Below are 144,179 nucleotides of genomic sequence, written 5' to 3' on the forward strand. Positions count from 1 at the left end.
TTAACATGTAACAATGTATATGGTCCAAACACATTACAGGACAGTGTATACAGTGCAAAGTATTGTGGAATCACATTCCAGGCATTCTGTACAAAAGTTGTATAAATGATCTGTAACAGTACATGAACTGCCATTTAAAATAAGCAGTCAGAGTAAGTCTGTGTATTGAATAGGGGCACACATATGAATTGTAGGAATAAACACAGGGGAAGAGGACAGGTGAAACACTGTAATGTATAGCAGATGAGGGCATGTAAATAGAAGACAGTTTTAGCAGGAACACAAATCACGTATTGACATGGTACAGTATGAACTGCACAGTGAAAATGTATATTATGGGACTGTCAGGACAGATGACATAACAATGGATATGTCTTTGTGATATAAGCATCCTAACATGAACAATGGAGAAGACATCTATCGGGGATGTTATATACAACTGGGGTTGGGTGCATATTGTGAAGCTGTGCAAACTGATTTGCCTGAATATGACTGTAATGTTAGCAGAGGTCTCCAACAACTGGGACACAGTTACAGGCTCATGGACAGCAGTAAACAGAAGCATGCACAATCATAGATGATATCAGAATAATACTTCCAGTAATACCATGTCTCTGACATAACATATGTGATTCTGAGTGACCATAGATGGTTCTGCATGAAACACTTGTACAACTATTATGACATGTTAGCAATCTATGAGGGTAATCATGCACACCATCTTTACACTGTAACATCTGCTCAAGGTGATAGGATGGGCACTGCTATACATGTATGTGACATTATGATCAACTCAGGCTAGTTGACTGGTGTCCATGGAATATATATATATATATATATATATATATATATATATATATATATATATATATATATATATATATGTGTGTGTGTGTGTGTGTGTGTGTATATATATATATATATATATATATATATATATATATATATATATATATATATATATATATATATAATATATATATATATATATATATATATATATATATATATGTATATAGGGTCGATATTACAAGATCGAGCTTTACTTAATCGAATAAGTAAAGCTCAATCTTGTAATATCAAAACTGTAAAATGTCGAATGGCTGATTTAACCAGGGAAACAGTTCCCTTGGCCTTTATGTGGAGTATGCCCATTTCTCCAATTTAGAGCGATTTCAGAGTTGGTATATTTAGGTAAGGACGGCGTGGGGGGCACAGCCCTTACTTGATTTTGAATGTAAAGTTTTTTTTTTTGATTCGGCCAAAGGAAGTGTTTCCCTTGGTTGAATCGGCCATTTGACATTTTTAGATGTCAATATTACAAGATCGAGCTTTAGTTATTCGATTAACTAAAGCTTTGATGTTGTAATATAGACGGTGTGTGTATATATATATATATATATATATATATATATATATATATATATATATATGTATATGGGTCCACTTTCTATATATATATATATATATATATATATATATATATATATATATATATATATATATATATATATATATATATATATATATATATATGTGTGTGTGTGTGTATATATATATATATATATATATATATATATATATATATATATATATATATATATATATATATATATATATATATGGGTCCACTTTCTAATCATGAAATACTGAAATCTTGAATTTCAGTATTTCAAGACTAGAAATTCGAAACCTCACAAACATGAAAGTGCAAAATAATGAATGATAAAAATATTGGAAATAACAAACACAAATAAAAATCCAACCCTCCCCCAAAAACAATACATGAACACTAAATAACTCAAAACAATATCAATGACCATATGTTTCTGCAGGGGGCAAGCCCCCCTGAACCATCGCTACTTATATATACCAACTCCAAGGTGCCTTACACTCCCATTTACACTCACTAATAACAACACACATACAAAAATCACCACATTCAATGCTCACACACACATACACTCTTACCTACCTACCTCAACCTACTCCTACAAATTCCCACAAAAATTAAATATTAACAAATGTCTACCAAAACCCTTAAAAATTAAACACCTACCTGCATCTTCGTACATAAACATCGGCCGCCAGACCACACTACCCTTAAAGAGACAGAATACACTAAATTGAACACCACAGCAAGCCTAACACGAATTCGGGAAACTGAGATTCGACAAAGTGCAGTTTTAAATAACTGCACTTTCGACATTCTGGTCTCGAAATACTGAAATTTGAGATTTCAGTATTTTGAAATTAGAAAGTGGACCTCTATATATATATATATATATATATATATATATATATATATATATAGATATATATATATATATATATATACATATATATATATATATATATATATATATATGTCACAAATGTTCCACAGCATCAGACAGTAATGCTTATGCAACAAAAAGAATACCTAGGTATGGCCAATAAGATGGTGACAGCTCTCTGGCAAAGGTGGTACACTTCAGTTATACATCACTGGAAAATATGTAGGGAGGTAAATGAAGAAGGGTGAATCATAGTTATTGGTGTGATGAAGGCTGCAAACTATGGAGGTATTATGACCTCTGATGTGGATGTCCTGCACATACTCAGTAGTTGTGTCACATACAAGGGAGTTGTAACCATTGTGGCCACATGCTGGTGGACATTCCATATACCATCTACCCCAGGACACAGGTCACATACCACTTGGTCTGCTTATAGGATATGATGACTCCATTATCATTGGGTTGTGCATTTGTTTTCATAACGCAACAAATCCCCCCATATTTTTGTTTCATCCCATGTGTTGCTATGGTTGTGGCAGCAATCTTTGGTGTGTTTTGATATTGTCTCTATTATGCTAATATCACAGATGGATTCAATGATCGCCCACAATCTGTAGTCCTCCAGACAGCTGTTTGGACACAGGCTGTATATGTCATTCTTGAAGTCTGTGAATTAAATAATGGACATGGAAGAGCCTAGCAGACAGTCCTGATGTACAGACCTGATCACTGGACTCAAGGTATAGGTCACTTCACACATTTCAAAATATTTAGATGACGAGTAGGTGATCCAGTGGTCTACCCACTTGGTGATATAGGTGATTATGGACACATCTGACAGTGTTGAATGAATACTTCAGTGTGGATTTGTGTCAAATGCCTTGGTCTGGTCAAGTTCTACAGGATGATGGTGTTGTCATCATGCATGCCCTCAATGACCTCTTTGAAGACATCTAACAGCTGTAACAGACATGAGTGTAGCAGTAACAACTCACACATGTCTTTTGTACACAGCCGGGATATTACCAGCATCCATTTAGAAAAGGTCTGTAGCACGTGTGGCAACTGTGTAACACTGTAGTAGACATACCTATATAGGCAGGAGTTCTAATCCCTATACTGGCAGGTGTGGGTGTGAATCATGTACTGTCTGGCTCATACCATTTGTGACCTATGTACTACATTTTACACCTCCCTTCACACCAAATTAGTAGACCTGTTGGTGTCATCCACCTCAGAAGTACCATTGGTTGAGTTGGAAGTTTGTAAGCTCTGTGGCACATCCCATAACTGTGTATCACTATAGTCGGAATATGTAGATAGGCAGGAGTTCTAATCCCAATACTGGCAAGTGTGTGTGAATCATGTACTATCTGGCTTGTACCATTTTAGAAACTCCAGCTGTACTCGGTTGCATACCACCTACTCAGAGGTGATCTCTGCCTGACATACAAGGCCATGTCCAATCCAGAATTGATGGACATGCTCCACCTAAAGAAAACCATATTCCCTCGAGCCACATGCTCCAGGGATCTAAACCTCACCACAACAATAAATGGATGTGCTGGAGGGATAGATTCCTGTCCCAAAGACTTCCCATGCTGTAGAACAAGATTCCAATCTACATTAAACAGAGCTCCTCGCTAACCCTCTTCAAGAGAAACCTTGATGAGTGGATGGGAAACAGAAAGTTTACCCCAGGGATCACTTCAATTGCTCTGCTGGACAGAGGCACAGAGAACTAATCTAAGGGGGTGGCGAAAGCCAACACATTCTGGCTAGGCTTATAAATGCCTTCGGGCAGATAGCCTAGTACCTACCTATGAACCTATGAACATGTTGGTCTACCTCACAGATGTGGAGAGTCAGGATGTGTCTATACATACATGCATCAAGTGCTTTCCCACACCCACTAAGATGGATGCATGTTGATGTATGCCCTTCTGTGGGAACATATTCCATCTGGAGGGTGTGTTGAAGTGTATATTCAACCGTGTCACGTAGGTTTATTTTCTGAGTCATGCTATAGGCAATTTGTGATGTTGTCACAGCCCATTGATTCTGTGGGATAGGCATGAATAAAGGCAAGACAGTGCATATTGCCTATTTTGATCTAGCCTAGGGTTTGGACACAATTTCCCACTCAGGTATCATTGAGAAACTCTCCCAACTGGGGATTAACCCTTACATCACTAGCTGGTTAAACAACTGGCTCACTAACAGAGCATATACTATGAAAGTTGGTGAATTAACCTCTACCAGCAGAGCTGTCATCATTGGTGCACTCCAAGAATATGCTGGGTCTCTACTGTTTGGGATCTATTTCTCCACAGTCTAGGCTAAAGTATACAGCCTTTGGCTTACCAAGTTTGCTGAATATTGCATTTTGGGTGCAATCATTGAGTCCACCAATTATTTTAACATATTACAGGAGGGGCTAACAAAGACAAATGATTGCTACCAAAGCCACACAGTCTACAAATAAAAGCAAAAATGTGTCATTATGTTTGCCTTCTGCAAAGTGGAATTTCCTGCTAATTCCAGCATTGACAACACCCCCCCCCCCTGTGCTCAAACCCAGTGGTGCAAGACTTGGGAACACATGTAGATAGCAATCTGAACTTGAAAGGCTATGTCATGCACCTTATAACTCAGGCCATCATATCCAGATATGAGGATGTTAGAACAGCACTGTACTTGACCCTCACCAGAACACTAATACTCCCCTTTGCATGTACCTCACCATCCACCTACATCAGCTAGGGAGACAACAGGGATTTCTCACCTAGAAAATACAGGGTTACAAACCATGCCATGATGTATGTGGTTAGCCTGAAAGCTCTGTTACTGTAATCTGAATCATATAGGATGAGGTGACTTGTGCTTGACCTACAGGCCAGTCTCTGATCTTGCCCTGATTGAAATACTGCATCTCCGCAAATCAGTTATAGCTGATGACATCAGCAGAGTCTGGTGAGAGGAAGATGGTAATAGCAATGTCTCACAGGCTGGTATGAAATGCTCTCTGTAATGTCAAGCAAGTGCACATACACCCCCCCACAATTGACTGCAATGAGAACAGAACACCTACCTATCTAAATACACCAACTAGAGAACTCTGTAGCTAAGGCAACTGTATTTAAGGCAAATTTTATACTACAAGTCTAACTTGGAGAATGTCAAACAACAGTTTATAGGTGATGATAGCAGAGTATGGGGAGAGGAAGATGCTGATAGAAGTGTCCCACATGCTGGTGTAAAACACTCTCTCTAATGTCAAGCAAGTGCACACACACACACACACACACACACACACACACACACACACACACACACACATGCACACACACACACGCATGCACACACACACACACACACACACACACACACACACACACACACACACACACACACACACACACACACACACACACACACACACACACACACACACACACACACACACCCCAGTTGACTGCAGTGAGATTAGAACCCCTACCAATCTAAGTCTAAAGACCAGAGAACTCTTTATTTTATGCAAGGACCATGGTGCATGTCTGACGTTTACAAGGCTGCAGGACAACTTATAGTGGATGACATCAGCAGTGTATGTTGGACAGAAACGTTTGGAACGCTAGCATGAAATGGATGTGTAGGCATGCGCAAGTGTCAAAATACGGACAGTCTATAGAACTGGAGTGGTAACTGCAGGATGCACACTTATGCTTTTCTGACTAGATAGACACCCACACACACCTTCCAGATGACTGCAGTGAGAACAGAACCCCTATCTATCTAAGTACACAGATTAGAGAACTCTGTGTTTTATGCAAGTGCCATGGTGCAAGTATGATTTTATAAGACTGCAGGACAACTTATAGTGGATGACTTCAGCAGTGGGTGTTGGAGTAAAGATGTTGGGAGACCAGCAAGAAAGGGATAGTTAGCCATGTCCAACTCTCAAGATAGTAAAGTTCTGCATGTTACCAGATGAATGAGTCTGCAATGTGTAGTATTTGGTGGTTGTGTCTACAATGTGCAGGTATAATTTAAAAGACAGATTTACAAACTATATGCAAGCATGTGTCTACATTACTACAAGTATTGGAAAATGTGAATGTGTATTGTCATTCTAAAGATGTGCATGGTATATAAGACAACATTTTTTATGTAGTGGAGTTGTGAACAAGTACTGAGATACCAAGGTTGCAGTGTATGGAGAGAGATAACAGATGGCTGCATTGTAAATATGTGTCATTTTCTTAGATAGTACCTTCATTTTGTTTGTATTCCACATGTAGTTTCATGGCATGAACATGAAATGGACAGTAAACAAAGGTAATACATGCTATTGTTCACTCTGCATAGAGCACCCCTGAGCCGTGGGTTTGCATGATGGTCAGGAAAGTGTTTGCACATGCGAGATGCACATTTCTACCACCTTTCCTGTTTGTGCATAGCTAAGCAGTGCACAAACACGAGCCTCATTGGTAAAATTTTGAGAGATCTCAGTGTTGAGAGTATGAAATACACATGTTACTTAGCTGACTCTGTGGCAACAGGTGTAAATGTACTGACACATTTTTTGAAGCCCAGATGATATAGGGTTCAAATCCAGGTGTATACAATACTTTTAAATAAGTAGTGATAATGCAATGAAACATTCTTTATACTACATTCACCCTGTGTTACTGTGTGTTGATGTGAAGCAGTGTGTTTAAGCATCATTGAGTGGAGTTTACTGCATCACAGAAGAGCTGTTCACTGTTGTTTGGCATTGGTGTGCAATGCCAAACTTTGTGCAAACATAGAGGCCAAAAAGTGAAGGGTTCAGTTGGTTAGTTACTTAAGTGTGTTGTGTGTGATTATATTTTTTGACCGGGTTATAGGTGCTAAAATGGGGTAGATAGGAAAGTGGTGGCATGGGGGTCAAGCAGGGGAAAACAAAGGGACAGCAATATAAGAATATGTAGGAGGGAGGTACGATAGAACCATAGCTATCCATTTCTTCAGCAGTGTAAAATGAAAATATGTACAGCACATTAACTGAATGTAGACTGTCACCTCCACAAAGAGGGGTGAAAATAATGCAATCATGTTGTATAGCCAATTGGACCAAATCAAGTGTGTCAAGAAGACAAGTGTGCAAAATGGAGAGCTATGTATGGGATGATATTTTATTGTGGGACAGGTGCCCATTTAGATTTTTTACTTCAGTAAGAGAGGAGTGCTGGGTAGGGGACATTGGTATTGCTAGGTCAAGAAAGTTGGGTAGTTGAGGAAGCAAATTATTTATTTATTATTTATATACATGTAGTTGAAATAGAGAATAAAAATACAACAATTGGCTTTACACACTATATAAAACAGGCTTTACACACTATATAAAACAGGCACATGCAAACAAACAGGGCAACAAGACAAAGCACAGGCATGGTGAGGGACAAAAAAGTTGGGGGGGCACAATGATTGGGGTGATGGAGGGGACACAGCAAGCCCATGCCAATCAAACATGGGGGAAGTGAGATTCTAGTCCTCACCTGCAGGACTGTCATCCCCATTCCCTTACTCTGTTGCCTGCTGGAGTGCTTGATATCTCCTCCTGCTATGGACCACGAGGGAAAGCAGCCTCTCCATTTGGTGTAGGTGTATACCAATAGTGCTGTGCACAACCTTATGCACCAACCCTGGAATCTCCTGGTAGGTGATGAAATCCCCACCTCTGCCAGTACTCCCATAGGGTACCACAGCACCAGCTGCTAGGGTAGTGCTACCTGAAGGCATAGGTAGTGCAGAGGCAGAAGAGGCAGTACTGCCAGGTTGGGTCCCAGAAGTGCTGGGCATTGGTGCCAGAGCCGGTGGAGTGAGGGCAGGCTAAGTCACTAGGGTTAGCCTACCTCCCTGTGCTATGAAGAATTTTGTGATTTGTTATGGATGGATGCCATGGAGACATTTTCATGACATGTAATGCAAAATAGAAAGAGGGAAGGGTTGGGGTGAGAGAAAACAAAGAGATAAAATTAGTACCATCTTATGTGACATACAATGCATTTATGACACTAATACAAATATTTTATCTGAAGTTTTACATTACATGTAAGTATACTTCCTAACAACTACAAACTATAATTACAGATTGCTCAAAGTAATCCTTGGAATTTGCAGATATTTCACATATGATTAGTCCAATTATACAGATTAAAGTTAACAGCAGGGCATTTATGCCACTTGTGTAGAATTTAATTTCTGTAATATTATTAAAGAATTGCAGCATTTTATACTTGTTCCTTATGGCATTAAAACCCACAACCTCTGACTATGGTCTTATACTTCACTCCTATAGTTTGTTTCTGCTTGAGGCTAATGCATGTAGACTTGCCTTTATGTTTAGGATATGCACACTTACTTTGCCACTATTGTATAGAAAAGAATGTTTCTTTAAATTTCAAAGCTACAATAATACTTCTCTTGTGCTGCATACATACCATTTGCTTCACTCAGTCTCTCTAGATGCTTAGCATGGGCCTGCTTATTTGCATCTATTAAAGAATTAGCTGTGAAAAGAAAAGAAAAGAAAAGCATTATGCATACCAGTCCTGCCTATATTTAGCTGTCTACATATTATAAATCCTCTTTATTAACATACTTGTACAACTGTGGGATGTTGCTAGTTCAGAACTCATCCAACCACTGATTGAGTGTATCCCTCTTGCTCCTTTTTAGGTCACTGAAGTGGTACCTACACTGTTCTCTGGTGTGTGGGATGCCAGTTCCACTGGATACATCCCTGGCCAGACTATTCCAAGCCCCAGACTTGTACTGGGAGCCAGAATAGTCTTTCTGTAAAAGCATTTGGCTGTGGCACTTTACCAGGAGAACAAAAAATATTCTGGACTCCTGACCACTCCTCCTCTATGCCCTAAATTGGGCACCTTCCCCTCTAACACCAGACATTTCTAATCCCAAGATGTGCAATAATAAATAATGTATTAACCGATTTATGTTACTGGGTTTACTGGTAGAGCAGAAACCTGAGCAATGATGCCAACTACATTTCTGTGATATTAAGCAGAGAGCAACAGTGTCAAACAAGGAAAAAAGCAGTTTTGGAAATTGGAAGGTTAATCTGACACTTGACATTAGTGTGAAGGGTGTCTGTTGCTCTAACGATTAGATGATTTAACTTTGCATATATGCACTGGGGGCATACATTTCATCACCTGACACATGTTTGTTTGGCTTTATACACTGCTAAAATTGATTTTTACAGTGTGGGATTCAAACCTATGCATAAGAGACAAAACATTTTCTTCCACAGCAGTGATAGTCCATCTTTGCCACTGAAGTAGTGCTTCTCAGAAATAGTCATGAATCATTTATAAATACAGATGACAGATTGAGGTGTTAACCATGTATGTGTGTGACTTGTCAAGGTCTTTGTATATGCATTCATGTATGTGTCTTATTTTAGTGTGAAGGTCATCCAAGTCCAGATAGCAGAATTATACTTACAGAAACATAGTAGACTGTATACCATCAGTCATACATCTGAACATTCAAAACACAGAAAGGGTGTCTTATCCCTCATACATATAATTCATATCAGCTCCACTATTTATAATTGTATATAAGTTGTTATATTTAATATAATGTGAAATGGAACAACAGTAAAAATGTCTGGAATTTCCTGTATTAGAACCCAGGACCAAGTGTATGGCAGCCCTACACTTACAGCTGTTGCCACAGGATTATTGAAATAACACTTGGATATTTTCATGTTCATTACTATAAAATGAACTGTCATAACAGTAAGAATATGTTGTATTTCCTGTATTCGAACCCAAAACCAGATGCATTACAGCCCTACATTTACACCTGCTGCCACAGGAATAGTTAAATAGCAGTTGGATATTTTACTATTCATTATTAACTTCTGTGTGTTAACCGCCATGCAACACTGCTTACCATGTTTGTGAGGTGCCCAGCACACAGCTGATATAATGTATCTGTTCTGAAATTGTTGACTGTTATCTTCCTCTCTGCAGGTGTTTGATGGGTACGTGTATTGAGGAAGCTTGCTAAGTGCCTCACAACTTCACTTAGCTGTGTTGCGTAATGGAAAGCAAAACTGCAACAATGTATCCTTTTTAACATTTAGAATGTCTACACCCTGTCTGCAGGTGTTCTGTCTGCTTCCTCTGTGGGCCAGTATTCCAGGTCTGTGAACTGCTAGCATCATACAGACAAGATAAACAATGCTAAACATAACATTTATCATCTATCTCTGTTTATATTTGAACTAAGCTATGCACCATGCAAATACTGGCATTAAGAAAAAAGGAAAATTTATGAGAAAGGAAGAAAATAACTCTATTAAATAAACAACACTACAAAAATTTACAGTGGTACACATGGAATGTTTTTACACAGGTCTAGATTTGAATTCTCACACCAATAAACCTTCAAAACACAGTCTTAAACCTCTTTGCCACAGAAACAGCTATGCAGTAGAGAATGAAAATCATTGTGCATACAAGCAACTGCAACATTATCCACAATATTAACAAAACATATCACAGTTGTTTGTATCTGTATTAATTTCAAATGTAGTGCACTAAGTGATCACACAACCATTTATGGCAATTTTTTGCATAAATGCCTTTCTGTCTTAACTCTCTATGTTTGTTGCTCATTCTTGTCTTATCTGACCAGTAATCTGAGATATGCAGTCTGTAAGGCATTCTGTATTGTTGTCCTTAAAATATATGAAGATATTAAATGGCAATAATATACAGTTGTCAAGAAATGATGGGAGATTGATGTTACTGAACAGAAACTGTGATGTGTGTGTTGCTTACTTACATTTAAAACCTTGATACAATTACTTCTACGCTTTGTAAGTCTAACCTGGCTCAAACACCCACTGGAGGTAAGGGAGCCTGAATTGCTGTTGTGTTTTCCTTATCCCTACCAGTAATCACTTATAGTTGCAATCCATTAGCAACAAACACTGAGGGAATGGCTGCACTATATTTATGTCTGCTACATGGAGCCAGGTATTTGGGATTCAGCAATTCTAATGAGTTCACACCTCAGTTGCATCTTAACTGTGCTCACAGCCCTGAATCTGCACTATAAAAAGGGAACCATGTACTAGGGAACCCGAAGGTGAGGAGACTTGTTTATGTGAATAACACAGAAGACATTACTTTGGGATTTATCTGCACATAAGACTCCTGGTCTTGATAAGGTATGTTTATATTTCTCAGTTAAATACTGGATATGCACATCATTAAGCAAAATATGATATATATATATATATATATATATATATATATATATATATATATATATATATATATTAGCAGATATTACTTTTATCTGTATGCACTTCTCAGAAGTTTACTGATGGCACAGGCATGTTTGTCAGGGCATTTTCCTTTCTTGGATGAACAGCCTTATTGACTGTCAAAACAAGTGTTAATGCTACAACTGCTTCTCTTTACACTCTTCTATTGTTATTTCAGTGAAAGGAATATGTCCTATATTGTCAGTGACACAGGGGTGTTAGCCTTCTAGGATGGCCAATAGACACATCTCGAGGAGTGCTGGCCACAGGTAGATGTGACTGGCAATTGCATAAAATTGAATGTTCTGTGGTAAATGCATGCACATGTTTTTGGACAGTTTATTTGATAGCACTTTTAGCAGTTCACTGATGGTTTGTTAGCAAAATGTGTCATAAGCCTGTTGTTTTGGGGATGGGGAGCCAAGTTCCATTTCTGCATTGACACAAACAAAATTTGTTGTTGTTACCCTACTTGTTTTGAATCCAACATTGCTTTCTGTGTGATTGTAATATGTTACAACCACATAATTCCTTTTTATATTTGAATATCTTGACTGTTTTTTTTTTTTGTTTCTCCAGTGTGTAATATGAAATACTAACTTTTATGTGTTATATCTATGCAGGACTTTTATTTATGTAATACACATGTGTATTATCCTTCTTTTGTGTTTTATGTCACCTAGGACTATGGTACCCAGGCATCCCAATCTCCGCAAACCCCCCTTCTGTGACCCTGAGAAAGAAGTCATTGTGGAAGTATTTAGGTGGCATAGTGCCTTTCTGCTTGAGAGGGAATATGGGGGTATGTCTGGCAGAATGTAAATTTGGCAGGTAGATAGTGGCTGATATAAATGCAGTAAGTGGCCAGAGCAGGACATATGATCAGGTGCATCATAGGGCCACTGACATGATTTTTATAAGCCTGGAGGAGAACAGCTGCAGTGGCTCATGAATGGATGGCTACTGGGGGGGGTGCTACAGAGCCACCACTGACACCAAATGAAGGGTTTCTGTCCATTGTAAGGGATCCAGAGAGCTCAGTGGAAAGTGCACAACATAATGGGATTGATGTTAGTGCTGCTGTTTCAGGGAGAATATGTATGTCCCAGGAGGAGCTTCCTACAATTTTCTCATCCGAAGTCAGATGCCTTATCCATTAGGCCACATGGCCAACTAAAAGTCATCACTACCAAGTCTTGAACCCAGGACCCTGTGCACTACAATCACAGCACTGTACCACTATACCATTTGAGCTGTGGTAATTTACAATGCTTTTACAAACATATCATGCATTGCAGTCATTTAACATAAAGGGAAAATACACATCCCTGGCAAGTTTTAAACCCATGACACTGTGCACTCCAATCACAGTAGCTACCACTACTCCACATGAGCTGGTAGTCTTAGTTGTCTAAATAGTTAAATACTTCTTGTACAGTAAAATATTGACAGCAATATTTAAGTTCTGTTTAGCATATTTTGGGGGGTGGATTAGCCGTAGATTGATACAGTTAAGAACACATTCTGGTTGATTACACATGGGCTTGGGGTGGAAGTGTCATCCAAGTTTTTGTTAAAAGTATCATTAATGGACATATAAAGGGCAGAAAGTGTTAAACTCTTGTGGTAATGTTAATTGTGATGATGGTGTCCTTAGATTTTGCTTAACTTCTTCCAGGACCATCCTCCATAGGGATCCTACAATCATCTGCACATGGTAAGCAAAACATTTTTATTATATAAAATATTATATTATATAAAATATTTCATTATTTTAAATTACCTAAGCAGCCAGGCTTTCAGAGTGGCCCAGGAAGTTATCACTGCAAGTGTAAGCACTCTCAAATCACTAACGAAAAAAAACACTGATTGTGCTACGTTAATAAAAATTTAATATTGAGCAAAATGATTAAACATATTAAACAGTAATTCCCAATAAACAAACAGAACTCAAACACCAAGAAAACAAAATCAATACTATAGGACAGAGATCCAACATTCATAAAAATTCTAACTGATCTAACTGATTAGTTATAATTTCCTAGCTAACTAAAGAACACCTTCCATGATCTAAACTAAATTACTACAACAGAGCAAAGGCAGGCTTATAGCTCTTGGTGAGTCTTTTTGGTATTCACTGCACAGTTCAACTGACAACTGTAACTGACTACTGTCAACTGACTGCAGCAGGCTGTTTTATAGACTAGCCTAATTGTCAACTGTCCCAGTTCTAATTTTCATTTCATATTTTTAAATTCAACAAACAGCTGCTTTCTAAAAGTTTCTTCCTGTCTTTCAGCTTCTGACAGTAACACATAGCAACTGTTAACATTCTGATGACATCATCTGTTCATCAGCTGAATCTGAGACAGTTTGCCTTTAGAATCTCTTTTCACAAGCATGTGCAGTTAGAAATGTAAAAGGACACTGTTCAAGTCTTTAAAACATTCTGTTCAAACAGATCATAAATAAACATGTCAGAACTTATTTACAGTATCATAGCTAGTCATGATGGCATACAATACACAGGTCAGTCTGAAATTATGTACAAAACTTCAGCCAGACATGCTAGCACAAATAACAGTGTCTTAATTTCTTCACAGTGCCATATACTTGTTTTCTTTCTTTTGGATTCAAGGATATATAAACTTTATGTTTGATCCTTAGGGTGCATAACTGGCTTAGTGCTTAATATATCTGTGTTTGTGATGTTGTTTTGCTAATTATACTTTTTACATATTTTGGTCTTACAATGTTAGACAGTTGACAGAATCAAAACAGTTTCTGCATCAGTATTTTTAAGAATCTTCTGAGGGTTATGAAGTCTGAAACTGAAACGTGTCTCATTGATTTCTAATTTCTCTCTTTAATGATTTTCCAGTACAAAAGTATGAAGCCAGACTGAAGACATTCGGTGACTATTAGTACTTTTGAGAGGTATGAATGTGTGAATATTTGATGTCCAAGGCCTTTTACTTGATTAAGGACACATGTATTCACATAGGTCTCTGTTGTCATATGTTGAAGTTATTGCTGTACAAATCACCCACCTTTTACTTACTTACTTTACCATGTAACAACATGCAATGATATGCCATTTGTTTGTATTATCACACAATTCTATTTTAGCGCTCCAGGTTCAGCATATATCTTGTAAATCTAGCAGTTGCTGCAGTTTTAATTAAGGACTTTGTCTTTCTGCTGCTAGGAGTACACAACTATTACATGGGTATGTAAAGGTTGTGAGTGTTGCCTGGCATCAATATTACTATATGTATGTGTGTAGGATGAAGGTTTTAGCCCCTAAAGTGGTGAGTGAGTGTGCTGTGCATTGCCTTTTAGCCAATGTGAGGGCATATTGAGGCATGCCTAAATCTGCCTACACCCACAGTAGCTGCTGGTTCCCCCCCTCACTCCTCACCTGCATGTGGCTGTGGTGACCTTGCTATTGGTGGTGGGATGTGTGCACCTTCCCCTTGTCAATACTGCTGGAGCTGTTTTCTCAGGATTATATTGTTGTGAAGCACGGCACAGATGGTGAATATTTCAGTACATGTACATGGATTGTCCTGAAGGGCTCCGCAAATGCACCTAGACACAAGAACTGCAATGTCAGCAGCCCAGGCACACACCCTATGATATTTATGGTTTGAGTGCATGCCTCCTTATTGTGTTCCTCAGCTGGTGTGTGTGTGTGCATTTCTGATGGACATCATCAGCCATGGTTGCTGTGCATATTCTGCATCCCCAGTAAATGACTGTCTGGGATATCACTCCTAGTGAACATCTGATACAGATGGGAGGTGTGCCAGATATGTGAGTTATGGTAACTGCCTGGAATGCCAGCACAACACATTCAGGATGATTCCTTAGCATTACACACAACTTGGCAGTTAATGGAGTAGAAGCCCTTTCTATTTATGTAGACCCTTCCCTGTTCCCTGGGTGGTGCTTTGATTTCTATATATCTACAATCTATGGCAACAAGTACTTCAGGGTAGTGTGCTACAGGATAGAACTCCTGCATATTTGTGGCCTTGTCCCCAGGAGTACAGGCAAAATATATGTGGTCACTGGCATGTTGGAGCATAGCATTCAGGAATTGATAGAAGATCCTGGATGCTGATGCCTGTGACACCCCCAGCATGTCCCCAGTTGGTCTTTGAAAAGTTCCTTTAGCTAAAATTCCAAGTGCTACACATACCTTTGTCTACACTGGTACTGGCTCCCCTTGGTTTGCCCTGAGTCTGAGTTGAGGATGACAGAGCTTGCAGAGTTCCTGTAGTATGTCTTTATCCATTCTGTAGCACTCCAGAATTTCCATCTTATGCAGATTGTGATAAGTTAACTGGGGTCTGAAAACTCTTCTCCATCTTGACTGAGGTCTATAAGCAACAGCAGCAGCATAGACTTCAGCTTGTTGCACATACACATGAATTAAAGCAACACCAGCCCCTAACATTCTTTCTGTGTAGACTCCTTTCTGTGACTGTATTCCACTAAGTTTTGGGAAAACAGCACTGTCTACACCATTGCTTTATAGGTTGTTGAATAGCTCCTCCATTATGGGTTGGTTGATTAGCATACAATTCAGCTGTTTATGCTGCAATTAGAATGTCACAGTGTTTACCATGGTTGCTTGGCTTTACACACAGTGTAGATTCACTTACTGAATACAAAACAGTGCATTGCATGTGCCCATTACTGCACGATGTGCACACAGTCTTAGTGGATTTTGTAGTGTTTATTGAATCTGCCCTATAATCTTTATATAATTTATGTAATAATAGTGTGAAGACTTGAAGACTTCAGGACTACCAACTTCTTGCACAAAGTTAGGCAATGAATTCCATAGCCCCCCACCTATGTGATGAAAGTGTGAGCTCTTTACTGAGGTTCTGACATCTAGATGTTCAACAAACAAAATATTATTCCTAGTACTGAAATTCTAGAAAAAGAAATACTCAATGACATAGCTAATGTCTTGCTCTGTAATGCTTTGTACACCCAAGATTAAATCAGTGAATGCTTAAAATAGCGAACGCTGATTTATTGACCCTTTAAAAAAGAAACCTGAAAATCCCGAAGACATGGAACAGTAATTTTTTCCCAGGGAAAAAATCGCTGTTCCACAAAAAAAAAAAAAAAAAAAGTTAAAAACACAAAAATAAACACCCCCCCGATGTGGGGAGCTGTGCCCCCCACACAGCCTACTTAAATATACCAACTCCGAGATTATACCACAGTGGAGGAAATGGCAAAGTCCTGAAAACGGTCCAGTAATTTTTTCCCTGGGAAAAAATCGCTGTTCCATGCCTTCCAGATTTTCAGGTTTTGCTTTTTAAGGGTCGATAAATCAGCGTTCTCTATTTTAAGTGTTCGCTGATTTAATATAGACCTGATTAAATCACCTCAAGTAATCTATATCCAAAAGAGTACCAGGAAGGACATTCCAATGTTTTTTTACAACTAGAATGTTTTAGTCCGTGCACCTGCCTGGTTACTGACTTTTAAGCTATTTCCAACCTATTTATCTGTAGAGCATTATAACAACTAATGGACTAGCAAATTATATGAATAAGGAAATTAGAACACTTTTATCCCTACAACTAATACAGCTCAGATATCTTTCAAGAGTCCATAGCATCTTCTCACTACTGCATTTATATGGTCCTCATCATTTAATGCTGAATCGACCAAGTAACCAAAATCTCTAACTACAGTAACTGAAGCTAAAAGAACATTATCCAATGCATATAGATAGCAAGATAGGGGTCCAAATGGAGAGATGAAAAATCAGAAAGCAAAGGAGAGTAGTGGTGCTGAATTTGAATTCATCCTCAAGTCTTGGTTAGTACCTTCACGAGGTGGACCTTGTTTTCACAAAATCTTACTAAGGCAACATTGATATATAGACTGTATTTATATAGCATACATCATAGCTGGGTGCACAAGATCCAGGATAAAAAAGTACCCAATCCTGGTAGGCACACTGGTGCCACGACTGGAAAAGATGACAGTGTAGAATCCTCAAATACTGAAACATTACTACAATGGGACCAGGCCAGGCCCAGGGAGAGGATGGCCCCCCTGTTGTAGAAGGAAGTAGCAGTCCACAAAAATCACAAAAACTGATAGGCCAAAGAAGAGCCATAAAGACAATAAAGTGGACTATTGAGAATAAGAAAGAAATTATATACTGTTACTATTATGCAAAAAGCCCAGAATTTCCAGACACAAGTTATACAAAATGATTAAGAGAGAAATTAGAGGAAAAAATACTTCCTCAAGAAAAACTGTCAGAAGCTTCAAATAAAAATTTGTGTTCATTAATACAACAGTATATAGATCAAGAAACCTTGATCTGCTTGGAAAAAGAAGCATCTGAGGAAATGTGAAAATATAAACAACAAAACCAAGAGATATTTGAAAAGTATAAAAAGAAATATGGACATGGGAAAGAAAGAGAGATTTGATATGGTACAATATTTATGCAAAGGAGAAAGCCAAATTAATCAATTTATAGAAGGCAGCCCCAAAGATATTTGAAGGGAAATACAGGCAAAAGTAACTGATATGGAGAATTTCACAATAAAAAAATAATATCACAAAGATGGAATGTAGAAACGAAGATTAGTAAAGTAGAATTTAAAAACATAGAAGCTGAAGTTATGGAGTGCCTGTGAAGTGAAGTGAAGGATTTGATGCAGAAGGTCTAACACAGGTTACATCACAGAAGGATGGAGTGAGTCCCCAAAGAAGGGAGAAATAGGAAGATCAGGAAACATCCAAAGAAAAAATATGGACATGGGAAAGAAAAAGAGATTTAATATGGTGTAATATTTATGCAAAGGAGAAAGCAAAACTAACTAATACAAAAAGAGTAGCACCATAGATATTTGAAGAGAAACACAGGCAAACAAATCCCAACATGGAAAAGTTTACAATACAAAAATTAAGAAGACAAAGAGGAAAAGAAGAAAAGAAGATTAGTAATGGAGAAGTTAAAGAAATAGAAACTGAGTTTATGGAATACCTGCAAAGTGAAGGATTCAGTGTAGAAAATCTAATTCAGAAAATACCACAACAGGGTAGAATAATGGATATCCAAATTAAGAGGAAACCAGTGTAACAGGATGCCATATGAAGATAATTTGGAGTCCTCCACCAGTGATGGCTGGTGACTTCAAATCAAAGGGGGGCTGCAGGATACAGCTGAATGGGTGGGAGCCAATGGAAAGGGTGTGGCCAACTAGAAAGGGGCAGAGCTATGCTCAAAACCACAACAACTGGAACTTTAATTAAATACACTGCCCTGGGTGGCAAACCGTCATTACAAGAATCCAATCAAGACAAAATGAAGTGTAGAAGAAAAAAATATTTCAATACATTGGCTACATGGCAGCTTACTTAATATCTAGATGGAAACAAAAAGGTTGTAAGGCATGAAAAAATAAATTACTTTTTAAATACATTACTGGAATGCCAGTCAAAATCAAGTATATAAAAAAAAAAACAAGTGGCACTTAACTCAAACCACTTCTCCTTGCACTGTAGTTCTAGTTATAATTTATATTCAGCTTTATAAAAGTACCAAGTAATATGTTGAAAGTAGCAATCTCTGTGATACCCCCACTTGTAAAAATGTTTCTTATCCAAAAAGACCTGCTGCTTGACAACAACTATCTACTTGTTTCATGAGGAAAACATGATCAAAGTAAAAAAATGAACAGCAAACAAGAAACAAGCGCAAGATAAATTGCTTAAAGGATTACTGCACAGTTTATGGACCTCACGTGATAGATTGGCATTCTGTTTAGTTTACCTGTAAAGCCTGCAAAGATGACTGCAAGTCTCCAACAAATGTAATGAGCTTCTGAAAATACTGCAATCCTGCCCTTTATTACAAATATTGTCATATGCATTTCAGTACCTAAGGCTTATATGTTACCTAGTTATGTAAATATTCTCTGCATGGCAGCAACAAAAAGGCTTTTTCAATGTTGATAATTCTTTAACAGTATGCTTATTAAAGCTTACTTGCATCTTACAAACTCAGACAAGCTTACCTGATGGTCATTAAAGCATTGCTACTTAAACACAGAGCAACAGGGCACTGCAACAGCATGCATTTTCTGAATAATAAGAAGCATAAATCAACAGTATAAAAATATGACAGAAAACCAGAACATTTTGCAAAATCAAGGACAGATGAAAAGCCACTGTCCTACTTGTGTCTACTTTGGATGGTGGAATACTCTTCACACTTACACTGCATAACTGCTCCTTGCCTTGCTTGGACACATCCAGAGTCACTACATGGGGGAGTGGGGTGCAACAAGTATATCACAATTTGAAATGTCTCTGGCTGACGGTGATGGCTCTGACACATTTGTCATACCTCTCAACCTCAGAGCAAGAAATCTAGACAAAGCCATACAAAGAAGTGGGACAAAGGCCCAAAAATAATGACAATTTTTAAATATTGCTCTTATAAACTTAGAAAGATAATAGAATAGCAGTAGGTATTGCATTAGTATGAATTTTCTGAAGGGTATGAAATCTGAAACTCAAATGTCTGTCATTATTTTATAACTTCAATTTTTAATGATTTGCCACTAATTTGGCAGAAAACCACAATTTTATGAAAAACGGACAAAAAATGTGATACAGAAATATAAAATTACCACACAATACAGCTGGAAACCTGCCAAAGGGACACTTTTTTAATATTAGTACTGTTAACTTGAACAGCTGACAAAATAAGAGAATCTGCATGCATTTCTGAAATAAAAGTAATCTATACCTCTGATCACTATACTTATTTATAATTGTAAACCTTCCACGTTTTCTTCCAAAATTGCTATTTTGCAGAGAGATTATTAGGAGGAGAGCAACATTTTGAGCCAAAATTGGGAGCAGTTGAGAGGTTTGGATATTCTAATTCTATAAAGTGATTTATTTGCACGTACCTCTCAACCTCTTAATGCAGAAAATCTGGACAAGGCCAAATATATTGGGGAAACATACAAACAGTGCTAAAAATTTCCCTTGAATAAACTTAGTTGGTAGAATAACAGGTCTTGCTTTAACATGCATTTTTCTGAAGGTTATGAAGTCTGAAACTCAATGTCTGTCATTATTTAGTGACTTCATTCCTAAATGATTTGACAGAAAATCACAAATTTTATGAGGAACAAACCAAAAATAAGAAGCAAAAATCTATTAATTCTGCAAAAAATCTGGACAGTTGAGAGGTATAGTTCAGCCGGGGCTGTCTTTGAGTTTACCACCCTTCCCCCCATCACAAAATCATGGTCGAATGGAGACCCCCCCCTGCAGCCATTCCAATGTCCCATTACTTGGCTATTTCACCCCATTTACCATAAACACCATAATGTGCATACTGCTTTACTTCTGTGATGATTTGGATTTAATTTGAAAGTTTTATTTTGCATTTTACAGCACAAACACTAATAGACCTGCTAAACAAAGCAATGCAGTTTCACAATGAAAATAGACTTAGCATTAAAACTTCTCTGTCCTTGAAACTCACATTCATTGAAACAGCATTTAAACCCACATTCAAAGAAAATACTTTTTGCCAGTAGCAGATAAAGATTAACTTTGGGCTGTTTTCAAATCATAGGCCCCTTGCACATAAAACATACATGTGTTCTTTGATACACCTTCCTGATTGTATTAAATAATATTCCTTGTATAATACAGTACAGTTGTTAGAGGGCATTTCAAATGTATTGTTTTGAACATTTTTACAGTAAAAAATGAAACAAAATGCATGCACCAATAATGACAAAACTGCCCAATTTAGAACATTTCCATCATAAAACTCTACTCAAACTTCAACAATTCACCAGTATCAGTAAATATGCACAATCTCTGAAGAAGTAAATGTCATCTAAATAATTCCACATTAAAGAGATCTGAAACTAATGAAGAGGCTACTGCTAGAAAACAACTTTATATTTCATTGTTTCATCTACGAATAAAGTGCCTGTTGCCCTTGAGGAATAAATTGCATATGTTACATTAAAAAATGATAAGCTAGTAATATTGCAATAGGGAATGGGTGGCAAATGGATAACAGCTTCATAGTTACTAGGTATCTTCACCAAAAAGGACTGCAGCATCCACCCCTTTACAACACAGTATCAACATTGCATCTACATATTGTGGGAGCAGAAGCGTGACCTGTTGTGCTATTAACATTGCAAGCAGACTCTGCATAAGCAGCACTAAACTTCTCTTTCCCTGCAGCTGTCAGCTCCTTGTAAAATCTACTAGACGCTCAGCTGTATCTCTCAACTTTGCAGCACAAGAAATCTGGAAAAAGTCAAAATTTATTGGAGGGGACAAAAGCCCAAAAACCAGGGACATATTTTAAACATTGCTTGTATAATCTTGGAAAGTTGCTAGAATAAAATGATGTGTTACTACCATACATTTCACTGCCAAGATCCTGTGCAAAACAGTCAAATCAACATACCACTATGCAAAATCAGCTGTTTTGTGAAAGAGAGGAAGACTGAAACTTAAATGGCTACCACTTAGTGAATTCAGTTCTCACCATAGCTGTCAACCTCTTAGCACAAAAGACATGGACAAAGCCAGTAATGGGGGAATACAGCCCCCAAACATATTCAGTGAATTAATTTCTCACCATAGGTCTCAACCTTAGCACAAAAAGCGTGGACGAAGAGAATAATGGGGGAATACAGTCCCAAAAATAGAGACAAATTTCAAATATTCATCTTATAAACTTAGAAAATTGCTAGAATAAAAGGTTTTGTGTTACCATGTACTTTCTGAAGAATATAAAGTGTGAAATTCAAATACCTGTCATTTTTATTTATTTAACATTTGTTAACCAGGAAAGTTTGACTTGGAACAAAAGCCAATTTTCAGCAGAGGCCCAGGGAAAAACACTTTAGGCACATGCCTTTTTAACATGGGAGGACACCAGAGCACCCAGAGGAAACCCACACAAACAGAGGGAAGACATGCAGACTCCACACAGAAGGCACCCCAGCCAAGAATCAAACCAGAGAACCTCTATCTGTGAGGCAACAATGCGACCACTGCACCATCAACTATGTACTGAATTAAAAATCCACAGATTTTATGAAGAACAGAACAAAAATATGAGGCAAAAATCTGCAAAGTTTTCACAGATGGTGGTGGGTAGGAAATTCAGGCTCTTACTACCTGCACCCAAGGTACAGGGTTCAAGCCAGAGCCACCACTATCTGAGTTCTTTTTAGCCACCAGTATATATCACCTAGGGCATTTCACACACACATACACACACACACACACACACACACACACACACACACACACACACACACACACACACACACACACACACACACAAACACACCTGCATAAGCATGTCCTCCTTCCCTGCAAGAGCAGGCTCCAACCTGCAGATGTTGCAGTCTGGATCTCTTGCATTCTATGTGGTCATCACTGCATAGAATCAAGATGCCTTCTTCCTACTCTGGACTGCTGTTGCAGCAGTCTGTATCCTCTCTGAGTTCCATGATTGTTGAGTGTGCATGCGCAGAAGTTCGGATCCCCTCTGATTTCTGGAGTTGCAGAGTGTGCATGCGCAGAAGTTTGGAAATATTCCGAGACTCACCGATTTGTTTTTTTTTGTTTTTTTTCCTTTTCCACAGCTGGGGTGGGGCTGCACTCCTGCAGTCCTATAGCATAAGTCACCCCTGCCCTCTACAGGAAACCAGTATAAATGTTCACTTGAAGCTAGACAGCAAGGGAAGGAACAGGAAACTTTGGAAGCTCTGATGCAGTCAATGTTTGGGAGTGATAGGCCAGTGAGTTCCTGTATGATAGAGCAACAGGTGGCACAGGATGAAATTAAAGAGAATGTGCCACAGGATGATGCTATAGAACCTTCTATAGAATGCTCGCAGGAAGTGGAAAACAAGGGATGTGCCCTCAGTTTGGAAGAAAATGAGCTAAGAGAAGAGTTGCTTGATTTCATAGACATAGACAGATATATCAAGATCAATGAAGGAAATAGACTGCAGAAGGTTAATAAAACCACAAAAGTCAGAAGCCTGATAAAACAAATGAACACAGTAATTAAGACTGTTCATAGAGATCCATGCAATATAACAGAAGTAAACAGGATATATTACTGTTCAGCAAAATTAATAACTGATAAACATCTACCACAAGAACAGAGGGTAGTCAGGGAAAGGAAGGGGAGAAATCGAATACCGTCATGAAAATATGGAATAGAGAAAACTGTAAAGCAGTTAAGACAAGAAGTGTCACTGTTTAGAAGACTATAGAAGAGGGAACAGTCAACAAAAATACTAAGAAAGATAGAGGTGATAAAACCAGTGTGCAGTATTAGAACAGACCAGGATCTATCATGCACTATTGCAAATAACAAACTAAAAATTTCAGCACAGGCAGAAAAACTTAGAAGATACAAAGATAAATATGAAGGAAAAGTACAAAATAAGGAATTTATTGATGACCCAAAAAAGTTTTATAGAGAATTGGGAAATAAGGTAAAAGGAATTGAAAGACCGCCAAAAAAAGAAGAAATAGATAATTTTGGAGAAATATCTATGATGATCCTGTGGAACATAGCAAAGATGCTAAATGGATGGAAGAAGTTAAAGAAAGAATAATAGGTTTAAAGGTACAGGATATGAAATGGGATGAAATAACAGCCAGAGAGATTGAAAACCCCAGGCCCAGATGCAGTACCTAACTTTTGGCTGAAATTATTAACATCTTTACACAAAGATTTAGCCATGAGTAAGAACTATTTATATGCACACCCTGAACAGATGCCAACCTGGTTAACAAAAGGAAAAACAATGCTCCTACTTAAGAGTGAACCTGCAAGCTACCCTAAAAATTGTAGACCAATAACTTGTCTTCCGACAAAGTATAAAGTATACACAGGAATTGATGCCAACAGAGTTTATAGTCATTTAGAAGAAAATGCAATTATGGCAATAGAACAAAAGGGCAATAAAAGAAAGTCATATGGAACAGAGGATCATTTTATTGTTAAATATAGTCATAGCAGAGAACTGTAAAAAGGGGAAGATTCCAAGTATGGCATGGATTGACTACAAAAAAAGCATTTGATGGTATCCCACATTCATGGATAAAAAAGAAGAGTGCTTAGAAATGTATAAGATACATCCTGCACTGATCAACTACATTACAGTGACCATGAAACAGTGGCAGACTACTTTGCAATTAAGTCATGATAAAGGACAAATTATTATCCCAGGGATACAAATTCAAAGGGGGATATTCCAGGGTGAATCTTTGTCACTGCTGCTACTCTGTCTTGCTCTTAACCCATTAAGCTGTCTACTTAACAGCTTGGGCCATGGCTATAATTTGACTCCTAGAAAACAACAAAGTGTAAAGACTTCACATCTTCTCTTTGTTGATGATTTTAAACTGTATAGTTCATCAGATGAGGAACTGAAAGCACAACTGCAAGTTTTCAAAACTTTTCAGATGATGTAAGAATGTCATTTGGTCTTGATAAATGTGCAAAAGCAACCTTTAAAGCAGGAAAACTGCAACACCAGGAAAAACATCAGTTTGGGACAAGAATGTGACATAAAAGAATGTATAAATATTTGGGAACTGATGAAGGATCGACAATAAAACATGAACAAATGCGAATGAAACTTAGTAAGGAATACTTCAGAAGACTTAAATTAATTCTAAAAACATCACTGACATCTAGGAACAAAATCCAGACTATAAACCAATTTGCTCTTCCTGTCCTAACTTACAGTTCTGGAGTGTTTGATTGCCCCAAAAATGTGTTGGAAAGATTAGATAGGAAAACAAGAAGGGTTCATGCTAACCAAATGATTTTAAAAATCAGTGCATACCAAGATTATATATTCTCCGTTCCAAAGGATGGATGGACCTCCTTGAAATTGATTATATGTGTAGATCTACAATTGTGGGACTGCACACATATCTGCTGACCTCACAAGCCTCAAATGTAGTGAAAGTTTTGAAACATGAGGAGAATAAATCTAAGATGACTACTCTAGGAGAAGCATATCGGCGTTAAGCAGGAATAGAAATCAAACCAGAAATAGATAAAAATCAGGCAGCAAATGAATGTGCCAAAAAACAAAAGAAAGAATATAAGGTGAAGGACCAGATGAGAAGGCAAGAAATGTGGAAAAAGCATAAATATAGTTGCAAGTATAGAAATCTTGATCAGGAGAGAAAGCAGGAATGATTGAAGAGAGGCAAATTCAAACCAAGAGATGAAAGGTTAATATTGGCAGCCCAAGACAGTGGGCTACATACACATTGGTTTACAAAGTCCATTGAACATGTGGAAGAAATAGACAAATGTAGGTTTTGTAAAACCAAATTGGAAACAGTCACACACCTCATTGCTGGTTGCGACATACTAATTGAAGAAGGACTGTATACTGAAAGGCATAATAATGTGGCAAGACTGTTGCACTGGAGATTGTGCAAACATTATGGTATTGAACTGGCTGAAAAACATTGGAAACATGAGCCACAAAGCATCACAGAAAATGAAGAAGTCTACATCATATGGAATCACCCATTACCAACAGTTCAAAAGACAGATGCTAGAAAACCAGATATAGTGGTCCAAGAAAAGAAGACAAAAGTAGCATTGCTCATTGAAATCGCCACACCCAGTGACTGCAGTGTCTTGCATACAGAGAGAGACACAAAGTCATAAAATATCAGGATTTGCAGGCAGAAACGAGAGCAATGTGGAAGAAAGATACCCAGAGAGTTCCAATAGTAGTAGGAACAACGGGTCTTATAAAAAAAAAATTACAATCGTATTTGGATATGCTACCAATCCATGTAACTTCATACAAATTGCAGAAGGAGTCATTACTGGGCACATTGAAGGTGCTGTGAAGACAACTTCTGGCTGACATCAAAGAGTGAAACAATACTAATTCCCTGAACTTTAATCATACTTTGACTTAGGAATGGGGTCCATTCCGGTCATGGTATTAGAAATCAAAAAGATTTGGAGAAATTAAAAATGGCAATTATTATTTTGCCCAGAATTTACCATTATGCATTTTTCAGCATTTAATTGGATACCTATGTTTGCTGACCATTGATATATACTATCTAAATATGCTTGAAGTTTATTCTTTTCTAGAACATTAGTAATAATGTCTTCCATTTTGTGTTATTGGCAAAGTTACTTCACCAGACACTTTTACAAATTGGAATATCTGCCATAAATAGACAGAACACCTATGGCCACAGTACAGATCCATGAGGGACTCACATATTGATATATCTTACTGTGGAAACAAAATTATGCATCTGTACCTTAAATGTTTTTCCTGATAGGCAATCAGCTACCTAATTTATTAACAGTGGTTCAGTTTATACTTGGAAATTAATTTTATTATTATATCATGTGGAACCAAATCAAAGGCATTTGCCAGGTCCAACTTAATAACATCAATAGCAAGATTTAGATCCAAGGGGTTACTGATATTCCTGTAAAACTGAAAAAGATTTGTTAAACATGATCTTCATACAAAGAAATTGTGCTGGAACATGTCAACATTTTGATTAATATTAGCGTGCAGGAAAGCACAGTCCAGGCATCCAAAACATTTCCTCAAACTGATGTTAGATTAATAACTATAACCTCTTCCCAGAAATTTAGCATAAACCCAGATTCTAGTGTTAGTCAGAAATGTTTTAATAAACAGAATGTCAAATTGCCCACTATACCGTTTAGAAAAAAAACGAGACCATCCAGACCTACTGAAAAACTTGCTTTAATAGACTTCATTACCTTAGTAACTAATTCAAATGATAATTTAGGACATACATCTGACCTTTTGCCTACTGAAGTAACCCCCACTTACTACTATTGAAGTAGGGGAAATTTTTAGCAAATATGTCAACTACTTTGCTAGTGTCAGTAATAACTGTATTTCCTTTCAGGAAACTGACATGAGATGTAGAATATTGTCTATAATATGTTAAATATTTGAAAAAAAACTTATTATACAAAGTTCTCAGCAAGTCAGTTTTCATAGTTGATTGTAGTTCTTTTTAAGTTACTTAAATGTTTACCTGCTACATTAAATCATCTTGTATTATCTAAACTGGAAGATACCCCATACGTCTGCTACATATATTTGGGTCTATTCTTATTATAGTTCAGTTTGCTTGTCCAGCAAGGAGGACAGCAGATGCTGCTGCAGTTTTTCTTACCAAAAGATAAAAATCTATTTATTAAAGCATTTATTTGTTCATAGATGATATTATATTTCTTTCTATTAATGTCTTATATTGCCATGAATTAAATTCATTTATAGACTCAATCTCAGTTTTGTACAATTTCCTAGAATATTCATACCCCCTAGTTTTTTTAATAGTAGAACCAAGTACTTCACAAAGTATAGCATGATAGTATTAACCACTATGAGCATATTCAGTGACACAGTTTAAGACCTGGTACTTATTACAATTTAACCAAATGATGCCCAAAGTATTGTTATTATTAAATGCTACTTATATAGAATACTATTTTGAGTTATATTAATAACAGGAGGCATAACAGAGGGAATGTCCCAGTCAATAGCTGGGGCATTTTTATCCCCCACAATAATATCATAACCTTTAAGAAAACAGACAAGGATGGTTTGATAGAACATAGAATCTTGTTCTGCTCCTAAATTTGGGGGTATACACAAACTGTGACTTCACATGAGTATTCTTCAAATTTATTTTAACTATTAAAAATTCTAAATATTTATCACTAAACAATGTTGTGGATGTAAATTTGGTCAATACATAACATATTCCCTTTATTTAGCACAAACTACATAATGTCCTTTAAACCCAGGCACTAGGAATTTCTTCCTTTAAACCGGGCCTCTGTAGAACATCACATATCAAAATATTCTCCTGCTATTCTACTCCCTAAGTTGGGTAGATTATTATTTAAACTCCTGCTTTTACACAAGCAAATGTTTAAGTGTCTTTGATATTTGTTTACTTCTGCCCCAAGGTTTGTCATAAAAAAGATTTAGCTAACTCTGTAAGAGTACTATGAAGTAATCCATTCCCAAGGTGGATAAAATTCAACTTTTCATTGGAGAAGCAATTTTGCTTATCATCAAGTTACTCTCTGTAAGTTAGATCATTAACTGTATTAATGAGACATACTCTTGTTATAATACTACTCATTTCCTTAGCCCTAGTTTTATTTAAACCAACATAAAATGGACGAGGAGTATCACATATCAGTCTACAAGTCTTTTTTAAATACAGTATACCTGTCACCAATCTTTTGAATTCGACATTTGTGCATCTAGCATCACTACTGAAAAGAACTGTTATAGAGTGACTTAATAGCTGTTAACATATCAGACATCTTTCCACCTCTTAAACAAGTTGCAGTGACACACTCTTCATACATTCTTGGAAGACTATTTTGGAGTCTTCTCAAAAGAGATTCCCCACAGAATGACTACTTGGTTATTATTTTGCTTTTGTTCAGTATACCAAGCTGTACCTACACGCAAATCTGGCTGCATATTCTCTTGCATGCCAAGTCCCCTCGTATCTCCCCATCTTTTCCTTTTCACCACATGAAACTGGTCATCTTCCTCCATCTGTTCCATGTCACTCCATAACTTTTTTTTGTGAGTAGGAAGGCAAGCAAAAACTTCTTCCACAACTAGCTTAACTGTATTCCTACCTAGAATAAGAGGTATTACTGGATTCAGAGTTGTTGGACCTATGCTATCTTCTGCCATATGCTCATTGGTACTGTTTATATTGGCATCCTGAGCATTGGTTAGTTATTATAAAACATCAGGACTTTAACATTTATCATTTGTTTCCTCATTTTGTCCCAGTGGATTTATTGCTTTCCTCTTGATGAATGTTTTCCAAGTTATACATGATCTGAATTCCAGTTGCATGGCATCTACTATCTTGGTTCAATGTCTGTACTGTGACATTTTGAGAACGCTTATGTCTAGATAGAGATTAGTTTTCTTGGCTTTATTAAGATCATTAAGTTTATTTTGGTTATTTGATATGAGACTACAGCACTATTTTCATCACAGTTCATAGGTTCATAGGTTCATACTAGGCTATCTGCCCTAGGGCATTTATAAGCCTAGCCAGAATGTGTTTGGCTTTCGCCACCCATTTTAAATTTATTTTGTTATGCCCTTTTTCGAGGTTAGTATACTGTGCCTCTGTCTAACAGTGACACAGAAGTGATACCCGGGGTAAACCTACGATCTCCCATCCACTCATCAAGATTCCTCTTGAAGAGAGTCAATGAGGGACTCTGCCTAACCTGGACTGGGATTTTATTCCAGAGTGAAGGGAGCCTCTGGGTTATGAATCTGTCCCTCCAGCATGTCCTATTTATTTCAGTGCTGAGGTTCAAGTCTCTCGAGCACGTAGCACGATGGGATTGGGATTTTCTGAGGTGCAGCATGTCCATTAATTCCGGGTTGGACATGGCTTTATACGTCAGGCACAGATCGCCTCTGAACAAGCGGTATGCCACTGAGTAGAGCTGGAGTTTCTTTAACCGGGCAGCATATGGCATCTGTTTGAGCCCTTTGATCCTCTTGGTGATGTACTTTTGGGGTCTTTCCAGTTGCTGCAGGTGTCTGGTATGGTACATCCCAAAAGGGGCATTGTACTCAATTATGGGCCTGATGAGGGATGAGTAAAGAGGCACGATGACCTCTCCTGATCTAGATGTGAATCCCTTCATGATTATGTGGGCTATATAAAATGTTTTTCTAACCACTTTGGCCACGTGGTTGTCAAATGAGAGATTGCTATCAACTTGGGTCCCCAGGTCCCTAATTACTTCTTCTGTACTTAATGGATTACCACCTATGTGGTAATTTGTGGGCACTTTGTTTTTGCCAAAGGGGATGACTATACACTTTTTGGCATTTAGCTTGAGGCCATGGCTCTGGCACCAGTTGTCTGTTTCTATGAGGCCCTTTTGGAGGATGCTTGTGTCGGCTGGAGAGTCGATTATGGCGCCCAGTTTGCAGTCATTTGCGAACTTGGTCAGCCACAGTCCTTCTGTGTTGGCCTGTACCTCCGAGAAATATATACCAAACAAGAGAGGTCCCAGGACTGAGCCTTGTGGGACACCACTTGTAACTGGTTTGGAGTCTGACATGGCTCCAGCAATTCTAACCATGTGGGTTCTGTCCTTGAGCCAGTTTGCAATCCATCTAGTGATATAGGGGTTTATATTTAAGCTGGTGAGCTTATCTATAATGCCTGAGTGGGGTATTGTATCGAAGGCTTTTGCGAGGTCCAGGTAGGCTGTGTGGACCACCTTCCCCTTGTCAATGGCCTTGGTGACTGTTTCAAAGAAATAAACAAGGTTTAAGAGGCAGGATCTGCCCTTAACAAAGCCGAACTGGGTAGGATCCATTGTCTCTAGGTCCCCAATATCTTTATTTATGAGGTCTATGATGATCCTTTCCATAGCTTTGCAGACCAAGCTAGTCAGGCTTATGGGGTGATAGTTTCCAGGATCCGTTGAGGCACCACCTTTATGGAGAGGGACCACTGTTGCTGTACGCCACTCTTTGGGCACATATCCTGTAGTAAGGCTGAGATTGAACAGTAGTTTTATGTTTGGGTTTAGCTCTTCTTGGAGTTCATGTAGGACGCAGCCCAGGACACCGTCTGGTCCCATTGATGCTGTGTTTTTTTGCTTTGGAGGGGGCGGCTCTTACCTGAGCATCTGAGATGTCAGGGGGGCAGCACTCTGCTGGGATAGATATTTGCCCTTTTGGTGGGGAGGGGGGGAGTTTGCACTGAACCTGTCAGCTAGGATGTTGACTATGTCTGTGGGTTCAGTGTATTTTTTGTCATTTTGGACTAATTCTGAGCATATCTGGGAATTACCACCCAGGTTCCTAACATAACTAAAGAAAGCCTTGTGATTATCCTTAGTGTCCTGTGCAATTTTTCTCTCGAAGTTGGCCTTAGACAATTTTATGAGTGCCCATAGTTTTTTGCTAATACTGATCAGTGATGCCTTCCCTTTTTGGGATTTTGCTCTATCATTTAGTAGCTTCCTCCTTCTATTGTATAGTTTGTTTATGGCTGGGGTCCACCAGACAGGACATCTGCCTTTGGAGGATTGGGTCTTGGTTTTATTTGGGATCGCATGATCCATGCATTCCTGAAGGTGTTCATAGAATGCGTTTATAAAGGATTCTGTGGTCTGGGCCATATTTTCCACTGGCCCGGGGGCTTTGAAGGATTCCACCTTGGTTTTGAGGAGTGTGAAATTTGCTTTAGAGAAGTTTTTCACTGTGGTTTTCTGGGCAGGGGGTGGGGTCGGGATGTGAATATCCAGTGAGATTAGTTTATGTTCTGATCTTACCAGTGAGGGATACACTTCTGGTCTGGAGCATAGAGTCCCCATATTGGTGATGATCAGGTCCAGTATGTTTTCCCCTCTTGTGGGAATGGTAACAAGTTGTTCCATAGCATTTGAGTTTATAAATTCTAGGAACCTTTGGGCTAGGGTGTTGGAACTAGAGTAATGCTCCCAGTCTATGTTTGGGTAGTTGAAGTCGCCCAATATAATGGTGTTTGGAGAGATCTTCATATTTTCCAGTGTTCTCAGAAAGGCTGAGTGGGGTTCCTGGGTTTGGGAGGGTGGTCTGTAGCAGGCTATAAACTGTAAGGCAGTTTTACCCACTGTTAGTTGCACATGGATAGTCTCTGATGCTTCGTGCTTTGCCACCAACTTGGAGGTGTGGGTATCTTTGATGAATATCGATACTCCCCCTCCTTTTGTGGTTCGGTCCACGTTTTGGGGCTGAAAAGCATGGTATGAAGTATAACCTGGTAGTGCTGGAGTGATCTCGGGAGCCCTGAACCAGGTTTCTGTTACTGCACAGATATCGATGTTCTCCATGCTAAGGAGAGTTTCGAGTGCGTGCATCTTCAGGTTTAGACTTATGGCATTGAGTAGCATTACTCTTAGTTTCTTATCCCTTGTGATACCTATGGAGGTGGGTTTGTCTTTTGAGCCTTGCCTAAAAAAGGCACTATGGGGGTAGCAAGAGCCTTTGCCAATATCCGAAAGCCCAGGGGTCATTCTATTTTTACTGAGCATCTTAGAACTTTTGCATTATGTTAAAAATCCAATAGTTACTAAGTCCTTTAGTTAATATTCATCCATTTATTAGATAAGAATTTAAACATTATATATATATATATATATATATATATATATATATATATATATATATATATATATATATAATTTAAAAGATCTGAAATAGGAAAAATCAAGCTCATATACTAATAATGGCCTACCCTACACTACCTAAGAGATCTAACAAGCAAAGATGTACAAAGTGCTTCTTTGCATCAATAAGGAGATGCGTCTGCTCGCTTCTTGTCCTTTCACCTAATGTAGAAGTGATATTCAGGCAGATACATAAAATTGGCTGACTGCCTTAACTTGCTCATTGCACCCCAACATTGCCGTCAACAATGGCAGCACAATAACAAAGAAAAAATAAAAGTATCTCCCCTTGTTCTTAAAAGGAAAGCTCTAAAGAAAACAAATATAGAGTTAACAGTGGGGCTATTCACTGCTTAAGTCAGCACACCAGAAAACATTTATCTCTCCTCCACTCACCCAGTGTGAAAGAGATATCTGTGCAGATTTGCAATGGCTGGCTGCCTGCCATAAATAGCTGACACCCCTCAACACTGCCCTCAACCAAGGCTATACAACACAGGAGAAGATAAAATGAAAGTATCTCTCATTGTTATTAAAAGGACAGCAGGGAAGGAAAAGATAGATTTAGCAGTGGAGCCTTTCACTGCCCAAGTCAGAACACACCAACGAGTTCCTATTCTCATTTGTTCAACCTAGTACAGAAGAGATATCTAGGCAGTTAGATAATGACTGGCTGACTGCCCTAACTAGCAAGTGCCCCACAGTACCGCTCTCACCTACGGCAGTACAACACAGAAGAAAATAAAATAAACATATATTCTCTTATCCATAAAAGCATGGCATGGAAGAAATTAAAATAGATTTACATCAGGGCTTTCCACTGCTCAAACCAGCACATACCCCAAACTCCTAATTGTCCTTTTACTGTACTGGCTGCAGCAAGGATTAGAGATGTGAGCTAATCACAGACTGACAGGGCAATCATGGCAGAAATCTATAATGCAACATTGAGACTCATTTTTTTTAGTTCCTGTTAGCCAAATCTGGACTTTGTAGATGAAATGTACAAATACAGAATTCCATGTCAGCCAAATACAGAATTTTGTTGTTTACTTATAAATTTACCATTTTGTGAATATGAACTTTTAGGTGGTGGTGAATGTAAGTCTTATCTGAGGCTATTTTAACTGCTTTCCTTGTTTAGCGAGTATTGTACTTTTAGCTAAGTTAACAGAATAATCTGGAGAAGCCCCCTTTGACCTACAAAGTCAGACACGATTCATGTATTATTTGCAAACAGACATTAAATATCTTGAATTTTTTACATGGATAACTTTGGTTATAACCTCAGTACATTTATGACACAATTGTCCACCTTTGAGTTAATTACTGTAGTGCAGTTTCTCAGTCTGACATATTAAAAGCACAGTTATGCATAATTTAAAAGATACTTAGCATCATTTAGAGCTACATGTTTAAATACTATTGTTAAGAATGTAATGAAAACACAGCAAGTGAAGAAGGCGTAAGTAGTTTGCAGCAAGCAGAATTAATTAATACATATTGTAGTTAAAATATTATAAGAACAGACATGGCACATATTGCCATGATGAATATGCAAATGGTGAGCAGCAGTATTCAGTTTGGACAAGTTATTTTAAAACATCGTGGGTGGAAGTTTGAAATATATCTCTTTGCAAAACAAGGCACATTTTGATGATAGATGACAAATAGCTCTGATATTAAATGTGACACAAAAAAGCAATATAATCTTAACTGTTTTTTTCTTTAATAATTTATAAAAATAAATTTGTATATATTCTGCTGCAGTACATTTTCATGAAGCTATACAAAAAAAAGTATGTCAGACCATTGTATTGCAGAGGCAAGTATGGATAACAAGAATGTTACTATAATATTTTAAGTCAAATAATCGATTGACTTTCATGGGAGTTGTTTAACTCTCAGAACATGATAAGATGCACAAGTCATTGGCTTCAGCTTGTTACTGTTGAACGAGTTAAGCAAAGCATAACTTATTTATAACATTTGTACTTTTAGTCTGCATATTTGTAGAAAAGTTATCTATCAGAGATAATTAAACCTAAGTTAAATATAGATCAAAAGAAAGTTTCTAAATACAGTATATGCCTCAAATAAATACTTAAAAGTATTAGGATAACAAAATCAAAACATATTCTACAAACACACACACACACACACACACACACACACACACACACACACACACACACACACACACACACACACACACACACACACACACACACACACACACACACATCTTCCATCCCTCTCTCTCTCTCTATATATATATATATATATATATATATATATATATATACATATATATATATATCTAGGACTTATGCATGAATGTGCAAAGTCTCGGATCCATAATCATCGAACATATATTAACGAAAGCGCTTTCACCAAAAAAGTGCTTTCATTAATATATGTTAAAAAAAAGAAAGAAAGAAATCTACGTTTATGCAGGGGGGCTTTGCGCCCCTGCAACCTCCCACCCCCCTACTTTAATATTCTTACTCCAAGACCACACTACAGTGAGGAAAAGGGAATGTTCCCTTATCCACACCATAGTGTGGTCTCGCAAACAGGCATACTTACGTGAAAGTGCTTCTTCGGTGAAAAGCACTTTTGCGCAAGTATGCCAAACCAAAATTAGTTTCGGTGATTTTGTCTTCGGGGATCTGTACGGATCCCATATATATGTGTGTGTTTATGTGTGTGTGTGTGTGTGTGTGTGTGTGTGTGTGTGTGTGTGTGTGTGTGTGTGTGTATTGAGCATTTTTGTCCCGCTACAATAGGGACTTCATCAGGTTAAGTCAGAATGCTCCTTACTTCAAATTCCCCTGTAAACAGTATAAACTTGTATAGCTTTACTCAACTCATTACCACTTCCACTCATGGCATATCCAGTAAATGTGAGTCAATATTAGACAGGATACTAGTAACCCACCCTCAAAATTTCTCCATTTCACGCACCCTAGGTAACTCCCTAAGGGACCACCTCCCAGCCTACACCCATAGAGTCTATATTACATATTTGAACGCTTAAATGTTCGAATCACTAAAGATTGAACTTTAGTGATTAAACATTTAAAAGTTCGAATAAAAATAAAAATAAAAAAATAAAGGGTGTAAGCGGGGGGGGCAAGCCCCCCTGCCCCCACACCCCCGCTACTTAAATATACCAACTCCAAGATTGTGCTACAGTGTAGGGAATGGGACATTTTCCATTTCCGCACTGTAGCACACTGAAGTGCTATCTCAGAGTTGGTATATTTAAGTAGCGGGGGTGTGGGGGTGCAGGGGGGGCTTGCCCCCCTGCTTAAACCCTTTCCTTTTACTTTTTTTTAATATTATTTTTTTACATATTTGAACATTTCAGTGTTCGATCACTAAAGTTTGATCTTTAGCTATTCGAACATTTAAGCAGTCAAATATGTAATATAGACCCCACCCATAGAACCAACACCCACGCTCCAAAAAATCACACCTACAAAACAACCAGGAACCTCAAGCACTTTAATCAAACCACTTTTACCAACATCCTAAAAGCTCAGAATTGGGCCCCTTTAAAAACTCTACCCTTAGATGATGCCATACTTTATTTCAATAAAATCTTCCTAGACACTCTCAATAGCCTTGCACCAATGCGTATCAAATGTATAAAACCTAACCATGCCCCCTGGCTAACAAAATGAACTAAACAAGCCATCCTTGTAAGAGACCGTGCCTGAAAAGAATAGGAAAACTAAAACAATGGAAACTGAACAACATTTCAAGCAACTCCGCAATAAAGCCAACATATTTGTAAAAAATGATAAGAAAAATGTCTTCTCAGTACAAGTCAACCAGCAAAATGACCCAAAAAAGTTCTGGCAGTCCATCTCCTCTTTACTAAATCCAGGTAACTTACATAACCCAACACCCTACCCTGCCCAGGAAAAAAAAACAACAAATAGCCAATATGTTTAACTCCCACTTTATTACTTCCATCCAGAAATTAGTGAATGACTCCAATAGTGACATAAAACCAAAGTTATAAACCCAGATAACCCAATACAAGAAAACAATATCCTTCCCTCATCATGACCAGCAAACCCTTCTCCCTCTTTTAATATCCAACCAGTAACCACATCCTTAGTACTCAGACTGCTATCCAAACTAAAGCCATGCTCCCCATCTGCTGATAATCTTCCACCTGAATATCTACAACTCACTGACAATGCAATTGCATACTCTGTCAGTATTCTTATAAATCGCTCCATTGCAGAATCTTATGTCCCCAATATATAATGGAAGAACAATCTTTGGATCTCTGGTGTCTGGTAACCAGAAGCTGAGTATTTTCGGGATGAGCTGAACCGTTGTAGAAGTAGTAGTCCTCAAAAGGACTTTTGGTGTTGGATCCAAGGAGTCTGAAAATAAGGACTGTTGTTCTGTTGCTGTAGTCCTTAGAAGGACTGTTGAGTACCAGTGGTCCAGAGATAGGAAAAGATGTGGTGTAGTCCTGATAAGTACTGTGGTGGTACTGATAAGAACCGTTGCGGTCTTGACTCAGACCTATGTAGCTCTGAAAAGGACTTTGGTGGTCCTTATAAGAACTGTTGGTGTCCTGAAAAGGGCCAGGGTGGTCCTGATAAAACCTTTGGAGTCCTAAAAAGAACTACTGTTGTCCTAAAAAGAACCTTTGTAGCCCTGGTGAGGACTATAGTGGTCCTAAAAAGGACCCTTTTTAGCCCTGATAAGGGCTGTGCGAATGATGAAAATGTTGGTCCTAATAAGGACCTTTGTAGTCCTTAGAAGGACTGTGGGTCCAAATGGTCTTAGGCCTTAGTTTTTTCAACAGGGCCCTATCAGGGTCCAATTGGGTCCTTATTGGGTCCTTATAAGGGCCTGTGTGGATGGATATTTTATTTTATTGGATAAAAACAGTCCTGAGAAGGACTTTTTGTTGATCGCTCCCTTAGTGTCAAGGCTGAGCACTCTTTCTAGATGTCAGTCCTGTGTTGAAGCTGTAACAAAAAATTAAAAACAGATATTCATGGTATAACAAATACACATAAAACAATTAACAAACAAATAGCAGAGAAAATCCTTGGTTAAATGATCCTCTCAGGGCAAGGAGATAGCTGGAACAGAGAGACACCAGAGACAGGTTGAGTCTAGCAGCAGTCCTTTATTTCCATGTCTTGCACAATTACAGATGTGAATGTCCTCCTAGCATTGTTCTGAGTATATTGGAGTATGTCCCCAATATATGGAAAATAATCTATTGTAACCCCATTACACAAATGTGGGAATTCCAATTAACTCTCCAACTATCTACCTATCTCTATACTCTCCCCTCTATCAAAAATACTAGAAAAATGTATACATGCTCAACCTGTCAAACACCTCATTGACAGTCATCTACTTGCCCCAACCCAGCATGGTTTCCATCCAGCACACAGTACCATTACCACACCACTGTCCTTTACCGACACAGTGTACAAAGCCTTAGATGCCAGCCTAGCTACATTTGTCATTCTGCTAGATCTAACCAAGGCTTTTGACATTGTGTCCCATGCTTTACTGCTAAAACAGCTAGGAAACGTGGACTGCTCATCTAATGATCTAACGTGGTTTTCCTCCTACTTAGCTAACAGAGAACAATTAGTCAAATGCATCAGTCACCACTCAGAATACAAAGCCAATCATATAGGCATCACCCAAGGATCCATTCATGGCCCTCTACTTTTGAAGACCTTCATAAATGATCTACATAAGGTTTCACCACAAAGTAAACTCATTCAATATGCAGACAATTTCACCATTATCTCCTCCTCCGACCATTTCTCTGCTCTCCTAAAGCTCACACAAAACTCATTTACATCCATTGAATCTTGGCTAAATGTTTCTCAGCTTCTGTTGAATGCAAAACAATCCAAACTCCTACTTTTCATTACAAAACCGCCACACATAGATTTTAAAAATTACTCACAAAATAGGACAGAAATCAAACTAGTAAACTCTTCAAAACTACTAGATATAATTATCGACAATAAGCTCACATTTGAGCAACGTATCCTTAATAAAATTAAGAAGACCCATTTCAAACTAGGTAAACTTTATTGCCATAAAATTTATCTTGACACCAACACCAAAGTTAAGCTAGCCAACACACTACTCATTCCCTCCCTTGTCTATGGAAGTCCAATTTTTACCAGCTTACATTTAACCCTTTTTAATAAGCTTCAAGCATGCTAATATAAAATAGCTAAATTTGCTGCTGGTCTGTCTAACTGTACACATCATTACCAAGCTATATTTCAGCTCAACTGGTTTGAGTTCCTCCATTTCCTACATTACACTCAACTTACTCTTGCTCATAATTTGCTATTTAAACTAAATAACTGCCCTGTACTCCAATCTATCCTACAAGCATACACTCATACCCGCACACTCCAATCCACTAATAAACACCTCTTAAAGGTATCCATAACTAATAAGAGAGCTGGTCAGTGTCTGTACTCGCACAGCATTTCCAAGATATGGAATACTATCCCCTCTCACATCACTCAACTCGAATCACTCAAAGCCTTTAAATCTGCTCTAAAACAACATTTTCTAAACAATCCCATCTGCTCCTGTACTGCAAACCTCAAGCCACCATAACCCTTCTTCCCCTATTTTCACATATATATACCTTTATGACATCAAAAAAGCATTCATCTAGCAGCCAAGAAATGTAAATGTTTTGCTCTTTGCCTATCTGATGATTGTGCCGCTATTTCTATATTTTTTTCCTATTTCTATTTTTATTTTTAAATTTTTTCCCCTATATTTCCATTATCAGCCTCTTTTTATCACAATCAATATTGTATTTGTGACTATATTAGTGTATACAATATCATGATTAAAATGAAACACCTTTTCCATATGATGTAAATATATGCAACTGTTCTAACAATCATATGTACCTTTTATGTAATATATATGCATGTTTTTTCTTTGTATTATACAGTGTTTTGTGGAGCTTTTCTCCCTGGGCCTCCACTGAAAATGGGTCACTTAGCCCAGTGGACTTTCCTGGTTAACAAATGTCAATAAATAAATAAATAAATAAATAAATAAATAAATATTATATAACCTTGCCTGAATAATCATGACATTGTGAAACAACTAAAATGTATGTCCAGGAATGTCTGCTTAAAAACAATAAACAATGTATCATTCACTTTATCTAACGGATCTCCGTTCTATTTTTGTAGAACAATTAATCTAATGGGTTGCAGTTTTAATGCAACTTTTTTGCTAATATCTTCATTTAAACCTTAGCAATTATCAACATCCAGGCATAATTGCAAATGTTCATCATTAGATATATGTAGCGGTGATATAAGCTACATGTAGCATTTCCTGCCAAGGGTCATACCAACCAGCCAGCTTCCAAAGCTTTTGGGTACCGTTTATATGCCCTAGTCATGTGCTGTCAAGAAGAGCAGTATAAAGTCAGTGGCTGGGATGGCTAAATGTCAGAACTTTCTTGCCCCGGAAGAGGGAGGATAGGGCCCTGCCAGATAGGAACCCTGGCATAATACAACAATAAAGAGGGGGATGGAGGAAGAGTGTGTCTACTGCAACAGTGATCTATACAAACATCCACTATTATGGTAAGTTTTCTTACAAAACTGTACTATGTTCATCATCAGATCACTGTCGCAGTAACCTAAGCTATATGAGACACATAACATAGCTTAGAAATAAAGGGAAGAGAAAGACAATCAGATTGCAGGAGCCCCTGGAGAATATTCCTAGCAAAGCTGCTCTGGACCTATTGAAGGAATCTAATTTGTTGTAGTTTGTAAAGGAATGCACTGATGACCAAGTCGCTGCCTTTAGTATATTTATAGAGTCTACCTGTTTCCAAAAACAAACACAGCACTTGCCAGAATTCTGGGCCATGACTATGTCTGGAAGTATCTTGTTATGGTGAGAATAACAAAGAGCTGTTTTGTGAGTGATTGTCTCTGTCTTTTACTTTCATAGGAAGTCAACAGTTGATCAGAAGTTCTGAGGGTTTTTTGTCTTGCCAATGTAGTAGCAGAGCTGCCCGTGGACATGCATGGTGTGCAGAATTCTTTCTCCCTCATTTTTGGATCCTGGAAAGAAAATAGGGAGATGAATTGCTTGGCTTAATGTAAACTCTGAAACAGCTTTAGGCATAAAGGAAGAATTTGTTCTCAAAGTTACCCTATCCTTGTGAAAAATGAGATATGGATGGCTGACCATAAAAGATTGTAATTCAGATACTTTACTTTCAAATAGCAATGAGTATCACTGTTTTCTAAGATACAAACTTCAAATCAGCCTCATAAGCAGGTCAAAAGGGAAACAGTGTATGTTTTTCCAATATAGAATTAAAACTTGACTTTAGTGGCAAGGTAGCTAAATCCTCATCACCGTATGACAGTGTTTTAGCTTGGATGTAAAAATTATAGATGTCTCTACGGTTGCTGTAAAAAAATAAATATCTTATAAAAACTGAGGAAGAATACAAAGAACTGAAAAGTCGTGTGGGCACATTTTACATGCTGAATGCACAGTTATTACTTTCAAGGAATTAAATGCTTTTAGTCAGATTTTCAACCTACCTTCCCATTTTTAACTCATTAAAACACTAGCAGTATGAATAACATTTTCAAGTTACCTATGAAATCATTCAGTCAGCTGGTGGTTATGTATACTAAGGTAGCAAACTACTGACTTGAAAGTGATCCTCTAGGAAGAAGTCTTCCTATGGCCTACTTGTGAGAGAGGAAGGATGTGGCTAGAGCAGGAGGTTTACAGATTCTACTGGGAATGACTTTGGAAATTGAGAAACAATGCTACAAAATTCCTATTAATTAAATTCTACTTGTAGTTCATTGGGAATAGGAGAGGCTTGCAATGGTAGCTAAATTGCCAAAAGGAGTAGAAGACACTGAGTGAAGCCTGCCTCTACCTTCCCTGTCAGACAAGGTCCCATTACTACAAGTACCTATGACACCTTCTGAAAAGTCTGAGTTCTGATTGGTGAGTTTGGGCGTGATGGGAACTCCTGATAATATGAAAAGAGCATCTGCACTTGTCCAGTCTAATTTCAGTGGAAATGTATGTAGCACAACTGTGTGCAGAACTTCAGATGAAGTGGTATGTTCACTACCTTGTAGACTGACACAAAAGAATAACTCACAAACGACTCTTTTTGCAATGTTAGCAAGTGAACTATGTCTGTGAATTGCATTTGTCTGTAACCTTCATCATTACAAAAACTCAGGTTGAGTAAGTACAATGAGCCATTTTCATCTCATCAGATTTTTATAAACTTTTATTTAAGTTCTTCAAACAAATAAAAGTAAATCCCAAAAGTAGTTTGAACAGATGAGAGCTTTCAGCATTACAGACTTTTTCAGTTTATTTGTTTTTGTTGTGAATGTTTGGACGTTTGAAGATATTCAGTGGTACCACAACTGCTTTATCACTGGAAATCTTGGATAGAAGTCTGATGTGGCATATGTGCGGTATACCTTAGCATTATAGATTTCTGCTTGTGCTATGTATAAGAGTTTTAACTGTGTAACTCTGAAATACCCTTTCAAATCAGGTAATCCCAAACTGCCTTGTTCTATTGGAAGAATCAGCTTATCCCACTTGACTCTTGTCATCTTCCCTTCCCAGCCAAAATTCTTCAGCTCTTTATTGATTGCTATCTACAACTTCCCCTCTGGTTGATAAAAATATGCCTGACCTGTGTATAAAATTAAAAAAACTAAAACATTTTTAACTGCTTCTATCTTGCTATCAATATGCATATAACAGAGCTTCTAATTTCTCAGTTTTTGTATTATCCTTTTAGTCTCTTCCCACATATCCTTAGCTGCCACACAAGAATTCTTTTTAATCCATACTCTTTAAGCACTTCATTTTATCATATCCGCATAATCACAGATATTGCTAAACCAATTCATGTGTGGGTACATAATTTATACCTATTGCCTTTATTTTAGCTTCATTAATTTTGTATCCCGAAAACATTTGAAACTGCCTGAAAATGTTCCACAACACTGAAATGTCCTTTTCTAGTTTTATCAGATATAAAATAATATCATCTGCAAATAGAGCCAGCTTTTCTTGACTAAAATGCCAATTGTATCCTTGAATTTCTGAGTCCCTTATTTTCTTTGCAAATGGTTCTAAATATAATGTAAATAAAAAAAAGGGAAAGAGGCTATCCAGAAATTATCAGAGAAAAAACCCACTTGCTTTAATTTTTGCCTTTGATCCCTCATATACCCTCCTAATTAACCTTATAATTTTATCAGGAAATGCAAATGCTTCCACTGCTTTTTGCCCAAAATTCCCACCTTACTCTGTCAAGTCCTATCTCTGCATCAAGACCCACCAACAACAGTGGTATTTATTTACATTCTGCTTCCCTCTGGCTCATCAATGTTCTGTTAATGTTGTCAGATGTTTGCCTCTACTCCACAAAAACTACATTGATTCATATCTATCACCTTTGCCATTCTATTAGCCATATAGACATAAACACTTTACAGTCATGGTTTAGGACTGAAATGGGCCCATATGAAGCTGAATCTGATAGGTCTTTTCCCTCTGTAGGTATTACAGCCACCATTACTTTTTTCCAGGAAGTTGGTGCTTTTCCTCCTCTTAAAAAAACTGTTAAACAAAACCCTCCAGATCTTTATCAGTTCTTTCCATCCTGGCTTCCATACTTCCACAGTAATACCATCTATTCCTGGAGACTTTCCTGTGGATTGGTTATACATCACCATTTGTATCTCATCTCTTCCTATTCTAACTGCTAGTAAATGAGCCTCATCTACCACTAACCTTAGCATATTTAATTCCTCCATAAACATTTCCTTTGAAACAACCTAAGATTTGACACAGGAATGGTTAAGGAGAGGTGAATTGAAACCAAAAGGTGAAAAGCTAATAATGACAGCCCAGGATAGTGTATTATGTAAACATTGGTTTACGAAGTCCACTGAAAATGTAGAAGAAACAAACATAACTGGAAACAGTTGCACATGTCTTTGCTGGGTGTGTTAACACTCATGGCAGAGGGCCTATATACTGAAAGGTACAACAATATGGCAAGACTGTTGCATTAGACATTGTGCAAACACTACAATACAGAAGTAGCTGAGAAGCATTGGAACATGAACCACAAAGCACTATAGAGAATGATGAAGTTTATAACACATGGAATCACCCATTACCAACAGTTCATGAAATAGATGTGAAAAAAACAGATATAGTAGTATATAGCATTGGTCATTGAAATTGATACACTCAGTGATTGCAGTATTTTATGTACAGACAGTAACAAAGTCATAAAATTCTAAGATTTGTAAACAGAAAAAAGAACAATATCTAAGGAGGATACTCAGCCAATTCCAATATTAGTAGGCACATTGTGACGCATGCAATAATCAAAGGGATTACTATAAAAAATAATTTACAGTCATACTTAAGTATTCTACCAATGAATGCAACCCCTTAATCCTCACCATTAACTGTTAGTGTTATTAAGGACCTAGCTGTAATCATAGTTTAGGATCTCACCTTTGACCAACAGGAAGCTATTATGATAAAAGGATATTAATTGTGACCTATGCAATATTCGGAGGGCTTATTTGCTATAAAAAATAATTTGCAATCCTACTAAATATGCTACCAAGTACATGTAACCCGGTATACATGCATTTGGTCAGCTGGTGGATAGCTGACCAAAAAATGTTCAATGGCACTACGGTGACTTCGCATAATTGCAAACACAATTATGTTGAACCGCAAAACATCCCCCCCTTTTTGACCCATGGTAGCACTTGTTTAGGTGGTAGAGTGGTCAGAAATGTTGAATATTTTATGATATTCCGATCGCTCGACACCTGGACCTTCAACATATAGGTTCGTGGAAACTGGGTTTTGACCATCGGTCGCTCGGTCATATGCATGTAAACCATGTAACCCCGTATGAATTACAGAAGGAGGCAATTCTGGGCACATCATGGATGCTGAGAAGAAGACTGAAACAATACTAATTTAACTCTAATTGTACTGTTATTTAGGAATGGAGTCCATTCACATGATGGTATTAGAAACCCAAAACACTTAGGGAAATAAAACTGGCAGAGATGCAGAGTGAAATGGTATCACTCTCAGCATCCCTTTTTGGGATGCATCATGCAGGAAAGCTCCTGTCCTCACCAAAGATGGCACTTCCATTTAGCCAACAGATAACTGACTTTAATTAATTAGCTTAATAGCTTATGCCAGTCAAAGAGCATTCAGTATGTATCCACATATAGGGGAATGTCTTGGTTCAACATCTTATTTTGCATGTGCCCTTCATCTTTTACCTCAGGTAGTATGCATCTTAGATATGAAATTTGCTACCACTTGTTTTCTTTTTAGGCAAGTTAACATTAATGGACATCCAGATTAACTTCTAAGAAGAATAATGAAGTAAGGGTGTCTCTTTTTAATGGTTGAAATATAAATAAGGTGCATTTCTGAGGCTTTCCACACTCTGTAGGACATGGGGAACTGTACTGTCACTGAAACCTAGTTTAGAGACCCATGTAGTATCCCCCAAATTCCAGGGTATACACTTTACACTACTTAACATTCAGTGGGACTGGTGAAGCTGTGCCAATTACATCTATATCAGGCTTCACACAAACTATGGTCTCGCTTCAGAAAAACAGGTTAGTTGCGCTTTTTTTGGTAAGTGTAGCACAATTTTTTTCTCAATCCTTTTGGATCAATGAGTTTACATTTAGTGGGCTGGAGATGGATTGTTATAGTGAAGTCTAAGAAAACATAAATGTAATGTTCAGGATTGTACTGTTCTCAAAATCAGTGACACTTTACACCCTAAACAAAAATCCATTGTCCATGTACCAGCAAGGAAGATTAGCTTCAGTCTCTAAATAAGTAAGACCATAGCTATACTGGAATTAGAGGGTGACCTCTTATTTTTGATCACTGAGCAGACTGGAGGCTAAAATAGCTAAAATTAAGATCACTAGCACTCTAGACCTCCAAAACATCTTAATTGTTTTAGTGCAATAAATTATAATGATCACCTCTTATTATATAAAGAAATTTCCAGATACTTTGTCCCCAGAGTACAGTAATAGTCCACAATGATATATCCACAACTGACGCCTGAACATGTAGAGTTATCTGTCTTATCAGCATGTTTGCAAGGTTATGGAGATTATTGCTGTTAAATTTGTTGAGAAGGACACAAATTCTGGTTTATTTCTAGATCTGAATTTGTGTTTGATTTGGTAAAGGAAGGTCATGCGTATTAAATGTGGTTCTCTTTTTACAGAAGGTTTCAGCTGCTTTCGACAGTGGGTTAAGTGAAGACACACTCTGTCTTGATTCCTTGAACTCATTTGGCACAAGACCTATGGAGGAATGTTAAACAAACTTAAATAGATTGAGGTCATATGTGGGCTGTTCGACCTACAACTGTCTTTCTGTGAGAATTCAGCTGGTAACGTTAGGAAGTCAACTAATGCCACAGGGCCGAGTTCTTGCTTCACATCTCTTTGGCACTTTAACCTCTAATCACTGTATTTACTGAGGACTGCAAAATGGGTACCACTGAAATCTTCTCCATAAAGGCAATACTCCTCCAGAAAACATTTGATGCAACCTATCCCTGGTGCAACAATAATGTCTTAGTCTACAGTGATAAAAAATGTAACAACCTTTAGTGAAGGAAAACCACTTATGATAAAAGTGCATTATTTATTTATTTGTTTGTTTTTTGCATTTGTTAACCAGGATATAGCACTGATCCACAGTGGCCTTTCTCAGACTCTGCCTCTGAGCATTGGCTAGTTAAATGACTTTCTCAGAGTCACACAGTATGCAAATGGAGGCTGGAGAACAGGATGAATCTTGTCAACATCTCGTTTCCTTAATCCTCAGCATTAACTCTCAGTGTTACTAAGGACCTAGCTGCAATCATACATTAGAATCTCACATTTGAACAACAGGGTGTTATTCTAGTAAAAAGGATATTCACTGTGACCTATGCAGTATTCAAGGAGACCATTAGCTATTCTAGGGTGGTCACCGTTCAATTATGTACTCAGGTTTTTTGTCCAATCTAGGACCATAATGTTTCTTTCTATATTCTTCATACAAATGGTTTTGTTTGAGAAGGTTCAGATATTTCTTACTAAGAAGGTAAATGGCTTGTCAGATATTCCTTACTAACAAGGTACATTGACTTGTCATTGTGGTTAATCAGATTTCAAACAAATTATCTTTTCAGTATCATACCACCTCCTGCAGAGGAATTATTGATTATTGTCAATTTTGAGATTTGCTGTTTAGTGCATGAAATTTAGACAGTCAATATGCACACAAGGGTACCAGTCTTATAATATCCAACATCTACAGAAACAAATATAATATTTATCACTCAGTCAACCCCTTGCCTTTGGAAGAAACTTCCCCTTTCTGTAAAACAAGGTTAGTCCCTTACACTTTTAAAATGGGCTTAATTAAATACTTGGGTGCACATAAACGTCAACATGAGGAAACAATCAGCAAGCTTCTAAAAGCCTATTAGGCCATAAACTTGGTCTGTAACTTATGTTTATCATGTTCTAAAATGATTTTAGGCTACTAAAGATGTCTTGCATTTTAAACATAACAGTTACCACATTAATGATCTGAAGAAATAGCTGTGGTTTTGCATGAAGTCAAGGTACAGTACAATTGTATGAGGTATTCATCTTAAAGTAAATCACTGACTTCATCTGTGTTTATTCAGTAGTATTTTTAGGATATAATGAACTCCCAAAAATGAACAACTTTTATCACTGTTTCTGCAAAAAAATACCTTCAAGGTTTATTGAACTGCCAGATCTTGTAGACTGCCAATAAGGGATCATATGGAGAGAAGATTTTTGGTAAAAGGTGTTTTGTGCATTGTGTTGTCTACAAGTGCATTATCTGACTTTAAATGGCTAAAGGTTCCTATTTTGGGCAGTCAGATATACAAGGGTGCTGAATGTCATTGTTTTACTTCTCTGCATGAGTGTGAAATCGAGCTAACAGGAAATCATGTTTTGAATGTTACTCTGCTTTTTCCTGTGAAATCTGAGGATTGGAATGTCAGGGCTGACATTTTTAATATCAATGAGCATTCTAAGTGAGACAATCAATATCAGTACCTATCTCTATCTATCTATCTATCTATCTATCTATCTATCTGTCTATCTATCTATCTATCTATCTATCTATCTATCTGTCTATCTCTTTTGTCAATGTCAATGCTCAACAGATTGTCTCCTTGTGTTTTGGATTCATTCTTCCATTACAAACATGGCAGAGCAATATTAGGGAATGCTGTATTCCAGATTGTGCAGAACTTTAGATAAAATGTTAAATGACAGTCCCATTCACCTGAGTTGTTGATAGAGCAGGTGGATGTAAAATATCCCAAGGCACTTTCCATGGCATTTGTCAAAAAGGGTAGGGGGTTTATTTATTTAAACCATAATCACTTAAATATTACATACACATGAAATATATAAAAACAAATCAGGATTATCTCTAGCTTCTTAACATAAACATAATAAACAATGCTTATTATTCATTTATCTCCCATTCTTTTTTTTTGTCTATATTAAAAGCACGAAGGTGTACTTACCCGAATATGTAAACACAGACACATATTCCGCAAACCATGAATACACCGAATGCCCTAAACCGTGAAATTCAAAAACTCGAACCATCATAGTTGTCCCACCCTACCGCCCGCTATATACTTCCTACCCAAACAAACTAAATAAACCACATACATACAATAACCAAAACCCTACCTCTAATCCTAAACTAAACCCTACTTCTAACCCTACACTAAATCTTGCAAATACCACCATATATGCACTTACCTTAACCAGCACCCTAACCCTAAGTTCCGTAACTATCGCACACTTACCTAAAGAAGCTATACCCAAACAAACTAAATAATTCACACACATACACTTAACAAAACCCTACACTAAATCTCACATATACTATCATCTATGCACTTACCTTAACCCATACCCTAACCCTAAGGTCCGTAACTGTCACTCACTTATCTTACGGAGCTATACCGCAGACAGGCCAACCATGACTATTCGACGTTCCAGATTTCGCGCTTTATGACGATCAATGTTTTCGCGGTTCGATGAAGATATATCAGCATTTATGTATTCGGGTAAGTACACCTTCGAGCTTCTAATATAGACCCTCTTTTTTCCACAGCCACCTCTTTATTTTATTAATCATACATTCTCATCCCATAACCGATTAAATAATAATTTTTGACAATGCATATTACATATAATCTATACACTCTGATTCAACTTCTTCATAGACCACAAATGTAATAATATTGATATTTATTTTCTTGAAATATTTCTGTTCAAATTCCAGTTTATATTTCTCCAAGATTAATTGAACACTTCTCCCCCTGCACTACCTATCCCTGCCTCTAACATTAATCTGACACCTTATCTTGCAAAAATACTTTTTGTAACCATGCCACTGCATAACACAGTCTCAAGACACATACCATAAGCATATACACATGCACTATTACCTATCCAGTTATCCACTCCATCAAATGGGCACACGTGATACTCTGTCTAAATTGGAAGTTGCCAAAGTATTGTGGATCCCTATATCTATATCTATATCTATATCTCTATATTTACATTTGTTTACCTATTTACACACACACACACACACACACACACACACACACACACACACACACACACACACACACACACACACACACACAACACACACACGTACACACGCACACACACACACACACACACACACACACACACACACACACACACACACACACACACGCACACACACACACACACACACCATCATCCATCACCCAGGAATGTAGTTTTAGTGTCTGACATTTTTTTTCAAAAGAGTTCAAACGTGAATGATTCTTTATATTTTACTGCTCTTCCATTCCCTCAAAAATGTCCAAGCAGCTGCATGTTCTGTTTGATAAGATGGTTACTGTTATTCTATGAAGTGTAAAATATTCATTGTGAGAATTTTATGTTATTTTTCAGATTTATACATGCAGAACTTTCCATGGCAGTTTCTTTGGGTGCCTTAAATATAGCAACATTTCTCCTGGCAATAACATTGCTGATAAGTTATTACAGTAGCATTTTTGAGACAATAAAACAACTGGTACAAAAAGCAAAGTAGCCTACAGCACACCACGAAAAGCCAACCATCAGCCTTAAGACAAAGGAATGCTACTGCTTCCAGATGCATCCACTATTTTATGCAGTACTTCTACAGCTGGAGCCACTGTTTTGTACTATACTGGCTATACCTCTGCTATAGTTTTTTTCTTGCTGTAGATACCTGCTAATAATATAGTTATATATGCTTGTTTCAAGGTAGTACAATTAGCCTAGCATTGTTGTTGCTATTGTAAAGGGGTTGTGACTACCTATGACATCTCCAGTTTATAATAACTGTAGTTGCTTTATTTATGCACTATATCCTGGTTTGCTCAATTACCACTCTTCGGTTAATACTTCTGTTTACACACACAGATAATGCTACCATTGGTGTTGGATCAGAGTGCAATCCATCTCCATTATCCCCATACCTACCTACCCACCCACCCACTTATATTTGCTTTAGTTTTATGCTCTTCCTTCACTACCTCATTAGCACCTGTTTCCCTGTTCATCCACACTCCTCGTTTGCATTAGTTCTGCCAATCATCATACCTATATTTGGCTTGCAGTCTTACAGTATTCTACCCCTATATCTTTGTTCTACTGTGTTATTCTCCATTGTCATATATTTTCTCCTACTAACCTGTGCAGACTCATTAGCCTTTCTACCCTTCCTTTTCCTAACAGCCTGTGACACATTTATTGGCATTTGCTTCAGCTGCATCACAAATCTCCCTCTCTCTTTCTCTCGCTCTTTTTTTTTCCTTCCCTTTCCAGAGCTTTTGAAATCTCTGTTATTATAGACATTCCAAAATCATCCTCAGGCAGTGTGCTATCAAATCTAAAAGTTATCAGTATATTATCTGCATTAAGAAGACTTTTATAAAATGTTGTCCCCTCAATGTGTCCTTCTTTCTTCCAGCAGAGATTTAAACTTGAGATTCTCACTTTTAATAACTTTCATAGTCATAACTGGAAAATGGTAGTAGTACCGACCTAAGAAATGTACTCTTTACTGAGACCACATTCACTGACCTCAGTAAAACAAAGCTAAACCTCATGGCATGGGATGCACCAGTGACAACCTGCTCATCAGCTAGTTGGTAAATGTCTTAATCAGGTTTTGCTTCCAAAGCTTTGTAACCACTCTTTCCAAATGATGTATGGAGTTCCACAGGAGGCATTTTTGAGGCCCTTGCTTTATACCTTATAAAGGTCTAGTCTTCTTACCCCATTTGTAAATAGCATCCTTCACAGTATGTGAGAATATCACATACTATGCTGATGATATGTATATACTGGGTCAACCATTTAGTCTCAAGGGAAGTCAGCTTGCCCTTGGGTATGTGTCCATTCTACCTATCTCACAATATAGCTTCTCACTGCTGACTTAAATTGATTTCATCTTAGTGTACTTCTCAAGCTTCCTTAAACATAATATGCCACTTTGTGGATTAAGCCTTCAAGCAGAAACACCACTTTCTAGTTCTAGCTGATGCCAACTGCCTACCTATTTCTCACAGAATTAGTTTTATTCTAGCCTCATTTATCTACAAGTTTCTTAATCTGAATCAGTGTGTACCTCATTTAGATTCTCCATCATTACCAAAATTCTCTCCAGATGCCTCTGCCCAAACATCCAAAATCCAACATTTCGATTACTAGTAACAAGGCCTTCATATTTATAGTCCTACTTACCTAGAGCAGTATCCACCACAACATCCACTCTTGCATCCTTTAATACACCCAAGCTACAAACACTCTGTGGGGTGAGCTAATACTTCTCTAACCTTAGCTAACCCTTTCTACTCTTGTAACATTTCCTAACTACTGCTATATTTGACATCTACTGTCAGGGTTTTCTGTACTATACACTGTTATGCCTTCCTACCCTATCCTGACATCTGGAATTGTTGACGTCACTCTGTTCTCTTTATATTTATCTGTTGTTCCCCCTCTCTAATTTTACATTAGTAACTTGTGTTTCTTCTTTTCTTTCTTACAATAATTTGTTTGTTATGTATTTATACCTTTATTTTGTACATTCAGGTTTTCCTAATTAGCTTTCTGTTCATTTTTCCTACAGAAGTAGGTTACAATTGCTACTGTCTTTACGTGGCATTTGATTCCTAGATTTTCCCTTCTTTTTAACATTATGTTTTTCACAATATGTAAGCATTATCCATCTGGCCTATGTCTTCCTTATTTTAACTATTTTTGATTACTGTAATAAGGTTATTGGCTAAAAGGGCCTAATGAATATGTCCACATTTCTACACAAGACAACAGACAACAAAGACTGAGTAAGTTTTGTTGTTACAAGAGGAAATGGAGCAGTGTCAACAGGTCAGCTATAAACTAATTTGACATTAGACCAGTGCTAGAGCATCAATAGATGACCTCATCAACAGTGTAGAGATGAACAAATACACCTTAATCTCACTGACCAGATATAGCAGAAGAAAGGCTCACAAGTAAAAATTCAGGACTAAAGTCTTGCAGCTCAAAGGTAGTAGTCAACAAGGCATTAAGTAAAGAGTTTTGAAAACAGGCCTACAATCTCCAGGAATATAATATTTATTACCACCATAGCTCATATCCCATACCGAAATATATAAAAAACAATATTAACCATTAGATATTTTTAAAACATTGCATAACAGTGTCAGTACATAAAAAAATGCAGAATATGGTGCTTGTAATCAGAGACATTGATGATGCAGAGATTATTGCAGGTGAACATAAGCAAACATGCAAACTATATATAATGTAGACATTAAATGATGAATTTAAGCAGAGCAGTCACCAATCATTAACTATTTGGTGTATGCCTACCAGTCAAAGAGTTGAATGATTGAAGAGGGATAGTGCACTCCATGGAATAGCAAAAATGTGTTTGAATGGAAAGTAATTTATACTTAGAGATGCCCCCCTTCACTGAGGTATAACAGTCTCAGTCAGAGGTGAGGGTGGGGTGGGGTGGAGTCTCTCTAATCCAGGGGTGCAAGAGGTTTGTCCCTTCTGCAAAAAAAAAAAAACAAAAAAACTACATTTGTGTAAGTTGAACTTACCATAACAATAGATGTTTGAATGATCACTGCTGCAGCTACTTGACAGTTTGGGTGCGTGGAAGGCATGCAGGATACAAATACAACCCATATATCTAAGGCTACTGCAGCAGTGATCAGTATGAAGCACATCTTTTTAATATGTAGTAACAAGTTTTCAGTCTGTTCAAACTACATTTGGGTCTTGCAGTATCATGTCTCAAGCCTCCAGCACAGCACCAGGTGAAGATAATGGGACTGAAAAGCGTTCACCGACCACAGACTGTAGTATCACTACTTTCAAAGGCAAACACCGACCACAGACTATAGTATCACTACTTTCAAAGGCAAAGCACCCGGAACAAGCTTATAGATGGGAGTGAAAAGCGTTCACCGACCACAGACTGTAGTATCACTACTTTCAAAGGCAAAGCACCCGGAACAAGCTTATAGATGGGAGTGAAAAGCGTTCACCGACCACAGACTGTAGTATCACTACTTTCAAAGGCAAAGCACCCGGAACAAGCTTATAGATGGGAGTGAAAAGCGTTCACCGACCACAGACTGTAGTATCACTACTTTCAAAGGCAAAGCACCCGGAACAAGCTTATAGATGGGAGTGAAAAGCGTTCACCGACCACAGACTGTAGTATCACTACTTTCAAAGGCAAAGCACCCGGAACAAGCTTATAGATGGGAGTGAAAAGCGTTCACCGACCACAGACTGTAGTATCACTACTTTCAAAGGCAAAGCACCCGGAACAAGCTTATAGATGGGAGTGAAAAGTGTTCACCGACCACATAGTATCACTACTTTCAAAGGCAAAGCACCCGGAACAAGCTTATAGATGACATTTTAAGGCTACATAGTGAGTCAGATAATATGCATTTTTTTCAGAATTTGATGTTAAAAGGTGATGACTTAAATGTAACAAGACAAAATATGTATGAAAGTGTGAACAAAGAGAGGCAAATAAGGACAATACTTTCAGGTAACAGAAAAATAAGTTAGTGGTTGATGTTACAGTCCCCTCTAAAGACATAGGCATGAATGACAGCTGCAGGTTATAAAAGAAAAAGACAAAATTCTGAATATTATATTTGTTAAACTATATGCAAAAATTATACTGGTCTGGGTGCAAATGAAAAATATCTATGTGACATATAGCAGAATTACAAATACAGCAACTGAAATATTTTGATGCACCTATACCCAGTTCAAATACAAATACATTGACAGATAAAACACAGTTTCTGGAATTTCTAACATAGTACAGCATAAAAACAGTGATTGTTGCAAACAGAAACACATTCACTATATTTACAACTGTTAAATTTTAAAATCAAGGAGAACAAAATAGCCACATCAAAGGCAAATAAAATTCTTTTACATTTATTAAAACTGCATTCTACATAAAAGATGAACTGCAGACCCAGGAAAAAATAACAGTTCAAAATATGCCTTGACTTAAAAGCAGTAATGTATCAGTTTCTGGGGTAATGAGATTCTTTTGAGATGCCGTTTAAGTCATCTGCAAAATAGGTAAAACTACCATATGAACTATAACAGAGCTAAAGATGAGACTAAAGAGTTAGACAACATCAAACTGCCTTCATTAAGCTTAAACAGTCTTTGATGAAGGCATTTGCAATCATCAGCCCTGACAGACAGAAGACAGGTGGTGGCAGTTCACATGGCTCCTCGTGCAGCACTGATGCAGAAACAACCTAAAATATGGAATCCCATGGGATACTTTCTTTAGAGCCGACACCTGTAAATCAGAGATCTGAAGAATGATCCGGACATCTTTTAGAACAACATCAAGTAGTAATGGCAACAGAACATAGAGCATGATCCAGTGAGATTATCTTAGAGTGACTAAATCAGTGAATGCCTGTTATAAAAGTATGTGAAGATACTGACTTTCCCACAGCTGACATAATAGGAACAAATATTACAGACTGGGAAGATCATGGTAGAAATACTAATAAGTCTGAGGCAGGCCTGTCACTATGTAACAAGATCACATGATCACACAGAGGTAAATCCACCCCCCCATGAAATAAGAGGTGTTTAAGCAAACCTGACAGTTAATGATTCAGCCACTTCAGGGTATTGAGGCATGCACATTGTAAAAGGTGTGAACAGGCTGAACTAAGCTAACTATAAACAGAAAATCAGACGTAGAGCTCTTAAGATAGAAAAAAATAAAATAGTTCTCAGAACAGCATAAATGTGACTGGCACATTTTTTTTTAAACAATGGTTAAATTGTTAATCCTTCTGAATGATGTAGGATTCTAACTCTGACAGACATAATGATTTGTTTACTGTAGTAAATCCTTCCTTTTATGTATATGTTGCTTTGAATATTTTCTGTCAAGCAGTTGTTGATTGTTTACTTATTTTTGTAAATGATATTCTGTAGAACATGTGGAGCTTTTCTCCCCGGGCCTCCGCTGAAAAAGGGCTACTTAGCTCAGTGGGACAAACCCGGTCAACAAATGTAAATTAAATAAATAAATAATAAATGAATAAATGTAAGTTGCTTGGCTTATACAATAATGAAAATATAATTATTCAGTAATAGGAAGAGAAGAACCAAATGTTTTAACTAAATAATCTATGAACATGTGCAGGCTGGCAAGGCCATGTGAAAACAGCACAGTAAGACATAATGACCATTTTTTTATACTGAGATGAGAAGTGCAGAGAAGATACTATGGCAGCAGCAAAATATATCAAGTTGTGTGTCAGAAGAGCTTGTGGTCAAAATGAGTGAGACATACAATAAGAATAAATGTTTAACTCTTTTATATTCAGTATAACTGTGATTATGATGCTGCAAAAATATTTACAGTTTTGAGACCAAAGGCACAGCTTTTTTTACAAAAGCAACACATATTGTTGCAAAAATACTGGACCTCCTAAAATAGTGAACAGTTTAATGTGAATGTATTAAATATGATCAGAAGATTGATTGCAGATAGATATTTGCCTGCCTTTACTGTTTTAAGTAGGGGACAAGCCCTCTTCTTCATTCACACTCCTTGCCACATTTTGTTTTTTGTGCCAGTCCTCCTGCTGGACCATTGACGTTTCTGTCCCAGTTGCTTTACTGGTCTGTTCATCTCCCCAGCTGAGACCCCAAGGGCTCATTTGTTTATTGAAGGTGAGAGGTGAGAATACCAGTAGTGGTGAGACCAACCAAGAGGAGAGCAGGATTTTATGTTAACCCCTACTTCTTCTTGTCTCCACAAGTTCACTGGTGTCTAAAGGATTGGTGTACAAAGGGTCTTTGTGATGCCTGTTCATCACTTTACATTTGATATAATCAGATGCCATGCCCCTCCCCCCCAAATAGACAAGCACTCCTGGATTATCAATGGTGTCACCAGCGAATCGATATATTTGTCAAAGCTGGACTCCCTGCTTCTTAATGTCATTACCTCCAAGGTCATCATTATTCAAAGAAAAATCAGATGCTTATCTGCATAAAAATCACATATTTGCATTTCTTTCTTTTTTTAATTTTACAAAAGCAACACATTTGAAATACAGCATTTGAATTTGTCAGATTCAAATAGCTGTGTTTTGGTAGAATCCATGGCCTCAGTGATGGTGTCCTACATATACTTTCTTAGAGCCAGTGCTAAGATGATCTCTTTCAATCACTGTGGTTATACTTCCAGTAATTCAACTGCTTTGCCCTGCATGTAGATAAAATTAAAATCAGTTTATATAGGTTCATAGGTTCATAGGTTGGTACTGGGCTATCTGCCCGAAGGCATATATTAGCCCAGCCATGTTGTGCGGTATTTACTGCCCCTTTAGTAGTTCCCTAGACCCTTGCACTAGCAGCTAGTACCCTTGGCCCCTATCTAGTAGTGCTGTTGGTGTGATCCCCGGTGTGAACTTTCTGTTACCCGTCCACTCATCAAGGTTCCTCTTGAAGAGTGATAGTGAGGGGCTCTGTCTTATGTAGATCGGGACCCTGTTCCATAGTAAGGGAAGTCTCTGCGAAGGGAATCTATCCCTCCAGCATGTTCTATTCATTGTTGTGTTGAGGTTTATATCCCTAGAGCGTGTAGCTCGAGTAGATTTGGTTTTGCTAAGATGGAGCATGTTCAACAATTCTGGGTTGGACATGGCTCTGTACGTTAGACAGAGATCGCCTCTGAGAAAGCGGTATGCAACAGAGAACAGTCTTAGCTTTTTCAATCATGCTGCATAGGGCAACTGTTTGAGGCCAGTAATCCTCTTGGTTAGGTACCTTTGTGGTCTCTCCAGCTGCTGGAGATGCCTAGCCAGGTACATTCCAATTGGTGCATTGTACTCAATAATGGGTCTTATGAGGGAAGAGTAGAGGGGCACCATTACATCCTTAGATCTTGATGCAAACCCTTTCGTGATCAGATGGGTCACATAGAAGGATTTTCTAACCACTTTGGCAACATGGTTATCAAAGGAAAGCTGACTATCTACTTGGGTCCCTAGATCCCTTATTTCTTCTTCAGATTTCAGGGGATTACCTCCTATTTTGTAGTTTGCGGGTACTCTGTTTTTTCCAAAGGGGATTACTACGCATTTTTTTGCATTTAGCTTGAGACCATGGCTTTGACACCATGCATCAGTCTCATTTAGGCCCTTCTGGAGGATCTCCATGTCGGCCGGAGACTCTATTATAGCACCCAGTTTGCAGTCGTCCGCAAACTTAGTCAGCCACAGCCCTTCCGTGCTTGCCTGTACTTCTGAGAAGTATATGCCAAGTATATAAACCTACCAAATGCAAATTTAATTGCAAAACATATAATGAAAATTGAGAAAATATAAGCAAAAAAACTCTGCCTGCTTTAGTATGTAACCAAGCTAAGATCGATCATGAAAAGCAAAAAGAAAACCATGATACTATTTAAGAAAAAAGAAATCTAATTTACAGTAAATAACATGTGGTGTGGAAGAACAGCTGTGGCAGAGCTAGCCACCTGGCAGTATGAACCTTGGGTCTAGATGATTGTCACAGTTGAAGTGACACCCCAACCCTATGAGTAAAAATGAGAAAAGGGGTTGTGGATGGATGGATGGATGGATGGATTCAAACATACTGCTTTTAAAGCATTGAGAGAGGATTATTCAGTTAGCTGTATCCAAACAGCTCTGCAGGGTAGTTAAGAAAGATTGCAATTAGGAAAATACTTTACAAAGACTTTTTCATCAGATTATTTAAAGTTTACAATGGTGTTGTCAATGAAAGATACTACGGTCAATCTGTATAGGAGAAAGGGGGTGCTGCTGAGCCTGAGGATTTGGGGACACATGTAGATAGCAACCTGGCTTTTGACCAATATGTGTCTAAGAAGAAAATCATTCTATGTTGCTCATCTTATAATAAGGGCATGATATCTTGGTCCAGGGAAATCAGTATGCCATTATATTCGGCCCTCATCAGACCCCAAAATTACCCATATTAGTGATTGTTTTGTATGAACCATGTAATTGCCCTTTACTTTAATGTACAGCCTGTCACCCTGGCATACAAGGCATCCTTGGATCCCGCTGTAATGAACCTTTTGCATAGCTGCAAAATAAACAGCATCAGATCTATTCGATCCAAGGTCATAAACTTTACTCATGGCATAAATAGGACATATTGAAGGGACAGGTATGTATCTCAGAGAATTCCCATTTCTGGAACAGGCATCCCATCCATTTGAAGCAGAGGCCTTTTCAAACTCTATTCAACTGTAATCTGAACCAGTGGAAGTGAAACTGAAAATTCATCCCTAGTTTGGTACTTATGTCTCTGATGGATAGAGGCAGCAATTAAATCATGCCTTAGCTGCCATATATTCCTTAATATAGCTACAACTCACAATAACATTTAGGATACTTTTGGGTTGCATGGTTAGGATTATAAAGGCCCTAGTAGTTGTTAGCCTAATATACACCCATGCAACTATGGTTTCCTGAAGAATGAACTAAGTTGAATGATTTGGAGGAGTTTGCAGTGAACTTGTCTGCAGAACTGGTACTAAGTGTTTTTAACAGGTGTGGATTATAGGGTAAGCAACTTTAAGTATTACAGCATGCAGTGTGTTAAAGATACCAATCTTAGAAAAGCATTGTTCATACTAAGCAGGTTATGTTTGAGTTAGCAGGTTTTCAAGAGACTATGTGCAAAACCTCAAAACGATGTTAAATAAGTGAAAGATGAGATGAGACATGTTAAATAAAATGGCAATAAATGTAAAAAAAGGTTAACAGAGATCTGCATGGCATATAGGTAATGCAGGACAACTGTTTTCTTATTTAAAAACAGAGAAAAATGCTAAGCAGGCAAATATATGACCGCAAACCACTTGTAAAGTACAAAAAACAAAATAATAAAATGGTTGTAAGACGTACGGCAATAAAAACATGTAGTTTATTCCTCAAGAAAAGGGAAGTGCTTTCACCATCATCCCGGTGGCTTCCTCAGACCATAATAAAAACAGCACAATGTTAGAGTTAAATACATACCAAATCACTCACATTAGGTAGATTAATTACACTATTACATCCAATTTCACGTCCTGTCTTTCTAGTTAATTAAGTGCATGCTCCCTTGTGAAACATATGTCATTCAGCTATAAAATTGTAAACTTTAAAGGGAAACAATCTAATAAATGATTTGGTATGTATTTAAGTCTAATGTTGTGCTGTTATTATTATGGTCTGAGGAAGACACCGGTATGGTGTTGAAAGCGCTTTCCTTTTCTTGAGGAATAAACTGCATGTTTTTATTGCCGTACATCTTACGACCATTTTATTATTTTGTTTTTTGTGTTTTCTTATTTAGTAAAGTAGATGGGTTACAAAATCAGTTGAGGAGAAAAAAATAACATGCAAATGGGCTTCCAGAAGAAGTGACAGGAGTGAAAATAGAAAACTTAGTGCAAAACAACATGCCTGGTATTAAGTTCACCCATGACATCCACAAAAGAAAAGAAGGTTACAGAGGAGATGGTGGTGGTGTATAAAACCCTGTAGCCTAAAGACATTGGAACTAAAGATTGGGTAGAGTTACAAGATGGCCCTGGCGAGACCAGTGACCTGACTTATTTCCTTATCTTTTCAAGCAGACTACAGAAGCTACAGCATTCTGAGGAGGGGTAGTGTAGTTTAAAGTGACAGATGTTAAGAGGCATGATGCTAAGCTAGAAAAGGACAAGAATAGATTGACAAGGTATGAAGAGGACAGTGACATCACTAATGGTTGGAAGAACCACACAAAGAAGCAGTACGACTATCAAGACTGGAGATATGGAACAACAGCTTTGAGACTTTGGCAAATAAAAATGCTTTGTGCCAAAGAACTGAGACAGAGTGCAAGTGATTGGACAGAGACATAGACAGATGGACAAGTATAGTGGTGAAAAGGATAGAGATGGACGCAAATGTTTTCATTGGCCAATGGTGATGACAGAAAATTAAAACAGTGAAAAGATGAAAGGTAAGCACTAAACACTGTAGTGCAGAGGTGCAAGCACTGCACTCACCAAAAAACCCTTCCAGGTTCAGCCAATAGACTTTCAATTGTATACAGCTTTAATGGTACTGATTTTTTTAAAGATTTATTGAGGGTGCTTTTGGTGGTAATGTTCCATGTTTGTAGCAAACTTAAATGCTGTTTTTTTTTCCTTTGGGACAGAAACATCACTAACTATGTTGGGAGGCTTTCAGATGCAACTGGTGGACCTCTCTTATCAGATGAGGGAGATTGGGAAGAGGTTGGCAGCAGCTGTGCGTCTGAAAGCAAGGTTATAAAAATGTTAAAATTAGCACAGACCAGTGCCAGGGGTATAAAATTAGTGTTATAGAGCTGCCATCTGAGGAAGCTTGTACTTGTACTGCCATCCCCAGCCCAGAGTCCTGCTGATTCACAAAGCCATCCAGTGTATCAGGCAGAGTCTCAAGTAGACAAATCAGAATATGAACACAGAGGCTGGAGTGCTGCAAATAATATACATTTTTACACACACACACACACACACACACACACACACACACACACACACACACACACACACACACACACACACACACACACACACACACACACACACACACTTCCACATATACCACATATATATAACTCAATAATAGTAAATCTATCTGAAATCTTGTTCCTCAATAATTATTTATTCAGTGACAACCCAACACATAGCAAATACTATCATTGGAGTGCTGGATTCCTTGCTGACTTGAATGAACAAGATTTCAGTGTGCTGGTCTCCTTACTGAATTGTATGTAGCTATTCTATGCATTGTCTTGGGCTAACCATACACCTTTTGGAATACATTTATGTCTCCATCTCTCTCTCTCAACATGTAAATAATAATGGCAACATTATCTTCTTTCCTGTGAAAAATAATGAAGTGCTTCAATTGTCCCTGATTTTGTAGAATGCTCCCAGTTTTGTCTTGTATTCGTGTTCTGCTTCTTGTAAACTTTGTGATTTTCTGGCAAATCATTTAGGGTTGCAGCTATTAAATAATGACAGACATTTGAGTTTCACACTTCATATTCTTCAGAAAATGCATAACAATGAAAAACGTGTTATTCTAGCAACTTAAGAATATAAGGGCAATATTTTAAAATACATCCCTAGTTTTAGGCCTTTTTTGCTCCACTATTTCTTGATCTGTTCCTAATTCTTGTGCTAAGAGGTTCAGAGTTCTGAATGACAAGGTGAGATATAGGAATCATAGGAAGTTCAAGGCTATGGAGTCTTGCAACTATAATGCTTTGCCAGTTATCACTCTAAAGTGTACCTCCTCTCTCAAAGAGAGTTAGTCCAGTCATGCTGGGGGTAAATTTATGAGAACCCATACAATTATCCAGTTCATGTTTGAAGGAAGATAGTGTATTACAGGGTTTTACTGCAGAGGAGTCTACTCCAGTGGTAAGGGGAATGCTGAAAAATTCATCTTTCTCTCCACCTTACTGTATTGATCTACTGAAGCAGGTTTACATGCCTTGTTTGGGTATATGTGGGACTGTTTGATTTGTGGCGCTACCACAGATACTGGATTACTGGGTCCATGACTACTTGGAAAACAAGACACAGGTTCATCTGAGAAGCCTGTAAGATACAGAAAGAGTAACAGGTCTTCTAGTCTTTTCTGGTAGCTGAGGGATTTTAAGCCTGTGATCCTCTTTGTTAGGAACCTCTGGGATCGTTTTTTCCAACTGTTTAAGTCTGGTGAGGTACATCCCAAAGGGGAAATTGTATTGCATAATTGACCTGATCAATGCTGAAAACAAGAGGACAATAGCTTTTTTAGATCTGAATGATATACTCTTGGTGATCAACTGCAACAGGTAGAAGGATTTCCTGACATCAGCTTAGGTTCCTAGGTCATTAACAATATTTTCATTTTGAAGCGAGGTACTGTCAGTGATATATGCTGAGGGAAGGTTTGTCTACTAAATTTGACAATATAACTTATTTTAGTATTTAATTCAATCCCATTTTCAATACATCAGGGATTTAAAAGTATAAATTCCTGCTAGAGTGCATCTGTGTTGGGGGAGGAGGTGACAATGACTCACAGTTTGCAGTCATCCACAGACATGGTTAGCCATAGGTCTTGGTTTTTAATCCATAAGTTAAATTAAGTAAATACTGAACAAAAGCAGTCATAACACCGAGCCCTGTGGGACATCACTAGTCACCTTCATGTTCTTTAATGCTGCCTCCACTACTGGTACCATGTGGGTTATATGTTTTAGCCGAATTCCTAAACATCTTATCACATAGGAGTTTATTTGTAATGCACTTACTTTATCAATTATGCTAACATGAGGAATGTTATCAAGTGCTTTGACCAAAACAAGGTAGGCTATATGTATAGAACAACTGATATCAACAACTTCTGTTACTCCTTCAAAGAAGTTTACCAGGTTCGTTAAGCAGATCTACGTTTTACAAATCCAAACTGCTGCAGATCTAGCCTGATAATGCTAGTGTAAACTAAGTTTGTTATGATACTTTCCATGGTCTTACAAATAAGATGTGAGGCCCACAGTTTTCAGGGTTGGTAGCAGGGACAAAACAGGGTCGTTGCATTGGCTAGTGAAATTGAACCTAGGTTTTCTGCATGAGATGCAAGAATTCTGACATTTTATGAGCAACGCAAATATGCACATTATGCTTCAGAATCTGAAATGAAAATGAAGATTATTAAAAGGTTACTGCGTTTAATTAGTGAATGTATATTTCATACGGTATTTGGAAGTGCTTTTATTGGCTTTAGAGTCTATTCCCAGTAGCTTCCCCCTGAAGTAGAGTGTCTAAGGGGTGTGTGTGTGTGTGTGTGTGTGTGTGTGTGTGTGTTTGTGTGTGTGTGTGTGTGTGTGTGTGTACAAGTGCATGTATATGTGTCTGTATGAATATGTGTTGCACTTGTCCTTGCATCTGACTGTGGGCATGTGTGGGGTTTGGTGTGTTGTAGGGGGCTATGAAGGTGCAGTAACACTATGTGTGAAAGACTGCTATCAACTGATGTTCTTAGTTTACTGACCAAAGAGGTGTGAAGTATGAATGGAACCATTTTCAATAAGTTACTTAACACATTAAATGCATGTTATAGGATAACTTGGCACTCCATGGTTGATCCACTGTCACATGTGCTGATTAAACTTGGTTTTAATATATCATTTTATTATTTTAAAAGTGGTATAATAAAAAAAATCACTCTTTCTGTCCACATATGCTGCATAATTCTGTGTCTAGTACAGTAACTGAACAGCCAAAATTTATCCAACAACTTTCCATTAAATTTAGTGGGAAATTTAATACCAAAGTGAGAAGTTATGCTATTTATTAGCATGGCATATTACCTCCAACCTACAATCATAGTACACAGACATGGATAGGCAACCAGTGTTCTTTTACTATGTTTTCTAAGCAAATATGACTGGTTGTGCTTAGCAGTTGACCACAGTGATTTCCCAACAATTGCCTAGTCATATGACTTGATACTATTGGAAGCTGCAGGCACATGGGTCTTCAGGAACTGTGTTTTCTTGCAGGTATTTTATTTATTTTACATTTATTTATTTTACATTTGTTGACCGGGTTAGTCCAACTGAGCATTTGGCTCATTTTCAGTGGAGACCTGGGGAGAAAAGCTCCACAATGAGTTTATATATTTTTACATACAACAATTCAGAATTCATACTTGCAACTAGCCAACAGTTATAAGATGACATTTAGAATGAATCATACAGAGAATCACACAGGTCCAATATCATCAAGGAATAATGTGTTTTCATAATTTCTGATGGGTTATTTTACATACAACAGTTAAGGATTCATTCTTGCAACTAAAACAGTTATAAGATAACATTTACAATAAATCATACAGAGAAAGCATTCAGGTTCAAGGTCATCAAAGAATAATGTGTTCATAATTCCTGTTGGGATTATATACCGTAATTAGTACAAAAGCAATAGTAAGTGGAGTGTGCTTATACATTGGGACAGAGGGGTAGAAGTTAATTATGACAGATAGGGGAGGAGAGGAAAAATAGGGAGAAGGAGTAGAAGGGAAGCATATAGAGGGGGAAATGGTCAATATAAGAAAGAGAGGGCTGATAGAGGGGGAGGTATCAGAAAATAGGGGGTAGGGTAGTTTTAAGGAGGATAACTACAGTGGGTAGCTTCAGGGAGGATAACTACAGTGACAGGATCATTTATTTGTTAGGTATCTTTGAGTAGCTAGCTTGAAATGCTTGGTATGGTCAAGGGACTTTATTTCTTGGGAGAGTTGGTTCCAAGTTGCGGCAGTGTTATAGTTATAGTGTAAACATCCTGTTTTGGTTTTTGGTTTATATATCTGAAGCAAGTCTTGGTCGGAGCTATGTAGTGTCCTGGTTGGAGAATATTTAGATATAAAAGGTAGAAGGCTAGGACAGGTATATGTTTTGTTTTAATTTCTGGCAGGAAACCAGATAGAACTGAGGACAATTGTAATAGTAGACACTGCCTTCAGTAGAATACATTTTTTTGTTTGTTAATTTTTTATTTACTTTTACCATGGGGAAAGTGTCCTGTAGTGGCAACCTGAACCCTACAAGAGCAACTTGAAATACATTACTCTGGTTAATTTTTTATCACTTTTGGTGACCAGAAGTGGCTGTCTTACATTACGCTACATGCCGGCGAGATTACCAGATGTGGCTATCTGCTTGGAGGTTGGCAGTCAGTAGATGAAAACAAATGTCAGTTAGGGTGATCACAGTAAAGTGATTATTATTGTGGCATGGGAGGATGGGGTAGGTACAGTGTGTAATGTCTGAGAGTTACAAGTTGAAATACATTACTGTGATTATTTTGTCTTTTCAGTTTCATTACAACCTGACATCAGGGTTTACACAGAAGGTATATGTCTTGTGGAAGTGATAGGGAGGCAGGGTAAATGTGACAAGACAGGGCAGTTATGGGACCTAGCTAGGCTAATGGTAGTTTATGAATAAGATGAAATCATTACTCAAGTTAGTATGACTTTCATTTTCTTCAGAAGTACACATCAAAATATGTACAAAAAGTGAGTGTCTTCTTCTGGGGGATAGGCTGTATATTAAAGTAAAGGGCAATTACATGATTCATACAAAACAATCACCGATATGAATAGTTTTGGGGAGGGTGTATGGGTGTGTGTACATGAATGTCTAAGATCAGGAGAATGAAATATAATGCTATAGCTATCATTTCTTTTTCTTTTTTCACAAATAAATATCAGAGATGTACACAAACTGTAGATACCCTTTGAGGTAGGGGTGAGAAGGCATGTGACATATGAAAGCACAGGTTGTTACATGATCACTGTCAACTAAAACTGATATGACTTTTTGGAGGGCAGTGTATATGTTGAACAGCAGCAAACTAAAATGCATTATTGTGGATGTTCTGTTTTGGTTTTCTTTTTAATTTAAAAGAACAATGTGACTATTATATTGTTGCAATTTCTACACAGGCTAAGGTAGTGTACCTTCATAGAGGGGGCACATTTGTGCACATTCCACTGGGACAGTATGAATATATCAACTGTACAGATTTTCACAGAATGTCCAGATTTTTGCATCATATGTTTGGTCTTTTCCTCATAAAATTTTGGTTTTGTGTCAAATCATTGAGGACAGAAGTAAAAAATAATGACAGACATTTGACTTTCAGACTTCATACTCCCCCAAAATTCATTCTAATACAAAATCCTTTAGTCTTTAACTGTCCAAGTTTGTAAGAGCAATATTTAAAAATTGTTCCTATTTTTGGGCCTTTGTCCTCCATTATATATGGCTTTGTCCAGATTTCTTGCTCTTAAAGGTTGATAAGTATGATGTGTGTGTATATGTGTGTGTGTGTGTGTGTGTGTGTGTGTGTGTGTGTGTGTGTGTGTGTGTGTGTGTGTGTGTGTATTTTGTAACCAAATATATTTTTAAACATCCTTGATTTTTTGTTGTGAGTTGCCTTCAGGGAAGTGACATATAGTCTCTTATATGCAACCTTTAAATCCAGTTTCATTGCACTTTTTGTCACTGTCTGGAACTATGTATGGTTTCCACTTAGAAGGTGATTCACTTATGTACAAAAGACCAGCTAAAGCTAATATCCAGAAATGAAGTAAATAATCAGCACCGCTGGAAAATAAATGGCACTGAGCACCAATAAAATAGAAAATGTCAATGAACAATAAAATAGGCTCAGTGCAACCTCTGGCAGTCAATAGCAGTTAACATATAGATGTCTATTCAGACCAAGTAATGTCCACTTTATAACTCAAAAAGGAATTGCAAAAACTTCAAGTAAAAACCCTTTATTCGAAAACAAAAACAGGTAAGCGCTTTCACCAAAGTGGCTTCTTCAGACCTCAGGGATACAATGTAAGTGAGTGTATGTCACTATTTGTAGGTGGATAACCTATTCAATCATGACATCACAACTGGTAAATAAGCAAATAAGATTAATTAGTTAATAAATAAATCCACATACTCCTCAACCTTAAACCATCTGTATTGAAGTATCCCATCAGGAAAGCATAAAATATATAAATATGCCAACAAAAGTACATTGTATAAATACAAAATACAATTAAAAATATGCATCACATATATCAGAAAAACTTAATCAATAAATGACATATATAAAATATATTATTAAAAGTATATCATTAAAAATAAATGCAAACATTTAACTGCGGTGGTGGTGCTGCGGTAGCGTTGTCGCCTCACAGTTAGACATTGCCCGTTCGATTCTCAGCTAGAGCGTCTTCTGTGTGGTGACATGCATGAATGGCGTTCCTTCATTGAAGGTTGTGCGTTAGGCCCGGCAAGCCAGCACGTAAAAATCTTCTGCCAATCATTAGCGGACCGGAGTTCTGCTGTGGCGACCCCTAACTGGGAAAAGCCGAAAGATACAACAACATTACTTAAACATTTACTTAAAAACAAGCCTCCTATTTTTAAGAGCTGGTTTAATAGGGATTTTCCCATTTAAACCAGGGTATAAATGGGCTTGAAATCTGATGATCCAACTCGTTTCATTCCTCTCTGTAAAATTCGACGTCACCACCTCTTAAACTAGGAATATTAATATAAATAACCATAAATTTAAAAGAATGTGTGTTATCAGTGGCTATGATGTGTTTTGAAAGTGCATTTATGCCTGATTTAATACATATTTGGTACAAATGTTCTCTCACCCTGTCTCTACGTCTCCTGTCAGTTTTGCCAACGTAAAAGGCAGGACAGGAAGAACACACAGCAAGATAAACAACATGTTTGGTGTTACAATCGGCTGTTATATCAAACTTATATATTTGTGATGTATTGGGATGTACAAAAACAGCAGAATCACAAATATAAGAACAGAAATTGCAATTGTAGCAAGGTCTAGTTCCTAGATGTAAATTGTCTTGAGGGCAATGCACATTATTAGAAGGATGGCATAAAAGTCTAAACAAATTTTTCTTATTTTTAAATAAAAACTGTGGATGTTCCCCTACAATAACCTTAATGAGGGGATCTATAGTTAATAAATTCCAGTATTTATATATTATATCTTTTATCTGTTGGACATCATGTGTAAAAAATAATGATAACTTCTGTGTGGATATATTATTACTATTAGAGTTGCCAGGCTCTAAATATCTATTATTCCCTTCCTCTGAAAAATATGGGCATGCCCGACTAGACCTTATGTTCTCTCTACTCAGGAAACTATGACTTATTTCACTAACATTATATCTCCTTGCTACTAACCTATCATTAAGGTCAGCTAATTCTCTTTCAAAGTTAGACTGTAATGGGTTCATTCTAGAAGCTCAAATTGTCTGTCCTTTTACTATATTTTTAAAGATGTATCCAGGATGCATACTATGTCTATGTAATAATGTATTCTTATAGCATGATTTCCTATGAATCCCTGTGTTTAATTTCCCATTGCTAAGGTGCTCAACATGAACATCTAAGAAAGAAATATTGTGGCATGACATAGTAATAGTAAACTTTAAGTAGTCAGTGAGTGAATTCACTTCTTCAAAAAATTTGCATAAATCAACCTCATTACCCTTCCAGACAAAAAACAAATCATAACAAACCATTTATAAAATATAACATATTCTTTATAACTAGGTAACTGAAAAAGTTTGTCCTTCTCCCATACTGCCATCACCAGGTTGGCATAGCTATTGGCACAAGAAGTGCCCATAGCTACGCCATCCTTTTGGAGAAACAATTCTTTGTCAAAAAGAAAAATATTATTTTCTAACACTGTTTTAAGCAATGTACAAATAAGACCAATGTTAGTATCCAAAAAATCTGTATATTTAGTTAAATAGTCATGTATGCTTTGTACACCTTGCTGATTTGGTATAACTGTAAAAAGAGATTTAACATCCATGGCCACTAAAATATATGGTTTAAATACAGTTATATTAAAAGATACCAAACAATTTCTATTTGAATTATATAGGGAAACAGCTGAAACAGCTGAAATACCAGATCATTTACCATATATTTTAGTGACCATGGATGTTAGATCTCTTTTTACAGTTATACCAAATCAGCAAGGTGTACAAAGCATACATGACTATTTAACTAAATATACAGATTTTGTGGATACTAACATTGGTCTTATTCATTTAATATATAATACACCTCAATAAGTGATTTCCACGCGATGTAAGTCGTCCTAAGAGAGACTTGTATGATGAGATGAAAGCATATTATAATATATATATAACGCTACTTTAGCGTTTAAGTAATGCTTCACAGTATTACGTTTAGAAGAAATTATGTGTTCTTAAGAATGAATTAGATAACTTTAAAGTGTTTGATTATTTGTATTTGTATTTGTATGACCTCCTATAATATAGGGCATCCAGCACTTCAGCCCTAGCTGTCAGCTATTTTGAGGCTTTCAAAAAACCTCCTTCCAAAAGTTAAGGATGCTTTTAATTGAATTATTAGTTTAATTGATTAATTAACTTTAAGCATTGAGATGTGCCTCCCTATAAATATGCTGCCTGTTTTCATGTAGTGTTGTCTGAAGAAGCGTATCATAGCATACGCGAAAGCGCTCACTGTTTGTTCTTTTATGCCTGAATAAATTATTTCTTGTACGTGGAGAGTCAGAGGTTTTTGTTCTACATTTGACTCCTTGTTTTAACCTCAGGCTCCTTAGCTGGTAGAGATCCGTTCTTGTTTTTTATATTTGCTCTGCTGTTTTTGGGATCTCGACAGCACACGCTATGGCTGACCTAGAAGTTGAACTGGATTACACTCCAGAATCGAGGAGACTCACTAATGAACAACAATGGACTGCAATCACCTCATGTAAGTCAAATCCTTTATTGGCTCTGGATTTGAATGTTCCAGTTCCGAGCGATATGGAAGTCAATATTGATAACTTAGAACTTTTCAACTCGAATATAAAAGTGCTTGAGAATGATTTGTACAAGTTACAGCGGATGATATGGCAACGCAAACACTTGGAAGCGTGCCTACATTATAGACTCATTCCACGGGGGATGCGTGTACTTGTTATGCCTACCTATGGTGACACGCACCCTATGCTACTTAAGAAATGGCAAGACATAAACATAGAAACTAGTCACAAATATATGCAGCTCCTTATTGACTATTTTGAGCCATTAGAGAAGGAGCTAGTGTCTAAAGTCAATGATCTAAATAATGAGCTGAGAAATAATTTCTCTGATTCCTTTTGTTTACGGAAATTGGACAATATGTACTCTCAAGTTAACACCTACGCTGTGAAGCTTCAGCAAATTAAGCTTAAAAAGCTTCAACGTGACTTTAGAGACTTTTCTACTAGCTGTGTATTTGTCTGGCCGAGGAGATCTGACAATTTTCCACTGAGGGAGCCACCCATTTTGAATTCAGCGCCGCTAGACCGCACGCTTACATCAACCACCCCTGCTGGTTCAGCGGCATCTGAGCCTCCGTCTGGTTTACGTAAAGACATCTCTCATGAATCGTTTACCACACCACCGGAAACTTTTCCTTCTGCGACGAATGCTGTCCTTGTTTCTACTCCGCTCCCTAATCAAGAAGCAAACAAGGCAGCTAGACCTCTGCAGCATGATTTGGGAGCCATTAGTAAACGACGACCAGAGGGCAATGTACCTTTTTTACCCCTGCCAATAAGGAAACCATCCTTTACGAAAGGAAGAAGAAACAGTTGGGAAACCAGGAAAAGAAAGTTATCCGGCGAAATGAATGCGTACCAACCGAGAAGACAGAAACAATAAGAACACTTTATTTTAATATGTCTAGGTACGTTTTAAATGCTCATGACATTGCACTGTTGAATAATGGTTTGTCTTTTATTCCCTCACGAGGGAGTAAATTGTCTGACCTTCTGATTGATTTACGCATGTTTGCCCGCTCAGTTACTTTAAAATTGCACTTTTCTAAAGCGAAGAATTTAACTCCAGACATTTCTGTTCTCTCTTACAAAAAGAAAAGTTCTTTTATACCAGCTATGCCGCCTCATGTAGATTCTTTTATTAAATTATGTGAACTTGATTTATATCAATACTTTTATAATGGAAAAAAGAAATGTGCTTATTTTAACATGTCCAGTGATACTATAAGGTCACTAAATAATTTTTGCTCAGATCACTCCTTGACCTTCAGGCCAGTAGACAAAGGGGGAGGCTTAGCCATATTTGATACGATTGACTACAATGTTTTGATGAATGATATGCTCAATGCTGATGCTACTTATTTGTTAATTAATCAAGTTAAGTTGAATCAAATAATCAAAACTGTTAATGAAGATCTTTATGATATGCTTATGTGCTGCCAAATACCTTATAGCCTATATGATTTTTTCTGTATAGGTTCTCCTGTAGTCCCTATCATTAAAGGGCTACCAAAAATGCATAAAGAGGTGAAACCACCACCAATGCGCCCAATAGTTTCTGGAGCTAGATGGGTCACTGAGAATGTATCAGTATACTTGGAAAAAACTTTAAGGCCTTTAGTGGACGTCATTCCAACTATACTTAAAGACACATATCAGCTTCTAGATTATCTACATTTATTAGACACTACCTTTATACAAGACAAACACCTGCTTATTACTATGGACGTACAGAGTCTTTTTACCTCAATTCCCAACGAAGAAGGGATTGAAGCAATACGTGATTTGTTACAACGTACTCCCACAATGAGTGGGAATACTACCATCCTAATATGTCAATTACTGGAATTGGTTCTCAGTAACAACGTGTTTGCATTTGGGGGTGATCTATACCTACAAACCTGTGGTGTTGCCATGGGAACCCCCTGTGCAAACACGTATGCAAATTTAGTTGTATATAATTGGGAATTGAACTATGTCTTCGAGCATACCTTGTTTAAAAAAGTTTTAGTCTATAGGCGTTTTGTGGATGACATTTTAATCGTGTGGGATGGTACATTAGAAGAATTCTTCACTTTTAAAACATATTTAGAATCTACGACTACTTTTCTTAGGTTTTCTGTTGAAACTTCATTTTCATCAGTGAACTTTTTGGATGTTAGTTTAAATATTAGGAATGGGAGGTTAGTATCCACTTTATATAAGAAGAAATGTTGGAGGAATGCAATTTTGAAATATGATAGTATGCATCCGCGACATACTTTTAAAGGGATACTGAGTAGTCAATTTACTAGATTAAAAAGAATATGCACTGATATGGAAGATCTAAAAAGAGAAGCGGATAATATGGTGGAAATGTTCTTAGAAAGAGGTTATGATTATGGTTTAATAATGGAAGTCAGAACAAGAATTTTATCTCAAGAGGATCCAGACTCTGATAATATGAGTAATAATTATTCTCCACATGGTTATAGAAGAGATGTGTATAACTACAGGAGAAAGTATCGCTCATTACTACCTATACTAATGATTTTCAATATATACGGAAAATACTATCCAATAATTGGAAAGTGTTATTAACTGATGAATCCACGTCAAAGTTAGTTGGTACCACTCCCCATATAGTTTATAGAAGCAATTCTAATTTGAAATCTTTACTGTGCGACAGGCCAGTCTTGACTAAAAATGTAGCACAAGAGTACAATAGTACCCTTGGAACACATCCCTGTGGACACTGCAATTATTGCAATTATATTACTAAACAGCAAGATTTCGTACACCCAGAGTTTAACTATGTGTTTAAACCAAGATTTAGGGCTACTTGTGATACCTCTGGTCTTATTTATCTGGCTACCTGTGAGTGTTGTTCTGCATACTATATAGGCCTCACTAAAAGAAAGTTGAGAAATAGAATATACAACCACCAGTATGATATTAAAAAGAAAAATTAATTAAATGCCTTGGCCAAACACATAATTTCTAATCCAACACATGCTTTTGTATTTAGAGTACTACAAACTGTAGATGCTAATGTTAGAGGTGGTGACTATATGAATTTACTTGAACTGAATGAACTGAAATGGATTTTTAGACTAAGAGGCCACCACCACCCAGGCCTGAATAATTACATTACGATAAAATCTTTTCTTAACAATCGAAGATGATTTTAATATTTTTGATGTCTTTATACTTAGCCTAATACATGACTATTTATTCATTTTCATTTGTTTTTCAGTTCATTTTAGTCTATTCTATTTTCTATTTCTTATTTGTTAGCCCACCAGAAACATCTCTAAATACACTCTACATTGGCCAGAGTGCTATGACTAATTCTTAAACATGTGTTTTGAGCTGTTTATAGATTGCATAATCTTTTGTTCTAAACTCCTATGGGTTATGAATTATAAGGTTTTTTACCCATATTTATTCTTCTACTCAAGTCTACACAGTACTATATTTAACATATTACTTCCACCATTTTCACTTTTAACTTAAATGTGTTTTTAGAGAATTGATATATTTATAATATTTATTTATTTGTTTATTGTATTTATTAAGTATTATAGTTGATGTTTATTTGTTTACATATTTTTTAATTAACTCAAGTATGATGTTGGTTTATATACATATATATTGCTGCATACATTTAATTGAGTTTATGCTTATGCGGTTTTATCAGCAATTTTTAAATGATGAATATTGAATTTCATGAATTTTTTATATCAAATATATTTTTATAAATTCATTTAATATATATAATACACCTCAATAAGTGATTTCCACGCGATGTAAGTCGTCCTAAGAGAGACTTGTATGATGAGATGAAAGCATATTATAATATATATAACGCTACTTTAGCGTTTAAGTAATGCTTCACAGTATTACGTTTAGAAGAAATTATGTGTTCTTAAGAATGAATTAGATAACTTTAAAGTGTTTGATTATTTGTATTTGTATTTGTATGACCTCCTATAATATAGGGCATCCAGCACTTCAGCCCTAGCTGTCAGCTGTTTTGAGGCTTTCAAAAAACCTCCTTCCAAAAGTTAAGGATGCTTTTAATTGAATTATTAGTTTAATTGATTAATTAACTTTAAGCATTGAGATGTGCCTCCCTATAAATATGCTGCCTGTTTTCATGTAGTGTTGTCTGAAGAAGCGTATCATAGCATACTGTGGCGCTCACTGTTTGTTCTTTTATGCCTGAATAAATTATTTCTTGTACGTGGAGAGTCAGAGGTTTTTGTTCTACATTCTCATTATGTAAGAAGCAAAACTCCTTTTTATTTCATCAGAAAAAAATAACTTTTTAATTGTAACATAAGTGGTTAAAATTATGGTGTCAAATTCAGAGGTTTGTTAAACTGGAAAATCTAAGGTTAGTACTGTGGTTTTAGGTATTTGTTGTTGCTGAACACCTTATTGTTACTATTTGAAAGTTTCATAATGAAGCCTCAAAGGGGTAGAGATACAGTCTTTCAGAGACAGGCCCTTGTGGCTTTAATTCATATGTTTTTACTGCCAGTATATCTGCTGTTACTGCCATAGTTTGACATTTTGTGTTATACTCAACTGTCATTTTGGATAGTGTGATGACATTTTTCTCAGCATATTTTGACAGTAATGACATAAATTCTTCTTTGCTGTACTGTCATTAAATCAAATGTACAAATCCTATGCATTTCTTCTGAATATATTACTTTTTATCACTGGAATTATACCCCAATTTACATGCATGCACTGAGATACAAGAAGATAATATGTGGTGTCTTTAAATATGGAACCGCCAGTTAACTGTATTTTGTAGATGAGGATCACAATATTAATTAGTCTAACTAGGCTAGTGGCCTCTTTTCAGGGAAGACTCAAGGTGGTATTTTATACTACTAGGAGAAATTCAGCTAGGACATTGAGGAAATTCCCCTTTTCTTTTTGGGCCGGGTAGCCAGAGGTCCGAGACTGGAAAGGACCACAGTGGAGGAAACTGAGGAGAGAGGTTGTATGCATGCATCAGCCTTGTGAATGGATGAGTCATAAAAGCTTCAATCTGATATGACTATGGAAAGTAAAACCACTGAAATTCTACAAGCAATGTAGATTGTGGAATACTTCATATACTTATTACAAAGTTGCAAGAAGGAGGACTTGATGATACATTTTTATGTAACATGATGAATGCACCAGAACCATTGTATGACAATGCTGTTTCTTGGTTTGATCTTGTACATGAGGATATCATGAAAGATATAGGTAATCAGAAAGTGAATAGTGTTGAAAATGAGTGTTTTGAAAGAGTGAGGGATGCTTCCAAGATTATGTCTGAAAAACAGCCATTGGATTATGGTTACTACATTCTCATAATATTTTGCAGGCTTCCATTGCAAACAAGGGGCTTTGAATAGCTATGTATATCAACATAATGAGAGAGAAAAACCTGTTATATGATTATGAACAAAAAATAGTGACAAAATTGATCATTATTTTGTTTGGGGTAATATTATACACATCCTTGGTTTTGTTCTTGAAGATATATAGGCATTTATTCATATAAGTACTAAAACTTTCTGTGGATTAACATTTGAAACTTATGAGAAAGCTGAAAATTTTGTTACTTTGTTTGAGAACAAATCTTTTGTGGACCTTGGAATCAATATATTATTAGAGAGCGAGAGAATATTCAAATAGAAAATAAAATTACAATTCCATACTGCTGATATCATAGATAAAAAAACATTGTGTGATTTTTGTCAGGAAAGTTTAAAATGGTATATGATATTAAACATATTTTGATGATTGTCATTTATGGACTGGGCGATTGGAATTACTTCTTTGCATAGGTACTAAAGATGACATTGTTTCTCAATTACCCAATTTTGTTGTTGTAAATGTAGTTTGGCTGAGAAATTGATAAACAAAAATCCCAAATGACATTGCTTTCAGTGTGGGGACAGGAGCGGCCTTAGGTCAACTGGTGCCCTAGGCAAAAGGGCTTCACAGTGCCCCCCTCACACCACCTGGTGCCCCCATACTGGTCTACCTACACTAAATAAATACTAGAAAATTGCCCCTGCTAGAGCGGTGCTCTAGGCGGCTGCCTAGTTGGCCTATGCCTAAGGCAGACTATGTGTTGGGAAATAAGGCATGGTGTGTATTACTGTGTGTTATGTTGCAGAAAGTGTGGTATTAAAAATGATTCTTGATTTGACTGTGTTGCTATGCATGAGGGTGAGTCAGTGGTCACAACTCATAACAAAACAGGTAATAGTTTTTTGATTACTTACACGGATGGTCATGGAATGGTATAAAAAGCTGAGACTGATTTTCTGTTTGTAAAGTACAGAATGAAGGAAATGATTTTAATATATACATAAATAATCACTATGAGTGTTTATCAACTGAAGAAGTAAAAATAGAGGGAGGGGATGAAAATGAAGATGATGAGAAAGGAACTATTGGTAACAGAGTAAGAAAACAGAAAATAAAATTGTTACAAAAAAAACTGTAAAGAAAAAGACTAACCCTACATGTTCTTTCCTTAAATGCTAACAGCTTGATAAATGAAAAGCATAGACCCACTATTCTTTCTTGATATAAAACACAACAGTGTAATTTAATTTGTTAAATAGATATTAGGTTACTTCATGAAACACATTCAAAAAATAAGCTGACACTGTATAAGGAAATAGTATCTGGTGGAGTTATGGAGATGATTTTTGCTCTGGAATTGAAGTTCTAGTTAAGCACCGTTTTGTTCATATTATAGATTTTATTGTTGTTTTAACCTGGATGATGTTTAATATGTGACTTACAAAAGATACAGATATGAGTTATGTTGTATGCATCTATACAAGTAAAAAGAAGGGAATTATTGTTTAAAGAAACTGAAACATTTTAATAATAAACTTAGACATTATAATTATTGGAGTTTTTAACCATAATTTAAGGAAATGTAGGAATGATGTTCATATTTAGAAAAATAATGAAAGCAGGCCTGTTAGTACCAAATGAGAAAATAGAATATGTTTATAACAGCAGAGCTCTTAAAATAGAAATTAATTATGTATTATATTTTGAAGGTTTAGAAAAAGTTAGACAAAAGATGTCTGAAGTGTATTTCTTAGACCATTGCGTTATAGAAACTGAGATTTCTAATATTTTGGAATATATACCAGAACATAAAGGAAGTAAAAAGACTTACAAATGAAGTTGTAAAGCAGGAGTGGTTTATGAACAAAATTGAAAAATTATGGAGGGATCATCTGTCAGCAAAGGCTTTTTACACTGATATTGATCACTGGTGGGTGCCATATATACATAATCTTGAAATACTGAAATCTCAAATTTCAGTATCCGAGACCATAAAGGCGAACGATTCAAAATCCCAAAACCTAAAACCGCGAAACACAAAACCAAAAACATACAGCACACAACACATACACCATTCTACAGACACTTTAAAAACTAAACAACCCTACACTACAAATAAGCAGGGGGAGGCTGCACCCCCACCCCCCTTACTTATATATGCTAACTCCAAGATTGCATAGACAGCAAACTCTCACCCAGACATTCTACAGTCCCACATACGCACACACACACACACACACACACACACACACACACACACACACACACACACACACACACACACACACACACACACACACACACACATGCACACACACACACACACACACACACACACACACACACACACACACACACACACACACACACACATATACAAAGACCAACACATTCAACACTTATGCACTCATACTTTGACCTGCCTACCCTAACCCACACATACAACTTACAAACACACTCACTTACCTTAAATTGCACATGAATCCACTTAGTACACCGAACACCATCGCAGCCAAACACTGCCCGTAATGTAGCGTAAACGCATAACCATGAATTTGAGATATTCAAATTCACGATTATGCACTTTTGCTATTTTGCAGTTTTGCCTTTATGGTCTCGAGATACTGAAATTTGAGATTTCAGTATTTTGAGATTATAAAGGGGAGTCATCTATATATGGTTTCACTTCAGAATCTCCAGCTACTGACATATCAAACTTCAGTAGCTCGAGACTGAAGTGTCAAAACTGCACTTGCACAAAAGTGCAGAATGACGAATGCAGAAATGCCGAATATGGAAATGTCAAATCTGTGGTTGTGGAGGTGCGTACGTGACGTAGGATTACCTGTGTTAATGATGTGTGGTGTGGTATGTGGATGTAGCTGTAGATTCAGGTAAGTGATGATTTACTAGGGGTTTTGGGTAGGAATTTCAGTGTGTGTGAGCATGTTTGGAGTTTTGAGGTGTGGGATAGGGTAGGTAGGTAAGATTGTGAGTGTGTAAGTGTTGAGAGTGGAGGTATTTGTATGTATGTGATGTGTGTTTGTGCAAGGGGAGCATGGGATGTGTAATGGTGGTTTTGTGTGTTTGTGTTTTTAGTGTGACCTCAGAGTTAGTATATATAGGTAGTGGGAGTGTGGGGGACTTGCCCCCACATGGGAGGTGCAGGGGGCTTGCCCCCCTGCTTATATGAAGGGTCTACGTGTATGTTTGTTTTGTTGTGTTTGTGTGTGTTGTGTTGGTTTGTAGAGTAGGGAGGTAGGTGTATGTGTGCTTGTTTGTGTGTGGAGTGTGTATGTGTTCAGTCGCGATTTTGAAATATATATATATATATATATATATATATATATATATATATATATATGGGTCTACTTGACATGACCAAAATGTCAGTAGACCAACTTTCAGAATACCAAGACCAAAAACTCGAAGTTTCATTTGATTGACACTTTACTTCACCAACGTTCAGAAGACTGAACATTTAAAATGCTGACTCTCCAAGCTGAGCAGAACAGGAAATCTGCTAATTTCTTCACTGAAGTGTGATCTCTGAGTTGGTATATTTAAGTTGCAGGGGGTTTGGGGCCACAGCCTCCCTGCAAAAATGTAAAAGTAAAAAATTAATAATTGTTTTTATTAAATTTTAGCATCTGTAATGAATATTCATGTTTGCTCTAGCTACCGTTATGAATATTCAGTGGGATTTTTTTGGCTGTGCAAGTATTGGTTGGTGGGCAGGGTGTAGGTGAGGTTAGGTACAATGTCTGCATTTTTAAAAGGGTAGTGTACTTTTCCTATAGTGCTAGTAGTTAGTGTGGTAATTGTATTTCCTGCAACATGTCTGCTATATATTTTTACTTGTGTTTGGTAACTCATAGTGGAATTTCAAGACACAGCACAGTATTTATATGGGATGCCTTACCAGTTATCTCATAATATGTAGAAGCAATGCAGTCGGTATTGTAAATGTTTGATTAAGTGAAAGTCGGCTAAATGAACTTTCAGGATTTTGACATTTCACTGTTTTGGCCTCAGTTTTATGAAAGTTGGTTATTTGATATTTTGGTCTTGTAAAGTAGATCCATATACATACATATATATATATATATATATATATATATATATATATATATATATGTATACATATATATATATATATATATATATATATATATATATATATATATATATATATATATATATATATATATATATATATATATATATATATATATGTGTGTGTGTGTGTGTGTGTGTGTGTGTGTATGTGTGTGTGTGTGTGTGTTTGGAGAGGATTTTTGGAGGAATGGAAAAAGAGAATTGTTTTTGTTTAAAAAATCATGATGCTTTAAAAGGCATAAATGATAGGGGATGCATCCTTTAAGGAAAAGAAGTATATGAGAGTTTATGAAAAATATGCTCAATATAAGCAAAAGTATTTGATATAAGGATGGAGTCTAGACGTGTCTCCTTTTCTTGTGAAAAGAATAAACCATGAGGAAAGAAAAAATATGTCAACAATATGATAGTTGATATGCCACTTATTATGAAGGAAGTGGAAAATTATGTTTTAGCATTATATATAGGAAAAGATAAATGACGATTGCATAAGGCAGATTAAAAATTGATGAACATTTAAAGGATATGTACTCAGGGCCGGCCTTAGCCAAAAAGGCACCCTAGGCAAAGTAGTGTTGCGGCACCCCTTGAGCCCCACCCACACCACACTCATGAAACAACCCTATTTGATCCACACCCACTGGGTCATTCCCCAAGAAAGCCACTCCAGTCATTTCCTTAAATTATTTAAATGCATAGGAAGAAAAAGATACCTTGTAATGTAGTTAAACTGCAGCTACCTTTGCATATGTATTTTCTACTTGAAATACCCGAGCCAGATCATGGTCATATAGGGTCCTAGGAAAGGTAATAGACCCCACCCCAGAGCAACCCTCCTGCAGGAACCACCAGCAGCAGCCCCCTCCACAGCCATTCCAGTGTTCCATTATTTGGTTACCTCACCAGTTACCATGCAGTTACCATGCATACTGTTCTATTATTTGCTTCTGCAATGATTACATAAAATAGCACAAACACAGATAGCCATTTGTTAAATAAACAATACAGTCTCACAATGAAAATAGACTTAGCATGAGCAGTAAACGTCTCTGCCCTTGAAACTCACATTCATTGAAATGGCAAAACTCACATTCATTGAAACGTAATGAAAACCCACATTCATAGAAATGCATCTGGTTGGTGGAGAATTAAGTTTACCTTTTGGCTGTTTTTAAAACAGACACCTTGCACACATTTTTCAAGGCCATGCATGCATGTATTTATTCTTTGATTCATCTTCCTGATTGCATTGAATTATATTCCTTGTATAATACAGCACCACTTTTTAGAATATGTTTTAAATTTGTAGTTTTAAATATTCTTTTAATAAACAATGAAACAAAATGTATGAACCAATAGCTACCCATTTCAGAAAATTTCAACAATAAAAGGCCACTCGTCTTCTGTCATTACAATCCACCAATATTACTCCACAATCACAATGTCTGCAGACCAGGTTTTGTCTGATGAAGGTGAGTTATTTAACTTGCCGAAAGCGCTAACATTTATTGGAAGAATAAATTTGTGGAATTATCAGCTTCTCTTATTGCGTTTCACTCGCCTTTTGGTTTTTAAAGTAATTTAAATTCCATATATATACACACACACACGCACACACACACACACACACACACACACACACACACACACACACACGCACACACACACATATATACATACTTTACCTTGCATACAGAAACCCGGTTTAAACTACACAGGCACACACACACTTGAATACACTTACCTCCTTTCTAAACTAAATGGCTACAGGCATAAACACGGAATTAGTCCTTCTGTTGAAGTGCTAGTTTAATTTCCGTTCATCTTGTATGCTTTGATTGGTTCTTTTTACAAGCCACCTATTCAAATGTGGTATTTAATCAACTCTTAGCAGTTATTTTTTCATTACATCTGATGAAGTGTAGAACAAAAACGTATTTGTGATTTTTTCAGCGTTAGTGTGTTATCACGTGAACTGGTACAATAACTTATATTTCTTTTCATGATCTCTCCCTTTATTGGACTTCCACAGTGAAATTTTGGTGTTATTAGTTTGTGTTTGTTCGCTGTCATCTCCATTTTTGGTTAATTTCCGTTCGCCACCATAGAACGTCTTTACATCAGTGTTGGCGTACGTGCGTATGACACGCATATATTTCTCCTTAAAGGTAGTGGAGTGAAATTTATTTATTTTTTTTGGTAGTTGTTGAAGCCTCCTGGCCACACTACAGGTATAAAAGTGGGTGGGCACTCATCCTAAGATTCCAGCACCCTGTGGTTTATTTATTCATTTTAATTCATGTACTTTTCTTATTATGTGTTCGCATAATAAGAAAATTAAATTAATTAAAATAGATAAATAAATGAACACAAACTGTGCCCTTTACTTATTTTGCCATGTATGTACTGTAAAAGTATTACTTTGCCAGAATATAATCAAATTCTATGAAATATTAAGAACCTGATTGCACCTGCTCCTAATGGGATAGGATACGAGTTTTACAAGCATATAGATGGTAAAAAATAGTGACTATATCAATTATGACTTTTTTTCTCTCAGAAAACTTTTTATTGGTTTTAAAATATAAACACCTGTTAATTGTGACACAAATGGATAATATGTTCAATGGTATGAAAGTTGAAAGAGAATAGCAAGCACAGAAACAAGTAAAGTTGGAAGGATGCACAATTTAACAACACACAACTATATACAATACATACAACATATATATATATATATATATATATATATATATATATATATATATATATATATATATATATATAGGGTCTATATTACATAGATAAAGAAGTAAAATCTCGACTCAACTTTCACTGACCCCCATATTTTCTGAAGCTGCACAACATCGAACCGTCAAATCACCAATTTCTTTCCAAGAGAAAGAAATCGGTAGCCCAAACATGAACACCACATTACAACAAACACTATAAAAGTGGGGGGCTTCACACCCTACACCGCTGATGTACAGGGATGTGCCCCCCCCAACTAAATATACTAACCCCAAAATCGCACTACAGTCGGGAAAAGGGCAAATTTAACAGAACGGCCAACCGATTACTTTCCCTTGGAAAGAAATCAGTGATTTGGCTGTTTGATGTTGTGCAGTTTCGGGGAAAAGGGGTCGATGAAAGGTGAGTAGAGATTTTACTCTGTTTATATAATATAGACCCTATATATATATATATATATATATATATATATATATATATATATATATATACAGATACATACATATATATATATATATATATATATATATATATATATATATATATATATATATATATACATATACATATATATATATATATATATATATATATATATATATATTATATATATATATATATATATATATATATATATATATATATATATATATATATACATACACTCGACATTTGATTTTAAATAGAGGTGAATATGGCTCTCATACAATAGAAAACAAAATAAGAAACAGAGAAAGTACTTATGAGGATCTAATTCAAGATATCTAGAACTAGATTCTACACTTTAACTGTAGATTGGCATTCCATTGTGTATTTATAAACTAATTTAATAGCTTTGTGGTGTTTATAGAATGCTGATGTAAATTCAGAACACTTATGAATTATTGTCTCTGTGTTCTTTTCACTCTTTGGTTTGTATGTTATAGTAGATAAGGAACACTGTTTTTAGTTATATAGAACTTTGTCATTGTAAAGCTAATTATTAAATCTTTTAGTAAAATGAATTCCATACTTTCATGAGGCAAATGTAATAATACAAATTGTCAAGAGATTGATTTTAGATTAGGAAAGACTGTATCCTCTTGAATATCGTATGCCATAGTTGTTTAGTGGATTTACCTTCCCATAAAATATGGAGTAAATCAGCTTTAGGTGTGTTACAAGCAGTGCAGGCATTAAATAAAGTATTATATTTTGCTTTATAAGTTGGAGTGATATAAACATCACTGTTTAATTTGAGTACAGTAGGATTTTTTGAAAGTTATATGCTTTAGACTTAACAAAATCATTTGTTTTATATTTTAGTTTGTAAAATGTTAGGAATTATCCTGCTTCATGAATTTGAAAACAGGCATCATAAAATTACTCTTGTGTACATATTTTATATGTTATATGTAATGATTTGGGAGCATGTAAAGCAGATATTACTGAGGAAGAAAGATAAAGTTTGAACATATTTTCAGTTTTATAATACACAGATGATTTTAATTCATTAAAAATTAATGATACAATAGAAAAGTCCCCATCAGGGTAAGTTTAGTTTTGAGGTAATTTGCACAGGAGAACTTGGCTTCTGTACAATAAAATCCAAAACTGTAGAGTTGTTAAGTACAGGAAATGTTGAAAGGTCACCCATTTTATTATTAATCAAAAATATTTGGCTTAGTATGGATAGGTTGAAATAAAAGAGCTATTTGCTCTAAGAGTAGAGTTTTCATTTGTTTATGAAAGGGGCTGATATGTCATTTGATCACTAAACTGATTTTTAATTTTATGGTGTGTTGGGATGTGATGTAGGGAACTGACTCTGGATTGATGTTGATCGTTTTATTTTTCTCTTCCAGATAGATATTCCAGCAGGGTTCCATATAAATGAATTAAAATTAAAATGGATGGCCTTTGTGAGTCTGAAGGATCTTGCAGTTAAATAATATACATAGAAACCTGGTAGACTCATATCACTTGTTGTTTTCACTAAGCTAATTTAGAATATGAATTTCTAATACTTTTTAATGTGCCACAAAATCTATAATGATTATTTATTAACTTGTTGACATTTTTGGGGGATCTTATGTATAATAGAAGTAAAATGAATAGAAGTCTTAAAATGCTTATTTTGACAATTTAAATTTTAAATTGGAAGGCATGGACTGTAGATTAACATCTTTATATATCTGAGAAGATCTTTAAGTCAGTTTTATATGCATTTTGAAAATAATTTATATGGGTCATTAAAGAAAGGTTAATGCCTAAGTATTTAATCAATTGAGAAACAGGCAGTCCATCCAGTTTATTAGGATCAATATTGCATAATTTGCTTTTAAAAAGTATAACCAGGTGATATTTGTGTATGTTTTAACTATAATTGGCAACAACTTTTGAAAATGCTTTGCCAAAATGAAGTATGTTAGATAAGTCTGAATTAGAGCAGCTTAGGTAGATATTCATGCCATCTGCAAAGGTAGTTAATGTTTTTTTTAAAGTTCAGGGGAGAAGGAATAATGTGGTTAGAATTTTGGAATATAGCTAATACTAAAATTTCAATGTATAGGTTGAACAGATAGAGAGAGATGGGGCAAAACTGTCTTATGCCATTCCTAATTAGAAATGGTTTTGAGGTGCATTTATTAATAAACAGCTGGGTTGGTGAGTTAGTATATACTACACAAATTTTATTAACAACATCTGTAGGACATCCAAATGTTTGAGAGCATTAAAAAGGAATGATATATTGATTCTGTTGAAGGCCTTCAGTGCATCTATTGCAAAGCATAGATGCTAGCTTTATTGTTTCATGGTTATAGAGATTTAAATGTAATTGTCTGATCAGCAGGAAAACCAGAAAGAAAATGGAAAATTATGCATGGTAAAACCTTTTCAATCTTTCTGCAAAGATGTTTGCATATATGTTTATACCCAGATTTATTAAAGCAATGGGTCTGTAATTGATAATCAATTTATTATCTAAACAGATTTGGGGATTAAAATAGTTTTTGATCTATTAAGGTAAATATCTGATATGCCATTAAAATGTATAAAATTAAAAAAATACAAATAAAATTTTGGAGAGTTGGTATTTGTTTATGCAATTCAGAGATGTAACCATTAAGACTAGATGCTTTCCCCTTAGCTAAACTTTTGAGGTCTTCCCTTATCTTGGATAAATGAATTGGTTTTGATGTGATATATTTGTTGTACTGGTTAAGCTATAGAAATTTCAAATTATGTCAGTAAAGCTCAAGTTCCGCAGAGGTAATTTTAACAGTTTATGAAAAGTACTTTATAGGGTTTAAATAACTGCATGAGTATCTCTGTAAACTAAATTATTGTGTATTATTTTCGGCATAGGACAAGGATTATTACAATTAAGAATTAATCTAGTAAGTAGTTTAGAGTGGGCTTATGCCCATTATGAGTATCTGGCTAAGGCTAAGCTTTCATACCAAGAAAACTAAGAAGATATAATACATTTAATTGTTTTTTGTATTCTTTAACCTTATCCTCTATAATTGGATTGTAATTTTGTGTTAACTGTTGTTCCAAATTTCTGTGTTCATTTTTCATAAATATGTCATTTTGTTTATATAGTGTATATGTTTCACTGCCTTTCTAATTAAGTACACCATTAGTTGAGGTTCAAAAGTAGCCCACTGAATATCAATGTTAATATTGTCTAAAGAAATAGCTTGTAAAAATATTTTAGGTGAAAATTATTGTCATCAATAGCTTTAGGTTGCTTAAAATGGTAGGGATAATTTTCCAGTTATTCATTTTTAAATGTAGGTTAGGGCAGAAATCAAATTTTAAAGGAAGTTGTATCTTGGAATGGTCTGAGAGTGCCCTATGTTTGGTTATAAATTTAAAACACAGGGAAGCCAGCAGACTGTAGCATTCAGTATTTAATCAGTACTTGCTCAAAAGCATAGTAAAAAGCTTTTGAGGTAGTACTGATTAAATACTGAATGCTACAGTCTGCTGGCTTCCCTGTGTTTTGTATTGCTAAGAGTTGTTTGGAGCCGTGCAGTTGCTGTACTTGCAGGGGCTGTCTTAACTTTAGTTAGAAATTTATCGACATATCTGAAGAGGGTATTGGAACTTAAGAAGTAGTCAGTCCTAGGCCAAGGTTTGTGTCTGTGTGAATAATAGGTAAATTAATTTATTTTTGGGAAGCAAACTTGACTGGATCTGATAGGTCTGATGCTGTCTGATTATCTAGTATACAATAAAAATATTAAGGTCACTATGACTTACTGGATGAGATCTATCACAGTTTGGATCTATATATTATCATATTCCAGCCATCACCAACAATTATATAATGTTTTCAGATGTATTCAAATAATTTAAGATTTATGGAAATAAATCAGCTAGCTCTGTACAAGAAGCACAGAGATTAAATAGAAGGATGGGTTTATTTAGAGGTGATAGTGAACATCTGATATAACAACATCTACAACTAGTATCATATCCTGAGTCCAAGATTTTTCTAGGAAATGACTTTTTAATAATAATAGCTACACCATGCTTATTAGTACAGTTGCTTGCTAATTCATAATATTTTATCTATCTTTTTTGCAATATCCAACTTCTTGGGTCTATATTAGATCAACAAACACATACATTTTCAAATCTGTAAAGGTCGACTGTTATAGATCGAACATTTACATGTTCTAAAATCTTAAAAAAACAAAAAAAAAAGCTAAGTAATAAATACATAAAGCAAAGGGTGTAGGCAGGGGGGGCAAGCCCCCATGCACCCCCACACTGCCCCTACTTAAATATACCAACTCCAAGATCACTCTACAATGTAGTGAAGGGGAAATTTCCCATTTCCACATGGTAGTGCACTGATGTGCGATCTCAGAGTTGGTATATTTAAGTAGCGAGGGTGTGGGGGGAACAGCCCCCCACATGAGGGGTGCAGGATGGCTTGCCCCCTGCTAAAACCCTTTTCTTAATTTTTGTTTTCTTTATTTTGTTTTTATTAAATTTTCAAACATTTAAATGTTCAGTCTCTAAAGGTCGACCTTTAGAGATTCAAACATTTAAATGTTCATTGATGTAATATAGATCCCAGCTTCTTGCCATGTGAGCTTATTGTATATTAGATGCTGATTTGTAAAACAAGTGCATAAAAAAGTTTCCTGTTATTTATATTTTGAATCCCTTCAAGAGTCCAGCTGTCAATAATCACAGTCATAATTAAGTTAAATTGCAGAAAAAATTCTAGTACATTATTAATAGATTCAAGTTATTCCATTATACTCGATAAACATTGATGCAATAGAGCATATTTGCTGGATATGGTAGCAGGGCATTCTTTGCATAGACAGAAAAATAAAAAGCCAAGTAAAAACTGATGCTGAGAAAATAATATCTTCCCATATCCCAGTCAGCCCTTACCTTGATACACCTAAATTGAGTAGAGAGAGAAAAAATACAATAATAGATTAGTAAGGTTAAACAATGGCTAATAAAATAACATTGCTGGTGTCCTGAAGCTAATTATAATGAAACAGTAAAATGTTAAAACACAATCAAATTGTGAGTCAAGCTAAATAACCATAGGTTACTACTAACAAACATCATGCATAAGCATGAAAGTTTCTACTGCTTAGCCCAGAAATAAAGGATAGTAACTGAAATAATCTAGAAAATATATAAGTACATCTTAAATATCTAAGTAGTTAACATAGTTAACCATGAGATTAATAAGAAAACATATGCAATCCTCACAGCTGAAAATAAATTATTTACAGCATAAAGATTTGTTATTAGGGTATTTTTATCTATTTTGCTCTATCTTGTTATTTGAGTTTTGTTCACACTGTTAATCTCAAAAGGAAGTAAAATGAACAGTAAGTGGAAGTGATTTCCTGTATAAAAGGTCATAAAAGGTCATAAACTTCAAATACTGCTAGGCCAGAAACATGCAGAATGGCAGCCAACAACAGAGATCAAGAGAAAGTTTATGTCATTATACTTGAAATTGCAGCATCTGAGATTTCAGGTACTTCTCTTATTAGGGTATTATCATGCCTACTTCTAGCCTACAAGTCAAGGAGTTTCTCTTGGATTGCTGGAATGTCAACAATTATTTGTTGTAAATATTGGTTTATTTGGAAGATTTTATCTTCACATTCTGAGATTCAAGTTTCTGATGACTCAAGTATTTTAGTGAAGTGTTTATTAACAAGGCTGATATTTATGATTTCAGAGGATATGTTATCAGTGGATGTTTGATGCAGTTCTAAAGCTGACTTTAAATCTTCAATAACAAAGGATTGTTCAAGCTTGGTTTTGATGCTGAATGTCTTGTTTTCATCCTTTGTATTGATGATGCTTGCTTGTTGTATCTTTCTCTGGAGTTATACGTGCAGAAAATGTTTTTTTTGTTTTTTTTTTTTGTTTTTTGCGTCTGTTTGATCACTTTCTTGAAATAGTTTGGAATTTTTTGCTTGTAGTGGATTATGTTGAACATTTAGCTTAGTAACAGGATTTGATTTCTTTCAGCTGCTGTTGGAAACTTCAGGATAAAGATCTTTTTCAGGATTATTGCACAAGTCACAAGTCATTGTGTCAGGTTTCAAAATACCCAAGGATTGCTATTTTGCCCACAAAAATTACATTAAGAATATTCAACAAGCATGTGTTTATAAAAAGTTATTTGATGATGCACAGATAATAACTGGTGATTATAAGATGTCTATTGTTTTTAAATATAGCCAGGAGTTGTGGCATAACTGTAATTACACCAAGGCAGAAATCTTGATTCCATCAATTTTAAATTTTTGTTTAAAAAGGGTATAACTCAGGAAATTTATTTGTAAGAAAGCGGATAGAGCTCACTTGAAAAACTGGAGACCGTTGATGGTGTTTTTAGTGTTACTAGTAAAAATGTTAAGGGTTTTCATAACGTAAAACAGACAGTCACAAAAATGTGATGTTGAATAGGCCTATGGTTCAATAAATCATAAAATCATGATTAAAATGTTGAAAACATATAGACTAGGCAATGAGATTATGCAGCTTATAAAATCAGTTTATAATAATTCATACACTGAAGTTTTGATAAATGGATGGTTTAGTAAAGAAATAAAAAATTCTAAAGGAGTAAAACAAGGCTGTCCCTTAAGCTGTATCTTGTTTTCTTTAGCTATGAAAGCTATTATTTAATCAGCAGAATTAAGAGCTGATGGAGGAAATTACCTTTGTATAATACAATATAAATTCCTCTTTTATGTTATATGCAGGTGATTTTCATTAAAAGGAAGCCGCGGTGGTGCAGCGGTAGTGTTGTTGCCTCACAGGAAGAGGTTCTCCTGTTTGATTCTCAGCTGGAGCGCCTTTTGTGTGGAGTCTGCAAGTCCTCTCCACGGTCAAGTGGCGTTCAAAAGACATGCGTGAATGGGCGTGCCTTCTTTGAAGGTTGGGTGTTGAGCTGGCACCTCGGCACCGTAAAAATCTACTGTCAATCATTAGTGGACCGGAGTTCCACTGTGGCGACCCCTAACTGGGAAAAGCTGAAAGAAGAACCATTGAAAATGGAAAAGGATGGCTTAAGGAGAGTTTTATTGAAATCTGTAATGGTTAAGTAGGATGGGTTTAAAAGTAAGGAAATCTAAAGGTAAAGGATATAGAGATACTGATAATATTTCAGGTATCTATTTTTATGGGGTATAAAATTTGGAGGCATGCATATAATTGAAGAACAATGGAAAATATTAAAAGAAATCAGACATGTTACAAATATGTCAAACACATTTCGGTTGTCATTTTATAAAAACATTTTTAAGGCATACTCTATGTATTAGGAAAATGTTATTTGTGGGGGGCCCCAAACATTTTGAGAAGGAATTATTGGAAATTCTTTTTTGGGGGGGTGTCCAAAATTGAATCCTGTTAAATGAGGAGTCATTTGTTATTCTAAAGAAAATGGTGGGATGTGTCTTATTAATCCAATCCTATTTCTGATGTCTATACATGTTTATTGGATTTTACAAAAATAAGAAAAAAATGAAAGATTGTGTTGATCATTTTATGGGAAAGTTATAAAAGTATATGGAAATCTGATATAAAAATATTTTATATGGCATAGAATCAGAATATTATGATATAATACAAAAGTAACATTTAAACTGGAAGGACACTTAATACTAGAAGGTCATGGTATGAATATATGGGTCTATATGACACTATTGAATAGACTCAATAGCAAATGCTATTTAGTTGATCTGATACTGTTGAAATGGCAAAATAGTGAAGTCACGGAACATCTAATTTTTTCCCAGGGAAAAAATTCGGTGAGCCGTCTTCGGGACTTTGACATTTACTCCACTATAGTGCGATCTCGGAGTTGGTATATTTAAGTAGGGGGGTGTGGGGGGCACAGCCCCCACATGGGTGGATGTGGGGCAAAGTTCCCAACTTAAATTTGTGTTTAAATTTATTTATTTTTACGGAGCAGCAAATTTTTCCCTGGGAAAAAATTTGCTGTTCCGTTTGTTCAATATTTTGTTGTTTCGATATTATCGGTACGATGAAATAGCATTCGCTATTTACATTGTACAAAAATATGATATAGATGCGAATATATTATGCGACAGTTTTATTATATTAAAGTGAGAGATGATAAAGATAAAACTATTTAAAAGGACAGTAAAAACAGACAAGTACAACTGAAAAATTATATAGATATTCATGATTTTATACAGAGATTAATGATGGAAAAGTTACTCAAGAAAGGATTCATGAAATATGAGCGAACTAACAACAGGTTGTGTGCTGTCTGTCAGGGTGAAAAAATATTGGCACATTTTGCTTTACAATATCATAGAATTCAAGTGATATGGTGTTTGTCTGAAAAGTAATTTAGTGAGAGTATTTTTTCTAAAGTTAATATAAACATGATAATTATTATGGCAAGAAGATTTTTTTTACAAATAGGCAAATTAGGCAAATTGTTAATAATCACACTTTGAATTTTTTGGTGTATGAGGTAAAAATTACATTATAATCAAATATAGGATGTTATACTCATCATGTGTAAAATCAAAAGTGGTTATGGAATAAGGGGTGGAGGAATACATTTAGATGTTTGCTAATATGTTTATTTTCTTTCTTATTTTACATCCACCTTTTTGTCCAGTTTGTGTCTCTGCTTATTTTATGAATATGTATAACATTTTCTGTGACACTTGTGAATGTGCATATATAAATACAATCCTTACTCTTTTCATAGGGTGCCATGGGATCTTTTATCTCCACCTGAACTGCCACCAAGTCAAAGCTGAACATCTTATCCAATGGATGACACACTTAGGACTGAAGTACCCTCTTTATGCTGCACTGCAGTGTCAGAAATTCATCTACCTGGTGTGGGAATAAAAAACACAGTTTTCTACACCAAAGGCAAGTGTGCTACCTGTTGCAATACTTTCACTAAAGTTGGATTATTAAAAGGGTTTACCATGAAATTTTTATAAGAATATCTTAAAATCCGCCTAATGTTGCACTTATTTTAAAATATTTTTTTTCTTAAAACTTGCATTTTACCTGTCTCTGGCCTAGCACTCAAGTGTGGGGTCATTTATTGCACTGTTATAACTTGTTGCTACTTGTGTATCTCTGCTATCCTTAAACAAAACAACAACAAAAAAAAATCTTGCTTTTTTCCCACTTTCTGAAATTTAAAAAAAAGTTCAGTTACAGATTTGCTGTTCTGAACTGTTTGTAAGTTTCTTGGAGGCCATTGCTTGCTTGGGCTAAAGGTAAGTCTCTGTGTTCATCAGTTGCAGTGGTAAACACTGAACAGCCTGCCTGCCCCTGTGGGTGTGGTTACTGCCTAGAAACTGTAGTTTTATTGGCCATTTTGGGTCAATTCCAAACTCCTTTATCCCCCTCTCTTAAAACCCGATTGCCTCATGGTTTTGGTGTCTTTTCAGACTCGTTGGCTGTTGGTGAAGCACCCACCAAGAGGAGAAAATGCTGAGAGAAGAAAGGAGCCACTTTTGAGATTTTAAGTATTTTTCTTCAGATTATTTGTTAAGATTTCTGCATTGCTGCCTACTTTTTGGCATTTTCCAGCTTGCTAAACTTGATATCTGTATTAGGAACTGTATTTATAACACATCTAGAGCCTGCTTACTGCATTTCCCATGTTGCACTTATTTTAAAATCGTTTTTTTTTCTTAAAACTTGCATTTTACCTGTCTCTGGCCTAGCACTCAAGTGTGGGGTCATTTATTGCACTGTTCTAACTTGTTGCTACTTGTGTATCTCTGCTATCCTTAAACAAAACAAAAAAAAAAAAAAATCTTGCTTTTCTCCCACTTTCTGAAATTTAAAAAAAAGTTCAGTTACAGATTTGCTGCTCTGAACTGTTTGTAAGTTTCTTGGAGGCCATTGATTGCTTGGGCTAAAGGGAAGTCTCTGTGTTCATCAGTGGCAGTGGTAAACACTGAACAGCCTGCCCCTGTGGGAGTGGTTACTGCCTAGAAACTGTAGTTTTATTGGCCATTTTTGGTTAATTCCAAACTCCTTGATCCCCTCTCTTAAAACCCTCTTTTGCACGTTTTTGCGCACAGCGCAGCATCGGGCAGCGCCGCTTAATCAGATTTAAACTATTCCCGGCTCCACAAAGTCTGGTCTTCACCTTTTCCCTTAGAACTGTTCCAAATCTCAAAGTAAGCACTCTATTTTCCTTCTAAAACCCAGCAGTAACTAGGATAAGTGTCTTATAAGTAAGCACTAATAAACTAAAGCACTACACTCTCTTATACTCCCTTTAAGTACTTGGCTCCCTATTGGTCCTTTTTGATCAAGTCAAAAAGTAATTCCTTATACTATTCTGGCATGTCTAAAAGTCAGTTTCAGGTTTACTCTCCAGTCCAGCTGGTGAATATGGGAATCTTGAGGCAATGTTACAACTGCCTTATTTACACAGACCACCCTCGCCTCTTCCCAACAAGCTCAAATATATGTGAGAGATGCAACTATATAGCCAAATTGGAAGCTGAGCTCTCTCAACATAGTACTGGCACAGTCAATCTGGAGGAGAAGGTAATCACACACAGCACAAATCCAGTCTCACATTGACCTATCGCAACAGCAAACCAAACACATAAACACACAAAAACTTACTCGGAGGCTCTAAATAAAAATCTGCCCAAGCAACAGAGACCTCCAAAGCAGACATCCAAGCAACTGCTACCCCACAACAATACCCATGTATCACATAGTTCACAAAGTAAGTGTGCCACACAGTCACAGCCGTTAAGGCTAAACAACACACCTAATACACTTGTAATAGGTGACTCAATTGTCAGACACACTGACGTCCCGCTCACCAGGATGAACAAGGAGAAGGTCACTGTAAGCTGCCTTTCGGGTGCCAGGATCCGCCACATAACACAAGCACTCAGGTCACTCCAAAGCAAGTACAAATATGACTCCATCATTGTCCATGCTGGTGTGAATGACCTGAGACGTACCTCCCTGGATTACATGAAAAGAGACATAGAGGAGCTCTCTGATCATGTGGCCCAGGCCGGTATGACCTTGACCTTGAGTAGCATCTTACCCTCACCAAGAATGATACCACAGTATAAAGACAAAATGATCAATTTCAACAATTGGCTAAAGTATTGGTGTCACTCAAAGGGGATCCAGTGTCTGTCAGCCTGGGATGACATGCTTGATAAGCCACGTTGCTTCGCTAGGGACGGCTTGCACCTGTCACCCCTGGGTTTTCGAATACTGGCCAAGGCTCTTGCCACCCCATAGTGCCTTTTTTAGGCAAGGCTCAAAAGACAAACCCACCTCCTTAGACAACACAAGGAAAAAGAAACTAAGGGTAATGCTGCTCAACGCCAGAAGTCTAAACCTCAAGATGCACGCACTCCTCAGTATGGAGAATATCGATATCTGTGCAGTAACAGAAACCTGGTTCAAGGCTCCCGAGAGCACCCCAGCACTACCAGGCTATACCTCATACCATGCTTTTCAGCCCCAAAACTCGGACCGAACCACAAGAGGAGGGGGAGTATCCATATTCATCAAAGATACCCATACCTCCAGGCTAGTGGCACTGCACGAAGCATCTGAGACCATCCATGTGCAACTAACAGTGGGCAAAACTGCCTTCCAGTTTGTAGCCTGCTACAGACCACCCTCCCAAACTCAGGAACCCCACTTGGCTTTCCTGAAGACACTGGAGAATATGAAGGTCTCTCCAAACACCATTATCTTGGGTGACTTTAACTACCCAAACATAGACTGGGAGCACTACTCAAGCCCCAACACCCTAGTCCAACGGTTCCTAGAATTTATAAACTCAAATGCTATGGAACAACTGGTCACCACTCCCACAAGAGGGAAAACATATTGGACCTGATCATCACCAACATGGGGACTCTATGTTCCATACCAGAGGTATACCCCTCATTGGTAAGATCTGACCATAAATTAATCACTATGGACATCCATATCCCGTCCCCACCCCCAGCAAAGGAAACCACGGTCAAAAACTTCTCAAAAGCAAACTTCCCACTTCTCAAAACCGAGGTGGAATCCTTCAAAGCCCCAGGGCCAGTGGAAAATACAGCCCAAACTGCAGAATCCTTTACAAACGCATTCTATGGATACTTACAGGAATGCATGGCTCATGCTATCCCAAATAAAACCAAGACACACTCTTCCAAAGGCAGGAGACCTGTCTGGTGGACCCCAGCCATAAATAAGCTGTACAACAGATGGAGGAAGCTACTACATAATAAAGCAAAATCCCTGAAAGGGAAGGCAACTCTGATCAGTACTAGCAAGAAACTACGATCCCTCATAAAATCATCTAAGGCTAGCTTCGAAAGAAAAATTGCACAAGACGCTAAAGATAATCACAAGGCTTTCTTTAGTTATGTCAGAAAACTGGGTGGAAACTCCCAGATATGCTCTGAGTTAGTGCAAAATGACAAAAAAATACACTGAACCCACAGACATTGCCAACATCCTGGCAGACAGGTTCAGTGCAAACTTCTCCCCCCCCAAATGAGCAAATGACTATCCCAACAGTGTGAAGCCTCCCTGACATCACAGATGCACAGGTGAGAGCTGCCCTCTCCAAAGCAAAAAACACAGCATCAATGGGACCGGACGGTGTCCCGGGCTGCATTTTACACTAGCTCCAAGAAGAACTGAACCCTCACTTAAAATCACTGTTCAGTCTCAGCCTTACAAAAGGATATGTACCCAAAGAATGGCGTACAGCAACAGTGATCCCATTCCATAAAGGTGGTGCCACAACGGACCCCGGAAACTATCACCCTATAAGCCTAACTAGCCTGGTCTGCAAAGCTATGGAGCATATCATCATGGAACTCATAAACAAAGACATTGGGAACTTCCAAACACTGGATCCTACCCAATTCGGCTTTGTTAAGGGCATATCTTGCCTCTTGAACCTGGTCAATTTCTTTGAAACAGTCACCAAGGCTATAGACAAAGGGAAGGTAGTCCACACAGACTACCTTGACCTTGCAAAAGCCTTCGACACAATATCCCACTCGGGCATCATAAATAAGCTCATCAGCTTAAATATCAACCCCTATGTCACAAGATGGGTTGCAAACTGGCTTAGGGATAGAACCCACATGGTCAGAATTGCAGGTGCCATCTCAGACTCTAAACCAGTTACAAGTGGCGTCCCACAAGGCTCAGTCCTGGGACCTCTCTTGTTCGGTATATATTTCTCTGAGGTACAGACTAACACAGGAGGACTACGGCTGACAAAGTTTGCAGATGACTGCAAACTGGGGGTCATAATCGACTCACCGGCTGACACAAGCATCCTCCAAAAAGGTCTCACAGAGACGGATAACTGGTGCCAGAGCCATGGCCTAAAGCTAAATGCCAAATAGTGCATAGTCATCCTCTTTGGGAAAAACATAGTGCCCACAAATTACCACATAGGTGGTAATCCATTAAGTACAGAAGAAGTAATTAGGGATTTGGGGACCCAAGTAGATTGCAATCTCTCCTTTGACAATCACATTGCCAAAGTGGTTAGAAAGACATTCTATATAGCCCACCTTATCACGAAGGGGTTCACATCTAGATCAAGAGAGGTCATTGTGCCCCTCTACTCATCACTCATCAGGCCCATAATTGAATACAATGCCCCATTTGGGATGTACCTTACCCGACACCTGCTACAACTAGAAAGACCCCAAAAGTATCTCACCAAAAGGATCAAGGGACTGAAACAGATGCCCTACGCAGTTAGGCTAAAGAAACTCCAGCTCTACTCAGTTGCTTACTGCCTACTCAGAGGCAATCTGTGCCTGACGTATAAAGCCATGTCCAACCCAGAATTAATGGACATGCTCCACCTCAAGAAATCCAAATCCATCAGAACTACACGCTCCAGTGACTTAAACCTCAGCACAGAAATAAATAGAACATGCTGGAGGGACAGATTCATATCCCAGAGGCTCCCCTCACTCTGGAACAAAATCCCAATCCATGTCAGACAGAACCCCTCAATGACCCTCTTCAAGAAGAATCTTGACGTTTTGATGGGAGATCGTAAATTTACCCCTGGGATCTCTTCTGTGTCACTGCTAGACAGAGGCATGGTAAACTAACCTTAAATGGGCTATCTTCTGTGACCTACTATACCAAGGCACAGTCAACTAATCTAAGAAGGGTGGCGAAAGCCAAACACACTCTGGCTAGGCTTGTAAATGCCCTAGGGCAGATAGCCTAGTATCAGCCTATGAACCTATGAACCTATTAAAGTAGTAGTGAAACAGATTTCCATTTGAAATTAGGGTAGAATTCAGGCCAGAATGGCCTTTGCACATTAAGAGTACAACTTTTCCAAAACAGTTAGCTGAAACCAAATATGTAGCTTTCAGTTTTCTATAAAGTAACATAAACACAAACTATTAAATAACATTAAGATACAATATTCCTGTGACAGGTATTGCAGAGGAATAAGGCTCTGAGCTGTAAATGAGATACTTCCTGTTTGCTAAGGGTAAAGGATTTAATTCCTTCCACTTCCCTCCATTTTCCTACTGTGTGCCTCTCAGCAAGTCACTTATGCAAGCAGTGGTCCTGGTACACTTCTGTCCAGTGGGCTTACCTGGTTAACAAAATGTATAAAATAAAATGTACCTACTTCTACTAAATCAGTCCCACCACAATGATACGCAGATGAATGTATGTTGCTATCTTTTCACACCTACTGTTAAAGCAGCCCCCAAGTGTTCTTCTTTCCACATACCCACACCTCCACTGGTCTATTTTGCAGACTACCCCCCCCCCCTCTGCAAATGAATTGATCCACCAATGCAGAGGTATGGTATTTTTTTATATGGATCCAAAACTAAAAATGAAAATGGCAGCCATGTGAAAGTTAGGCGCAGAGATATGCTATTTGCTAGCTTGCACCTACCTTTAAAAGTCTATGTAGCAATGTAAGTTCCTAGAAAAGGAGCAAAAGACACTTAAAGATACTTCCTGCTTTGTTTCCTTATTAGAGTTCTACCATGTGACCTATAAATATTAAAACAGTAGGATGTATGAGACATCAAGTGTTTGAACTGCTGAAGTTTAGGAATCATTGTACTAACTGCTTTGCTTATCTTAGAGTGGGAGCTATAAAACACTGTTCTTTTTTTTAAGGAAAGGGATGGTGGTTTGAGTAAGTTTGATTATAGCTATAGAAAGCAAATTATGAAAATTAAATTAAGCTGATCCTTGTTCATATTGGGAGTGGGCACACAGCCCACTGAACTGAAGCAGCATTGTATGAGAGGGAGGGACTTGCTGATGCAAGAAAGGTAGAAAAATGGGGGGAATTGCTCTTAATAGCTTGTAACATAAGGGCAGTTGCAGCATATGTGAGCATACATCAAACCTGGCTCTGTAGAGTGGGGGGCTGAAGCCATGATTGCAAACAGGTGACTGGGCTTTAATTAAAAGCCCTGACATGATAGGAACTTGGCAGGGAGGGAGAAAAATGAAGAGCGTGGTCTGGAGACAGTCAGTGAGCACACTGGATGGTGTAATTTCTTCAATGAAAACTGAGGAAGCCACAACCTATGCTTGAGGATAGAAGAGCAGGGTTACTGTTCGTAACACCCCTTGTGGAAGTGAGGGCTGACCATTGCAGACAGTCTATTGCCTGCTACCTCTACTCACATAATATGAGTGCACTCAGGTGATGTGAGGCTTAAGAGGAAAAAAACAAAACAAAACAAACAAAAAAACCCCATCTCCAATGGCTACCTAAATGATGAACTCCTTCTGGTTGACCCTTGCCCCGGTAATGAGCAATTAATGAGTTCTTTAGCTGGGAGGATGCTAATAATCAATAGGCAATAGGGTAACAAAAATGAGAACATACTGATGCTATAGTTGTATCTTTAAGGAAAGTTGCCAGTAGCTGGGCCTGTCTGATACATGACTGTGTCATCATTGCAGTTCAGTACAGTCTCTTGTTGAATGCACGTCATATCTAATGCCTCTTCATTTACTCAACTTAACTATCTATCTATCTATCTATCTATCTATCTATCTATCTATCTATCTATCTATCTATCTATCTATCTATCTATCTATCTATCTAACTATTTATACTTTACTATGTAAACATACTATATGGTGTCAGAATTAAGCCTCCTTTGGTACCAACTACTATTTTTCATGCTTCACAGGATTTTGGAGTTTCTAAAAATATTTTCTTCTGTCTCACACTCAAAGATGACTTTACAGCATCACATCTGCAAGAAAAGCTAAGTTAGACTTACTTTTTGATGTGCAAATATAAAAATAATGTTTCTAGTTCTGTTTTTATATGTTTGCATAATTAACATTGGAATGAGTGATGTTGCATCCATTTCACATGTAGAATGACCTTTTCAGTCCCATCCCTTGCTGTTACATGCAGTAATGTATTTTTCAACATTTGTTCTCCATAGTACTGAACCACCAATTCTCCCGCTGCATTTCTCCAGCTTTGGCTCAAAATGTTTTCACTGCAGGTTCTAACATCCTTGAATTTGCATAGATTTTTGTCTGAAAATTAGAAACTCTGGAATCAAAAATGTAAGTTGTATTTCACTGCAAGTGGGACTGCCAAAAAGTGTGAAAAGAAACAACGTGCATTACTCTTCATGTAGCAACTGAGGCATTTTAACACTTTTATCCTTAAAAATGAATAGAGAAAGATCAGTCTCAATTTTGTGAGAGAAAGCCTTCAGCCACATTGTGAGCTAAAGGAGGAACTTCCAGCTGTAATACATTTGTTTTTAGTAGACATCAAGACGGTCAAGAGTGAATTAATACATATGTGGCTGAACTGAAACACAGTGAAAGACTACGTTTGGTGACTTGCTTATTCCATAGATAACAAATGGAGTTATGTATGTTATCATAAACATTCAAATCAGTTGCGGACCTTTGACAGAAGCTGATTTGTCACCTGATAAAGCACAAAACATATAGTAGCTGCATTGTCCTTTTCAGTACTGAGCTTAAAAACATGACTGTAGAATTTGATTTTTGAAAAATGAAAGTTGTGAGTGATAATGTGGACAAAATAAAACTCAACATGAATAAAAATAAAATTACATTACCGGTGACTGCGTAGTATCAAAGATGGAGCAGTCAGACACCACTTGATATACAATAAATATCACTATAAGTATCAGAAAACAGGTTGCTGAGCCATTACTCATATATGTAAGCTATGTGCAGGCTGTAAACATTTAAGAAATATATGTAAAAGTCAGAATAAAATTGTGTAGCAGGATTTAAATGTAACAGAAGCAAAATGACAAAATAAACTTAAAACATCTGCGGGCACAGTTCAGTTGCATAATGTAAATTCAGACTGATCTGTAAGTGGTGCCAGTGATGATTTCTGATTAGAAAAAGTTTGCGACTAGAGGTAAAAACTATAGCTTGATACCAATGCAGGATGCTATGTTTAAGTCACTGCATCTGCCTAATACTATATGCATATCTCTCTGAGCACTCTTCTGATATATTCTATGTACAAATTGAAACCACTGTGTCAGATTTTGCTTAATTGTAAATACAAATTTAGAAAATATAAGTTGGGTTTCTAGCAATCAAATATAGTAGGTCCTAGTGTTTGTGAAACACTTGGTATGTATGTATGCATGTAGGATTAAAATTATGCATCCTATACAACTATTGGGTGATTTACAGATCCGAAAAAATAGCAGCATGAATACGGTAATTAGTCAGAGCAGTAAACCTAATATTACTAAAGAAGCTACAGAAGTGAGTATAGGAAATGGTCACAAAGGCAGCATGAATTTTCATGAGGGCCAGCAGAAATATGCAAACAGTTGTGAAGATGTCTGTAGCAGCACGGGTCTTAACAGAGTTAGCATACGGGCAGTAAACATGTTTTTTGTAACAAAGTAGTTTTGAAAGAATGTGTTAAAAGTCCTTATACTGTTTGCAAATTTACTGTTGTAAGTGCTTCACAGAAAGTCAAGAAACCCAAAGTTCAAGGTGCTGATGATATGTTATGGAGTTATTTTGACTTATTCAGTGGAATAGGCTATCTACCAAGAGAGTACTGTAATACGTTTTAACCTGAGGCAATACCAGTTATGTATGCACCAAGAAGAGTTCCAAAAGCATTCAAAAGCAGGACTGAAGCAAAACTACACCACAGAAAGGTTATGGGTATAACTGTTAAGCATAAGTATAAAATCCAATGGGGAATAGCATGGTAGCAGTATTGGTCAAGACAAGTTTAGAATATGTCAAAACAAACAGCTGAACCTACTTTGTCGCATACAGAGAACAGCAAGTTCATAGGCTCATAGGTTGTCCCTAAGCATGTGATTCAGAAAACCATTAAGGAGCATAGCCCAACTTCCACAGAGAACTGTCTAGTAAGGTGATTTACTCAGAGTCACACAGCAGGCAAATGAAGGTTGAGGATATCAAACTTTGGACTACAGGAAGCAGCTTATAAATAGATTAGTGTTCATTCTTTGTACTATTTGCTAATACATAAAATGAATCCATGAACATGGTATGAGAATACAAACTGTAGTATTCTGATCTTCCCGTATGAAAAGTGACACTGCAGTTAAATAAAGTCCCTGCTCTTTTTGATATGTCCAGTGGGATAATTTGTATTCATCTGTGCTACCGCCAACTCAGGCTGCTAGAACCTTGATTTCACATCTCATGCAAAGAATGGCATTCTTAGGAGGTGAACATTCCCATTATGTTGCCTTGCATTTCCCTATCACTACAGTATGTAACTAGCAAATAACTACTGACAAGGACACGTGTGTTAGTGAGCATTGTTTTATTAAAAACTTAATGACAAGATAGCTAGCATTTTCATACTAACTGCGAACATATCCTTCATCAACTTCTTATTCATCCTAAAAATACAAGTTTATAAATACCTTATTCCTAATCAGATGCACAATGCAAAATTAATTAACAGTAATTAAAAAATACCATTGAAAAGGGTGCAGCATGGTAGATTAGAATGTATAAAAATCTCACGTATATTATGTCAATCAGCCATCTTAGTATCTGAAGCATTTTGACAATACTTTCATAACTTGCAAGTTCATTTTTTAATGAACTGTAGTGCTATTTAACCGTACTTACCATAGCATTTCACATGCTAACAATTAGGTTCTGTAATCCATGCTCCTCTCTCTTCTTGTCAGAACTAGTAACACAGTGGTGTGTATCACCTCCGTGCTTAAACAGAGCATTAACTATCTTTGTTCTTATGTTAGACAAATATTTATTCTTAAAGTTATTTCTGTTTTCCCCAGACAAAAAGCTACTGTACCCATGGCGGGTACAGTTATTGAATCCTCACTATTGCAAATCTGCCGTTTCTGAAAAGCACATTTTTGTAAAGTTTCAAGGAGATGAAAGCAATTACCTGTCTTCATATAAGTAAAGATATCTTAATGCTGCTATGCATGTATGGCTAATGAATTGCTGAGCTGGTTATTTCCTGATTTTACACTTCCTTAAAATGTTTGAAATGTTTGTGACCAAAATATGGTTATAAAGGTATTACCTGTCTGACCTGTCCATTAGACATTAAAATATTGCAGTTTTTTTCAGATGACTTCTTTCACTTGTTTTGTCAAGAACGTGAACCGTACGACAGATTTTGTACTAACTTGTTTCTCTTCTGTGACATTAGAGACCTCTTGCTGTTGTCTATTGCTAAGCAACAAAGGTGACACTTCCCCATTAATGGTCTTTTTCTTAACTATATTTAATTAAAGGCATAGAATAACCTCAGGCAAATAAGCTTTTTCACTCCTCACAGTTATTGACCACTATCCAGGTTCACTTGCACTCTTTACAATTCTCATGAAGTAAACCTTTGGAAAATGTAGTTTTAACCTAAGTAGATGGTGATTTTTAAAATGTAACAGATTATACGAGGACACTGCTTTTCTGTTCAGTTTGCTATTAAAGATAATGTTCCTAGAAAAATAAACATCATGAAAGTTTAGTTATCATATAAAATATGTTTACCAATGCACAAAGATGAATAAATTTTTATAGTAATGCCACAAATCAGTCTGTTTTAGCTGTTTACAAATGACTTCATATATAGTTCATTGTCAATGAATTGGTCAAAGGATTTAACAGAAATCTTGGATTCAGCAAAATAAATAGTTTTTGAGTTTACCTAATGTCCGTATAAACAAATGCACATGATGAGGCCAGTGGCATGTCAACTGATTGCCTTTGGTTTGTAGAAAATATTCTCTCTGAAACAAAAAATAAACATTATTGAGAGACTACATTGTGTGACAGGTAAGAACATGGCTGTAAAAGACTATTGTGAAAAAAAATGTGCTTAAAAGAAAAATAGCAGGGAGTGAGTGTGAGGCAAAGGGATGTGATATGATGGAGGATGAAGCATCATGGAGAAAGAGGTTAATGAGCAGTGGAGTTCAGCAGAAGGGAAGATGAGGTCAAAAGATGGGAAAATAAGCTACATAAAGTTCAAATCTGGCTTATTTCTGCAAAAAGTAGAGAGGTGAGATGGATGAAGACCAAGGGGTTATTGTTTACTATTAGAGCTACAGTGACATAGAGATAAAAGTAGAATGGTTCAGATGGGTGATTTATGATGCATTCAGCAGAATATGTTAGAAAGGTGAAGTAGCAAACAAACACCAACTGTACCACAGCTATGAAGTTTATTATAAAACAGGTAAGCACTTTCAGGGATGTGGCCCTTCATCAGACAACTCACCAAAACAATTCATTACTTATTTAGTAGACGCACCTGCTATCAATTAAGTCTTAAAGATACAATGTTAAATACAAATGCTTTAACCTGGTCCACTCTAGTATATATTGAATATGCATATATCTGGTTCAAAAATTCATAAATATTAGAACACATATTATGTATATGAGTCATGGTTAAGGTGTTTATTTTATAGGCACAACATGCAGGGTTCGACCCTCACATGGGGCAACTGGCTAGGCTCAAAATGGTCACAAGGGCGCACAGCCTAGTACCAATCTATGAACCTATATTAAAATCTAGTGTACCAGCTAATATGCTTACTGTATTTAGCATTAGATAATACATGAGTTTGTTCCCATGGTAGAAGGGAAAGGTTGGCGTAGCTATTGGCACAAGCTGTGCCCATAGCCATGCCAGCTTTCTGTAGATAATAGTTCTTGTGAAAAATGAAAACATTGTTGGTCAAAATGATGTCCAACAATGCACAAATCAACTCACATTTATTCCTATTTTGTTAGGATTTTAGAATTTTAATGTATAATTGTATTTATTGCATTTATGTTCTGTCATTATGACACACTAAGCTGTTTATGTATTTCTTATGTATATACATTTTTATATACATACATTTTTATCTACATGTGTACATGTATATTTTTTATATATTTTTATATATATTTTCTAGATATTTATATACATATTTTTTTCTTTTCTATATATTTTTATATACACATGCATACACATTTATACTTACATAGATACTGTTATATTTCAACATGCTTTTTCATACACATACATATTATATTTTACATGGTGTTAGTGCACTATATACATTTATATCTATGTTGCATGTTATAGTTTATGTTTTTAAAACTGTTTTGCATAGTAGGACATGGTTTTAGCAATTTTAATATAGGTTCATAGATTGGTATTAGGCTGTGCGCCCTTGTGGGCCATTTTGAGCCTAGACAGTTGCCCCATGTGAGGATCGAACCCTGCATGTTGTGTCTATAAGGTAAACACCTTAACCATTATGCCATTATTAACCATGACTCATATACATAATATGTGATCTAATATTTATGAATTTTTGAACCAGATATAAGCATATTCAAAATATACTAGAGTGGACCAGGTTAAAGCATTTGTATTTAACATTGTATCTTTAAGACTTAATTGATAGCAGGTGCTTCTACTATATAAGGAATTAATTGTTTTTGTGAGCTGTCTGATGAAGGGGAACATCCCTGAAAGTGCTTACGTGTTTTATAATAAACTTCCTAGCTGTGGTACAGTTGGTGTTTGTTTGCTCCTTCAACTATATTTATTTTACACCAGCTGTTTTATTAGTTGGTAGAGGATTTCTGTGTTTTACGTTCTACATATGTTACAAAGTTGTTAATTTGAAACTGAAGGACAGAGGTGAGAAGCTGACAGTAGCAGAAATAATGAAAGAGCAATAAATGAATGCTGGTGAAGGGCAGTAAAGAGAGCGCATAAATGTTTTCCACATATTACAAAGTGTTACAAAGGAGTGAGTATGGCATGAGGTCTGCAGCCTGCGAATCGTCAGGAAGAGTGGAACTTGAGAAGGATGATGAGTGATGGAAAGGGAAAACGAGGACTCAGTGAAGGACGTTATACTGGAAAAGGTGATGATACTAACTAGCATAAGAAATGGAGAATGCTACTTAAGAATAAGGATTCCACATACACTTCTATGAGATGGTATTTAAAAAGCTATAATGGGCCTTGGAGATCTTTTCACTGGGACATGCTCTAAAAGCTGCAGGACACCTTGACCAGAAAAGTAGTAGTAGTACTGACAAAGGAGAAGGTAAACATGATGACTTGGCTACATCTTGCCCATTTAACTGCTGAACACAAGTTAAAACTACTTCATAGATTTTGGTATTCAGTTTAAAAAGGTGTGTGAATACATAGAAGGACACATGATGTTTGCAAAATAATAGCTATCATCTGACTGTTGGATGTTGGTGACAGTGGTGGATGAATTTATGGAGCATGTGGCAAAAGCAAGAGTAAGAATAGAAAAGCAGTGCTATTTGATGTTAAGAAAAACATATTCAATGCAGTGAAGTTTCTTGTACAAAGTAATGTCAGAAATAAATTTTGGAAGTAGGTTTAGTGCTGTCACTCAACTGTATTACTGTATCTATTATGCTGGATGGATAACAGTCAACAAAATATAAATAGAATAAGAACAAAATAATGAAAATAATGAAAAATATATACAGAACAACGACTGGCGTCTGGTGATGAGAGTCTTCATAGTAGAACAGGTGCATTTTAAGACAACTCTTGAATGTCTCCATGGTGTTCTACTCCTCTGGCTGCTAAGGGAGGTATTTTCACTGGTCCAGGCCCAGGAAAAAAAAATGGATGCAAATGCATAAAATGATGTCTCATTCTGGAAAAATGCCAGCAGCTCCCAAGACAGTTAAATGGGTTCTAAGATTGCCAATACAAGAAAGGGAGCTCTTTTAGACAGGATGGACCATGGTAGCATAAGGTTTTAAAATTAGCGAAAGAAACTTAAAAATGTGAAAATTTCATGGAGCAGGAATAATATGAGACTCTTTTGGATTTCCAGTTAGTAACCTGACTATGGAATTTGGTAATACCTGTAACTGTCAAGATCATTGCTTGGTATCTCCACTTAAAGATCATTACAGTAATCCAGACAAGAAGTGACAATTAAAGGCATGTTCTCCAGTGGTATGAGGTGCTTAATTCAGCTGATATTCCTCAGATGACAGCAAATGGATTTGACAGTGACAAGCATCCAGTCCAGAGATGTGAGCTGTTCATCAAGGATCCCACTGAGATTTTACATCTTCAACACCAGTGGCAAGCAGTTATCGCATACACAATGTCAGGTTTAAGGCCACAAGTTATGGAGTGCTTGTAGGTGGATTGAAATGACAAGATAGTTGTTTTGGCAAGATCTAGTTTGAGTTGATTTTGCAACATCTAAGTAAGGATGGCTTCCAAACAGTCCTCTAGGAGATCTAAAGTCGCCATGCAATCCTGAAGGAAAGAGAAGTAAATGTGAGTGCCATCTGAATTAGTCGCATTATGGTCTTTTCCTTCTAATATTACCAAGTGTTGGCCTATATCTATATAGCTATATCTATGTATCTATATCTAAAGACACACACACACACACACACACACACACACACACACACACATATATATATATATATATATATATATATATATATATATATATATATATAAAATTAATGTCAAACTCTAACTTTTCCAAAAAACTCATACTATTTTTTTTATTTTGGGGCATGATTGCAAAATGGTAACACCCTAGATTTAGAAATTTGTTTAGAGCCAGTATTAGAATAAAAATTGGGTGCACAACCAGCCAGGAGGATCAGTTTAAATTTCAGATTATCAGTCAAATATCATGGGTACCTCATAATTAAAAACATTTGAATCAGTATTTATATCTCCTTGTGAAACCTCCCATGATTTAAGGTCATTGTGCATACACTGACCATTTGCACTCTGACCAAGCCCAATTTCTGTTTGCATAAGTGAAGACTAGTAAATTCCAGGGTGGAGTTACAGAAGCTAGGTTTCAGATAAATAGAAGAGTCAAAACAACTTTTAGTATATATTTTGTAAATAGCAGGGTGACAGGTATATGGGGGAGGTAAGGTTATTAAGTTAATGACTGTTGAGGAGGGGAGGGAGTACAAAGAGCAATGGGTATGATAGTCACTGTTGGGCACAATCAGCTTCTGGTGAAAGGAGACTTATGAGTTAAAAAACTGTCTGGAAAAGTGGCAAATGCAACACAGAACATGTTAGCTGGGTGGATAGTTCCAAAGGTCAAGTCTGGAATCAGCAAAAATGAGGAGCTTAAAACGCAGTTAAGTAATAAATGTCATGAACCATGTGGACATGTGAAATGAGATAGGATGTAGGTAAGACACATGAGAGAAAGAGACAGACTGTCAGACAGAGAAAGAGTTTGCTACAGAGAGATCGAGTGGGGGTAAGGAAGATTGAGTCCCAGTGGCAGAGTTACAAAAAGTGGAGAAAAAGTTATGAAGTAAAATTTATGTGGATTTATTTAGGGGGTGGATGTAGATGGAGAAGATGACAGGATGTTGGTTAGAGGAAAGCAGTGGGTTGAATCTTGTCTCTGTGTGGAAAGAAGCTCAGATGATTTGTAAGAAATTTGGTATGACCCTTGATTACAATCAGTGAATGATTCTGTATAATAGCTCTTGCTAGGCTGCTCAGGGAAGGACTTGAAGGTGATGATCATTATTACAAGTGTTGGAAGGAACGGTGAAAATCAGCATGTTTAATTGGCATATGAGTGTGAGCAGCAGGTATGGCAAAAGGTAGATAAATCTTAGGGTAAAAGATAAAGAGATCCAGTATTGAACTTCTGGAAATAAAGGTTATTAGGGGAGTAGATGGAGGGTAAAGTGTGTTCTTTCCTGACTTGGGCATCTGTAATGTTTTTAGCCAATCAGGTTAATGTACCAGTGTCAGTAGTTCAACCAGTAGCACACTTGCTTTTGAAGCAGGGAGATGAGAAGACTGTGGGTTCCATTCTTATCCCAGATGTTTGGATTCATTTAACTGGCAGATATTGCATAGGATTGAGGCTAGTAACAGTTTATGAGCTGCTTCCTGCAGTCTAGGGTTTGATTCCTCATCCTCCATTAAACCACTATGTTACTCTGAGCAAGCTGCTTACTCAGACAGTGCTCTGTAGCAATTAGGAAACTGGGCTGGCTCCTTAATTGCTTCCTTGACCACATGACTGGTAGCTACCTATAAAGCTGTAAGTGGACAAAATGAAATGGTATAAGAAGATCTCATTCTATTAACACTTGGTTGATGAATGGGTAAGGGAGAGACAGTCTAAGGACAAGTTGGTGATAATGGTGTGGGTGAGGTGCCTATATATTAGATGTGTATAATGGCAGCAGGAAAACTCTGGATGTAACAAAATGATAAGAGGTTAGGATATTATTTCAAGTACAGGCCTACCTGTTGTTACCTGTGAGATGTGTTTTGTAATGCATTGGAAATTTAAAACTGCAAATCTCACTTTGACCACTGAAGGCACAACCATGGAAATTTGATTAACAGTGGGACATAAATTTGGCCTGATATTTGATATGACTGCTATTTATTCCATTATCTATGTGTTTTGATTCTACTCTGTTGTATATGGTTATTATCTTAACATAGATACTTACATACCTACATAAATAAATAAATGCAAGCTGTTAAAGTTTTTTTTTTAATATTAGACTATTAATGTGCATCCCAGACAAAAAGTAATTTGAGAGCTAAAATATTTAAAGTAAAGAGCTGGCCATAGTAAACATTCAGGCTATACATTACCATTTAGTTTCTGCTTAACATAAAAGGGGACTTAATTCACAAATCTACAATTTGATTATATGATATTCTTGTTTAGTGCACCAGGAAAATTAGGATATTTGCTGTATATAGTAAAATAGACCCGTGGAGGTGGTACTGCAGTAGCGTTGTCGTCTCACAGTAAGACGCTGTCTGGTTCGATTCTCAGCTAGAGCGTCTTCTGCGTGGAGTCATGCGTGAATGGGCGTACCTTCGTTGAGGGTTGTGCATCAGGGCTGGTAACTCGGCATGTAAAAATCAACTACCAATCATTAGCGGACCGGAGTTCTGCTGTAGCGACCCCTAACCAGGAAAAGCCGAAAGGCACAACAACAACAGCTGTATATAGTAAAATATTAATTTTCATATTAATTACAGGTGTTACAGGCTTAAAGACTCTGTCAAATACAATCGTGATTGCTATAACATTATACTTACATAAATGTTTGTTTTCTGAGTAAAAGTATTAACCAACCATGGCTATCCACATTTTAGAAACAGTTACATACACCTTACATTTCAGGCTGCATCCCATTGTCTCCAGTAAAGCTCTGACTATGATTCAAGTGACCTGGGTTTGATTAGTGGGAATAGGAGCTGGGGGGATTGGGACTAGAGGGTGGGGATGAAAGACAAATGGCTTTCCAGAGGAAGGTGGCTTGGTTCACCTCTTGGGAGATATTCAGTGGGTGTTCCGAATGGTACAGCCTGCAGAATCCAGGTTAGAGAGACATGGTACCATGGAGTAGCCTGTACATCAGGGGATATAAATGCTGGGAAGTGTTTGTGTTCCTCCTCAAAGACTGACAGCTATAGTGTCTCTTGGAAGTTGTTGAAGGATTGCTAGGAGCTCTTGGGGATGGAGGAGGTTGGGGAACAATGTCTATCTTAACGACAGCCTCGTGATTGGCTCTCATCTCATAGGGGGAATAAATCAGCCAGTGATAGCTCTTGCCCCTGTTAGGAATGAATGGGTCAGATAAGTTACAGAGACAAGATGATAAACAGGCAGATAGTTTAAAAAAGCAGGGCTGTATAAAAAAAATAAATAAATAAAGATGGTTAAAACTGCTCTATTTTGTAGTTCATTTGAGTGCTTCAGACAATGGAGAAATGTGCTATAATTAAAACTCCAAGCTCTTTTACATAGGTCATATGAGTAGAATGTAATTCATACACAGACTGACCAACAGCAGCCGGTCAGTTAGGCAAACTTTAGCTGAGGCAGAGTAGGAGAAGAAGAAGGGTATCTGCAGAGTCATTACTCAGCACCACAAGCTTTGTGGGTAAAACTGCCTTCCAGTTTATAGCCTGCTACAGACCACCCTCCCAAACCCAGGAACCCCAGTCGGCCTTCCTGAGAACACTGGAAAATATGAAGGTCTCTCCAAACACCATTATATTGGGCGACTTCAACTACCCAAACATAGACTGGGAGCATTACTCTAGCTCCAACACCATAGCCCAAAGGTTCCAAGAATTTATAAACTCAAATGCCATGGAACAACTTGTTACCACTCCCACAAGAGGGGAATACATACTGGACCTGATCATCACCAACATGGGGACTCTATGCCCCAGACCAGAAGTGTATCCCTCACTGGTAAGATCAGACCATAAACTAATCTCACTGGATATTCACATCCCAACCCCACCTCCTGCCCAGAAAACCACAGTGAAAAACTTCTCTAAAGCAAATTTCACACTCCTCAAAGCCCCCGGGCCTGTGGAAAATACGGCCCAGACCGCAGAATCCTTTATAAATACATTCTATGAACACCTCCAGGAATGCATGGATCATGCAATCCCAAATAAAACCAAGAACCAATCCTCCAAAGGCAAATGTCCTGTCTGGTGGACCCCAGCCATAAACAAACTATACAATAGAAGGAGGAAGCTATTAAATGATAGAGCAAAATCCCAAAAAGGGAAGGCATCTCTGATCAGTATTAGCAAAAAACTACGGGCACTCATAAAATCGTCTAAGGCCAGCTTCGAGAGAAAAATTGCACAGGACACTAAGGATAATCACAAGGCTTTCTTTAGTTGTGTTAGGAACCTGGGTGGGAATTCCCAGATATGCTCAGAATTAGTCCAAAATGACAAAAAATACACCGAACCCACAGACATTGCCAACATCCTAGCTGACAGGTTCAGCGCAAACTCCCCACCAAAAGGGCAAATATCTATCCCAGCAGAGTGCTGCCCCCCTGACATCTCAGATGCTCAGGTAAGAGCCGCCCTCTCCAAAGCAAAAAACACAGCATCAATGGGACCAGACGGTGTCCCGGGCTGCGTCCTACATGAACTCCAAGAAGAGCTAAACCCAAACATAAAACTACTGTTCAATCTCAGCCTTACTACAGGATATGTACCCAAAGAGTGGCGTACAGCAACAGTGGTCCCTCTCCACAAAGGTGGTGCCTCAACAGATCCTGGAAACTATCGTCCCATAAGCCTGACTAGCTTGGTCTGCAAAGCTATGGAAAGGATCATCATGGACCTCATAAATAAAGATATTGGGGACCTACAGACACTGGATCCTACCCAGTTCGGCTTTGTTAAGAGCAGATCCTGCCTCTTAAACCTGGTTGATTTCTTTGAAAGAGTCACCAAGGCCATTGGTGAGGGGAAGTTGGTCCACACAGCCTACCTGGACCTCGCAAAAACCTTTGATACAATACCCCACTCGGGCATTATAGATAAGCTCACCAGCTTAAATATAAACCCCTATGTCATTAGATGGGTTGCAAACTGGCTCAAGGACAGAACCCACATGGTTAGAATTGCTGGAGCCATGTCAGACTCCAAACCAGTTACAAGTGGCGTCCCACAAGGCTCAGTCCTGGGACCTCTCTTGTTCGGTATATATTTCTCGGAGGTACAGGCCAACATGGAAGGACTGTGGCTGACCAAGTTTGCAGATGACTGCAAACTGGGCGCCATAATCGACTCTCCAGCCAACACAAGCATCCTCCAAAAGGGCCTCATAGAAACAGACAACTGGTGCCAGAGCCATGGCCTCAAGCTAAACACCAAAAAGTGTATAGTCATCCCCTTTGGCAAAAACAAAGTGCCCACAAATTACCACATAGGTGGTAATCCATTAAGTACAGAAGAAGTAATTAGGGACCTGGGGACCCAAGTTGATAGCAATCTCTCATTTGACAACCACGTGGCCAAAGCGGTTAAAAAACATTTTATATAGCCCACCTAATCATGAAGGGATTCACATCTAGATCAGGGGAGGTCATCGTGCCTCTTTACTCATCCCTCATTAGGCCCATAATTGAGTACAATGCCCCTTTTGGGATGTACCTTACCAGACACCTGCAGCAACTGGAAAGACCCCAAAAGTACCTCACCAAGAGGATCAAAGGGCTCAAACAGATGCCATATGCTGCCCGGTTAAAGAAACTCCAGCTCTACTCAGTGGCATACCGCCTGTTCAGGGGCGATCTGTGCCTGACGTATAAAGCCATGTCCAACCCGGAATTAATGGACATGCTGCACCTCAGAAATTCCAAATCCCATCGAGCTACGCGCTCGAGAGACTTGAACCTCAGCACTGAAATAAATAGGACATGCTGGAGGGACAGATTCATAACCCAGAGGCTCCCTTCACTCTGGAATAAAATCCCAGTCCAGGTTAGGCAGAGTCCCTCATTGACTCTCTTCAAGAGGAATCTTGATAAGTGGATGGGAGATCGTAGGTTTAACCCGGGTATCACTTCTGTGTCACTGTTAGACAGAGGCACAGTATACTAACCTCGAAAAAGGGCATAGCAAAATTAATTTAAAATGGGTGGCGAAAGCCAAACACATTCTGGCTAGGCTTATAAATGCCCTAGGGCAGATAGCCTAGTATGAACCTATGAACCCATGAACCTATATAATTCGAGTAATGAGCTGAGGACTGGAGCTAATACAGTAAAGATAGTTTTGTGTATACAATTATAATGTTGATGTAATGCTGTACAAGTCCAAACCATTACTGAATAAAAACAATACAAACATTTATTTAAATTCCACCAACACAAACTACTTGAATTATTTGGCTATCAGTTACTATTTGCGAGTTGCATGCCCTCTCATTTTTTGAAATACATATAATTGTCAAATAGTCAGCTATTATTCTCTGAATTTTGACATACAAACCAGACAAACAGTTTTCTCTGAGACTTAAATATCTGCATGAATAAATCCATGCTTTTGAACTACTGTGGACAGCATTCTGGGATCTTGAAAGGGACGTGTGTATATAAATCTTTTTTTAAAAATTAATACTATTTAAAAAATGCTTTGTGCAAGAGACTATAAGAAAGGATGGGTACTTATGCTGTTAAAAATATTCTAACAATACATTGGCTTAGCTGAGATATCTGGAGGATACTTTTTAGCTGTGGGAAGGGCATAAAGTTCTTTGCAAGACAGAATTTTCTGTTTTTCACTTTTGTTTATTCACCTAGGTGAAGCAGTCCAATTCAGCAGACCACACCTGGATGACTTAACTAGATGATCTAAAAGGACTGCATGGGACTCATATGAAGCTGCACATGTAGTTAAAAAACAGGGTATTCATGTGGCGCTGTGCAATTATAAGACCAGTGAAACTACAAGGAAAACAACTTGGTTCTTTTACTTCTATTACGTCTTCCTGATGGACAGAGATACACAATGAAGATGGTTTATCATGCATTCTGTTTGTCGAGAACAGCAAAACAATCAGTGCTAACTGTGATATTGGAACTTTTTTAGAGATCAAATGCAAATAATAACTGCAAGCAGCTACAGAATACTTTGGCAATTAAGTAATGTTATTCAAAATATGCATGTCTTGGTCATAGCAGTAAAAATGCCACGCAATATACATGATACAAGGACGCACTGCATAGAATTTTACTAAATTATAGCTAAGAGACTGGAAATTTGTATTAGGTTTGTCAGTGTAAAATTAAGTTTGAAACAGTCTTGAAGTGATGTAATAAATCTATATAAAAAGCCATCTTGAAAAATCATACTAATTAAGAAATATAACATACCATAAAAGGTATGTTGCAGATAAATCAGATTTTAAACCGCAAGTAAGACTTCTCTTTTGCACTGTAAGAATAACATGGAAGCTAAAATTACACTTACATAAAACTGCAGAACAAATATTAAAACCAATATACACTTGAATCATGTGTGATTCCTCACACTTTCTATGTCCAGTTGAAACATGAATTGTGTCTATATGTGATAAGCTCTGGCCATTATTCCCAGAGTGTAGAAAAAAAAATCATGCCCTGAGCTACACCTCAGTTCCATGCAAATAAAATATTCATATAGGGAAAGAATGTGTATTAAAGTATAAAACTGAGTCACAAATATTAAACTGAATGAATAGAACATTATCATTAACAAGAGGAGCATTGCCATATAGTGATAAAAATAGTCCTAAAGGAAACTGCAGCATAAATCTCTGGTGTTGCACAATGCTGTGCCATATGTTGTATTAAAACATCAAAGTTTTGTTACAGAGAGCTGCTAAGCTTTCATGCTATCAGTTCTAATTTATTCATGTAAAGTGTGATCTGCTTGTTAAAAATCAAAGACACTAAAAGGCAATATAATGTCACACCAGATTTTATTATACAATGAGCAGTGTTATACCTGTTGTTATTTCATTATGTAACCTAATTATTTTATTGCTTAGTGTAGTGATGAACTTAGCACTTAGAAAAACTTTTCACTAGTAATATAACAAAAGCATTTCCAAGATAAATGCATATGATATTTCCATGTAATGTCATAAGCATACTCTCTTCTATATAAGTAGGGAAAATGCAAGCTATATATCAGTTTGATTATGGTACAATGCTTCAGATTAAAATAAGCAGTTTTAATATGAAACAGTAAGAAAAAATAAATTTTGCTTTACAGAGTATATTACATTCTCTGAGGCATATTTTATATAATAGTCCAGTGTCCACTCATCCAGATAAGTTATAATCTGAAGTGTTCAGTGAATGTGCAACCTGTAAAAAACAGGTTTATTTTATTTATTTATTTATTGCATTTGTTTACTGGGAAAGTCCACTGGGCCTAGATGAGCCCATTTATAGTGGAGGCCTAGGGAGAAAAGCTCCACATACATTACATACATACAAAAAAATATCACACACAGTTCAGTACAGAGTTCCAGTTGCAGTGCATGGAAAAAAAGTTTGAGCACTACAGTGCAGATTATTTACATCCATGGTATGATCACAGAAGTGGAAATTGTATACATTCGTAATACAACATCTATATATGTAATATTACAACAAATCCATTTGATAAGGCACCAAAAAAACGACTAATAAACTTTCAAAGGTGCCTATATGAGCAAGCAGCTACACCATAAGCTCAATACTTGAAACAAAATGCTCACAAAGAGTATGTTACTCCAGTCTCTTTATTGTTAAGTGCTTTCTTCCCCAATATGCACCTCGGGGACTTCCTCAGAAAAAGAAACAGAAGAAATTACATTGCTCCAAGTCAACACCCTTTATATGCAATGAAACAATCAATGAATCAATTATTCTTCCACAATTTTAAAGACAGAGACACTAAAGCACTAAAAACCCTTGTACTTTAAATATACACACAAAAACTTTAGAAAATGTTAAATTGACAGTATTAAAATAATATATTATACAAAATACAATAAAAATTCAGATGTTTAAAGCTCTTTTTCTTAGAACAGGAAGCAGGGAAATATGGTTGTTTAACCCTGGTTCAACAGTGGCATTTAATCTAATAATCCAATAAAACTCTTTAAGGTCAACCTGCAGCTCCCACCAACCACCTCTAAAATTCTGTGGGACAACTTCTAAAATGCCAAACCTAAATCTTGTATCTCCCTCACATACTAGTGTGTGCCTATACAATGCATTATTTACATTCCCCTGATTAATGGCATAAATTCACAAAGAGTATGTTACCCATGTCATGAGATGGGTTGCCAATTGGCTCTCAGACAGAACCCACACGTTAAGAGTGTCAGGCGCCATATCTGACTCTAAACCAGTCACAAGCGGAGTCCCACAGTGCTCAGTCCTGGGACCCCTCCTGTTCGGTATATATTTCTCCGAAGTACAGGCAAAGGCAGAGGGACTGTGGCTAACCAAGTTCGCAGATGACTGTAAATTGGGTGCAATAATTGACTCTCCAGCTGACACAGACATTCTGCAAAAGGGTCTCACAGAGACACACACACCTGGTGTCAAAGTCATGGCCTCAAGCTAAATGCCAAAAAATGCATAGTAATCCCATTTGGGAAAAACAAAGTACCTACAAACTACCATCCACTAAGTACAGAAAAAGTAATTAGGGACCTGGGTACCCAAGTAGATAACATGCTCTCCTTTGATAACCACATAGCCAAAACAGTCAGGAAATCCTTCTATGTGGCACACCTTATCACAAAGGGTTTCTCATCCAGATCCAAGTAGGTGATTGTGCCCCTTTACTCCTCACTCATTAGGCCCATAATAGAGTACAATGCCCCATTTGGGATGTACCTCACTAGACACCTGCAGCAACCAGAAAGACCACAGAAGTTCCTCACTAAGAGGATTAAGGGCCTTAAACAATTACCCTATGAAGCATGACTAAAAAAGCTCCAGCTCTTCTCAGTCGCTTACTGTCTGCTCAGAGGTGACCTATGACTGACCTATAGGGCCATGTTAAACCCTGAACTAATGGACATGCTTCACCTCAAAAAAATGAGATCCCTCAGAACCACTCATTCCAGTGACTTGAACCTATGTACAACAATAAACAGGACATGCTGGAGGGATAGATTCCTGTCCCAGTGACTCCCCTCACTCTGGAATAGAATCCCAATCCATATTCGACAGAGCTCCTCTATGACCCTCTTCAAGAGAAATCTTGATGAGTGGGTGGGTAATCGTACGTTCTACCCTGGGATCACTTCAAGAGCCCTGTTGACAGAGGCCCAGGTTACTAATCTAATGGGGAGGCGAAAGCCATCACTCTGTGGCTAGGCTTATAAATGCCCATGGGCAGATAGCCTAGTACTTACCTATGAACCTATAAAGATGTCCATATATTCTGGTCTTAAAATTCCTTTCCGTTTTGCCAATATAGTAATATGAACATGTTTGGTAAACTGAAATGTATATAACTCCTCTCGTGTTACAATTACACATATGTAGGGGAATGCCCCTAACATGCTCAGCTATCAAGGCCACATCACTATCTAAGATGTAGGGGCATTGATTGCAACTACCACATTTAGTAGTTCCTTTGATGAACATAGTCTTGTTAGGAAAAGTGTGCTCTGTCAAATATTTAAAATTCCTCCCAGCTTTGTGTATAAAGCTTGGTGTCTCACCAAGTGTGTGAAAAATATCAAAGTTTCCTCTGAATATATGCCAGTTCTTCTTTATAATGTCCCTCAATGCACGTTCACCTGAACCATAAGGGATGACCATACTAGTGTCAAAATTGACCCTGTCAGTATGTTGACTACCTGTTTTTTGAATGGTCACACCACTTTCCAATAAGGGTTTACATTTTCAACCCCATCCTTCCATCATTCCTTTTGCTACTTCATCAAGAAGTCCTTTTGGGTATCCCCTTACCCTAAACATTTATGTGATGTCAGAAACTTCTTCCAAGAAGGTGTCATATGTAGAACACATTCTTCTAGCCCTTACCAATTGCCCCTTATAGATGTTTCTCTTCATATGAAAGGGGTGACTACTCTGAAAATCAAGGTAGCTGTTGGAGAAAGTGTCTTTCCGAAATATTCTAGAGGCAAATTTTTTATTGGATGTGTCCTTCGAAATAATCACATCCAAATACTCTATTTTCTCACTAGAATGTTTGGCTGTAAATTTAAAAAATACACATATGTGATTGATGTGGTCCAAAAACCCGTCAAGATTCACGTTCAAATCATTCCGTAAAATAAACACATCATCCGAAAAGTGAAAATAGGTACACCACAAAGGTTTAAAGGCACTTGTAAAGATGTATTTCTTTTCCCATGCATATAAAACTAAATTGGCATAAATGGGGACACATGTTGCCCCCATTTCTACCCCTTGTGTTTGTCTATAGTATTCGCCCTCAAATGTAAAATAGTTGTTGGACAGAGTGTGGTCCATAACAGCTATCAAAAAATTCAACATAGTATCAGAAAATGCAGTGAGTTCTCTAACTGCTTCATAAAATAAATCCAAACCCTCCTTGTGGGGGATGGAAGTGAATAAATCCACTATATCAACAGTGGAAAAAATAACACTATCATTGTACCAAGACTCATTAAATTTAGACAGGAAGTCTCAAGAGTCCTTTAGCAAATAGTCTACTAAACCAATACTGTCCTTTTTTATTTCTATCTACAAATGTACAAAGGGTATATGTGGAACTATTCCGTGCTGAAATGTTGTTGTCTTTCAGCTTTTCCTGGTTAGGGGTCGCCACAGCGGAACTCCGGTCCGCTAATGATTGGCAGTAGATTTTCACGAATGTCGAGTGCCAGCTCAACGTTCAACCTTCAACAAAGGCACGCCCATTTACCCATGTCTTTGAAACGCCCACCCAACCGCGGGGAGGACATGCAGACTCCATACAGAAGGCACTCCCTGCACTCCAGCCAAGAATCGAACGGGAGAACCTCTTGCTGTGAGGCAACAACACTACTGCTGTACCACCACGGAAGTGACCCTAAATGGAGGGTCATCTATGCACTTGTGTACTTTTGGGATACCAAAGGTTGTTGGGATAAGTGGATGTTCAGAAGTCAAGAAATTAAATAAATCCCCTAAAATGGCTCTTTGTAAAAGAGAATCTTCTAAAAATAATTGGATTTTTCTATGTGCTAACATAACTTCATTCCTAGATGCAACCTGATATTTCTCGTTGCCAGCAAAAATCATTGTAAAATTATTAATATAATCAATACTGTTAAACAAAACAATCCCCCCACCCTTATCAGGTTTTATTGTATTTTGTATAATATATTATTTTTAATAATGTAAATTTAACATTTTCTAAAGTTTTTTGTGTGTATATTTAAAGTACAAAGGTTTTTAATGTTTTAATGTCTATGTCTTTAAAATTGTGGAAGAATAACTGATTAATTGATTGTTTCATTGCATATAAAGGGTGTTGACTTGGAGCAATGTAATTTCTTCTGTTTCTTGTTCTGAGGAAGTCCCCGAGGTGCATATTGGGGAAGAAAGTGCTTAACAATAAAGAGACTGGAGTAACATACTCTTTGTGAGCATTTTGTTTCAAGTTTTGGGCTTATGGTGTAGCTACTTGCTCATATAGGCACCTTTGAAGTTATGTAATATTATTAGCAGTGAAGAGTATCAGATTAAGGATAAGAATTATTGGAGACATGTAGTCTAGATAGTTGAGATTTAGCAAGACATAGTGAGAGCACATGGCGTTAGTTATGGAAGAGAGACTGGAGAGGTTATAGAAATATTTAGATGGAGTAAAGTAAGATTATAATGCAGGAAGTCAGGATTTGCGGTGTGTTGTTTCAAAGCAGGGTATCTTAGAATCACATATCCAAACTTTTGTCACCAAAACCACACCTAAAAATGCTATATTTTTTCGTAACTGTATGCCTACTCTGAATTTTGACATACAAACTAAACTTAACCAGTTTTCTCTGAGACTTAAAGACTTCCATGAATAAATCCATTCAATTGACCTATTTGTAAAGTAAAATAGATATGATCAGTAAGTAAAGTTGCCACAAACTGAACCACCAGTGGTTCAAACTAGATGCCAGGATATATTGCCAGTGATGGGAGTAATATATTACAATATGTAATATATTACTGTAATATATTACAATTTCTAGTAACTAGTTATATGACTAGTTACATTTTCAAAATAGTAACTTGTAATAGTAATATATTGCTTTTTTAGTAACTAGTAACTTAAATATGCATTACTTTTTAGTTAGTTTTGCTTAAACGAGTGGTTCTCAATGTGGGTGATATCATCCCCTAAAGAGTGATGGAAAATGTCTGGAGGCCCTATATAGTATGGAAAGTAATCAGATGTTAGGAGGTAATAGAGACTTTTAAATGGCAATTTGGATACAATTCATAGCACAAAGCATTCATAATAGACCATTAGAATGAGTCTGTAGCAAAATTTGCTTAATTGTTTTCGCACTGCAAGGAGGTGAAGGCTAATGATAACCAGACTCCGGCCCTGCCCTGGTACTGTGAGACTCTCACCCACTAAAACATCCTCTAACACTGCATGCACTGGTGAAAGAAGAGTGTATTATAACTTACAATTTCAGTGTGGTTTTTAGGGGTTAAAACGATGTAGTTAAGAGACCAGTGTGATTGGCTGATTGTGAGCACACGACTTGTATTTTAACTAGTATTTAATGAAGTACTAATGATTTGGTTTTATCTGAAGAAGTCTTGCAATTGTGCAGGACGAAAAGCGTTTAATAAAAGTAGCTTTTTTTCATTATTTTTGGTGCAGTTTGTTAAACGGTTTGCCTGCAGTCTGTCTGTTAGTTCAATGCCCTAACACTGGGACAATTCTAGCCTGCTAAAGATCATATCCTTACCTTGTCATATAATAAACGGCATTGGTTCTCAATACCAACGTCAATTGGAATCGAACTCATCACTCATCGGTTTAACACCCAACACCCCAACCCAATGCACCAAGCAGGACTCTTTGGGTGGTCTATGATCAACCAACTTTTGTCTTGACAATTTTATGTTACGTCCTATTTAAAATTCTTTTCAGGTTCCAATTTTTAGTTGCTGAAAATAGACAAAATGTGATAGGTTTTTATAGGTCTTGTGCTGCTGGCAGGATTGGTTTATTTATTATTTGCGACTCCCTAGCTATAAAGACTAGTCTTCTTCTTCTTTCAGCTGTGCCTGTTAGGGATCACCAGGTGGATCATCAGTCTGCAGAACAAGTGGCAGTAGAGTTTTACATTGTCGAGTCACCAGCCCAGCGCCCAACCTTCCTCAGAAGGCACACCCATGCACACACTTACACCTAGGGCCAATTTAGAATGTCTAATCCACCTGCAGCATTCCTTGGGAATGTGGGAGGAAACCGGAGCACCCTGAGGAAACCCATGTGAACACAGCGAGTGCAGATCATAGTGTGTATGTTGTACCTTTAAAGCCACTGTAGTTTATGGGCACATGTATATAAGTATTGAGCACATGCAAGCAGAGTGCCATTTTGTGTAAGCAGCTGGAGTGCAAGCATGTATGTGTGTAGCAGCCAGTCAGATAGCTAGTTTGTTTAAGTTATATGTTCCAGTTATCCATTCTGATGTGTTTGTGTGTAATAAACATCTTAAATGAACACCCAAGCCTCATCATCGATTTAAATACACAAGATGAGTGACATTGGTGTCAGAATGGGATCCAAAGTCAAAACTTCTTAAAACCATGAGGCGCACAGTTAGAAATGGAGGAATATACAAGAGTAGCTGAAACAACTTGCAAACAACTCATAAACAGGTCAGAAAATATTTCCAGGTACTTATACTCATTTAAATGATTTTTCCCTTGATGAATATAAAGTGAAGCATTCAAAACATTCAGAACAAATTACTGAATAAATGAAATGTTCAAAATTTTGACATATTGATAAAAGTACTTGAAATAATTAAGAAAACATTTGAAATAATATGAAAATCATGTAAAATGTTTTAAAAAGAGAAAATTACTATTTTTTCACAGTGCACTGCTTTTTTGCATTAACTAAAGCTTTTCAAAGTGTCTAAAGTGTACAGAGTGTGGCAGTGTGTGCAGTATTACAGTACAGTCTTTTCAAAGTGTACAATTATTTCAAAGGGTCTGTTGTGCAGCTGAATATAATTACAAGTACCTGGTGTGTGTTTGACACTTATTTGGCATGGCAGAGGGATTTCGCAGACCTGGTCTGCTTGTGTTTAATAATAATATTTATTTAGCTGGTTCAGAAGCCATTGAGAGAGAATGTTCATTTATGCTGTTTATGCAGAGGAGGGGGAAGACCGCCATATTGTGGTACAGGCTGACATGCGGGAAGACCTTGAGTGCTTAAAAGGTAAATTTAGAGAAATGTGCAATTCTCAAATGAATATTACAATGGAAAGGCATATATTTTACACAAGAGATCAAAAGCCTGGTGAAATCTTTGCACCATATATAACTGACTTGAGAAACAAGGCAAAAACATGCAGATTTGGTGATCTAAGAGATGAACTGATAAAAGACCGGCTTGTGTGTGGTGTTAATAATGATACAGTGAGAAAGTGATTTAATGTTGAGCAAAGCCACTGAGATTTGTCAAATATATGAGCTTACAGAAAAGCACACAAATATGCGTATGAATGAGAAGAGCTTGCATGCAGCTTCTTCCAGCACGAATGTTGATAGTATGCAGCATGAGATTAAGAGGTATAGGCCAAAGGGTGTGGCTCCCACAATGTAACCCAGGGCAGCTTTAGTAAAACCCAGGGCACATGCAGAAAAACTGAGGGGTGATTTAGTGAAACCATGGAAGACCTCATAGTTAACACATGTAACTGTGGAGGCAGTCATGAACTTAAATAAGAAAAGTGTTTAGATTTTGGTCAGAAATCCCACAGATGTAAAAAGTGGAATAATTTCAGAAAGCTTTGTAAATCTAGAGTCACATTCTTAAGAGAGAGTATTCCAAGAAGCAACCTGATCAAGTAGAAAGCTGCGATCCTAATTTGTATGTTGATGGTGTCTCTGTGCTTGAGGAAAAGGTTAATGTAGTAGATTTGCTGGCAAAGAGCAAAGTATTTTGTACTGTCCTGATTAATGGGAGACCTGTAGAGCTCAAAGTTGATACTGGATCAAAGTGCAATGTTATTTCAGCAGAAATGTTTGCTAAGGTAGAAGCTGGTGAAAAACTTGATTTGGCAAAGTGTGCAAAGCTTGTTGCTTATGGTGGTGAAGAGATTCAAACTGAAGGCTCAGTAGTGCTTTCATGCTATTCTGCTGGGAATAGCCATGACTTGCAGTTTTACATAGTCAAAAGACAAATGTCATCATTGTTAGACCTCAAAGATATTTTGAAAATGGGACTGATTTAATTTAATAAGGAAGTCCGCCATGTAAGCATCAACAGCAATGAAGGTTTCACACAGAATATTTTTTCTGAATATGCTGATATTTTCAAAGGTGAGCTCAGCAAACTGTCAGTTGTGTCCTCCATGAAGTTAGACCACGAGGTAAGCCAAGTTGTCAGACCAGTACGGAAGGTTCCAGTAGCAATGCAAGATAAAGTAAAAGCAGAGCTAGACAGAATGGTGCATTTAGGAGTAAGTTGTCTAGTAGAAGAACTAACTGAATGGGTATCCTCCATGGTGGTAGGTCATAAGAAAAGCTCAGATGACATTCGAATATGTATTGATCCAAGAGATTTGAAAAAAGCACTGAAACAACCTCATCATCCAATGTGTACAGTTGAAGAAGTTGCTGCTCTCATGCCAAATGCCATTGCTTTTTCTGTCTTAGATTCAAAAAGTTAATTTTGGCAGATTTTACTTGATTGAAAATCTTTCTTGCTAACCACTTTCAGTACACCATTTGGAAGGTACAGATTTTTGAGAATGCCATATGGGATAAATTCTCCCAGTGAAACCTTCCAAAGTGCAATGGAGCAAGTTTTTTTCTGGTTATCAATGTGCTGTTGTAGTAGATTATATTCTTGTAGGAGGCAATGGTGAAGTCGAACATGATAGAAACCTCAGGAAAGTTCTAGATCATGCTCATAAAGTGAATCTTAAACTGAAGTCTCAGAAATGTAAATTTAGGCTAAAAAAAGTTACTTATGTGGGTCATCTTTTATCAGTTCAGGCTTATGACTAGATCCATCCAAGTAAGCTGCAATTCTTGAGATGCCAGATACAGACAATGCCACATCTTTACAACATTTTCTTAGCATGGTCAACTATTTAGGCAAGTTAATTCCTGATTTAAGTGAGCTTTCAGCACCGGTATGAGAGCTGACATGCAAAAATGTAACCAAAGAGCATCTGATGTCCTGAAACAGAAAATTGTCAGTACACCCACTTTGAGATACTATGATGTTCACAAACTTGAAACTATTTCCTGTGATGCTTCAAAATATAGTCTTGGTGCAGTAATTGTTCACGAGGGCAGCCCAGTAGCCTATGTGTCTAGAACTCTAGCTCAAACTGAGATACAGTATGCGCAAATAGAAAAAGAGCTTCTGGCAATAGTGTTTGCATGTTTGAAGTTCAGTGATTATATTTATGACTGACCTATCCAGAGTGAAACTGCTTACCAACCTCTGGTTACTATTTTGAGAAATCCAATGCACACAGCGCCAGCTAGATTTCAACACATGATGTTAAAATTGCAAAAGTACAATTTCAGTATGATTTATACAAAAAGCAAATTTTTTTATCTTACTGATACTTTATCCAGATCATCCAGACAAACAAATGACCAGCATGACAATGAGAAAGCTGATTTTGAAGTTATGGAAGTGAGAAATTTTTCTTCCACATTTCTTGATGAACTTAGAAATCACACAGCTTCCATTCCAATTATCCAGAAGCTGAACCATTTTATCAGGCACAGATGGTCAGCAAAACAATCTTGTTTACCACTAGACATGCAGCAGTATTTTCTTTATAGAGATGAGATTTTGATGGAAGATGGTATCATCATGAAAAGCCAAAAGTGGTAATTCCAAACTTCTTGCAACAAGAGTATATTAAAATCTTGCTGCATTGAGGTCACCTGGGAACTGATTCTACCAAAAGGGTGAGAGGACTAGTATGTTGGCCTTCCATGTCAAAAGATATTGAGAAGGAAATCTTGGCTTGTTCAATTTGTAATAGTACTAAACTGCACCAACAAAAAAAAAAACACTTCATCTGGGCCAGATTCCTGAACTACCTTGGTTGACAGTAGCCACACATATTTTCGAATGGAATGATCAGCATTATTTGGTATTAGTAGACTCTTATTCAAATTGGTTCCAGATTGACCTACTTCTTAACCTAACTTCCAGTACTGTCATTATAAAATTGAAGAAACATTTTTCTGTCCATGGTAGTCCACACAAAGCTATTTCTGACAATGGTGCACAGTTTACAAGTCAGCAGTTTGAAAGATTTGCTGAGACATGGGACTTTGTTCATGTTACTAGTAGTTCTGAGTATCCGCAATCTTCTGGCTTGGCTGAACATGCAGATCAAAGTGTGAAACAGTTGTTGGAGAAATCCAAGAGAGACAAACCTGATATTTTTCTCAATTTGCTTAATCTCAGAAACATTCCTGAAGACAATTTACTTGGTTCACCTGCTCAGAGATTGATGTTGAGACAAACCAGAACTACACTACCAATCAGTAAGAATTTGTTGATTCCAAGTGCTAAAAACAACAAAGCAGTAAAAGCTCAACTCATAAAAAAAGCATTTGTTACAGAAATTCCATTATGACAAAACCAGCAAACCTCTCAAACCATTAAAAGTGATGTGATGATGCAGTGATAGTGATGATGCAGACAACAAAAGGTTTTGATCGAGTAGGACTTCAAACGTCTATATGAGGAACCAAGATTGTACATAATTCAGTCATAAGGAATGGAATTTAGGTGGAATTGGAAACATTTATTGCTGGTATCCAAGCCAGTGTTACAGCATCTTGTCTGTAATTGAGACTCTAATTCTCAGAGTATGCTATCAAATGTTCCTCTTCCAGAGAATATCTTCTGTTCCTGTTCCTGAAAGTGTCTCTGAAGTTCCTAATGAAGAGCATTCCCCAGTAACTGTCCCTGTTGCTAAACGCAGTACTGATTATTATATAATGAGGTCAGGTCCTATCTCAAGACCTAATCCTAATACACCACAACCTGGATTGTTTATGTGTTTATATAATTTGCATGCATATCTGATTGTCATTTTTCATTTGCATGACAAAATTATTGTCATTTTTTTCATTTACATGACAAAATTATTGTCATTTTTTTCATTTACATGACAAAATTATTGTCATTTTCCATTTGCATGACAAAATTATTGTCATTTTTCATTTTCATGACAAAATTATCAAAGATGGAGGATGTAGATCATAGTGTGTTTGTTGTAGTTTTAAAGCCACTGTAGTTTGTGGACGTGCATATAAGTACTGAACACATGCAAGCAGAGTGCCATTTTGTGTAAGCAGCCAGAGTGAAAGTATATATGTGTGAAGCAGTCAGTCAGTTAGCCAGGTCATTTAACTTTATATTCCAGTCATCCATCCTGATGTGTTTGTGTGCAATAAACAAACACCCAAGCTTCATTGTCTTATTTGAATACACAAGAAAAGTGACAGGAAGGACATGCAGACTCTGCACAGAAGGCATCCCAGCCAAAAATTGAAGCAGAGACCCTCTTGCTGTGAGGTGACAGTGCTAACCACAACTGCACCACTGTGCTGCTCAGCTATAAAGAGTAATCTGCTGGAGTTTTTCAACTGTTAAATGCTATTCATCATCATTGTAACATTGTGTATACAACTTTAATAATACACTTGTATGCATGTGCATACTTGTGTGAGTAAATCTAAGTATTATAATTGGCAAACTATACTTACGAAAAAGTAACACGTTACTTTAGTTAGTAACTAATAATAGTAATATATTACTTTTTCAGAAAGCAATACCAATATATTACTTTCACTGAAAAGTAACAAGTAATAGTAACATTACTTTTATAACTAACTAGCACAACACTGTTAATATTGCGTACTGTGATGGAAGGAAGGGTTTGGTGGCAAAGTAAGCCCAGTGCCTGTCTTAAAACATGGACAAAAAGATTTATGAAGATTAATTCTTATATAATGTGTTTGATTTTTTTTTCTCTGTTAAGTGGCACTTTTCTCCCCAGGCCTCCACTGAAAATGCACTCATGTAACCCAATCAGACTTTCCTGGTAAACAAATGTTAATAAATCAATCAAGCAATCAATGAATCAATCAATAAATACTGATCTATTTGTATAAATCTAAGATGAGCTTTAATTTTTGTAGAAGAAACATCTTAGGTATCTGTTATTTTTAATTACAGTGTGGTAGGACAAATGTGTAATGCCTTTTCTTCATAAAGGGGCTTTAGTAAAATAGTTTGCTGTGCTAGTCTATAGATGAGATTCAGAGTTGCTGTGAAAACTATAAACATATGTAGTGTGAGCACTAGTGTGTTTACTAATCTGACAGATGCATCATTCAGGAAAACTAAGCATCTTTCAGCTAATACTGAATGTAAACAGAAAGTCAATTACTGGTGCATATTACATTAGTGCTGTTTAACATATGCAACATAATCCATTTTCTGAAGTTCTTCTAAAACCTATAATGGATCATAGAAATTCTTGACCCCTCGTGAAAAGAATATTTTCAAAGTCACAAGATGCATCTTGAATCTCAGCTGCTAAAAATAGGAAGAAATTGATTTCTTTTTATTGTAGTTTGCACTGAATAGTCATTTTCAACAAACACACAAGTGGAGCCCACCATTAACTTTTTATGTCTTTGCTATATTTTACAAAATAAGAGCTCTTTCAGGCTAAAGGACTGACATTTGATGTCAATGAGCCAAGGCAGGCTATCCCTACCTGCACTAAGGGCATAAGGTCTGTGAGCTCACTCAATAAAAATTTGGCCAGAAGGAACCCGTAACCATGCACTTACACACTCCAAACCCTCATTTTTTTCTAGTACTACAGTGTATCTCAAATTCTCATTGTGGCTCTGTCTTACACTTTCATTAGCATCATATTAATATCCCTCTGACCTGAATCTAGTACCACCAAGTCTATCCTTAGTGTCCTTTTCAGCCTTTCAGGGAGAAGTAATATCATCGGAATGCATGATCAATGACTCCTCAGTAAAATTTAACCTCTTATTACTGACTTTCATATACCTATCTAGCAAGCTGCTTATCTTAATGATCTTGGTGATCATCTGGTTAATCTTCTGTTTGAAACCATCTGTCAGTACAGGTATTTCATGTCGCCAGGTCGGGATAAAGCAAGGGAGCACAGTGGGTTCTTGTTCAAGCGGCTTTATTGTATGCAAACACATAAATAAGGTTAAGCAACTTTAACTTATAAACAAACTCACTATCATGCACATGGATGTTAACATTCTGGCTGCACCTTCAAAATGGCACTGAAGCCAACATGTGATTGGTATTTATATGCACACACAGATCTTGGAAATGCTTCTTAAAGGTACAACACACCTGTTATTCTACATACTCCCTCTGAGAAAATAAATTAGGCATTGTCACTGATAGTAATGAATATGTAATTTACATAGAAATGATTTTCAATATGCAATTAAATAATGCTAGATACATATATACAACTACATCTAAGTTGTTGTGTATTTCACACTAGGCTTTGATGTGCGACCATATAATTTACCATAAAATTTGGGATCTGGTTTAGCAACTGGGATTGTCTCTGCTGACTGCTCAGTCTTAGGAATACTGGAATCATCTGCCAGAACAGTATCGGAAATCAAGACACGTTCTGGAATAGGAATATCACCTGGATTGCTCTGAGAGTTAGAGCCTTTATTACAGGTATGATGCTGCGATATTGGTTCTGCTACATGAAGAAGATGTCTGCGATTTCTCCTGTACTCCACACCCTCGTATCTAACAAAATAGGATCTCAGCTCTGCACAAATACTTGTTGCTTGACCAATCTGGTCAAAACCTTTCACTGTTTGTATCGTCACTGTCTCTTCTTTTTTCAAAGGACAAAGAAATCTGCTCAATTTGTCATAGCTGGACTTTTGGAAAGAACGTTTTTTGGATAACTGGGCTTTGATGGCTTGATTGTTCTTAGCTTTAGGCCTCAATAAACTAGAACTGATAGACAGTGTTGTTCTGGTTTGCCTAGATAGAAGTCTCTGAGCAGGTGAGCCAAGTATATCATCATGGGGTATGTTTCTGAGACTGAGTAAATTAAAAAAAAAGCATCAGCATTATCATGCTTTGACTTTTCAAGTAATTGCTTTGCACTCTGTACTGCACATTCAGCAAGTTCATTAAATTGCTGATACTCTGGACTACTAGTAACAAGTATGAAGTCCCATTCTCTGGCAAATTTCTGAAACAATTGACTGGTGAATTGCATACCATTGTCAGAGAGTAATTTCTGTGGATTGCCATGGACTGAGAAATGACATTTCAACTAAGCAATGACTGTAGGAGAAGTTAGATTAGGTAGCAGATCGATCTTAAACCAATTTGAATCAGAGTCTACCAGTACCAAGTAATGTTGACTGTTCCACTCGAATACGTCAGTAGCTACAATTGACCAACGTAGATCAGGAACTTGACTTAGCTGTAGTGGCTCTCTTTGCAAATGTGCTTTAGTACTATTACATACTGAAGAGGAAGAAAGTGCTTTATTAATGTCTTTCACTAGAGAAGTCCAAAATACTAGTCCTCTCACTCTTCTCTTAGTAGATTCGGAACCCAGGTGACCAGTTATAAGGAAGCAGGAACAACAATTTTAGGACCTTTGAAAATAATGCCATCTTCCATCAACAACTCATCTCTGTAAAGAAAGCAAGATTGTACTTCTGGTGGTACACAGAATTTCTATGACAGCCATCCAGCACTGATATAGTAATTGAGCTTCCGCAAAACTGGATCATTCATTGTATGATCTTGTAACTTATCAAGTTTTGTTGTAGAAAAATTATGCACTTCCATGACATCAAAGTCAAAGTTGTCTTCATCAAGTCATTCCATTGTATTTCTGGGTGATCTGGATAAGGTATCAGCAAGATAAAGAAGTATGCCTTTTGTACAAATCATTTTGAAGTTATACTTTTGCAATTTGAGCATCGTTCTTTGTAATCTCACTGGAGATGAATGCATAAGCTTCTTTAAAATAGTAACCAAAGGTTGGTGATCAGTTTCAATCTGAATTTCTCGACCATAGATATAATCATGAAATTTAGAACATTCAAACACTATTGCCAAAAATTCTTTCTCAATTTGAGCATAATGCAGCTCAATTTGGGTAAGTGTTCTAGATGCATAGGCTACCAGCTGGCCTTCTTGAAGAATAACTGCACCTAAATCAAATTTTGAAGTATCACAGGAAAAAGTTACTGGTTTGTTGACATCATAGTATCTTAATGTTGGTGGGGTAGCACTTTTCTGCTTAAGAACTTCAAATGCTCTATGGTACTGGTCTAGCCATGACCAAGTAACATCTCTATGTGTAAGCTCTCACAAAGGTGCTATCAACTCACTGAAGTCTGGTATAAACTTGCTTAAGTAATTGACTATACCATGAAAGCATTGTAGAGCTTGCACATTATCTAGTGCTGACATCTCAAGAATGGCTGCTTGCTTGGACAGGACTGGTCTCAAGCCCATACTTAAAACAAGTGACCTACATATGTAACTTCTGGTAATCTAAATTTGCACTTCAGAGGATTGAGCTTTAAATTCACTTCACGTGCTCTGGTTAGAACTATATTAAGATTTCTGTTATGCTCTGCCTCACCATTGCCTCTGACCAATGTATCATCTACTATTATGGCACAAGAATAACCTGAAAAAATGTGCTCCATTGCACGCTGAAAGACTTCACTTGCATTGGCCAAATGGCATTCTATGGAATCTATATCTTCCAAATGGGGTACTGAACGTAGTCAGTAATGAAGATTTGTGATCAAGCATCACTTGCCAAAATGAACTTTTTGCATCCAAGACAGAAAAAACACTGGCATTCGGTATCAGAGCTGAAACCTCTTTGACTGTACACATGGGATGCTGCAGTCTCTTCAATGCTTTGTTCAAATCTCTTGGGTGAATACATATTCTGATTTCATCAGAGCCTTTTTATGAGCTGCTACCATGGATGACACCCATTCGGTAGGTTCTGTAACTGGACAAATTACACCCTATTGCACCATTTTGTCCAACTGAGCTTTGACCTTATGCTGCATAGCTATCAGAACTCTTCTTGCTGGTCTAATGACTGGACTGATTTCTGGGATTAATTTCAAGGAATACACGACTGGAAGTTTGCCCAATCTGGCATTGAAAACATTACTCTGAAAAAATAGTATTGGTGAAGCTGGAACTAGGACATGTGCTTATCTGATGAACTTTTTTGGTAAAAAAAAAAAAACAGATTAATTTTCAAACTGTCTCTGAGACCCAATAATGACTGCACAGGTCTTCCAAACCACATAGAACTATAGGTTATAACAGTTCTTGGCCACATAACATGAAAGCACTACCGAGCCTTTGGTTCAAATTTCATCACCTCCATAAGGTGCAAGTTTTGCACAAGTAGTCAAATTTAGTTGTTCACCAGCTCTGACCCTTGCAAAGGTATCTGCAGACATGACATTGCACTTTGAACCAGTGTCTACTTTGAGCTCAGTGGATCTACCATTGATCTGGACACTACAAAACACTTCATTTCTTGCCAATAAATCTACTGCATCAATCTTTTCACCAATTACTGACACACCATCTATGTAGAAAGTGGACTGTTTCAGGACTATTTAATCAACTTGCTTTTTGGAGTGACCTTTTTTTGTAACTGTGTGAGGCCTACCCAATTTACAAAATCTTTGAAAATGGTTCCATTTCTTCCACTTATGACATTGCCGACCAAATGCCATGCACTTTTCTCTTCTGGACTCATGGTTGGCACCACAATTGCGACAGTTAACAACAAACTTTGATTTGGGTTTTGCTGATTCACTCTTATGCTGTACTGAACAACATCTGTTTTGCACTAGATACCCTCAGTTCAGCACTGAGCATGTTCCTTTAACGGATCTGTTCTTGGAATGTGCTAGAAAACTACGGGTTCTACCTGGATGTCCCGTAGAGGCTGCTGCTGCCACGTGCTTTTCCTACCTATACCTGTCACATGTTGCATGCTGTCTACATGAGCTCTGGAGCCAACTGAAACCATGTTCATATCACCAGCAAGTATATTTGTGTGCCTTTCTATAACTTCATGAATCTGACAGATCTCAATGGCTTTACTCAGCATTAAATCATTGTCATGAAGCAAAATCTTTCTCACAACATCATTATTAATACCAGACACAAGTCTGTCCTTTATCAACTCATTCTTTTAATCACCAAATCTACATATTTTAGCTTTGCTTCTCAGATCAGTAATATAAGCTGCAAAAGTTTCCCCTTGCTTTTGATCTCTTGTGTAAATCAAATGCCTCTCCAGTGTAGCGTTAGTCTAAGGATTATACATTTCTCTGAATTTGCACTTTAAACACTAGGGGGTCTTCCCTTGATTCAGCCTGCACAAGAGCATAAAGAGTTTCTCCTTTACCTTCATACACTGCTGGTGCATAGACAAATGAACAGTCCCTTTCAATGGCCTCTGACCCTGCTAGATTCAGCAAAATGAATGCCCTGGCATGTGCATCTCTATCAGAATAAATATATTGTATTCTTGCTCGAATATTCTCCAGTTCTCTGCAATATTCTGATCAAACACAAGTGGTTGTGGCTTGCACAATTCATCTGCTATATTAACATATCTCAGTGAAAACTCTTGCAAATGTACACAAATACACACACTTACACATATACATGTGCTTGAAATTTATGCCAGTACTTGTAACAACATAACTAGCCTTTATACAACTGAATTTCATAAAGTAATTTTCCTGGGCACTGTAACACTTTGAAGTCTCTTTACTGTAAAACCCATTTGCCTTGAAATTATTTTACTACATGAGTCATTTACCTTGTAAAGGCTTTAATGCTAAAGTAATTTATCATCATTATTTTACTGCCAAAGTAATTTTTTCATTATTTTTAAGAAACATTTTAAACAATTGCACAGTGCAAATAAACTGAGCAATAGAAGCTGAGGGCAAGAAACACTGCAAAGTAACTGTACTTTGTGAATAAACTATCTCAAAGTAATGGCAATTTACGAATAAACTGTTTTGAAGTAATGGCATCTTGCGAATAAGCTATCTCAAAGTAATGGCACTTTACAGATAAACTGCTTCAAAGTAATGGCACCTTGTGAATATATTGCCTCAAAGTAATTGCAGTTTGTGAATGTATTGGGCAGGAGAAGTTCAGAGTGAGAAACACCTCAAAATAACTGCACTTTGCGAATAACAATCTACAGCACACTGAAATTTCTCCAAAATGGCTGCACTTTGCCAAACAACTGTGTATAGTGCAAGAGACACTCTGTAATGGCAGCAGTCTGTGAACAGACACACTGAGGCACAAGAAACTTTTCAAAATGGCTGCACTTGACTGCACTTCACGAAATAGTTGCACTTTGCACACAACAAACTCTCCGAAATAAATGCACAGCAAAAAGCATGCACTGCAACCACTTTTACACACTTTGAAATACTTCACACAACTCTAGTTATGCTATTCAAGGCTTCAGTCAGTATGAAGTAGTAATTTGTGCCAAAACATAGTAATTTGCCAAAACACATGCAGTTGCCTTTGCTCTATTTATACTCAATGTGCCCTTTTCTGCCCTTTCTATTATAATCATTTTGCTCATTTAATCTCTTAATGTGCCTTTTTTGCCCTTGTATTATATTTGTTTTACTTTAAACATGCTCGTTTTACAATTTTGATGTAATTCTAAACCCTTTACATACTTTTGTAATGCTCATTTTATCAAATAACTTAGCTTCAAACATTTCATCTGATTAATGAGCTCTTTTATATTTCTTGTTTGCTTAATAAACATTTCTGTGCTATTCATTTGCTTAACAATACATTTTGTGGCCTTGTAATACTCTGTTTAACCTCTTCTAATAAATAAATCTTTTGTGTGTGCTCTCTTTACCTTCAACTTGTTTCTGGCCCTTTTTATTTACTCTAGGTTCTTTTAGTTTGTCTTCGCCATTACCTCTGCACCTCGTGGCTCTGAAGAATAGTCTTTTCCATCCCGGTTCTAGCACCATGTTGCTTGCCATGTCAGGATAAAACAAGTGAGCATTGTGAGTTGTTGTTCAAGCAGCTTTATTGTATGCAAACATATCATAAATAAGGTTAAGTAATTTTAACTTATAAACAAACTAGCGCTTATGCACATGGATGTTAACATTCTGGCTGCACAGTCAAAATGGCTCTGAAACTAACACCTGCTTGGCATTTATATGCACACACAGGTCTTGGAAATGCTTCTTAAAGGTACAATACACTGTTATTCTATACTTCACATATTCAGGAGCACACTGATAGATCTGTCAAAGCCTCACATTGCCTTGTATTTTTACCGCTCTTTCTTGCCATCATGCAATGCATAGCTATTCATTTTTATTTATTTATTTTGTTTTTGTTTTGAACCAATAAGTGGATCATAGCTAGGCTCACAAATTACTCACATTTTATAGGTTTCCACTGTATGAAGAAAGAGCCCAGTAACCTACTTATTTTGCTGCCTTACCAGAAATCCTAACAATGTTACATCATTTTACTTATATTTTATGAAGTACACTGCATTGATCACAACAGTCAGCACTGGGACTGGGGTGAGCAATTAACCAGCATTCAAGTTAGGCAATGTATACTGTAGAGTACACAGTTATGAGTGGACATAGACTGTAGTTACAATGATCAGATTGCAGAGCACTGTATACTGTGGATGCACATGGAGAGAGAAGTCACATATGTGAGACAGAAGTGCGACTTATCAGGAGTACTTCAAGAGCACTTGTTTGTTAAGTGACTTGCTTAAAATAACATAATATACAGTTGATGACTGTGGAACTCATACCAAGGATGACAGCAAGGAACCCTAGCAGCTCACATCCTTATCTTTCTGTGCTATAAGAGAGATAGGTACATAGGCACCTAAGATGCTGTTGAATGAAGAGTACTCACACATATATACTGAGGGTACAAAAGAGGGCAGCACTGTCCAACCCCTTTAGAAAGAGTGCATAAGCTGCTCTCAGGTGAGGGGTGTTATATCATAATGCTGAGGATACACATCAAGGCAGCACTGTACAGCCTTCTTAGTAAATGTGCACAAGCTGTTATGAGAGTTGCACTATTATACTGATGGTGCGCAGTAGGGCAGTACTGCACAGCCTTCTTAGTAAGTGTGCACAAGCTGTTATGAGAGTTACATCATTATACTAATGGTGCACGTAGCAGGGCAGCACTTTACAGCCTTCTTAGTAAATGCGCACAAGCTGTTACGAGAGTTATACCATTATACAGATGGTGCATGCATCAGGGAAACACTGTACAGCCTTCTTAGTAAATGTGCACAAACTGTTATGAGAGTTACATCATTATACTGATTGTGCATACAGCAGGGCAGCACTGTACAGCTTTCTTAGTAAATGTGCACAAGCTGTTATGAGAGTTACACCATTATACTGATGGTGCATGCAGCAGAGCAACACTGTACAGCCTTCTTAGTAAATGTGCACAAACTGTTATGAGAGTTACACCATTATACTGATTGTGCACAGCAGAAAAACTGTACAGCCTTCTTAGTAAATGTGCACAAGCTGGAAGAGCCTTCTTAGTAAGTGTACGCAATCTGTTATGAGAGTTACATCATTATACTGATGATCCGTGCAGCAGGGCAGCACTGTACAGCCTTCTTAGTAAATTTGCACAAGCTGTTATGAGAGTTACACTATTATACTGATGGTACACAGCAGGGTAGCACTATACAGCCTCCTTAGTAAATGTCCACTAACTGTTATGAGAGTTACTCCATTATACTGATGGTATGCAGCAGGGAAGCATTGTTCAGCCACCTTATGAAAAGTACTCAAGTTACGTTGGAAGTTATACCATTATGCTGAGAAAAAACAGTGGGAAAGGACTGTACAGCCTCCTTAGGAACAGTGCATAAGCTGCTCTGGGGGCTATACCATTATGCTAAGAGAAAACATAAAGAAAGGACTGTACAAACACCTTAGGAATATCACAAGAGCTGCTTGTGGAAGGGTGGTATTCACAGCATGGAAAAACTTGTGTATTCAACATTGGAATAGTGTCATTGTGCTCACACAACTTTACACTGGAATCACACAACTGTACAGTGGGCTCACACAACTCTGCACTGGGATCAGAGTGATACTGCACAGTGTTCCATGCAGGGGATAAATGCATGCAGTACGGACCTTTGCTGGTAGACTAGTACATGATAATATTCAATGCACTCCAGAGGTTTACTGAGTTTTGTTGTGCTTATTAACCATTCCAGATTTCTAGCACTCATTTGCATCTTATTTCAACAGCACAGTCTATGACTGATATCACAAAAGTATGGAGTCTGGTCAGGTTATTTATTTATATTTGTTTACCAGGGTAGTGCACTGATCTCAATAGACCATTTGCATGCACAGCGTGGGTGAATAGAATCATATAACAGATGAACAAAACATGTTTACAGATACAAGAATATGCTATAAAACATATAGATATTTACAGATGCAAATATTTGCTGCAACATTTAGTTCAAGAAGCAGTTTATAGTCAAAAACATGGATGGAAACACGTAATTATGCTTAACAGAGCTTTTTGGATAACATGTAGTCATAATGACTGAGATTGCTTATTCTACAGGGATAACAGTGTAGAAAAAGCAAGGGACAATAGTTGCTGGAAAGGATACCATGGGGGGGAGACAGAGAAATGGAGTTACAGAGCATTAATGGACAGTACCTGTCTGATACCCATAGAAGCAATTATGGCACTGCAATATTACAACAGCAATGGTAGGAATATGTGAGCAGCTTGTCAGAAATCACTTTACATAGATGAATGTAGCATGTGGTGCATTTGAGAGCAGCATGTCTAGGAACAGTTATGATGCTGTATGTACGTGAATGAGTGCAATGTATTGTGCTTTTGGGATCAGTTATGATATTCTCTGTGTATGAATGGGCTCAGGGAGTGATGTCTCTGGGTGCAGTATAGTGCTGTTTGTGGTTGCTTGTGTACACAGGGGGCACTTACAGTGTTGTCTGTGCGTGCATGTGTGCAATGTATGGCACCCCTGAGAGTAATGTTGCTTGCTGTGCTTAACGGGTGAAGCATGTGGTGTCCTTGGGAGCTGTTATGCTGCTCTCGACTCAAGAATAGATGCAGTGTATGGTGTTTGGTTTCCGTGCATAAACGGGTGCATTGTATTGTGTCTCAAGGAGCAGTTATGATGACCTCTGTATATTGTTGGGTGCAGTATATGTTCTGTGTTTATGAATGGGTGCAGTGTATGGTGGGTGCTGTACTGTGCTGTTGTGCTACAAAAGCAATGGCATTTCTAGGTGAATGACCTGTCAGAACTAATTGTATGAATGGGTGTAGTGTATTAAGCAGTTATGGTAATGCTGCATGTAAGGATGTTGGAGGAGTGTCTTAGACCTGCAATACTATGACAATAATACTTGCAGTATTATAAGGCAACGTGGACTGTCTGCAGTTTGCGCTCTACTTTACTTGTGATTTTCTTTTGACAGCATTGGTATAGGGTACAACTGTCACAGATTTTTATTAATAATGCTACATGTGCTCTGTAGAGTATTTGCATATGTACTGCACACCAGCTACTTTTTGTTGAACAGCAGCATAACGCATCTGCAGCAGTATGGTGTAGGTGTCTATGAGCCAGGAGCTGGCTTCTTTCTTGTGTCTCTCTGTGTCATTTCACTATGCAGTATAGACCACATCTTTAAATTTCACTCTATGCATTCAACAAGGTTGTCTGTTAACTCTCTCCAATCCATTCTAAGCAGTTTCATTTTTAAATTAGTAAAATGCTACTCAAAGCTTTAACTAGGTCTTCTGACATGTGGGCATTTCCCCAGACTGGCATTACCGCCAACCCAACTTTATGATAAAAAAGGTCTTCTGTAACTGCAGCAATATGTTTGCTACAGCTGTAATAAACTTCTTGCTACTGTTACTAGCACACGCCCTGGGTTTCTGTCTGGAACTATGAACGCAGTATCAGCATTCATTTATGAAGCTCCAATATCCTTGAGGCTTCAAAATTAAGTATTTGTTCTGTAATCATACCTCATTGATACCTGCCAATGGTATCCCTTAACACCAGTCTGGGGAAATGCCCAGATGTCAGATGACCTAAATCTTGACTCTTCTTTCATCAGTAGCATCCAGGGCAACTGTTCCCTTCACCTTCCTCTAGTTATGGCTCTGATATTGCTATTTGTTAACAGTGTGATATCTATAATACTTGAAACAGACAATGAAGTTAAAGTGACTTCATTCAGAGTATAAAAATATAAAATACAAAAGCATGTATCAGATATACTGCTAAGATAAATTAGGAATGCTTTCTGTGCAAATGTGTCAAAACTATAAGAAATTGTATGTCCTGCCACTTGTATTAGACAAATGTTGTAAAGGTAATGTATGAACTGTGAGCTTACTCTTTATACATTTTTGAGTTATGTTTCATGACATTAAAACTGATTAAGCCTGTGTGTTTATCTGTAATGCACAGGCATGTTATATAAAAACTTTCATATTATTATGTTTATGTTCCAAACTATAACAGCAATACTGTTTAGTCTAATTTGAAACTTTTTTGTTATGCTATTTTTACATAGCTTCTGTTGATTTCCTTGACTACACAATGCAGTTTCAGCCGTTATATTCTTACTAGTGAGACATATGGTCAGATACAGTAAACAGCATTAGTGAGGCCAGACCATAGACAGGTCAACAGCTAAACCAGGATTCCACTTTCATTAGCAGAATTACGTATATACCATTAATGTTGCAATGCCAGTTAACAAGTTGTATTTTTGTGTGATACGCTTACAAAAAAAACTGCTTCAGTTGATATGTTTTGCCTCTCCAACATTGTAAACTGCAAAGTAAAACACTAGCCAGATTTGGAAAAATGTATTCCATTATCATAAAAAACAAATCAAAATGACACAGTTCCTGTTAGAAAAAGATATTTCATACCCCCATGAACATTATTTGGCACTGAGCAAAGCAGTGCTACTTCTACAATCTGTGGCAGAAACATAAGAAAGGAAAAAATATTTTAGCACAGCTTTCTACAAATATAGTACCTTTGTGCTAGTTGCCTCTTGTGATGACCATTAGTGGGACTGGGCCATAGCTAGGCCATCTCCTAAACCTTGACTCCTGTTTCGTCAGTAGGATTTAATATGCTTCATTAGTATCAGAGTACCAGTTAACAAGTTGTATGTTTATCTACTGCACTTGCGAACATGGTTGCAGCTGATGCATTTTGCTGTCATGTAATCATATAGTTCAAAGTAAAATATCATAGCTTCACTCAGAAAAATCTATTTCCTATCTCTGTGCATGTCAATACGTATTCTGCAAAGGGGTATTATTTTCAGTGTTGATTGCCAAACACAAGAAAAGCAATAAACATTACAGCAGTGTGTTCTATAAGCACAGTGCCTGCTAATACCCTCATGACAACCATTAACAAAGCTAGGTCATAGGTAAGTGCGCTGTTAAATCTGAACTCCATTTTCTTCAGCAGGATTAAATAAGTTCCATTAATTTGGGGCACCATTTAATAAGCTACATATGGATGTGATGTACTTGCAACAAATGCTGAAGCGGATAGTTTTGCTCCCCTGTTATATAACAGTGTAAACGAAAATCTCATAGCTGCGTTAAGAAAATTGCTTCTGATTCCCACATGCATTATGTGTTGCACAAAACAGTGCTACTTTCACTGTATATTATGCAAACACAAGAAAATAAATAAACATTACAGGGCAGCTTTTTAATAGTGCAGTAACATTAATATAGTGACTTCATGTTGTTTTGTATAGTGTCCTAATTAGGTATGACAGAATGGCACTTGTTATTGCAGAATAACTCTATTTTGACTTTCCTTTACACAGTGTTCCTAGTATAGCATTCACAGCAAATAATTCTAATGTCATGCAGTCTGTAGCACTCATTGATAGCAGCTAACTTTATTGATCCCAGGTGTTAACTGCCCAACCTTATTTGTTGCAAAACTGTCATTTCAGTATCATGGGAGTTGCAAATGTCTGCACCACAAAGGATATGAGAGTGCTGCACTGTCTCCCATAGTGGCCATTGAAAAGTGCATATATATCTGGAGTGTTGCATTTAATGATTAACAGCTTGCAAAAGCAATCAAGAGAATAGGGGACTGGATTTATACTACCACAGGCCCTAACAAAATACTGTGGAATACTGACAGCATATCTGTGAGGACTAGTATCACAATTCCTTGATGAAAAAGACGACATGCAGTGCTTCTACTCTCTCCCTCACCACCACATAAGCACAAAGCTCAGTTTAGAGAAAGTTTAGTGCAGACTAAATGGAATGCAGGGCTGACTCTATACTGCAACAACAGATGTGGTTTGTTAGTGAAGTATACAGCTCATAATCTCATTCTATTGTTTACAAAAGCTGTACAAATACAAAGGGTTCTGTGTGGAAGGATGAAGAAATACAGTGTGACAGACTGTGCCAACCCAGTGAATTAGCTTTCCTTATCCTGTAATTCAAGTTTAAAAATTATTCTATATGTCATATGCAGTTCTGAGTTACTCCACTGTTTAAACCCCTTCACCAAGTACTGAAGACAAATGCTGCTCCTTACATCTCCCCATAACCCAGTCTGCATTATAGGCTTTGCATGTTTATCACACTATTTTGTTAGTGCGTAGAGTGCACCAAAATGGTTCACTTAGCCTCTCAATCATTTTTTTCAGTATTTTAATGTCTGCATCTTAATGCTGCTTCCAAATGATACTTGAAACAATTCTGCTTTGCCAGTGCTTTATGATCTTGAGATTGTTGTTTCCAGTATTCTGTGGGTGCAAGATATGTCATTAGGTGTACAAACTGTTTTTCAGCCTGTGGATTTATTTATATGTAAATAGGCAAAATTGTTTAGCTCAGTATGGAAATAGGCCTACTGTGAGCTTTTATTCACTTGTTGATTTGATAGCAATATAGCAACGCTACTAACAAAATCATAAATATTTCTTTTAACTGTTGTTTGCATGTGGCATTTAAGAATATTTCTGGGCAATCAATGATTCTCCCTCAACAAATTGTGTCTCCTAAACTGTGTAATTTTGTGAAAAATAAGGATTATGGCTTATGTTCATGGAGTAGTGTTAAACATCATGAAATATCAAAAATGCATTTTACTTTGATCAAATTGCAAATATTTTAAATGGCACTAGTAATGTACATGTGTTCTTTTTTTTTCCCCAAAATAATTTTTATTATTTTCTGCAGCATAGACAAACCACATACATTTGCAGGTTTGAAATGAACAGTAATAAGCAAGACAGCATCTAAAAAAAAAAAAATAGAAGTAAAGCTTAAAGCTACTAACTATATACAATAGTGCCGTTTGAAGTCATTGATAAAAAGGGATAAAATAAGCTAAGCATGTATGAGAAAAAGTTCATAACACAGTAACACTTCATACTGCTTTTACAAAGGTGAATAACCAAGGAAAAATCTGCAACTAGATCCCTGGGCCAAAAAAGAATAAGAAAGAAGTAGAAAAGAGAGGCAAACACTAACAATGTAATATTCCATACCATCAAATATCTAATCATTGAAAATATGGTCGAAGAGGGCATTCCAGACTTTCTAGAAATAGGCACATTTATTAAAACTTCTTATTATAAGTTTTTGTGAAGTTATATATTTAATCACCATGATTCTGAAGCCTTTCCAAGACATCTTACTGCATTCAATCCAATTTTTGGTTATGTAAAGTTTAACTAATAAGCAAAGTGTGATTAAGAAATGCAATCTCAGATTTGAAAGTTTAAGGTCAGTGATGTGGAGTATCACCATTTCCCAAGAAAGGGTTGATTTGTGGTAGCCCATTTTGTCTAATCGCACTTTGAGAGAGCACCAGATGCTGTGTGAATATCTGCAGAACCACAATATATGGAGAATGTCTGCCTGGGGGTAGGAACAGCAGGGACATGCAGGGGGGACTTTAGAATTAAATTTATTTAAGATAAAAGGAATAAAGTATAAATTGTTATTAATCATAAACTGTGTGTATACAAGATTTTAAAAGGGGTCATTTGAAAGGTGGATTTAATAGCTATTAGCTTTTGGTCTTCCAAAAGGTCAGGTCTTTGTTGATCCCAGAATTTTGAGTAACTGAGTCTCTTTTGATATTTGATTTTATATATGTATTTGTAGGACAAGGCTAACATTCTTTTCTTACTAGAGAGAGCTTTCAATAGCTCTGATACCTGTTTAGCTTCAGTTTCATCAATCTTGCTACCCTTAAGTAGAAATGTGATAATTTCTCTTATCTGACAAAGTATTATAGCATACTTTTTAGTTAGATTTAGTAATTCCTGCAGTTCCAAATGTGAATTGTCCCTGAATTTATAAATGTCCCAAAGTGTGCAGTGTCTTATTAGAGGGTAGTCAGCAAGACTGGTCATGTTATTATTCAAATTTAAATTAGGATTTAGGTGAATGGGTTGGAATAGAAGAAGAACTTTATCAAGCTTAAGTGACTGAAAAATCTCTTGAAAAGTTTTAACCTTATCCTTCAGTACATAGTTTATGTTTATTTTCCTAAAAGTTGTTGTCTCCAAGAAGGGAAGCGCTTTAGGGTTAAATTTGTTACAAGATACATGATTATGCCATATCTTACCCCAAGAGGGTGCCTATAACTCACTGCCAGAATAGTAATTAGCAACTGAGATGACCCTGTTAGCACATAAGATCTTATAATAGAGTTGTAGGTCTGGCAAATCTAAACCCCTCTATCTTTCGGAAGTATAAGATTTTGATATGAGACTCTTACCACTTTTGGGTACCAGATGAATTTTGCAAACGCTTTGTATATCTTAGTGAAGAAGTTAGTTGGAATGGAAGAGAAGGATGTATTAAAATAGTATAGGAGCTTTGGAAGGATATTCATTTTAATGATAGCTGTTTTTGACAACATAGGTAGTTTCATCTGTTGCCATCTAGCCATGTCCTGTGAAATCCCTGACCCATAATTTCAGCACATTACAGTGTATAATGGAAGGATAAGAGTGGCAGTAGCAAATCCCTAGATATTTAAAAGAATATACCATGTTGAAGGTGGGAGTCTGGGAAGTAATTTTCTCTGTGACTTGCAGGGTTGATAGGGAAAATATAAGATTTAGTTTGTTGATTTTATAGTCAGAAGTAACTGAAAAAGTATTCAAGGCTGTGACCAATTTCTTGATATCTGTGTTGGGATGCTCAAAATATATATTCAGATCATCCACAAAGGCAGTCAGACTTAATTTGGTGTGTAGCACCTTGGGTATTGAATGGTATGTCTTTTGCATAATAAACAGGAAAAGGGGATCTAGATATAAGTTGAAAAGAAGGGGAGAGAGTGGACAACCTTGTCTAGTTCTGTTGGAAAATTTTATTGGTTTTGAAAACTCTCTATATATAAGAGTGTATATGAACTATTATACAATATCTTAATAGTATCAATGAAATCTGTGAGGATGGCAAAATGGGATAATGTTGCAAACAGAAAGCTCCAGTTGACCCTATCAAATGCCTTACAAGCATCTAATATCATCACATATCTCAGGCTTTTGTCATTTTTGACAAGATTTATCATAGCTTCTAGAGTCAAAGTATTATCCCAATTGTGTCTATTGCACATAAATTCAGATTGTTCTTGGAAAACTAGGGAGGGCATCACTTTTTTGAGTCTTTCTGCCAAAAGAGATGATGAGATTTTAATGTCAACGTTCATCAGTGAGATTGGCCTATAGTTTTTCAGATTTGATTTTTTAGAGATAAATATGGTCTTTGAATTATTTATATAAAGATCCGAAATGTCATTGAGGGAAATACAATTATACAGCTTGAGCAGGATGGGAGCCAGATTATGTT

The sequence above is a fragment of the Protopterus annectens genome, chromosome 3.part0 (genome assembly GCF_019279795.1).
Source record: "Protopterus annectens isolate FY-2018-M chromosome 3.part0, PAN1.0, whole genome shotgun sequence".
In the NCBI taxonomy this organism is placed as follows: domain Eukaryota; kingdom Metazoa; phylum Chordata; order Ceratodontiformes; family Protopteridae; genus Protopterus; species Protopterus annectens.